The sequence below is a fragment of the Amblyomma americanum genome, chromosome 5 (assembly GCF_052857255.1).
Source record: "Amblyomma americanum isolate KBUSLIRL-KWMA chromosome 5, ASM5285725v1, whole genome shotgun sequence".
Classification (NCBI taxonomy): domain Eukaryota; kingdom Metazoa; phylum Arthropoda; class Arachnida; order Ixodida; family Ixodidae; genus Amblyomma; species Amblyomma americanum.
In genome coordinates this window covers 183,615,463-183,757,567 of record NC_135501.1, presented here as the reverse complement: position 1 = coordinate 183,757,567, position 142,105 = coordinate 183,615,463, and the positions used below count along the sequence as shown (strand labels likewise).

General features: G+C 45.5%; 9 protein-coding genes and 1 non-coding gene across 10 annotated transcripts in view; 6 read left to right on the top strand and 4 right to left on the bottom strand.

The window, feature by feature from the left end:
- LOC144135398 (uncharacterized) overlaps positions 1-3,780 on the top strand; it is a 10,296-nt gene extending 6,516 nt beyond the window's left edge. The window contains exons 4-5 of the mRNA XM_077668063.1: positions 1,955-2,084; positions 3,390-3,780. Coding sequence (XP_077524189.1) covers positions 1,955-2,084; positions 3,390-3,633 — 374 coding nt within the window. The 3' untranslated portion in view covers positions 3,634-3,780. The remainder of the gene's footprint in view (positions 1-1,954; positions 2,085-3,389) is intronic.
- A 19,999-nt stretch (positions 3,781-23,779) lies between these two features.
- Positions 23,780-34,512, top strand: LOC144133142 (uncharacterized). The gene is made up of 5 exons (XM_077666005.1): positions 23,780-23,929; positions 28,209-28,347; positions 31,194-31,339; positions 32,638-32,767; positions 33,783-34,512. The coding sequence occupies exons 1-5, from the start codon at positions 23,896-23,898 to the stop codon at positions 34,021-34,023; spliced, it is 690 nt and encodes a 229-aa protein (XP_077522131.1). The 5' UTR covers positions 23,780-23,895; the 3' UTR covers positions 34,024-34,512.
- An 8,499-nt stretch (positions 34,513-43,011) lies between these two features.
- Positions 43,012-46,990, top strand: LOC144135396 (uncharacterized). The gene is made up of 5 exons (XM_077668061.1): positions 43,012-43,137; positions 43,992-44,130; positions 44,416-44,561; positions 45,253-45,382; positions 46,297-46,990. Exons 1-5 carry the CDS (start codon positions 43,104-43,106, stop codon positions 46,535-46,537), a joined length of 690 nt encoding a protein of 229 aa, XP_077524187.1. The 5' UTR covers positions 43,012-43,103; the 3' UTR covers positions 46,538-46,990.
- Positions 46,991-54,648: 7,658 nt separating this feature from the next.
- LOC144135397 (uncharacterized) lies at positions 54,649-64,212 on the top strand. Its single transcript, XM_077668062.1, has 5 exons — positions 54,649-54,747; positions 60,590-60,728; positions 61,024-61,169; positions 62,419-62,548; positions 63,737-64,212. Exons 1-5 carry the CDS (start codon positions 54,714-54,716, stop codon positions 63,975-63,977), a joined length of 690 nt encoding a protein of 229 aa, XP_077524188.1. The 5' UTR covers positions 54,649-54,713; the 3' UTR covers positions 63,978-64,212.
- A 4,944-nt stretch (positions 64,213-69,156) lies between these two features.
- Positions 69,157-78,872, bottom strand: LOC144133141 (uncharacterized). The gene is made up of 8 exons (XM_077666004.1): positions 78,745-78,872; positions 76,227-76,285; positions 74,626-74,707; positions 73,784-73,812; positions 71,988-72,042; positions 71,411-71,454; positions 69,543-69,636; positions 69,157-69,408 (listed from the first exon to the last, which is right to left on the bottom strand). Exons 1-8 carry the CDS (start codon positions 78,794-78,796, stop codon positions 69,290-69,292), a joined length of 534 nt encoding a protein of 177 aa, XP_077522130.1. The 5' UTR covers positions 78,797-78,872; the 3' UTR covers positions 69,157-69,289.
- Positions 78,873-83,576: 4,704 nt separating this feature from the next.
- Positions 83,577-99,242, bottom strand: LOC144133139 (uncharacterized). Its single transcript, XM_077666002.1, has 8 exons — positions 98,969-99,242; positions 90,932-90,981; positions 90,736-90,817; positions 90,160-90,188; positions 88,386-88,440; positions 85,449-85,492; positions 84,693-84,786; positions 83,577-83,826 (listed from the first exon to the last, which is right to left on the bottom strand). Exons 1-8 carry the CDS (start codon positions 99,006-99,008, stop codon positions 83,687-83,689), a joined length of 534 nt encoding a protein of 177 aa, XP_077522128.1. The 5' UTR covers positions 99,009-99,242; the 3' UTR covers positions 83,577-83,686.
- On the top strand, positions 87,202-87,274 carry TRNAK-CUU (transfer RNA lysine (anticodon CUU)). Its single transcript has one exon. It is a non-coding gene; the product is annotated as a tRNA-Lys (tRNA).
- Positions 99,243-102,254: 3,012 nt separating the features above from the next.
- On the bottom strand, positions 102,255-116,241 carry LOC144133140 (uncharacterized). Its single transcript, XM_077666003.1, has 8 exons — positions 116,165-116,241; positions 113,327-113,373; positions 110,241-110,322; positions 108,636-108,664; positions 106,426-106,480; positions 105,088-105,131; positions 103,634-103,727; positions 102,255-102,513 (listed from the first exon to the last, which is right to left on the bottom strand). The coding sequence occupies exons 1-8, from the start codon at positions 116,208-116,210 to the stop codon at positions 102,392-102,394; spliced, it is 519 nt and encodes a 172-aa protein (XP_077522129.1). The 5' UTR covers positions 116,211-116,241; the 3' UTR covers positions 102,255-102,391.
- A 6,860-nt stretch (positions 116,242-123,101) lies between these two features.
- LOC144134451 (uncharacterized) lies at positions 123,102-124,907 on the top strand. Its single transcript, XM_077667363.1, has one exon. It carries the CDS (start codon positions 123,102-123,104, stop codon positions 124,905-124,907), a length of 1,806 nt encoding a protein of 601 aa, XP_077523489.1.
- A 3,420-nt stretch (positions 124,908-128,327) lies between these two features.
- LOC144134450 (uncharacterized) lies at positions 128,328-139,740 on the bottom strand. The gene is made up of 7 exons (XM_077667362.1): positions 139,601-139,740; positions 136,585-136,619; positions 133,726-133,807; positions 132,821-132,849; positions 130,452-130,506; positions 128,532-128,575; positions 128,328-128,336 (listed from the first exon to the last, which is right to left on the bottom strand). The coding sequence occupies exons 1-7, from the start codon at positions 139,644-139,646 to the stop codon at positions 128,328-128,330; spliced, it is 300 nt and encodes a 99-aa protein (XP_077523488.1). The 5' UTR covers positions 139,647-139,740.
- Between the last annotated feature and the right edge of the window lie 2,365 nt (positions 139,741-142,105).

Here is a 142,105-nt window from a genome sequence, read left to right as displayed (position 1 = left end):
ACAAGGTTAAAAAATACAGTCGCAAAGAAGTTCGAATTCATTAGTCTATCAAGGTTGATGTATATTCCATTACTTCTGTGCCGAATGAGCATTTACATTGGCGGTTCCAGCAAACGGAAGCATTAAAGTTGTGTCTAATGCTCTAGAATTACTTCGTGCTTACATCAGAGAGGGCGGGAACCGAGTAAAAATAGTTAAGTGTAAAGTTTAGTTCAAGACATTGCGATGATTAAGGTTTTTCTTCTCGTTCTGAGGGTAGCTCACGAAGACATTTCACTTGTTTACGCGAGTGTATAGAGCCTAACTAATACTTTCGAGTAATGTGTTGCACGAAGTAAGGAATACTCCTGTTTGTCTTCGATCTCTGCCTACAATTGTGCTCAAGTTTCGTGTCCCTGACAGGTACAAATTTTTTAATAAGCTTGGCTTATGATGCATGACATACGTTGCAAGCACGCAATTGAGCATCGGGAGGGCAGGATATCCGAGTTCAGGAACCAGTGTTTCCAAGAATTGATGCGGTTTCCTCTGCTTATTCAGTGGAGTGATGCTTTTCTCCTTACACCTGTTAAATTTGGTGCTGCAAAGAGTCATCCCCCTTTACCTTACTCTACCGGGGACATCTAAGATATACTAACGCGACAGCATTAAGGGTCCCGTTCAATGGCAACCCCGGCGTCGGTGGCGTTGGCATGTTGAGAAAAGCAGACGGCCCACCCTGCCCACCTGACTGCGAACAAACTGCCCACCGTGATAGATGGCAGTTAAATGAAAGATTGGTCGTGAGAGATTGCTCGGGAAGAGGAACCTGGGTCCGACAAGCTGTATGTGAAGCAGTCACCCTCCCCGACAGGTGGCTGTTTAACCGCTTGAACGCTGCACTACTGCGCAAGGACTCTGGAGCAGTATGATGACTCCTCGCGGCCTGTGGATGCAAAGTTGACAACTACCAGTTCTGCACGCAGGCAGAACCTAGGTGACTAAAAAAAGATCCCTAATTCTATCGCACTATACTCTTAAAGGTATACGCCAAGCGTTATGTGATGATGAAAGAAAGAACAATGTCCGTGTCTGCGATGTTACACGCAAAGAGGACCCCGGGCTGCTGTAAGGGCCCATCGTCGTTATCGCGTCATACCGTTAAGGCAGAGCTCAAGTGTCGCCTTCAAGTTTTTGAAAACTCAATTACGCATTGCTACTTACACAGGCAAAAGGCCATCACAACGAACGTCTAGGTGACACTTGGAGTGAAGCGTTCTGTGTTGACGGTCCCAAAAGGAAGAGAAGCGAGAGGAGGTGTTTATAAGAAGTCTCTGGACATCGCCTTAATGGTGGATTATTAAAGTCCCCAAAATGTACTGCCCAGCGGATAACGTTGCGTACATTTGAGAGCATATTGTATAAATGCAACATTGTATAACTAGCAACCTTCTGCAATATTATGCTGATATTTCTATGCTTTGTTACTTTGTATAAACGCTCTGCTCTATAATTCCGTATGCCCTGAGGGTATTTTAAACAAACAAACAAACAAAAAACAGACAGACACAGACAGACAGCCAAACAAGCAAACAAACAAACAAACAAACAACAAACAAACAGACAGACAGACAGACAAATAAATAAATAAATAAATAAATAAATAAATAAATAAATAAATAAATAAATAAATAAATAAACAAACAAACAAACAAAAAAATGAATAAATAAATAAATAAATAAATAAATAAATAAATAAATGTTGCTTTCACTTTCTCACTGCGAGTTTTTGGAGAGCATAACACCACAGGAAAACTTACTATTGAACAAGATGGATAATGCATGTGAACAGATCAACTTATCAGCGAACATAGCGCGTTCTAATAGGATATGAGGCGTAAAAATGGTGCGAGACCTTTAGTTGCCCTTCTTTTGTCCTGTGCGCAGAAAGTGACGATCAAGTATGTTTTCGCAGACTACATCAAGCACGCGCCGTGTCTGAACAAGGTGGGCTCACAGTTCAACGCGTGCATCAAGGCCACCACGAGCGATCTGGACGTGGCTTCGAGACTGCCGGCCAAGCAGAGGATCGGTGGTGCCTGCTGGTTAGTACACGCTCGAATGTGACATTAATCAGCTCTTGCACTCTCAAATGTCAATGCTGCACTAACCGGAAGAAGAATGAGGTTACAATGCGATTCATCCCTCATTTGTGCTGCTGCTTCCACTTCTGAGTCGACTGAGTGTGAGAATCTGAGCTCCGCAAACAAGCATCATTTGGCCTCGTGGAGCATTAAAACTCTAGATACACTGGTATAAAGCCCGGAACGCGACCCGGAGACGCGTTAGGCTTGATCACCCTCCGTTTTCCGTCTCATACCAAGTGTTGCAGGCAGCCCAATCTTTTTTTGGTGTACTACAGGGCCGGATTCGCACGGGACCAATCACATATGTTGTTCTTCAAGTCATGTCCAACTATCTTGGACAAAAATTTTGAATATTAGAAATCTGTAAGGTACTGTTTTGAAAATATTGAAGGTAATGGTCCATTGTTCCGATGTGTAGCAAAGACATTTCTGTGTAGCAAAAACACTGACAGCAAAAAAAAAAAATGCAAGCCTGCCGACGGCAAATATGCGGATACGTTGATTGTTGTAGCGAAATCTTTCGATATATGAAAAAAATTGGGTGCATAAAACTCTTTCCCGTTCATAAAATGCTTTTGTCCAGAATTTTCCGGTACGGTTTAGCGGGACATCAGTTGTTGCGTACTGTGCACAATTATCAGGAACCACTTACGTTGAATGAAGAACCATGCTAATCGCTCGCAAAAGCTGAATATAAAAAAAAGGTGAAAATGATCGTTCTCTCCACAGACGCGGCTCGCGTTTGATTGTGGCCTGATAGTAGCGCCCGTATCCGGCTTGCTGCGTCGATTGGTTTCAGAAATCGGTACCGTGCGTTAACTCCTATCGGCCGGACGACCTCTCTACATTGCGTCCGTCCGTGACGATGTTATCGTTCATTTATTTCACCCCCTTCCTTCCTTCCTTCCTTCCTTCCTTCCTTCCTTCCTTCCTTCCTTCCTTCCTTCCTTCCTTTCTTTCTTTGTTGCTTCCTTCCTTCCTTCCTTCCTCCCTTCCTTCCTTTCTTCCTTTCTTTCTTTGTTGCTTCCTTCCTTCCTTCCTTTCTTTCTTTGTTGCTCTCTTCCTTCCTTCCTTCCTTCCTTCCTTCCTTCCTTCCTTCCTTTCTTCCTTTCTTTCTTTGTTGCTTCCTTCCTTCCTTCCTTCCTTCCTTCCTTCCTTCCTTCCTTCCTTCCTTCCTTCCTTCCTTCCTTCCTTCCTTCCTTCCTTCCTTCCTTCCTTCCTTCCTTCCTTCCTTCCTTCCTTCTCCTTGCGTTCTGCTCGCAGCCAGTACAGCAAGCTGGAGGTGTGCGTGGCCCAGGCGGTGGAGCCGGCCTGCCCGCCGGAGACGGCCGAGTTTGCGAAGAGCGTGTTGCAGCGTTACGCCGGCGAACTGCTGGGAACAGTGTGCGTGGGCTTCCGGTCAGGGGAGAAGTGCAAAGGCATCGAGTACGACGACAAGCCTGGCGACCCGACGCTGCGCTCTATCATGACGCCGCTCATCAAAGTGGGCTCCGCACTCGGGGGATAGACGTTGAGGACGGAGACCGAAAACGAGTATTGCTTTTCTGTTGTTTTTTCTTGTCACGAACTTTGTTTCAGTCCCACCGGAACATAATAAATGCGCGCACTGGAAGTGCCTTCTTCTGCGGATGGGAGCTATTCTTTTCATATTTTCTCGTCCTTTCCTCCAGAAACACAGTCTCAGTCATGAGATCCAGAGGTACTGTTGTGGCTGGCGGCCTTACTTAGTGATCCATCCTTAAAGGGGCCATGAAGGGGGCTCTAATAAAGTTGCGGCATGCCTGGGATGTTGAAGCACGCCGCTTCACGAATAGTGTCCAGCAAAGATTTTTTAAATGCGCTTTGTAGAAGCTGAGTTATCTGTAGTTAAAATTTGAATTTCAGCGTCTTCGCGCCTTTCCCTCTCCTCTGGTGACATTTTGCGCGCTGGAGGTTAGGCGCTCCTTCGCCGACCCCCCTCTGGGAGCGGAGCTTCCCGACCCGCCGGAGCTAAGCGGCTTATTGGCCGCGGCCACGGTAGCTGCCTGACGTCTGCAAGAATCTAACCAATGGCCACCTCTCACCTTGTCTACGCAGATGCGGGGGACGGAGGAGGGTGCGAGCATGAAAAAGTCGCCGGGAAGGACTCCCCAAATTTGACGCGTGATTGTGGGTCGTCTGCTGCGTGTAGAAGAGTATTATTTGGCTCTGGTTTTTATGGCAACACAGTGCAGTGATTAAGTGAGTTAATGTGCTCTCCTCGGAAGGCGTTTCAGAGTCCCTTTAAGCCACTTGACGCCTTAAAGCTTTGTCAGGGAAGGATGTGAGGAAACATTTCCTCACTTTTGAAGTCTTTGAATGTACAGTGTTTATCAGTAGTAATGAGTGCAGGACGCCACGGAGGCACATTGGTTATATGCTCGGGTGCCGACACGAAAGACGCTGGTTCGATCCCGGCCGCGGCAGTCACATTTCGATGGAGGCGAAATGCTATAGAGGCCTGTGTACTGTGCGTTGTCAGTGTACGTTAAAGAACCCCAGGTGGTGGATATTTCCGGAGCCCTCCACTACAGTGCCCCTCATAGCCTGAGTCGCTTTGAGACGTAAACATCATAAACCAAACCAATAGTAGTGACACGCTAGACGAAGATAGTGTCGGGTTGTTTCTTGTCTACAACTGAAGGCAATCCAACTGTGCAGATACTGAAGGGTACCATTTTCCCCCACTTCACAAAACTTCGAAGCGCCAAGAGTGCCGCATGAGGCCGCAATAGGGCCTCGTGTCAGCTGGCTCTGCATTCTGAATACGCCGGTTACATTTGTCAGTGTAGTGAGATCTTGGCGTTTTAGTTCAGTATTGTACTCAGAATGGCACGCTTGGTATCTTCAGAAACATCCTGTCTTCTTGACGTCACTGTACCTCATTTCTTGAGTAAAGATTTGAAAAAAATACGGCTTATATAGACAACAATATAATAATAATAATAATAATAATAATAATAATAATAATAATAATAATAATAATAATAATAATAATAATAATAATAATAATAATAATTGGTTTTGGGGGGAAAGGAAATGGCGCAGTACCTGTCTCAAATATCGTTGGACACCTGAACCGCTCCGTAAGAGAAGGGATAAAGGAGAGAGTGAAAGAAGAAAGGAAGAAATAGTTGCCGTAGTGGAGGGCTCCGGAATAATTTCGATCACCTGGGGATCCCGACCGTGGCGGCTGCGTTTTTATGGAGGAAAAACGCTAAGGCGCCCGTGTGCTGTGCGATGTCAGTGCACGTTAAAGATCCCCAGGTGGTCGAAATTATTCCGGAGCCCTCCACTACGGCACCTATTCCTTTCTTCTTTCACTCCCTCCTTTATTCCTTCCCTTACGGCGCGGTTCAGGTGTCCAACGATATATGAGACAGATACTGCGCCATTTCCTTTCCCCAAAAAACCAATTAAAAAATTAAAAAAAATCTTTAACGTGCAATGACATCGCACAACATACGGGCGCCTTAGCGTTTTTCCTCCATAAAAACGCAGCCGCCGCGGTCGGGTTCGACGGCTGCGTTTTTATGGAGGAAAAACGCTAAGGCGCCCGTGTGCTGTGCGATATATATAGAAAAATCCAAATTGTGCGCCGCAACATGAAAGCGGCTTGTCGGTTTTTATTCCACTTCAGGTCAGGAACGATAAAGTTAATCCATGAGACTAACTCGCATTCTGGGCTTGGCAAGATCTGTACACCTGAACCAATCATATCGTGGTAATCAGCGACGTAAGTACACCGATGTGTCACATCTTTCGCCCACCACATAAACCCAAGTAAGTTTGGGTAATTGCTTTCAGCCAGCGATATATCTAATATTTCGGTTAGATGAAATAGACATGAGTTGCCCTATTTGCTTGGACGTTTTTAGCTGTCAGCGAGCTTTCTCGCAACGCTATGGAAGAACTTCACTGACTGTTGACTACCGACTGGTTGACTACCGACTGGTGGAAATTTTATTATGAGGCACACTGTTCTATCGATACAGGACGTCAAGGAATATTGGAAATAATGTGGCAGAAGTAACTAGAATGCGGGCGCTGAATGTAATCGCAATCCGTCGTTTTTGCGGGACGCAAGTTAAATGTGTGGTTCGACAAACAAGCAAGTGTAATTTGCTGTTCCAAGCATAAAACCTTACCTCCAGCCCCAGTTTCGCGAGAAATACGACTAAATAAGAACAGTAAGAGGAAACCAGTCCTGCTAGCTTCCTGGAACACAGGATTTGCATGTCTGTGCAGATATCACTCGCACTAAGAGTGCATGGCACTCACCGTTCCTTTGGTGAGCTTGTTAATCAATCCGTTTTCTCGAATAATTTCTCTACTTTCATTGGCGTCTTGTCCCGAGCCACGAGTCACTGAGCAGATGAGGCACTAATACTCCACATACGTTCTTTTTTCCATGACGGAGCCAGCAGTCTCCGAAGAATAAAGTAAAACGGTCATAAGGAGAAAGGATTGGAATAGAAAGCAGGTACAGGAAACGTTCAAGGAGATATACGTTAAGTCGTGGGTTTTGATTATACAGACGCATAATCATTCTCTGCTAACTCACAACTGGGCTTGCCCGTATCTTGTGAAATTCTTTTTTCTGTATGCAGCTGCTGCTAGCAACGGTGGCTGCGATCATATGACGGAATCCCGTCCGGCAGAAAAACATCGCTGACGTTTTAACTTATTTATGAAATCGTGACGTGGGCGCTATCTTCACACTGCTAATGTGAGCGCATCCGAACCTATCCGTACACGTCATCTGAATCCACAGATTAGTGTAAGTGCACCCATAGATGGCAGTGGCCTCCGTTTTATGCTGCATGTCCAAGCATCTCCTATCGCGGAAGTGCTTCGCACCTAAACAGTGACGTGTGGCAAGAACTAACAAACAGCTATCATTACTGGCTCATTTATGCTCCGCGTGCACTCCAAAGGACGCCGAAGAGCTCCACGTGGTCTCTCCAACGCAGATGCTAGGCATAGAGGATTGCTCGGTGATAATAAACGAACCGCTTACGGCATAATGTCGGTGCACAAGGCAAGGGCGCTAGCAGGAAGTGAGGTAATCAGAATGCATCGCCGCTGACATCGGCGGGTCCTTATGGGACAGCAGCGATTTCGTAAGGAATATATTACGCGAACTCGTGTTTCAAGTTTATCTCTGCTCTGCATTTCTGAACCGTATCTTGCAGCATCTTATCAGTGGACGTGGACAGCGAGATCAATAAGAAGAAAGACGCCCCGGTGAGGCCTTGTATAGACGGGGCGAGATACGGGAGCCTACAAGGCGGAAAGTAAAAAGTCAAAATACTTCTTTGCCGCGGCGCCGTGACGATAATACAGTCGCCTCGCCTCCGGAGGTCAGCGGAAGTGGAGAAACGGCGTACCTTAGGTTCAGTAGCAGACGGAGTTTCATGGTTTCGCAAGACAGCACTCGGACTGCCCGCAACGTTTCTTTGGAGGCGTGCACTACTTTGTCCGAGTTTAATAAGGTTAGGATAGGTTAGGTTAGGTTAGGTCATAGTCCAGAATGTAGTTCAATGTAGTCCAAGTCCAAGTAGTTCCAGAATGCGGATTGTGATTCCGCCTTCAGAATACTGTACTTCTCCAAAATTTGCGCGGTGGGGGGAACAAACAGTTGAGCAAGTCGAATACTGTCACGGGAAAGTGATACAGTGAGAGGCATGGTCCAGCGCTAGTTCGTGCATCTCATTGTGTCCTGTCCCTTCCACGCTGTGTCACTTCGTTATATCACGCAAACAAGCCCGAATCGCCACCTTAGCGAACAAAGAAAAATTCAAGATTTCACTCAAAAAGCATTCGACTTTTTTTTTCCATGTAACTGAAGTTCCATTCAGCACTAAGGTATAACAGTGGGTATAACGACACCGATGGACGACATTGGGACTGCTTTAAAACAGCGGGTAATTACGGATTGTAATATTTGTGCAGGTTTCAAGAAATAATTCATAGACCTAATCAGGTAACTCGAAGTTGCTCACACAAGTTGCATGCACAATAAAGTCTCGATCCATTTAGAAATGTATACGCTATTCTCGAAGAATGCATTAGCCTCTACGGAAGTTCCATTAAGAAAAGAGCTTCGGAAAAGTATATGATGTTCATGATGAATAAGGGTCCGCAAAGGTTACGGCGCCTGTCGTGTGGTCTTCTTTCTGTGTCTTCGTAATGTTTGCACCCACTTATTCATCATGTCGTTCATGGGCTTTAGTGCGAGCCCGCCTCACCAACAGATGTCTAAGTTCGCCTGGATAACAGATGAGCCCTCTTGCATTTAGAAATATTTTTTATTCCCGATGGTTGCATTTTCGCGTCTGCGGAAGCTCCGTTACGGTAAGAGCTATGAGAAGGTGCCTGCTGCACAAAGTAATACAGAGGCCCGTGTTTCTCACATGGATAGAGCTGTGGTACAGTGGTACATGTAGTCAAGAGTTTGACGAAACGTCGTCTGGTCAGGTAGAGGCATAATAAAAACATAGGGTCACTGACCAAGTCAAAATTTTTAAAGAAACGTATTTGACGTTTCGGAAGCCCTACGGCTTCCTTGTTCACAATGGGTGAAACCAGGCAAAATCATGCGTTTATATCTTATTCAAAAATGCGTCGTAATGATCTTGCGTAGTCAGCAGGCAGATTTCCTTGCGTCCGATTTAGTGTACCGGGAGTGGTTTGTATCATCAAGGACTCTAGATACAGGCGTCTAGAAGTGATTCGTTCTCTGGCAAGCACACGTGCCCCGTCCCAATTGATGACATGTCCAGTCTCTTGCACGTGTTCGGCCAGAGCGTTAGCAGCACTGCGTCCTTTCGCCACGTCATTTTTGTGCTGCTGGATCCGTCTGCACCAGTTTCCGGATTCCCCGATATAATTCCGGTCGCAATCTTCACACGGAATCTTGTACACGACCCCAGGGTATCTGTCAGGGGGAAGCGGATCTTTCACATTGACGAGCTCGTTTCTAAGCTTGCTTGTTGGAACGTGGGCAACTTGCACGCCGTACTTTCGGAATACCCGACCAAGTGCTTCACTGATATGTGGCATGTAGGGGATGGATGCGCGTTTTGGCTTAGAAGCATTGGCGGCGTCAGAAGGTGGCGGTCGCTTCAGTAGTTTCTTTTTTGTGTTTGCCACAAAACTTCTTGGATAGCCATTTCTCGCCAAATCCCTTTCAACAGTCTTTAGCTCTTCCTTCAGGGACTGCTCGTTCGAGCACGTGTTTATTGCTCTTTCGACTAAAGAGCAGACGACAGAGCGCTTGTGTGCCATCGGGTGGACAGAATAAAAGTCAAGATAACGGCCTGTGTGCGTAGGCTTCCTGTACACGGTGAACTCCAGGCTCGTGGGTTTTCGCGTCACACGGGTGTCCAGAAAAGAGATGCAGCCATTCGCCTCCTCTTCCACAGTGAACTTGATTGAGGCTTCAGTGCGAACCCAGCCCAGAACATGAGATTCAGTGCGAACCCAGCCCACCTATAAAGGTCTGAATTTAGCTGGACGACAGAGGAGCCACCATTCATTTGGAAATGTAGATGTTATTCTAGAAAAATGCAATGGCCTCTAAGGGAGCTTCGTTAAGAGAAGAGCTTCGATACAGTACCAACTGCATCAAGTAATACAGGGGCCAGTGCCCATTATATTAATGGTACTGTCATAGATGGGATTCAGTGGGAGCCCGTCTCACCAATAAAGGTCTGAATTCAGCTGCGTAACAGGGAAGCAACCATGCATTCAAATGCATAGATAATAGTCTCAAATAATGTTTTAGCCTCTTCGGGAACTCCGCTGGATAGTTACAGTGTACCTGCTCACAAAGCAGTGCCCTACTCATGAAAGCAACCAGACATAGCATGTATTAGCCTTAAAGTCTTTTGTGCAGCATCGCATGCCACGAGCGCCGACCATGCGACGATGAAGTTTGGAAGGGCGTACTCTTTACGTACGGGTGCAAATACTGCATCTTTCAGCATCTTCTTATTCTTTGGTGGTCTCACCGGGTGAATAGCCCTGCTGGGCCAGACATAAATGATACATCTTGATCGGCGCCTGAGTGTCGCGCTCTGCATAAAGTGGCGCGTTCTGCATAAAGTGGCGCTGCCCCTATCTCGCAGATAAATGAGTTATGGGTTCGCATCGTAGCTGATCACCGCACCTTGTTTTACTGCTCGATCTTCTCAGGCAAGCAGCTTTCGGGCAACATTCGCTGATACTCAGCGTGAGCCTGTCTGAAGCCTGGTTATAAATGACAAACTTAACTCAGGTTTCTCACGCATATTTTACCAAACTGGATAGAATCATTCGTGTATAGGGCAGTTAAAATACCGAGTAAACGGTGCGAAGAAGAAAGAAAGGGAGATCAAAAGATCGGATAAAGACTTTCAGGCTCAGCAACTGAATAACAGATGACGGGATGCAGGACCATTTGGAAGTATTCTGGGAGCGAAGTTCAACTGGCCCTTGGCACGTGGCATAATCGCGGCGATGGCTATCACTTTCGGCGCCAACCGATCGTCACCAAGACCGTAGGAGCATGCAAAGTGGGTGTCCTTAAGGAGCGAGATGATTTCCCTAAGGCTACGTTACAGAGCCCCACCGTTGCACGCTTGTCGCTGCGTAGCTTGATGTAGTGTTTAACGAATCTTATCAAATCACGTACGGTGTGGCCTCGCAGACAAGGCGAAGTACGTTACGTATTATCCGGAAGTGAAAGTGAAAGCTTAGTTAGGACAGAAAGATCAAACAACCGCCACTAGGAGGTCAGCGGAAACTGCGAAGTGTATTGAGTCTGAGTCGCGCACGATAGTCTGGTTGTGGAGGGCAGTGCATTAATGAAAGCAGGGAAGTATCACAGCGATAGCTTTATATTTGAATTACTTAAGAGAAACAGCGTCAGCACCGAAGTACGACTTGACAAAAGCAGGGAAGCTAATCCATGCTTCACTTGGATTAGCATTCGGCATGACCTGCAGTGTGGCAGTCATGGAAGATGCAGGGAATACTCAAAAGCATAAGCTACTCCTGACTGCAGTAGTTCACGGGCCAATGTAAGTCTTCGAAGTTACCATGGACACTTGTAAATAGATGGAGGCTCTTCACCTATATAGCTGAACCTAGACCTGCATTTGTGAGGTGGGTTCCTACTCAACCTCATGTGCTACATTGCTAACTGTACAAGAGACGCTGGCTCGTGTCACAACGTTCGGCGTCCGAACAAATTCGGGCATGCATCTTTTCGTTGGATAAGTAAAGGTACAAGGCAGGGGTAGTTTGACCATTGCGCAGGCTTTCACCTGTGCGTACACACGTAGGAAAATTAGATGATACGGACATCAAGAGTGGTATGACATACACAGGAATGGTGAACTGCAACCGTACAATGCATTTATTTTAATAAAACCTCCTGCTTTCACTCAGTGAAAAATGAGAATGATGTCCATGCAGGCCGACCGTCCAGTTGGCGTCTGGGCAGCAATGACTTTCTGGGCTTGGGGGAACTTTCTGCAAAGAGGGAAACTTTTACTCTCGATACCCAGTTCGGCGCTCTGTTCATATTTATGCCATTTCTCTTTTAGGACTCTTCTAGGATGGCCTTGTCGGTAGTAATGTTAGTCGGAGTTGATTTTTATACGTCTTTATTTTCTGCATTCAATAGGCCAAATCCTTGCGGCAGAAATAAGGTGCTTCATGGAGGTTGGTGGGGGAAGATGGGGGGGGGGGGGGAGGGGAGGTACGGGTGTTTGCTTCTTCCTCGAGGTGGGGTGGTCCCGAGGTAGCACGAAGCCTACAATTCCACAGACTCAAAAGGTGGGAGTCTGGCTTCGGGGCATCGAATTTGACTGAAAGCTTCGTTGTAGCTTTATGCTTGGCCTCATTGATATCAGCAATGAGTTCGCCTAATCCTGTGGGGACGTTGACATCACCGGCCATTCTATGGAAATCGTCCCATGAGACGTGCTCCTCTATTCGATGGCATTGTCGCCGTTGCAGCGGCTGCCCTCGAGGGGTTCATGACACCGCTAAGGGATAGTGATCACTGCCCATGACATCTTCAGCCCGTGGCTATAGGATCTCCCTGGGATGGGAAACATGTGTCAGGCCTGTAGAAGTGCCATGTTGACCTCTGTGCTGGCCAAAGTGAGTGGGTAGTGTGAGTTCGTTGGCGATGGTCAGTTTGGCTTTGACAATGTGCAGCCATAGGTGTCTTCCCCTAGCATCTGAGCGATGATATCCCCAGCTGGTTTGCGTGGCGTTAGAGTCTCCCCCGGAAGTAACGCGATCATGGGAATACATCCTTGAGGAGCGTTCAAAAAAGATATATCCACTCGATGTGTCGAAGTGCAGAACGATCTAGAATAAACCGAAAAAATCAAGGCTTGTCGATCACCGTCCAAGCTAAGGCGCACTCCCGCTACCTCCTGCTTCTACGTGCCCCACGCGGAAGTATCGAGCTCGGTGTGGGCAGCGCGCGAGAGAACAAGCCCGCATATGCCTAACCACTGGCTACTGGATCCGTAGATCGGGATCCTGGCCCAGGTTGTCTGTGCTCTATGGAAGGGGTTCAGCAAGGTTTGTGCACTACTAGATTGGGCCTATTAGTGCTATAGTCTCCTGAAACAAACAGACAGAAAAACTTTATTTCGCAAGCGAGTTTCAGACCCTGCTGGGTCCCTGGGCCACTGCGCGGTCCCGCACTGAATCTTGTAGGTCATGTCGGGACATGACGTCGGCAGCCCGAGTCACCGCAGCAAGCTGCGATGTCGCGTCTGCAGACGTGAGCAGGACCTCCCAGTCCTCCCAGCTGGAGATGGCGTGCTGTCCCTGCGGGGCAGGGTCAGCAGGGCAGCCGAAAAGGATGTGGGAGAGTGTGGCGTGAGGGTCACCGCATAGGGAGCATGCAGGGGACGTGCCACAATAGTGGGATAACAGCTCAGGGGATGACAGAGAACGGTTCTGTAGGCGTCTGAATAGGATCCGTTGGGAGTGCGTAAGAGAGGGGTGGGGAGGGGGTAAGTCCGATGATCCAAACTGGGTATTTGCGCGAACTCCGCAAAGATGTGCGCCCACTCACTCGAGAATCCTGGATCGAGACTGTCCCGAGCCCGGCAAATCAATCCTCGGGCCGTTTATAGGCAGCCTCGTTTCCAGGGTTTCCAGAGTGAGCCGGAAACCACTGGAGCTCCAGCCTGCGCGGTAAGGTTTGGGTAGGGGTGTTCGACTATCAGGCAGGAGTGTGAACCCTGCCCCTGGCAAAGTTGAACACAGCCGTTTTGGAGTCGCTGAAGAGAGGAAGCGTCGGCATGATGGACAGTCTCCGCTAAAATTCTACTTGTTCGCGACGGATTCTCCGGCAGTTTCATTGCAAGAACCATATAGGAGGGTCCGAAGCAAAAATGACGTTAGATTTCGCGCTAATGCCCGATAATATTAAACTGAAAGGTGCGCGGAAGTGAAGATGATATGTGCTCGATTCCGGACTCTTGATTCGGAGAAACGTGTGGCGTTCCAAAGAGTGGAATCATGCGCTTCATCATCACGGCATTGATCATTTCGATAATATGCTTGAGCTGGTCTTCATCTAAGTGTAGCGTGTGCGAGCGATCTTTCGCAAGATGCGTTTCTGCGCCAGCCATGTTGTGTAGCACAGAGAGTTTCAGCATAAGCCCGAGATAGGCATGCGTGCTTGCTTTGGTGTCGTCGCAGGATGCTAAACATATGTCGTTAGGGATGAAGGAGTGGCATTCCTTAGACTAATGCCCTCAGATCGTGCGGAGCGTTTGTGTGCATCTTGCTGTCTAGTTTTGTGTTCTCTTCCTCATCTCTTCGGTAACGACTGACTTGTATTGGAGGTAAGCCCTCATTAACAAGCTCAATAGACTCCGAGGCTAGCTGCTGTGTTCTCGCAGGGCTCTTGTGCCTAGTCATCGAGAACGTTTGGTTGCCACGTAGCTTGACTTGTTGCGGATGCGGCGGACAATGCCGTTCCGCTGGGTTTTGGTAGACTGTCGCAGAGCAGGGAACTTCGTGTTTGTCACCCGAAATTGCAAAGGTCACCACGAAGCAAGGCGACCTTTGCAATTTCGGCAAAGTGGCTCCGTCGGACAAACCTCGAGGTTTGCCATGTGCGGGGTGACCGCAGAACGAGCATTTCCGTTGGCCGACTAGTGAGCGGGCACGATTTGGTCCTGTGCCCGATTTTGTGACAGGTCTCACAAATGACAGATTTCGGGTGATAAGGTGTTACAAGGAGGAGTATGCTGTAAAGATGAATTTTGCGGGGAAGTCAAGTGCCCTCGAACGTGAAGAGATCTACTCCGTTATGGGGAACCTGCGCTGCCAATGTGGCACTGCAATTGTTCCATTCGGTGACTCAAAACTGCTTTTGTCAGCCGCTTGGGCCGCTGCAAACGCGAGAACACATTCTGCGCGATTAGATACCTGCGTTTGGCTGACAGCATTCATTGCCTAGCTTCTCTCGGCGTAGCCCAGATAGCTGACGCACGGCACGTGCGCCTTCAACAGAGCGCGGAGGCTCACGCCAATAAGCGCCTGAAGGTGGCGCGAAAAAGTACTAAGAGTACTACCCAAAACTGCTTGCTCTTCTCGCTAGGCAATGTGTTATGGCGCTGCAATCGGCACCGCAAACTTAAGCTCAAGTTCCCCATTGTCCATGGGCCTGGTGTTATCTTGCACGAGTAGCACGTGAAGTTGGCGATGAGCTGTTCGGTTGTTAACCCGTTGGCACGATACATGACACCGCGGATCTGGCAGGGGCGATGGGTTTCATAAGCCTGTATAGGTGTCGCCTTCCCAGATATTTAGAGAGACTATAGTCCGGGAAAATGATCCCTGGCATGAGTATGCGACATGGCGACTGCAAACTTATTGCTTCGTTCAGGAGGCCGTAATTGAAAGCCTGAGTGAAAATGAATTTTTTTGAAGCTCATCGGCAATGTCTCCGTGCAGCCAGTGTGCGGGGAGTGTGCCTAGGTTTTCTGGGCGAGGTTAGCTTAATTATCACTGTGTGGTTAGCACGGATTGTATCGGTAGCTGTAGCTTTGTTCTTCCGCCTTACAGGCTGCCAATCATCCTCTCCAGAAGGGTCATTATCAGCAAAGTGATCGATTCTGCCCAATGCGATGACAATGGGCGCCGAGGCAGAGCCCCGCGATCGAAAATGCGCATCCGCGTCATCATCATCATCGTCAGAAGCCTTACTACACCCACTGCAGGGCAAAGACCTCTCCTATGTCTCCCCAATTAACCTTGTCCTTTGCCAGCTGCATCCACCCCTTGCCTGCAAACTTCTTAATCTCATCCGCCCACGTAACCTTTTGCCGCCCCCTGCTACGCTTACTTTCCATTGGAATCCACTCCGTTACCCTTAAGGACCAGCGGTTATCTTGCCTTCGCATTACATGCCCTGCCCAAGCCCATTTATTCCGCGTAGCGAGCATTTATAGCGGTCTGCGAGCGGCGAACTTTTACACCGTGTCGTTGGTTCACAAAGCTGACGTTCTCTCGAGCTATCTGGGAAGTGCCTAACACCATCCTAGGCTGCTTGGCAAATTTATAAAATGGAAAAATCCAAGATCCTACCCGAGAAGCGTTGGTTCCAGGCATGTTTTCCGTGCAAAGAACAGAGAAGGTATTGGAGACGCATATCGCAGCAGCCACTTGCCTGGAATCCTCATCCGTCATGCTTGCGTCGGCGTTAAGCACAGCGATAGATTGCATCGCGTTATCTGCGCCGCTGTGGAGCGACGTTGCCGCGGCGGCTCGCCGATGCTGCCTGGAAGCCATGTCGGCGGATTCGGCCGTAAGCGTACCCGATGTATCGCGATGGTTTCCTGGGATATTCGTCGACAGCGCGAAAGCGTTGAAACCGTTGTCCACATGTGGCGGGGAACATGATGGTGGTGGCCCATGTATTTCTAGGAGCCTAGCCCAAAACGCCCGGCCCAAAAATCTTCGAACAGTCGGAGTGATGCGAACGTGCGTCTGGTCGAGACGGCTGCTTGCAGCGCCCCTTTCGGGAGTTGTTTTTGTTGGTGCAGCGGGGAAGCTGACCCAAGAGGAAGGGTGCAGTTCTGAACAAGGAGGCGTAAGGTGTGAGTTGTTAGGGCTGTTTTCCGAGTAGGTTCTAAACGGTGCGTATAAACGCAGGAATTGATTTATCATGTACAACTTCGCCTCGCCATGTTCGAAAATGTTGGCCGTCCCTCCGTACGTTGATTTACAAGAAGCACGGAGAAACGGTAAACGGAGCCAAGAGGAAAAAAGAAACGCAGGATGGACACAATGTTAATGACGATAAAAAATATAAGCAATCTCTCTTCAAAGGAACTGGGAAGGGCCATTAACGGGAATTTTGATGCGCCCGGAGGGAAGGGATGACGGAGAAAGTTCAAGAAGGAACAGAGGAAAAGGCGGCATTGTGGAGGGCCCTGAATGGACAGGAACGGAAGGATTTAGCCAGACGTTCCTGCAAACCTTTTAATGCCGCATATGTTGTGGTGTAGTCAGGTGCAACTTCGTGGTCTTCAATTAGATGATTATAGCTGGATGGTTCAGCGTTGTGCTTCTTCTACCATGACCCGCTAGGCATTGGTTAGAAAGGAGAACTGCGATAAGTTTTCATGATACGCATATTTATTCTAAATGCAAAAAGAAATTAAAAGTAGTAATCCGCGTATGCCAAACAAAACTTATAAAGGGTGGTTCTGTAGCTTCAATCTAGAAACCAACACATGTCGGAAAGAAGATTCAGGTTAGAAAAAAGAAATCTGCTCGCGTGCGAAAATCAATGTCACCTATCAGTAAAATTTCTTTGGGAATAGTCCTTCTGAGCCCCAGTTCCTCCATTTTTTACCACTCAGAAATTCTTACCTTGCTCACTTATCCGACATTAAAAAGGCTGTTAAGCGATTGTGGCACGGACAGGGCATTGGCGACGTATTAAACGGCCAGTTTTTTGCCGACGCTGTAAATCAGTATGCCTTTATTAGGAACCGCGTGTACTCATAGCACAAAGTCACAGTCGGCGCACACTAAGCTAGTACGGGAGAAGATGAATTAAGTGAGCCAAGGGAATATTTAATCGACCCGCATGCGCAAACAGCAGGCGTGACTCGAAATCCCTTAGGCCACTCATGTGTGAGCCGTTTTACTCACGAGTTTGTACCTTTAAGCGCACGTTCGTTTCTGGCGGTCAGGGATTCCACTGAAAGACGTAAAATAACTGGGACGGCGTCAGCGATGTTACGTAATCGGTTTCATTGCTAATTGCCTGCCAAGAAAGCACTAGATATTAAGGCGATAGCCTTTAATGGCTCACACTCGCGGTGACAGTGCGTCCGTTACATCGCCACCTAGGTCACGTCACCTTGTGATGTCACGTGATCTTAAAGTCGCGTGACCTTAAGATCACCGAAATATCTATAATTTGGGCAAAAATTATAATTGGTTGTTTTTTTTGTGGAAAGGAAATGGCGCAGTATCTGTCTAATATATCGGCGGACACCTGAACCGCGCCGTAAGGGAAGGGATAAAGGAGGGAGTTAAAGAAGAAAGGAAGAAAGAGGTGCCGTAGTGGAGGGCTCCGGAATAATTTCGACCACCTGGGGATATTTAACGTGCGCTGACATCGTACAGCACACGGGCGCCTTAGCGTTTTTCCTCCATAAAAACGCAGCCGCCGCGGTCGGGTTCGAATCCGGGAACTCCGGATCAGCAGTCGAGCGCCCTAACCACTGAGCCACCGCAGCGGGTCTCTTTGTTTTCCTCAAAACCGGTTTTCTACGGGCACGGTTGAGGAAAAAACGTGGATGATGAGGTCACGAAAAAGTTTAGCGCATTCAGGACGCACGACAACGTAGACAAGAAAACACAGGTGCTTTCTCGCGCCTGTCTTGTCTACCTTGTCGTTCGTCCTGAATGCGCTAAACTTTTTCGTGATGCATTACCAACTATAGTTCAGATGTCGATCCTTCTTCAGATGACGTCACATCAGACGAAAGGACGTCGAAGCAGTGTGTTCCGCCTCCAAGCAACAACTGCCGACGCGCTGCGCGTGCGCCGTGTGACGTCACCGCTTCCTCTGCCACGCTCGCGCCAGTTGCTCTTCTCCTCTTTCGTGAGATGAATTCAAGCGCGGCAAATTCAAATCAGTGCAATGAGTCGCAAACGGCTTTCGCCTTCCCGCAGTTAAGAGATATCTAAGGGCCTCCAACGAATTTTTTTTCTTTCTTTCTGTGTACTACACCAAGGAAGAGCTCAGCGCCTCCACTTTCTCGACTGCCTCCCTCAAGGACCATCCAAGGATGGCGCACTCATGTTGTACGCGTCCTTAAGTGGTACCCAAGGTCTGTATATAAGGTCCGCGCGCGCAAAGACGCGTGGCAATGCCATTACGTACGCGATAATCGTCTCCGTGACAGGCGCCCAAGATAAACAATATTATCACCCGACCTTTCTTTTAGACAGCCTGTTATAAGAACAAAAACATACTAGACCTGATGAGTATACAATGTATATAACATCTCTGTCTACCATCGATGGACATAAACACCTGTAGTCTGACGCTTTTCTTGCAGATTGACCATTTCTTGTAGATTGTTTCAGCGAACTCGAAAGCAAGGTGAAAAGACTTCGAGCTTTACATATGTTGCGTAAAATCACCCGAAAAACGTTAATAAACGATTTTGACAGGCTCTTTGACATAAAATGGATGAACATAGGTACAGTACCCAAGAGTACCCGGATCGATGGCTTTGGGGATAACGCGCTCTGGTGGTGAGCACGAATTCGTGGGTTGTGTTCTTAGCGGCAGCGGCCACTTTTATATGGAGGTAGAATGTGAAGAAACTCTTGTGGTGATATTCGGACGGCATTAAAAACTCCAAGGGGGCCAAACTTTTTCCGGCCTCCTTTAACACGGCGTGTAATTCCAGCTTACCTTTCACACATGGCGATTATAAGCAAATTTTGAGCGCAAAACGCGAGTATCCCGGAATACATGGGATATGCCAAGAGTTATGAAGTAATCTCAATTGTCCGGAACGTTCTCTAAGCATAAACAAAACGCATAAAACTTGGCAGAGCGACCCATTTCCGTGTTTCCAGAATTTGAAGGAATTAAGTCACAACGGCTTCGGCTAAGGCATGAGGACCAAAATTTAATAGAAATAAGAAATAATTCGCTTCATTTTAGCCATTTTTGTTTTATTTTTAAATAAGCGAAAACTGTTCTGTTACAATGAAAGCTTTCGCGCTGTTTCTTCAAGATCTAAGTGCTTGTTCTATAAATTTAAGGTTGCTGCTCATTAGAGAAGGTCAAATTGTCGATGTTAGAGTGAATTTAACGAGAATGGGCGCTTTCGGCGTGCAAGAAACGTTACAACGGAGGCTTAAGGATGTGCTTTAGTGACGTAGAGACTGAAAAAAGCGGCGCGTTCCTGGATGCAACATTAAGGCAGGGTATCAAAATGGAAGGCCTTTGGGAAAGCTCGGACTTTTCGTGATCTGAATGAAGCAGGTGCCATTATTAAGGCGCTGTTGCCAACACTATGTACCTTGCGTGATAATTGATGCCTGAGTGGTGGAGAGGAATGTGATGGAGATAAGTAATTGCTATGGCACAGGCTTCTAACAAAAGTGATGTCTTCTGGCAGTACCTTCCTGCTGAAGATCGGAATTAAAGAAATAAGTATTCAAACGAAGAGTCATTGTAAACAGAATGTGGCGACTATGCAAGGAGAATGTCAACGAGTGCTACAGTATACAACAAAATAACCGGGCAGCTTTCTTTTACTTTGTTCTTCTGAACACTGAATGGGTGGTGCTCTAAAACGATGTGTTCGCTGCGTGTGCCTTGACTTATTGGAATGTGCTTCAAGGTTGAAACGGATTTGACTCACATTTTTCTGGGTACCTTCTCCGCCACCCACCTGTTCTGAACACAAAATTTAAGGAAAGAAATATAACAAACTTGTTTTCCAATAGGAGGAGAAGAAGCAAGAAAAAAGAGGAAGAGGAGGAGGAGGAGAAAAAATTATTTAAGGCCAGTTCTGAGATCCAGTGAAAAGGAATGCTTACTCCGCTAAGGCACTTTGTTCATCTGCCGACCACGAGAGAAGCCAAGCACTCCAGGAAGGAGGGGAAGGGTAAGAAAAATAAGGGGAGATAATTGCGGTGTTACAAGAGAACAGAGTTTGTTCTGTATCTACCCTCATCGCCGGACAGTTGGCCCAGTGAGCTCTGTCAAACCATTGCTGATGCGAAGACAACTTTTTTTTCTTCTCAACTGGGGGTCTGCTTTAAAACCAGCGTGAATACGGTAATGTGTGTTCTCTTGCCCTAGAGAACAAGTTCTCAGGCAATGTAGCGATGGCCATGTGGGCCACGTGGCATGATCTTTATTCCATTACATGGGGGCCATGTGGCTAGGCCCGGCTTAAGAAGCAACTACTGTCCAACAAGAATAGCAGCCTCAACGCAATATGTATCGAATCATGCGCTGGTTTGTGGGAGTTAGTAAACCACACCATGAATTTACAAAGCTTCTCTTGAATAACTGCTCAGCCGTGCATCTGACGTCGACAACGCGGAAGTTTATTGACGAAGCGGAGCTCGTCAACCACATGTGTTTATTGGTAATGGTGTGTGAATGATGTGGCAGTGTTATGTGATCTCCCGAAGCGACACACGGGCTATGAGGACATAGTGTGCTGTGGAAAGCTCCGGAATAATTTAAACCACTGGGGTTCTTAAGGGTGCACTGGCACCGTGCAGCATATACACGTGTTTTAAGCGTGAAATTCTTTCCATTCCGATTCTCTCCAACTCAGGTGAACATGTATCCTTACCTGAAGAGAAGCCTGAAGAAAGACATGACGTCGAACTTATCCAAAACATTCCAAACTTTTCAGTTAGAATAGAAAGCAGCAGAAAAAAGTTCAACATGTTAATAGTCCAGAGTGGGATTAGAACCAGCGCAGGCGACAACAGAGCAGCTTCACCTTTTGTTCCTTTCACGCATTGTACTTACTGGGCGTGTTTATGCGAAGAAAGGAGCTACATAACAGATAATTTACACAGGATCCGGCCAGTGGCAGCGCTGCTGTAGTTAGCATAAAACCACTGCTATAAACAATTCACACTACTAAAGGATAAGAAAGGAGAGACAACATGTCAGCAGAGAAAATCATGCCTATGGAAAGTCACTTTTCTCGTAAATGTTCTTAATCTGGACCATCGTTTTACTACCCTTTCTCCTAGGTTGGGGAAACAACAGCTTCAACGTTACGGCCCAATATGCACGTTTTCCACAGTCTTTGCAGTCCAGCCAGAAACATCATGTAATGCGGTTCGTAATCACGTGGAGTCGCCACTGACGCAACTTGTTTAAGCTAGTAGCCTCTCGATCTGCAGTTTGAAAATTGTCTTCCTGATATTTCAGCACTTCGTTCTGCCTTTCAAAATGCCGGTTTCCGGGCGTCGCCATCACCGTACAATTATGCCAGTTCGCTCAAGAGGTAGAAAGTTTCCCTTATGCCGTTAACGCTGGCTTTTTGTATCCGCAAACGAAGGTGCGAAGGTTGCCAAAGTGTCGCTAAAGTCAGCGAAGAGCCGACGAGCGCTATGGCGCGTTAAACAATGAAAGCAGCGAGAGCAGCTGAGCGTCCTCTGCAGCCCGTAAAACATAAGCGGCTGAACGTTGCACATAAAGCACTAAAAGCGTCAAACGTAGGCAAGCGCGCTGTGGCGCTAAGACAAGCGATTCAGTTAGGACTCAGTAGGCTCCCTAAGCCGCGAAAGCGTCTAAGGAGACCACGCACGCTGCATAGCTTCAGAAACAGAAGTGGGTGGAAACGGGGCACGTTCAGCAGCCAGTAAACCTGGTCGATACCCGGAGGCGGCTAAAACCATTCATGAGCCGCCCTAGAATGCACTACACTTTTCCAGCAATGCATTACATGCTTGCTTCTATTGCCGACGACGAGATAGAAAAAAATTCTCTGGCGGTCGCCGCCACCAAAATGCCGCTGCTGAGGACGGGATTCCATGCCACAGCGTTGATCGCGGCAACATAACGCGAAAACCACTAAGCCAGTTTCTTATGAAAAATTATGAGATCACTGCGGCACTCGCATTGGAAGAATGCGTAAGCACTGACGGCTCCTTGCCTCTCTTTGCCCCTCTTTTCCTCTCTTCACTCAACTCGTCGCCTCGCTTTGCTCAATTAGTCGCCTTCGCTCGGTCCACACTTCCGGTTTTTCAAATTTGGCGCCACGCTTTAGCTCCGCCCACTTCCAGTTTTTTTCAAATTCTGCACCAATTTTGTTGACCCGCCGCGGTGGCTCAGTGGTTAGGGTGCTCGACTACTGATCCGGAGTTCCCGCGTTCGAACCCGACCGCGGCGGCTGCGTTTTTATGGAGGAAAAACGCTAAGGCGCCCGTGTGCTGTGCGATTTCAGTGCACGTTAAAGATCCCCAGGTGGTCGAAATTATTCCGGAGCCCTCCACTACGGCACCTCTTCTTCCTTTCTTCTTTCACTCCCTCCTTTATCCCTTCCCTTACGGCGCGGTTCAGGTGTCCAACGATATATGAGACAGAAACTGCGCCATTTCCTTTCCCCAAAAACCAATTATTATTATTATTATTATTATTATTATTATTATTATTATTATTATTATTATTATTATTATTAATATTGCTCCGGGCCCGCCCACTTTATTGGACATTTTTGGTTCTAATTAATTAAATAATTACCCCACATACACTTCATGGCTTCCCCTGCGAGATTTTTTGATGCTCTATCTAATGCAACCATTCTTTTTCTTATAACTCGGTTCGTTCGAACGTTATCGTGACGACAAGCTTGTGATGACACGAAATCGCAAACATAGCCATACAGTCCTATCCTCTCTTCCTGTCCCCTCACCTCTTTCATTTCATTTCTCCATTCTGCCTGCTATCCTTTATTTCCACTGCCCCAGCTCAGGTGCTTCAGTATCGATGGCAGATGCCGGGGCTAGCAAAAATCTTTTCCTTCCTTTTTACTATTATTTTTTAATAAAACCACTACCACCACCACCACCATACAGTCCTTGCGCATTAAAATTCCGTTGCCCACTGCCCTCATCAAAAAGCGATACAGCTGCAAAGCTGCTACTGTTCAATTTGAATAAAAACGAACCGTTTAAAAGCGTTCGGTCCGTGTTTGATCTGTGCTTTCCGCTCGGTAAATCTGTAGGGACCATAACCTAGAGTGCACTTTCACTATCTATTATGTCTGAGGTCGAAACGTAAGTAGCGCTAACGATGGTTACAAAATCGTCTGCCCTCGCGTTCAGCCCACGCTTTCACAGTACGCGTCAGGCCGATTGCAGCACCGAGAAGACCTTGCGCACAGTACGGATACGAGTATATCAAAAGTCTCCGTAAGTGGCGACGCTTTCGGGCAAGGGTGTTTACTGTACGCTAAGGCAGGTTTCGGTGGCAATGGTTTTCACCTTCGGACATCTCACTTCCTCTCTCCAAGTCCTCCTCTGTGTCCTTCCGCTTAGACCGTTCCCTCCTCTGCGGAAACTCTCGTGAGGGTTACCCCTCGCCCTTTGCCCATGCAGGTCTATAAAAAGAACTGGGGCCGATGGGAATCTCGAAACCTTCCAAAGTCTTAACGGGCTTTCACTTCGTATTTGGACCCGAGCGCGGACGCATTCGACAGCCATGTCTAGGAGTGGCTTCTGCCTCGTGCTACTGGGTGCGTATTTTGGGCATTACATTGACAGCTCGGTTGTGGTTAGCTTGCAGGTCGTAGAACTCTTCGGTAGGTGATATGCTCTGCATATGTCATGATCGTGAGGGCGCTGGATTGCAGTGATTGCGTATCCTGAAGGTTTCATTACAAGTACCCAATGCCTTACTAGTCCTCAATAGTGAGGAAAACTCTGACCTTTGAATAGCCACATTATGAGGTCAAATATACGTATTTCATGTGACATGATGTTTCTGCAGCCTCTACACGACTTTTTGCGCGTTACCGTACAACCAAAAACTTACTGCAAAACCTGCTTTTTATTTGAGGACGACGCAGTACTGATGGATTTCAACGTTCGTGATTTTAGAAAAATGAGTATTTTTTAGTCCATTTTAGGGATAAATGCTGTAAGAGTTATCACGAGCAAAACAGAACACAACGGCCGCCGTGTTTTTCGCTAAAGGAAAAGAACAACACGTTGTGTCATGTTTCACAACAAACGAAGAGGGTGTCTTGCAACCGACTACCTTTCTGTCGGCAGCGCGTCCGGATCTCAGGCTGCCAAGCTCTGGTACACGCCCATGAAGTTTTGGTGCACGCATTATATGCAGTCGTTTATTATATCGTGCCTGAGGCTAGAAAAAAAAAGCACATTTAAAAGTACTCTAGAGAAGCACAGCTTCAGTCCGGTCTCCTAAAATCCGGAAAAAGTAAATTGCAGCGGGAGCATATTATGTATGATTCGACGCAGTGAAAAAAAAAAACTTGTTAATATACATTTACATAACTCCTGCGAGCTATCCTTTTATCGTAGCATGGCAAACAACTCGGGCATAAACGTTTGCTTCTGTTTCATCCCGTAGAAGGAGCTACCGCTCCGACGACTCTCGACGTCTGTCTTGCACACGATTCTTGGATAGGAGCATTAGAGCGAAGCACGCGAGCTGTCGCGTGTTTATGCAAAGCCACTTACCTCTATCGAATAGAAGAGAAGTCGACCATTTAATTCAAGACATGCCTGTTAGTGATGCGAAAGAACAGGTTCGACCGTTCCTGGAGAAACTAACCACAAAAAAGTATAAAGAAAGAAAGCAAAGGAATTATGTTCGGTTTTGACGAGATGCTAAACCTGATTACCCCGCTGGCGCATGCTCCTAATCAGATTTCGCTGTCCATATATATACATACAATTAATCTTATTGGAAAGGCGACTGCGTTAAACTTAGCTTTAAGGCCACTATGCTAATATTCTGGGGTAGTCAGGCTGGCGTGCCAGGTCGCGAGCCTAATGCTTTAGTTAAGGTTTCATACAACAGAGTTGTCACGTCCGCCAAGGAGTGTCGTGTCGAAGAGGGTAAGAGTTGGTGCTTCAAGTTAATTTCAAGTCACGTATCCCGGGTCAGTCAACCCATGCTTGAAAGCAAACTTTGAAGACATTCATAATAGCAACGCCGGTCTTTTTCTTCGGCGTGCATCATTCTTTTTAATGATTGTAGTGGCGCAAAGCTCGGGCGTGCTACTATTACAACGTGGTATATAAAAAATAAGAAGGCAATTTCTACGGCCGTCAGTCTGTTAAATGGGTTTATAATTTAGATAAGCTAATGAACAAAGTCGTAACAATTCCACTCAAAGCAGACACCTGAAAAGCGTCGTAGTGGGATGGATGTGTACCTTGCAATGTTTTTGCTGACCTCTTTTTTTGACACAACTTGAAGGTTAGTGTTGACGTGCAACATGAAGAGGCTAACGGCTGTAGCAAAGACTGCGGTAGTAAGCATCATCCCTTGTGAAATGAGTCAGTCACTAAGGCCTGCACTGCGGTCGGATTCATGGGGATGTGCTATCAAAAAGTTAATCTGAACTCAGCGCATGTGGCCTCAACCTCGCGACTCTTTTCTGCTTAAATTTACGGAGTTATCATAAGTATAAATGGGGGTCTGCCAATATGTAATTGAACATATCAAAGGCGTGCTCGGCTTCTCGTGCTAGCACTAGGCTGAACGGAAAACAATCCTCACAGATCAGCAGTACATTGTGACATTGTATCGCATGCCATGTGTATTTTACCGTCCGTTAACTGCACGCTGGTGATTAGGGGCGCCGTAAGGTAAGTCTCCGGATTTATTTCGTCCCCCTAGGGCTCCGTGAAGCAGTTCAGCGAGATGTAGTAACCGACTCGAAGAAGTGCCATTTTGGCTTCCGCTTGAGAAGGGTGCGGGCGGGAAAAACGCTGGATGGAAAGGGGGGGGGGGGGGGGGAGGTCGGTGGGTTCGAGGTAAACAAGCCATGAGGTCAAGAAATGTGCTCCCCCCTTCTAAGCAGGAACAAATGTTTTGTGACCAAGTGAGAAGACAGAGGCCGCTTTATTCTCCACTCCTTTTCACTACCTTCTCGCCCCTTCTGCCACCTTTTTTTTTCCTCCTTCCGAGTCACGCGTGTGCGACCGATGTGCGGGCGCCCGCACAGATTTACACGATTCCGCGCTTGTTTTTCACATCGAAGGGCGCACAAAATGCGGCAAGGCTACGCCATCCAACACGCCTCATTATTCTCACGCAACACGCGCGATGGGTCGGACAGGGTGTCGGGAAGTGCGGGACTCTTATTATGCCGTGGCTCTGTGAAGGAGAGCTGACGTCATGTGTGACTCAACATGACGTGTCGCTGAAAAGGTCCTGCGCCCTCCGTTCTCCATGCTTGTATCTTTTAACCCCCCGCCCCCCTTTCCCCGATGTTTTGTGCTTCTTTTATGAGCGGAAATCCGGCACGTGTCGCTGGCAGAGGACCAGACACACTCTGTGATTCTCTCGGGACTTCGCGAGTAGACAGCTGGTTTCACACTCACCCGCAAGTTCAAAAAGGCCGCAATGTTTACAGGTGTTTTGTGGGTACGTACATAGAGTGACATTCGCACCTGTTAGTGAAACCAGAGACGCACGTTAATTGAGGTTTATTGCAGGGATGCGCATCTATAAGTATAGTTAATCGTTACTCGATGCGGCATGTTGACGTAGCGTGAGCAAGTCACCCGGTGTGTCTGAGCGCCACCATAGGGTGCAATTTAATGTAAGGCGAATCACTTCTGGCACGTGTCGCCAACTGTCACTGTCACCATGTGAGGACAAGGTCAGTATCCTGAAGAACTGGGAGCAGGCTTTGAAAATCACTGAGCAGAATTGAATTTTAAAATGCGCTAAGTTTGACTCATAGATGCTACAGGCCTGCATAATAGGCTGCCGGTGCCATGCAGAAAAAGAAAGGATCACAATTTTATTGCTGTCACATTTTCCAACATTGACGACCTTGTTGTGCGTAGAAGAAAGAGCATCTTCATGCTACGCAACATTAACTTCGCCATTTTAAGTTTTCTTTCGAACATTTTGGGTCTGTGGTGTTATTTTTTCGGCAGGCGTTGCCTCAATGGGAAGTAACTATATCCAACTACTGGCGCAGCGGACAGTCTATTTCTTAGTTCGCCCTACCACTGCATGACAAATGTGAAAACTTTAATGATTTCTTACCCACCGCGAATCGGTGAGGATTAATAAAGCATCAAGAGGGCGGTAAATAAGTCTCCATTCAAGTAGGATAACCCTTAGTAGTAATTAAATAAGGGCAAATAATAATAATTGGTTTTTGGGGAATAGAAATGGCGCAGTATCTGTCTCGCATCTCGGCTGACACCCGAACCGTGCCGTAAGGGAAAGGATAAAGGAAGGTCTGAGAGAAGAAAGGAAGAAAGGGGTGCCTTAGTAAAGGGCTCCGGAATAATTTCGACCACCTGGGGATCTTTAACGTGCACTGACATCGCACAGCACACGGGAGCCTTAGCGTTTTTCCTCCATAAAAGCGCAGCTGCCGCAAATAGGAAGTAGTTTTTTTTATTGTGAGACTTCTTTTTCTCACCGCTTCGCAGCATGTGCTGTTAAAGTGCGAAAGTGACGTTCCGTTTCTCCTCTAAACGATGGTGGAGCCCATGGATTCTACGAGGAGCCCATAAACAGCAACCCATGGGTGTATTTATGGGGCTGCACGGGGAACAACCTAAAGCTGGTCCCCTTTGCAAGACAGCCCATGGGTTGCATTGTTAGTGTGCAAGAAATTTCGCTTCTTTGCATTAATGTACTTAATTCATACAAACAACGTTAGTGCCCAAACTTTAGTAAAAGGCTCGGTTCGTGGCCCGTGGTCTCGTAATTGTCTTTGATGGGGGCTCCCTTGTTCAGCCAAAAAGTGTTGAAGCGTACTGAAGTGTATGCGACTAATTTACCCTCTCTAGGCCTCTTTGGCTGTGCCTGTGGCGCCCCCAAGGCTGACTGCGACCCCAAGAAGCTGGATGCCTGCGCAGCCGACCTTTTCCTGTTCGCCACTTCGGAGAAGATCCCCACCAACCAAGCCGAGCTTGACACATTCTGCGCGTAAGTTTGAAAGCTCTGTTCTCTTCTGTGAACCGTAATATCTGTATAGATAGCTTGCATCTGACACCACGGGCGCTATGACAGTGGACCACGTAAAGTTTCTTCAGTGCCTCTTGGAGAAGGTGACGATAAGCGAATTAGATAAGCTTGTCGATCTTATGTAAGGTCCTGGTCCATCAGCGTGACGGCCGCTATTTCGTTGGTGCAGACCATCTACTATAAAATGACTTATAGGTAAACAGACACTCGTATCTTATACACATAAACTACGCGCACGGATGTATTGAGCTATGCATTTATTTTTTATTGACTGAAGAATTTGCACGGCGTGTGCCTTGACGACCGGAATTCGATACTTTTTTTCAGCACAATCGACAAGACGGCCTCAAGGACATTTATCCTGGCAACGTTTCAACATAGATTCAGTGCAGTTCTGGCACGCATCTATAGCATGAGGAGAACACAAACGACTTTTGCACTAACTTAGCCATGGTAGCGTTTCGGCCTTGACTGAAGAGGACAGCTCGCAAAAGAAGCAAAAGTAGTGCGGAAGTAGCCAGAAAGATATCAAGAAAATAATGCCACCGAAGAAACTCGGTTTGCTGGCCTGTAGCACTGATTTAATCTCTAGCTCGGTCTTTTCTAGTCTTGCCGGAGTGATTACATCACAGCGGCGTGCAATTTCCCTCCGCTCGAGATAACATCGCTTGACGCCGCGGCTTGCCGGTCTTCAAGGGCGATGCTAATCTGTAGCGCGTGAGGTTTTCTTTAATTAGACTCTTGGACTGGGGCAGGCCTAAGCGCATTACAGACAGGCAGGACGCTATACTCGGTAGGTTCATTCGGGTATAATTAGGTTTGTTTGCTAGCTTCGTTAATCAAAACAAAAAGTCCCGACATCCCTTTTCTTCAGTCCTTCCTGGGCACTTTCGCATTTTGGCGTCGCATACCCAATCACCGCTCCAATCAGAGCCCAGCCAATCTACTTAAATGCCTGTACAGTTATTGGCCATTGCTGATATATATAGAGTCGAACCTCGTTTAAAGAAACGATTTGTAACGATATCTTGGATATAATGAAGGAATGATGATTCCCCTTGGAAGGTCGGTCGGCAGGGCTATAGCAAAGCTACTGTTATAAAAAAAGTAATCGCCGGGCCATCAGCTTAATTCTAACGAAGTTAAAACACACACACACACACACACACACACACACACACACACACACACACACACACACACACACACACACACACACACATATATATATATATATATATATATATATATATATATATATATATATATATATATATATATATATATATATATATATATATATATATATATATATATATATATATATATATATATATATATATATGAAGGGAGCCGAGCCGCCGTGGTGGCTGAGTGGTTATGGCGCTCGGCTGCTGGCCCGAAAGACGCGGGTTCGATCCCGGCCGCGGCGGTCGAATTTCGATGGAGGCGAAATTCTAGAGGCCCGTGTGCTGTGCGATGTCAGTGCATGTAAAAGAACCCCAGGTGGTAGAAATTTCCGGAGCCCTTCACTACGGCGTCTCTCATAGCCCGAGTCGCTTTGGGACGTTAAACCCCCAGAAACCATAAACCATATATGGAGGGAGCCAACAGTCACCCCGAAACCAAGGGGCATAGGGGAATGTTAATCTTTTTTATGAGTAGTCCTGATATTATTTTTGATTTTTATATGTGATTTTTATATGCGGACAAACGAGCCCCTCATATATATATATATATATATATATATATATATATATATATATATATATATATATATATATATATATATATATATATATATATATATATATATATATATATATATATCGGATATCGGAAGCATAACATTGCATTATTTTAAGCTTTCTCTCTAGCAGTAGGGGTGTACACCACGGAACATCTTGTGCATTTTTCTGTTCTTTAAGCCTTGGTTCAGGGGCCCTCAGCGTGTTCTTTCTCGCAACGCTTATTGCAGAGATGTAGCCATCACTACCAGGCTACAAGAAATCTTGTTCTTTCATTTCAATAACTGCAACAGCGACTATGAAACAATGCCAGTATTATCAGGAAAAAAGGCAGGCACCATTGCTCCGAGCAGGGATGGAAGCCCGAAATATGTTCGTGGAAGTTGTATTACAGGAAAGAATGGTGGCATAAGCAGCGGTCGCATGTTCAGCTTCGAATGCGAGTGAATTTTACACTTCAGAACAGAGAAGATCCTTTGCACTACTTCTGCCGTGATAAGTCTGGTCACATACGTTGTGCTTCTACTTCCAAATTAACTGAAGCAGGACCGTATGGGTGCCGAGCGTACTCACTGTAAGCTCTATGCGGTCCCTGAGGAACTTTCCACTTAACAGGTGTCTGCACTGGGGACTTTATGATTGCCTTAGCTCTTCTTGTACATCGACTGCACCATGTTAGTATACATTGTCTTGATCTCCGTGTGCTACACTCTATACTCATCTCCTGCCTCAACGCTTAGAAGTAGGCCCCGAAGTTTAATTAATGGCATCTACTTCAGAGCCCTTTTTCATTCCTTTTTTTCCCTCTGTAGACTCGGTTCCAGTTCCTCCTTATACAACTGCTCCTCCTCGTTCTTTAACCTGCAGCATTGTCTCTAACATAGCCCCAGTGTGACTAACTTCGGCTGTTTGGGCTCGGCTCGGATCAGCTCAGCTGGACTGACCGTCCGGCCATATATCCTTCGTGCTACATGCCGTACACGTTTTGGATTTTAGTTCGCGTTCTAGGATAAGTTGTCTCCCCTTCTCACTTGTTATCCCTTTTCTTCCACTGCGCAGCAAGCAGGTGAAGTCCGAGGAGTGCGCCCGTGACTACACAAAGCGTTGCACGGACAGCATCGCCCAGGGCATCGGTAGCATCTTCCTCGACGACATCAAGGCTGAGATCGAGGGACGCTGCGACGAATCTTCTACCTACCACCACGGTGAGTCAGACTGGACAGCGTGTTTCTGTGATGTGGTGGCGACGGAAATGAGAATAGGGACAGAATAGGTGAATTAGGGAACACCAATGAATAAAGGCGGAAGCTTGGAGGAATCGCAGGGGAGTGATGTCTGTACGTGCGCAGTACTGTCACTTGGAGAGTGACTGTGAAATTACTTAAATTGAAGGAGAAATGGTTTTTTGAAAATTTGAGGTTCTTTAAGAAATCGAATCCATGAAGCTTCTAGGTAAAGCATGCCAAGTAGTTTTCTGCTAGCGTTTAAAATAGTGACGTAAGCTCCGATTAAAACTGCAATGATAGTCAGGCTTCTCCTCACTGCATAGGAGAACCTCGTGATGACGTCATTGTTGCCGAAACTTTACACGTCTGCTGCCATCGCCCACGAACGGCCGTGAGTTTTCCAACACCGCCAAGCAGTGCTTCGTGGGCTTCACCGTCGGCGGCATAGGTTTACTTCCTTGAAACAACATTTCCTTATCTGAAAATGTGACGTCATCGTCGCATGTGACGTTATCGTCGCGTCCTCTGCCCGTCGCTGCGCACTGCAGAGAAGCCTGAACGCCGATGTGGCTTTATTCAGTGATTACATCACCATTTCAAATCCTAGCACAAAAATACTTGGGATGCTTTACCTGCAAGTTTCACACATTCCACCCCTTTAAACTCGTAAAATTCTAAAACCTCTTCACCTGACCTTTAATGCATACTGGCAGGCTAGTTGGTTACACATACTTGGAAGCAGCAGTGCACATATGCACATCGACGACAAAAAAATGGATACAAACATGAACGATTTGGTGAAATTGCTTCAAGGTTTAAATCTACGCGCAGTCGGAATCAGTTTTGCTTTATGAGGTGTCACGCATTCTGACTCATGGGCAGTATTTGCACGTGTTTTTGCGTTCAATTACACTCACTCAAACGATGGTCGCAGTGCTAAGTGCTTAGCAAAACCTAAAGGGATAAATTATTCCTTGATGTAATCTAAACTTCAAAGAACAGAGCCGTCAGGTTCTGATTCGAAAACGGGCTACTTCATTCTCCATAGCCAATTCGAATATGTTTTTATGGGATAAGTTAAGTAGCACTCACGTACCAAAACGCTGCTTAGAACTAAGACTACTGCAGAAGACATTCAGGCAGCTATTTCAAAGGTTGGTCTTCCATGGGACGTTCATTTTGGCAGGTTTATGCATTGTTTATCACAAAATTACTAAGCATAACTATTCAGTCAAATGCACCAACTGGTCCCACTGTTGCCTCTCCACTGCCTACAGACTACCTGAAGAACGCGCCGTGTCTGAACAAGGTTGGCGCTTCCTTCCACAAGTGCTTCCGTGGCCTCACCGCTGACCTGGACGTGGCTACTAGACTGCCCAACAAGCAGAGGATCGGCGGAGCTTGCTGGTAGGTGCTGTCGTGGCGCTCACCTTAGCTCGAACCTGAGTTCCCTTTGGTAGTGTGTCTGGGTCTTCTGGATGAGGAAGGACTGAAGCTCTGAAGCTGGGAAAACATAAGCAAGCAGGTTTAATGGCACTATTATGAGAACTTAATTACATACTGAAAATTCTGGAGAGCAAAGGGTCAGGAGATAGGAGTTCATATCCACGAACGACTGGATGAGCCTTTTCGCCAGGGCCCAGAGCATCCTTACTCTCTCGACGTAATCCTTTAATCCCCTCAGTTCCAGCCCATCTCTCAGGCTGTGGCCAATCAAACACAGGACACATCCCTACCACGACGGGAGCCAATCAAAGCAGCACAGCACTGCAGCAGAAAAAACGAAGCATGGTCTTGCACCAGTGTTCTAGGAAGCGAATACGCTCACCGCCTGAGGGCTCCCAGGGATCTATGAAGCTCGGGAATTGCCAGTTTCACACATATATATGGACGTTAACCCATTAACGTTATCGCGTCATGCCTATAAGCTTACGTGTGCCCTCCAATTTTTGTTTGCTGTTGGCTTCTTTTTTTCTTTCATTCCTTATTTCCTTTTCCTCCCCTTCTTTTCATTCTTTCAATAATTCACCATCCTTCTTTTCTTCCTTATTCCTTGCTCTTTCTTCCTTCAATATTTTTCTTCGTTCTTCCAACCTGTCTCTTCCTTACCTTTCATTCTTTCCTTCTTCCATACTTTCTTTCTTCGTTCTTTCTTACCATCTGCTTTTCTTCCTTACCTTACGTTATTCCCTTTTCTACATCCTTCTTTCTCTCTTTCCTTCCATGCTTTCTTTCTTCCTACCTGTCTCTTTTTTCTTCACTCTTTCCTTGAATCTATCTTTCTCGCCTTCCGTTCTTCTTATTCTTTGTGTCTCCATGCCTTCCTTCTTCCTTCCTTTCTTTTCCTACTTCTCTCATTCCTTCTGTCTTCCTTTCCTTTTCCTTCTATCTGTCTTCATTACTTTCTTCTTCCCCCTCACAGCAAGTTCAACGTGTTCGAGGCGTGCGTGAAGAAGGCTATCGAGGGCCAGTGCAGCGCCGAAGTGTACGAGTTCGCCGAGGGTCTGCTGGAGAAGTACGCCGGCGAGCTTCTGGGCACAGTGTGCAGTGCCTACCGCTCCGGTGACAAGTGCAAGAGCCTCCCCTTCGACTCGGCTCCCGGCGACAAGAACATCCGTTCTGTCCTCACGCCCCTCATCAAGGTCTCCGCCGCCCTCGGCTGATGAACAGCGATGGGACACCCTGTACATTTACGCCGTTGTTGCTGTGTGACTGTCAAGTAGGGTGCATGTCGCTTGGAACACGTGGGACCGCTGGAGACAGCGCCACGACAACCAGGGTGACAAGATAACTACGTTCAAATATCTACTATTCGTTGACGTTGTCAGTGTGATCATTTCATTCCTTAAACAACACAGCATTTTCGCTCCAAGTTTGCCATCTTCGTTTAGGTCCCTGTCCGAGGCAACCAACGTTGGTTCAACCGTCATAGCCTAGCTCCACGAATGAAGGTTCTGTGCTCCAGACACTTTGAGTGTCGCCCTGCGCATTCCAAGCGCTTTTGCGCCCACTGTGAGTATGTGTACGTATTGACGCGATGAGTGGCGCGAGGCTGAGACCTCCTGCGGAAGCCACCCGTGTGGAAACACACGGAGACCGCTCTGTGAGCTGTGATCTTTGTACAGAAAATAAAACTTTTACATTGCGTATAATGTTCTGGTATTCATACTGCGGATATTATGTTTACGCATGAGATTCGCTTAGCGCAGACGAGACAAAGGCTTCGAAAACAAACATGCAATCTAGAAAGCCGCAAACAAAATAGCCCAGAAAACACCTTCACGCTCTTCGCTGTGCATTGGTTTGTCTTAAACGACAGTGCGCTATAACTTTCGTTACTTTTACTTTACTTCTACATTTTTTAAGCCAACGTAGCACATGCGTGCTAACATTAGACCGCACCATTGACCTCATCCCGTCCCGTGATGCACTGGGTGTCTATCTGGACGTCAAAAACGATGCTACGTGTTTGAATCATCATCACCATCATCTAAGCTTGACTACGCCCATTGCAGGGCAAAAGCCTCTCCCATGTCTCTCCGATTAACCCTATCTCAACCCTATCCCCGCAAACTTCTTAATCTCATCGGCCCACCTAACTTTCTGCCGCCCCCTGCTACGCTTGTCTTCTCTAACACAGGACACATCCCTACCACGACGGGAGCCAATCAAAGCAGCACAGCACTGCAGCAGAAAAAACGAAGCATGGTCTTGCACCAGTGTTCTAGGAAGCGAATACGCTCACCGCCTGAGGGCTCCCAGGGATCTATGAAGCTCGGGAATTGCCAGTTTCACACATATATATGGACGTTAACCCATTAACGTTATCGCGTCATGCCTCATCCTGTCCCGTGATGCACTGGGTGTCTATCTGGACGTCAAAAACGATGCTACGTGTTTGAATCATCATCACCATCATCTAAGCTTGACTACGCCCATTGCAGGGCAAAAGCCTCTCCCATGTCTCTCCGATTAACCCTATCTCAACCCTATCCCCGCAAACTTCTTAATCTCATCGGCCCACCTAACTTTCTGCCGCCCCCTGCTACGCTTGTCTATCCTAAGGTTATCCTGCCTTAGCATTACGTGCCCTGCCAAAGCCCATTTCTTCCTTTTGATTTCGAGTAGGATGTCATTAACCAGCGTTTGTTCCCTGCGTGCGCAATGCCAGATATGAGGCACATCTTATCCAGCTTATCTGGGTAATCTGGAAATGGCCAGCTCAGCTTTTCGCCGACGCCGTAGCTCATTATCGTTTAATTAGGAGGCCGCATGTACTATTAACACAATATTGCTAGCGCTCTGCTCCAACCTGGGAGGTAAGGAGATGAATTAAATGAGTCAAGGAAATACCTAATCGCCCAACATGCGCCAACAACGGATGTCACTGAAGCAGCCGCGTTATTCGCCTCGGAGGAAATCCCTTAAGGCGTTCACGTGTGAGCTGCTTTATTAATGGGCTCGCTCAAGGATCCCAGCGACAGGCACCAAATGCCTGGGACGGCGGCTGCTATAATGTTACGTGATCGGTTTCATCGCTAATTGCCTGACAAAAAGCACTGGATGCTTTCATTCTCTATGCGTACTACACCACAGGGAGAGCTCAGCGCCTCCTATTTCTCGACTGCAACTCTCAAGGACCATCCAAGAATAAGGAGGGGTGGGTGGGGGGGGGGGGGCATGTAACACGTGTTCTTGAATGGCACCTAAGGCCTGAATACGATTCGTGCGACCACAGACACGTAGCAGAGTAATTGCGTGCGCAATAATCGTCTCTCCGTGACATTACCTCAATGTAAAGAATATCTTCAAAAAATATTTATTCGCTCAGCATGTTGTCATAGTGCAAACATATTCACATAAGCCTGATGATTATGCAATATTTATAATAGACCATCGCTGGACCACACATATAGTCTCAGACATTTAGGTAGACTGATGCCTATATATTTTGTCAATAGACTGAAAATAAGTCAACAAACTAAAACATTTACATTTGAAGTAGACAAATGCTAAAAAAAGATTGAAATAATTCTTCAAGGATAGCTGAAAGACAGACTGTGAGCCAGCTTAGGCACACCCAAAGATTGTCCGCTTCGGTGGCTGGTGTTGGTGTGGAGGGAGGGGGGGTGTAGGCATGGTGCTCTGGTGTTGAGCACGAGTTCGTCGGTTGGCCGCGTTCTTACCAGCAGCGACAACTTTTCCACGCAGGAAACGTGTGAAAAGGCCATTGGACTGAAGTTTGATTCGAATTAGAAACCTCTAGGGAGTCGAAGTTAACCTTTAGTGCTCCACCTTGTACTTAGGGCTTGCCTTTGCACGCAATAAATTATTTTGTTTTGCTAATGCGTTTCTAAACAAATGCACGTGGTATGCTTTTAGACATGTGCAAACTACGTCTGGACAAGAGCGTACACCTAACAGAAAAGAGTAAAAAGGGTGTAAGACTGTCCTCTAGCGCACACCCTTTCATAAAAGGGTGTGCGCTAGAGGACAGTTTACTCCCTTTTTACTCCCATATAGGTGCATTCTTGTTTTGAGTGTAGGAGTGCGTAACTGGAGTACACTGTAACCGGAGGAGGGTTGCCATGGGAATCGGCCGGAGGACGGTTACCTTGGAAGAAGGAGGCGGAGGGTTACCATGGAAGGAGCCGATTGCGGCGAAATGCCACGCGAGCCATCAGAAGAGCGATTACCCCCGCGTCCTTTTTTCCAGGCCCCTGCTCATAATAATGGACGAATTAATAAAAAAAAGTGCCTATTGTACGTGCATTTCATGCGTAAAATACGAGAGTCCCGCAAAAGATGGAATATGTCGAGAGAGATTTATGAAGCAGTGTAAATTGTCGGGCGCGCTTCCTAAGAAAAAATGACAAAGTTTAGCAGCGTGACTATTTTTATTTCGTTTCGACTCGCAAGGAAGCCCTGACTGTTTCTTTTAAGGCACGTAAACAAATACTTAACAGAATGGACGCGGTTCATTTTCGTCAGTCTAATTTTATTTTCGAGGGCGCCAAAAGTGCTTTGCTTCAATGGCAGTTTTGCCCACTGCTTATTCAAGATCTAAGTGTAAAATTGTCGACGCTGGTGTAGACGAAAAGAGAGTAGGCACCTTAGGCATGCAAGGAACGTTGCCACGGATGCTTAAGGATGCGGTGCGGTGATGCAAAAACCAGAAAGAGCGGTACGTTCTTGCATGGAACATCAAGGCATGCAATCAAATAGAAGGCCTTTGGGAAGGTTCGGACTTTTCGTGACTTGAATGATGCAGATGCCGAAATTAAGTGGCGGCATTCAACACTATGCGCCTTGCGTGATAAGTGATGTCTGAGTGGGGGATAGCACGTGGTGGAGCGGAATAAATGCGATTCCGGCATTTGTGCCCAGTACTGACGACTCCTTGCACAGCTTTCCTGCTGAATGTGTCAGTTAAATAAAAAAAGGTTTACAATGAAGTAACCGTCTCAGGAAACCAAAAATGGCGGCTATCAACGCAAAATTTTAATGAATGCTGCGGAGTGCATAAATTTACGGGACAGATTTCTTTAGTTTATTATTCTGAATACGGAAAAGGCATATTAAAAAAATATGTTATCACTACGTGAGCTTGGAGTCGCGGGATTGTTACCTGTAAGGTTAAAACGGATTTGAACACCCATTTATCTTGCACCTTCCCCGCCACACACGTCTTCAGATGTCAAAATTTCTGGAAACAAAGATATAAAATATCATTTTCCAGACACCCGGCTGATTCAATGACAATTTATTTTTATTTTGAAATGCAAATTTATGTTAGCTCGTGTGAATACGATAAAAGCTGTGTTTTTGAATTGTCTGCGGAAGTCGATAAAATGAAACTTGAGTACGTGTGTACGATAAAGGCTGCCTTTTGGATTAATAGGACATGGGTACGCGGTCGCGATTGACAGGAACCTCCTTCTTCTATGAAAGAATCGATAGAATAATTAAAAACAGCCGACATTTAGGAGGTACAAGCCGAAGAATAGGACCGCGAGAGAGAGCAGTTTAACCGTGACACACTGTCATAGCAAACGTCGCCATAAAGCGTGGGCTCATCTTATTACGTAAGTCGGGGCACCGTGCGCAGGTTTTCGAAATCGGAGCCCTTCCATTATATCAGTTGCCAGACTGCCCATATGACCTTTGAACCGAAATGGGACTACATGATTGGTGCAAAACTCGCATGTTAGCTCACTATAGTGCCACTCGTGGCATTCGTATGAAATTATTAGGGCTACTGAAAACCGTCGCCGCGTTATATGCAGAACCTTCTTCCGTTCTTTGCTCTGCGTGTTACTATTAGTAGATTATTGCTTTCCTTGCTGAAGCCTCCATGTATGCTTAGGGCCGTTCGGGACGTCGGTGGGATATTTTGTGCTGAACATATTTCCTCACTTCCGCCCTTAAAAAAACTTATTTAAACATTGACTGTCCATAGACTTCTGTCTATGAAGTCTATAGATTCTCTATAGATGAACCCTAGAGAACAGTTTATAGGCAATACAAATTCTATAGACAGTCTGTAGACAATCTATAGATTTATGCCCATACCCTTTTAGTATAGTTTTTTTGTATGAACAGTCTATAGACTATGAGTAGACAAAAATAAATATGTATAGGAAGGCAATAGAGAGAGAGAGAGAGAGAGTGAACGACAGAAAGGCAGGGAGGTTAACTAGGCAGCGCCCGGTATGCTACCCTACACGTGGGAAGGGGAACGGAGGGAGATATAGAAAGGGGAGGGAACAAAGGGATATGATCACTTTTTCACATGTCCGTTGGCCGTAACTTGCAGGGTACACAGGGCACACACTGATAGTTCACAATCTCGCACTCAGTCCTGAGTCCTTCAAGAACTTAAAGAGTGCCTTCAAAGCTGTCCTCTGCGATGAAGGCTTACTCCAAGGACCCAGAATCTTGGCTTCAGTAAGCGGCCGGGGATCTAAACGGTGGAGTGTTGCAGTCAGGAGTGCACGCTCACGCTGAAACCGAGGGAAGTTATCAAAGAAGGTGTTCTATAGTCTCGTCGCACCCAGAGATCTCCCACGCAGGAGAGTCTATAAAAAGTCTATAGGCTGTCTATAGACCATTTTTATAAGGGCGAGAGCGCTTACGCATTAAAGTGCAGAAACAAAATAAATGTTTCAGGCCTTTTAATTAGGCAGCTGCCGAAATACGTACTGCTGGGGACAGAAGTGTCTAGGACGCGCAAGCGCCCGCAGAAAAATTATCGTTGGCGGCGACGTAGTTCTGCATCGGGGCGGTCTTCTGAGATCGTTCACGGAAATGTGATCCAATCCAAGGCTTGATACATGAAGTCCTGCTCCAGCAGCCCGCAGCAACAAGTTGCTGCTAAGATCGAAAAAGAAATGCAAGTTATCGACGCCCTATTGGCCTTATCAGAGTGTCGGCACAGAGCCAGAAGTGCGCTAGCTTGTCGACTCATTGTATGCGCAGCGTTGAGTTGAGTTGAGGCGTTGAATGCTACAGGCGGGGTTAGCCTTGCTTTATCTGCCGGCAATTGCTCCACCGTAGCGTCCCTTCTATATTAGTAATGTCATAAAAACTCTCGCATCTACACCGCTATGCGCACAGTCTCTTATAATAGCACACATTATCTCTCGCAGTCACCATCTATGCATACAATCAATCCACACAGTCCACTCCAGAAGTCACCATCTATGCACATACTCAGTCACAGTAGAACATAGGCCATTGTAGTGCCACAATCCATACACACATTAACTCACAGTATAACGTAGTCCACTGCGGAAGACACCATCTACGCACACATTCAATCACATTAGGCCATAGTCCGTCCCTGCTGCCACCATTTAGAAACAAGATCCGTGTCCTGCAGAAATGTTAAAAGAAGGCGTGCAGCCTCCCTTCTGCATGCCTGGTTTCCACTCGGGTAGACAATGTCCTGAACTGTACTGTGACGGGTTCCTGTCTTCTTGAAGGAAGCGAACATCACATACCTGTCCGCGTTGTACTCTGGGCAGTACATAATATAATGTTCGATATCCCCACACACACCACATTAAGAACAGAGCGGAGACGATGCTATGCTCGTCTCATGGATCCAGGCAGGAGTGCGAGCAGAGGCCGTGCGAATTCGATGTAGTAGGGTCGCCTAAGATCTTCTCAATCCCTTGGCCACACATGGCTTGTGGGGCGCACTCCACAGGGTACTGAAATGATCGAGCACCGTTTTCCTGTAGATACTTTTTCGATCTTGAGGTACTTTTTTTGATGGAATCCTTGAGAGAGCTTTATGGGCGAGATTGTCTGCCACCTCATTAGCGTTGACTCCTATGTGAGAGGGCACCCATTGGAAATAGAGTAAAGCCTCTGCTGTGCAGATTCTGCACCAAGCGCAGAGAGCTTATAGACAAGACGTCAGTAGGGAATCCGCGCTCTAACCTTTGAAGGGCAGATTTTGAATCAGCTAGGATGACAACAGGTTGAGCCGGACGAGACCCTAACTTCCGTAAAGACGCCTCAATAGCAACACTTTAAGCCGTTGTTGAGGGTACGACCGCAGTAAAGCGTACGGACCACTTACAGTCCAAAGAAGGAATGTAAAAAGCCGCTGCGCTAGCTTGTTTGACCTTGTCCACAGAACCATCCGTGAAAATTTGAAGATGGCGGGCATACTCTGTTTCCAAGTGTTCAAGTACAAGCGGACGCGTTGCTGCCGATGGAGAGCTGCGCTTTTCGCACACATGGGGAATTGTGACCTTACAGTCGAGGGTCAAAAAAGACCACGGGGGTTTCAACTGTTTCCTTTGCCTTCGGACATTAAGGCACGCAGCGTTTCTCACCAAGCCCAATGCAAACTGAGGAAACGCTGAGAACTCCATGGCTCGCGAAATAGGCGCGCCATTCTGGAACAACTGTATGTAGGTGATGCAGCAATGCATATGCACCTATTTGGACTAGTGGCAGCGCGTCCTGGGTGGGCACTTCGATCCCCAATTGTACTTCCGACAGGAGGCCCTGTGTTTGTGTTGCTAGTCAGAGGCAATTTTCTTTAAATACAAGTAGAATATGTAAAAAAAAACATTCTTATCGAACACCGTCTCAAAGCTAGCGATTGTTAAAGCAGCCACTAAATTAAGCTAAACGCGCAAGAATATCAGCAGTTCCCTCCAGTGATCACGACGTCGTAGGGGCACCGTGTTATCGACAGCGCACGTTGGCTTATGACGACGGGGTGGAATGTATATTGACTTCATTTCCCCCGGGCTAAAATGAAACGAAGAAATGAGCACGGCTGGCCACTGCCATAATTCAGTTTGACAGAAAAAGCTGTGCTGTACCATGCTGCCCCAGACATTTTTTGTTGGTCTCTTATTTTCCGAAAGGATAACAACAAGGCGGCCCTGGTTGAAGGTACCATTGTTAAGAGGAAATGCTGAATGAACGGAAGGGTCAACCGATGAGTCAAAGCAAGCGCTCGTCTTTGGAGGTTGGCAAACCAGGGTATTCTTTCGGAACTAACGCCTTAAATGGATGGTTGTATACAGACGTGCAACCAAAGTCAGTATTGAGGATGTCGGTTGAAAAATTTTTACACATTAAGCACGCGTGTTTTTTGCCAGTGGTAAGTCGGGTTTAACGTCCCTAAGATTTACGTGGGCTTTGACGGCGACGAGGACTCAGATGATGATGATGGTGATGCATTTTGATGGCGCAAGGACAGATTTGGCCAGAGAGTGCTATGGCACAAGTCTTTCACTCTATACTCAAGAGGGGGTCGGTGAACAATTTCTCAAGTATTTCACCCAACATAAGCCGAGCACCATGCCAGGGGAAAGCTTGTACCCATTGTATCACCGGTGGGTACCCGCCGGCGCTGGGCATCGAACACCGCACCTCCCACACGCGAGGCGAATGCTCTAACCACTAGGGCACCGCTCAGTTGCACGTGGGCTATGAAAAAAACGCCGTGTAGTTAAAGTCTCCGGACTAGTTTCGAACCATCTGGATTCTTTAAAGTGCACCGACACGGAGCAGCGAGCGGATGTTTTCGCACTTCGCCTCGATCGAAATGCAACCTGCGAAACGGCAAAGCTGCTATGCAACCGAAAAAGCACACGTCCTCATTGATACCTATTCCGGCTCCCTTTTTCCTCGCCGACAAGACGCAGAGATATTCGCACTTAATTCGAATGATTACGTAACCGGTGGAGGCGTTCGGCCGGGTTTTCATTTCTCATTCTTCTTCGGTAAGCATGCAAGGGCAGTAAAGGAACTATTTTCCTGCCCTCCGCGTTTGAATGTGAAAAGTAAGGGCACCTTAAGACGTTTACGAAACATCACTTCACGCGTGCTGCTGATGGTTTCACAACACGCTTGCGGCTGATTGCCGCACCGAGAAGAGCTTCCCCGTAGTACGGATACTTTACACACCAGGGGAGCCAGTAAGTGGTAACGCTTTCGGGCAACGCCATTTATTGGGCCTCTGGGCACGTTTCAGTGGCCGTGACTTTCATCTGCAAATATTTCTCTCACACATCCTCTCTCAAAGTTGTGGTCCTTGGACGTTTCCCTTCTCAACGGAGACTGTCGAACAGAGTAGCCCTCGCCTTTTCTTCTTGGAGGCCTATAAAAAGAACGGCACCCGATGAGAATCTAGAAGCCTGCCACCGCCTTTGTGTGCTTGAAGCTCATTGTTGGACCCGATCGCGGATTTGCCAGTCAAAAAACAGCAGCCATGTCTAGGAGTGGTTTCTGCCTCTTGCTAATTGGTGCGTATTCTGGTTATTTTATTGACAGCCCCTGTGACTGTGCTTGACACCAACTGGTGACTGTGCTTGAAAAAGCCACCTGCCTGGGCAGTGGCGCATCGCTTAACCCCTGCACCACTGCGCCAGGAGCGGTATGAGGACTCCCAGGGATCTATGAATGCGAATGAGAGGCTAGTAACGTGATAAAAACTATGTGACAACCACTGGACCAATCATAGCGCACTGCCAAATTTGAAAATCTGAGGACCGCCAAAAATTTTAGAAGTAGGCATATCTCAAAAAATACATTAAATAAGGTGGATTTGCTACACCACCATGTATGGGCAACTGAACTGGTTCCAACTGGTGTTTTGGCGAGAAATTCGAAATAAGAACATTAGAAACTAATTGCAGACACCGTAGCAGGCAACCTAAATGCTCTCACAGTTCTTTAGTTAAGAATCAGGTTAAGAAGCCTCGTTAAGTTTTTCCACAGCAGGGTTTTCTTTTTCTCACCACTTCGCTGCAGGACAAAAGAACTAGTTCCTTCTTTCTTCTAACGAAGAAGTAGCCCTCAGAATTACAGCACATGGAATGTACAGGAAGTACGTAACTAACAATACACAAGTGTGCTTTGTTGAGATGTTTGAATACCAAAGCATTGGTTATTCCTTTATTAAAGCGGCCCCTTTTCGTATTACGCTTTAATATAACTATTGCAGGAGAGCTATGTCCGCGCCGTGGCGAGGGTAATTTTAGGTAAAGGATTGGTTTACGACCTCTGATCTTCTGACTGCCTTTGATAGGCGTTCCTTTTTCCTGTCAAAAAGTTTTCAAGCACACTCACACGCATGCCGCCAATTTCCCTTCTCTAGGCCTCTTCGGCTGTGCTTGTGCCGCCCCCAACGGTGACTGCGACGCCAAGAAGCTGGATGCCTGCGCCGCCGAACTTTTCGTGTTCGCCACCTCAGAGAAGATCCCCACCACCGCCGCCGAGCTTAAGCCGTTCTGCGCGTAAGTTTGGTGGCTTTCTTCTCTCTTGTGAACCGCAAGCATAGTTTCCATAGTGTTCGTAGGAGAAAACAGGGATAATTTGATTGGATAAGCTTGTAGGCTTTCACCATGGACCTGGCCCTCTACCATGATATCGGTGCAAAACGTCGATTGTTGCATATAACACGTATTGTTAATGGCATGGATGCGACAAACCAGGACCGTTTGAAACGTTTAGCCTTTGCTATTCAACGAATCTAACACTCTCCCTTTTCCCCATCCCTCTTTTTTTTTCTAACTTCGTAGCAAGCAACAGAAATCCTTGGAGTGCAGTCGGGACTATTTGAAGCGTTGCACAGAAAGCGTCGTCCAGGGTATCGGAAGTATCTTCCTCGATGATATCAGTGCCGAGATCGAGGGACGCTGTGACGAGTCTTCCGATTACCACAAGGGTGAGTGACATTGAGGACATGGACGGAATACATGAGCCGGTAAAGCAGCGCCCAATAACAAAGGAAACGTCAAAGAGCAAGGACTTGCGCCAAAATTGAGCGTACATTGCTCACGCATAGTATTGTCACTTAAAGTCAGTGGCTGTGAAATTGCTGAATAGTAGAATTTCAAGAGTGTTCAGATTAAGTGATGTCCTGCAATGTGCCACGTACTTTTAATATTGAGCACGTTTGTACATTAAACACACACTCAATCAAAACGACGGCCTCAACCCCCAGGTACGAGCAGAATTGGAATGTATAAATTTTTTCCTCGCTTTCAACCTCCAATAATTGCGCAGCCAAGCTTAGATTCGAGAGTACGATGAATTCTTCTATGTAGATCATTTGCACTGTTAATTGGTGGTCAAACTTGGGAAGCATGATGCGCCGCTAATGACGGGACGACAGAGATTTCCGGGAATGAGTACTGCAGAGGACAAACAACTAAGCGCCGATTTTCAGAACTGGCATTCCATATGGCACCTACTTAAGTTGGCGCAGTCCTGATCGGAGGACAGCTGAAGGGCACTATGTCGTTCTTGTGCGTTTAGAGGTGCACAAACCAGGCCGATCGTAAACGCCTCGTTGTAAATGATGCAAAGGCGATCGTTAACGCTGTGTGGCACTCTTCCTTGTGTACGGCTCACAGCATACCTGAAGCACTCACCCTGCATGAACAAGGCTGGAGCTTCCATCCACAAGTGCATCCGAAGCGTCGCCGCTGACCTGGACGTTGCTTCCAGGCTGCCAGCCAAGCAGAGGATCGGCGGTGCTTGCTGGTATGTGCATTAATGACGAAAACGAATTGTTCGTGGTTGGCGGAACAGTATGGAAGCCTAAGTGACCTGGTTTAGATCTCAGCAAAGGGAGGAATGGATCTACGCAATTATTTTGATATAATCGTTGCTGAAGCAAAGCAAGAAGTGTTGGCGCTAAACTCTTCTGTGCGAAAATCAGAAACTATAGGTACAGATTCCAGCAGCAAAAGTTTAGACAGGGACAGGGAACTATTTTTATCAGGGGTCTCTTCAGCAGGAGCCGGTAGCGTTACTTCATTTGCCTGGAGTAAACTGTCATTATTCCAGTGTCATTAAATAGTATACCATAGCCTGTATTCCAGCAGTTCAATAAGAAGTATGCGCATGTTTCTTTGTCCCAACACTCACCGCTAACTTAACTTCAGCAGCTGGCCTTTCAGTTCGGGAAACCTTATACGACGCTTGCATAAAGAGACTAGTATAGTATTACAGCACCAGAAACATGGGTCATTTCTCTCGCTTTCTTCATGCCTCTTTTCCTTTCCACCTTTCTCCCTCGTTTCTTTGTATGTTTCCTTCATGGTCTTTTTCCTTTTTTTTACTTCCTCCTTTTTCTTTTTCGTTCTGACTCTTGCTTCCGCCCCTTCTTCCTACATTTTCCCTCTTTCTTTCTTCCTTCCTTTCTTTCCTTGCTTCCTTCTTTCTTTCTCTCTCTTTCTTTCTTCCATTTCTTTCTTTCTTCCCTTCTTTCCTTATTTCCCTTTCGTCCTTTCTTTCCTTCTTTCTCTCTTTCTTCCTTTCCTTATTTCCTTCTTTCTTCCTTCCTTTCCTTATTTCTCTCTTTATTTCTTTCTTTCATTTTCTACTTTCTTTCCTTCTTTTTTCCTTTCCCGTTTCTTCTAACCTTCTTCATTTCTTCCTTTGCTCCTTTGCAGCAAGTACAACGTGCTCGAGTCCTGCGTGCGGAAGGCTATCGAAGGCAAGTGCGACGCCGAAGCGCACAAGTTCGCCGAGGGCCTGCTGGAGAAGTACGCCGGAGAGCTTCTGGGAACAGTGTGCACCGCCTACCGCTCCGGCGACAAGTGCAAGAGCATCCCCTTCGACTCGGCGCCAGGAGACAAGAGCATCCGTTCCGTCCTCACGCCCCTCATCAAAATCGGCTCCGCCCTCGGCTGATGAGCCGCAAGGGACACCCTGTATATATCAACCGCTGTCTATTAGTGAATGCCGAGGAGAAAACGCGTCGGTTAGAGCACGTGAGGTCACTTAAAAGGCGACAGCACAATGACCAGGGTGGCAAGATAACCATGTTCGAACGTCCGGTGACGTTGGCAGTGTGATAACTCATTTCTTCATCCACCCTGAATTTTCGCTCTAAGTGTGCCGTCGCCGTTCAAGTCCCTGTCCGGATCAAGCGACGGGGGTCCAACCATCACAGACTAGTTCCACGTCCTAAAGTTCTTTACCACAGAAAATGCGTGTGTAACCCCACGCGTTCCAAGCTTCGCTTTGCTCATTGTGAGCATTCGTATGGTGTGATGCGTTGATTGCCTCGAGGCTTAGATCTCGGGAAGAAGCCGGCCTTGTAGAAACTAATTGAGTCCACTCTACGAGCTGTGATCCTTGTACAGAAAAATAAAGTTTTGTTTTACGTATCATTGTCTTATGTTCCTATGCTACTGGTAACATGTGCCAATAGATTTACACAACGTAGGAAAGACTAGGACTTAGAGAACAAACAAATAGCCAAACTTACCCCAAACATACGGGCCCAGAAAGGAAGCTTGCTGTCCGCACAATGAAGGAGCGTTGTTGTGCACACTTCTACATATGATCTGGCTCGTATAGGTGTGTAATGGTTAGCTCTACACGATACCTGACTAGAACTTACCTTATGCCTCACTTGCAGATTCGGCCACTGCGTCCGCACACTGCACTTTTGAGTAGGTTAGAGTACTTACAGAAAAAAGTGTCATTGGAATGAATAATAATGGCATTAATTAGACAGAAGCTAGAGGATGACTGCATAAATTATATAACCGCTTCAAACTACACTATTTTTCGCCATCTCGAGGGCAAGAAATTTGGTCTACTAAAAAATGAAAGACTAAGTGTGAAAACCCAGACAAAGAAATCCACGCAAGGTCTTCAAGGTCTAGGTTTATATACTTTTGTGGTAAAGCAGCAAGTGTGGCTAGTTGGGCATGGCTCATGATAATGATGGCTCATGACGCATGTCCGGTGTTTTGCGTGGTTTTCTTTTTCATTCTAGCGCAGTAAAGCTCTCTCCGCTGCTCTGGTGGGCCCCATGACTATATACGGTGCAGCCCCCTCGACTAGTAGAATGTACCTTATCTTTATCTGCGGCTGCCAGAGTACTTGCCATTTGAGAACGTGAAATATGGCATCCTACACTATGCACTTGATTTGCAGGGTACGGTGAAGAACCTTCTTTTTGGGACTTGAAAAGACAACGTATTATGTATTTATAGGCTGTATCAACCTCCGACCTCATGCACAATTCAGCTGCTCCTCAGCCTATACCCTGGAAAGCGTCCAGATAATGGTAAAGCCTGATCTTACAGCGACAGTACCCCGTCATCATCATCATCAGCCTGACTACGCCCACTGCTGGGCAAAGATCTCTACCATGTCTCTTCAATTAATCCTGTCATTTGCTAGCTGCGCCCACAGCATTCCCGCAAGCTTCTTCGTCTCATCCGCTTAACTAGCAAGGCGCTCTGCCATTTTTCATATTCTTAGCGGCAGAGGCAACAAAAAGGTCATGTACTGTACATTAAACTAAGCAATAATAATAATAATTGGTTTTGGGGGGAAAGGAAATGGCGCAGTATCTGTCTCATATATCGTTGGACACCTGAACCGCGCCGTAAGGGAAGGGATAAAGGAGGGAGTGAAAGAAGAAAGGAAGAAGAGGTGCCGTAGTGGAGGGCTCCGGAATAATTTCGACCACCTGGGGATCTTTAACGTGCACTGACATCGCACAGCACGCGGGCGCCTTAGCGTTTTCCTCCATAAAAACGCAGCCGCCGCGGTCGGGTTCGAACCCGGGAACTCCGGATAAGTAGTCGAGCGCCCTAACCACTGAGCCACCGCGGCGGGGTTAAATTAAGCAAGTACTTTGTTTTTTAGTTTTTTTAACTCTCAAATACAGCCTGTCCAACCCTCAGACGCACAAGTGCACACATGAAATGGCTAGTACGTAAAGTAGCGGTTGCCATTAGCAACGCTAATTTACTGCGGACTTCATGTTCTTGTTCTCGTTCATGCAGCAGTATGTGCCCATTGTGGGTGCCATTTCTTCTTTTGTTTGCACTGCAAAGTGAGATTCTCTCACGTCTTCGTTGTATTCGGTGGAGGGCCGTCAGCTATGCGAGAAGCATGCTATGCCAGTGCCCGTTGCCGCCTGTGAATTAGCAACGCACGAATCCTGATGCTGTGCTAAAGGCATTCTAGAATCGACCTTGATCCTCTAACCACCCTCTGCCCAATTTTATTACCTTAGTCCCCTGTCTGTAGCCTACGTTCACAAAACACTTTTCACTGAGGAAAGCTTCTCGGAGGGTGTTCCCAGTCGAGACCGCTGATCACTCACCTTCATCAAATATCACTGCGATAGCTGCACCGCGGCTCTCTCCAGGGTTTGGAGCTTTGAACTCGCAGTGGTTCTTATTGGCGCGGCCAAAAACTGAGTAACGTCACAACTTTCGGGATCACGTGACAAAATATTTTGACCGATGCAAATGCAGCAATGCCGGGACGGCTATGGACACACACACACACACACACACACACACACACACACACACACACACACACACACACACACACACACACACACACACACACACACACACACACACACACACACACACACACACACACACACACACACACACACACACACACACACACACACACACACACACACACACACACACACACAATATATATATATATATATATATATATATATATATATATATATATATATATATACAGCTACGAAAGTCCCGGTCGTCTTGAGGCCTTTCGATCTGTACCCTTTGTTGCCGTGGAATCCTCTGAGCGCTCACCGTCGCCGGTTCGGTTCCTCTGTGGTTTTCTCCTCTAACAGAGAAGAGTTATGAGAACCTGCTGACACAGAGAATCTCAGGAAACGCTCATACCGGCAGCAGTGGGTAATTCATCAATTTTTTGCTGCGATTGCCCGACAGAGGAAATGGCTGGTTAACCCTCTAGGCGCCGCTCGCTATTGCATTCCAGATATTTTATCTTTTTGACTGAAACGTTTGTTCGGGCCTAAAAAGAGCCACTTGGTGAAGTTTGGAACAAAGTGCCACGCTGAGTTCGTACAAAGTGTCACAAAGTGTCACCTGGTAAGCAACTAGATATCAGAGGGATGTGGCCCGATTGGTAAAATAGTCCACTTTCCGTTCTGAACCGGTTTTTCTTGTAACCCGCCGCGGTGGCTCAGTGGTTAGGGCGCTCGGCTACTGATCCGGAGTTCCCGGGTTCGAACCCGACCGCGGCTGCTGCGTTTTTATGGAGGAAAAACGCTAAGGCACCCGTGTGCTGTGCGATGTCAGTGCACGTTAAAGATCCCCAGGTGGTCGAAATTATTCCGGAGCCCTCCACTACGGCACCTCTCTCTTCCTTTCTTCTTTCACTCCCTCCTTTATCCCTTCCCTTACGGCGCGGTTCAGGTGTCCAACGATATATGAGACAGATACTGCGCCATTTCCTTTCCCCAAAAACCAATTATTATTATTATTATTATTGTGACAAGATATCCTCCGCCGCCTTTCATCTCCAGATTAGTGAAACATCGGAGCTAGTCGCAGACTTTGTTCTCCCGATTAAAGCCTTCTTGGCACGCCGCATATTTTGAACATGGGGCCTTAAACACGTGCTCTGTTGACTTAGTTTGAAGGAGGTCTATTGGAACATGGAAACACCGTGATCTGTAAAATGAGCGCTCGATAAAGTCACTGTTACTCTGAAAGTGCCGTATTCAGCGGGCGGCGCGCGGGCAACTTTGAGGTGAGCTGTTGCCAGAAAGGGTTCAGCGCGACGAGTGTGTCGTCTGCCAAGGAAAAAGAACGCCGATACAGTGCGTGGTGTGTTCACCACGCCCGGCTCATTGATCCTTTTCGTACACGATATAACGAATGAATGTACTGTCTAACGAAATTTGCGAGCTCCTTTTCATGAAGGTTGACGAAAGTCTTAAATATCGCACTACAGCAGCATTACTTGCCAAAAAATAAAAGATGCCGCCACCGTTTGGAAGACGTTGAAGTAACGAGCGTTAGTTGTTTGGTTTACTAGAATTGATGTGAATGTGATTAAAGTGAGGTACACCAATGGAAATACGAATTTGACATCTTGGATTTATAACGGACGTCACCAATGAATCACAGATTGGATATATCAGTGACGTCAAAAATCAATGACCAATTCCATATACTAACGACGTCACCAATGAATGAGCAATTGGGCTGCTATATCGATTTACTATGGGAGCCACCATCTTTAATTCCTCGGACTAAGAAAATTTCACGCCGTAGGGAGGCCGTAGCAGACCCCAAGAAATAGAGAAACGTGATGAGTAAGAGCAAACGCTCTTAAAAAGCAGGCTGGTGCTAGGTAAGTTTCGTACCCTTCTTGCCTCGATAAGAGCAACGGAAATGACGTCGTCTCATATGCCGTCTTAACAGGCCAGTAAGTGCGCCTTTACTAAATCTGTTCGACTTAGAAGGGAACGTTGTTCCCTATAGGCTCGCTATTTCCCACCCCCCCTTTCCATCTCTCTGTTGAAAAATAACTGGACTACGCTTCTGCTCACCGCAACATTTTGAGAAGAGGCCACCTGTGGAGCATCATCACTGGAAAACGCAAACAAAAAGTCCCTGTTCTAGCAATAAATTTTTCATTTGCGCATTTGAGCTGAAACCTTATTTTACAAGTACTACTATTGTTTATGACAGTAGTAGACGTAGGAGCAATAGTAGAAGTAACAGCAGCAGCATGTAACAAGAGTAGTAATAATAGCAGCGGGACTAGCAGTGGTGGAAGTAGTAGTAGTTGCAGTTGTAGCGGTAGTCGTAGCCATGGTAGCAGAAGTAGTAACAGTTCGAAGTGGTAGTGATGACAGTAGTAGCAGAATTAGTATTAGTAGCGGTGGCATGTAGATGTTACGAAGAAAGTGTTAAGTGGACGGGCCTCTAGAGTAGCACCAAGTGGGCAACTATCACGCCTCGTGCAGGTCGTAAAGGCAGACGAGATAGAAGTGAAATTAAAGATGAAAAAAAGGATGTGCAGCGCTGCCACTGCGTAAGGAGAAGCGACGCCGGCTTCTCGAAGCCATGTGCCTATGTTTAGAAGCACATACAGTGCAAGGCAAAACGGGTGCATCAAGTTCATCCAGCGGAACTCCAAAAATGGGCCCCGAGCCGACTACTCACTGAGGTTCCTTCTTGTTTTTTCGCCAAAACTACGAAACAATAACGGAGAAGGAAGAATTGAATGAGCAGCTACATTTTCATCTCTCTTTGTCCGCAGATGCCTGTCCGTCCATGCATTTACGCCACGAATAAAGCTCGACAAAATGACTCTCTCCAACTGGGGCCCTATCCGATGCATGCAGAGAAGAGAGTTGAATGATATATAGATGGAAAAAAAAAATAAAAGAATGTCGGCAGAAACCAGATCCGCCGGAACGGTCGCTGCTGTAACAGATGCCCAACATGCCCTTTCCATTTCAACTGTTACGCAGGCCGTAGAAGGTTATGCAAAGGGTAGTTGCTCATGTAATAGTCAACTTAGTCATCAACAGCAGGCACGTCGCTGTTTATTCGCTGCAGTGGCTTCAGTTCTTTCCACTGTGCGACGCAGGGGCACAAAAAAAAGTTTCGCTTCGAACGTGGGAGGGGTGCTGTTGTTGCCGAGTCAGTGCCGGGCTTCTAAGACAGGCTCGAAGTGGCTGTGGCACCAAGAAGTGCCTATTTTAGTTACTGTTGTAACTCAGCGGCTCCTAAAAATAAACTGACCTTCAGTACTACTGCATTTCTTCCCACGGTGGAACATGCAAGCAGTTTTTTTTTGTCGGCAGCGGCAGACAAACTGTTTTCAGGTACTCTTTTTTTGGTGCTGTTGTAGATTGAGCGGGCGCCTGGAGGTAATGGGCACATTACTTTGCATAAAAAAGGGTGTGGCCCGTCGCTGCCCTGAAGCAGTGGTGACCCGATACAAAACAGATAGTAGACATTGGCATCGACGTCCACATCGATATCGACGGGCAGAGGTTGAGAAATACGCCTATTAAAGGTGCACTTAAGCGGAATCTGAACTCGTCTTTTTACCGCGGGAACTCGATCTACTCGTACCGTACATTCTAAAAAACTTCGAATTATTATCCTGTGCAGCCGATTGCCCTAATTAAGTCGGATTAAACGTCCCGGCTCCCGCCTTTTTGTGAACTCAACATGGTAGGTAAAAGTGGTCAACCAACGCGTTAGCCAGTCCCGTGGCAGCTTAGCTTTCGCTTTTATTTTGCTTTTTAGGTTCTTGAGAGTATAAATTAGGCCCACGGAAAAAAAAACACGCGGATTCTTTGATTTACGTATCACTCCGCCGATGGCAGAGCGCCAAGCCGCCACGGGACTGGCTGACGCGTTGGTTGACTCCTCCTACCTACCGCGTTGAGTTAAAAAAAAAAAAAGCGGGATCCGGGTCGTTTAATCCGATATAATTAGGCCAATCGGCCGCACAGGACAATAATTCGAGGTTTCTAAGAATGCCCAGAACGTGTAGATAGAGTTCCCGCGGTAAAAATACGAGTTGAGATTCCTCTTTCGTGCACCTTTAACAATTAAGCCCGAGATACAATTAGTGTAGCAAGGACTTATGCCTTTGAAAACTACTGAATCCACATTGGCCTGCTCATAGAGAAAAGAAAAATATGAGGACAGGCTCAAATGCCTGCTTGAAATCAGTTTGAAGCGGTGGCCAGTTGCTCTTGAGAGTAGCATGCAGAACTCTTAAGAGTGGCCTGGAAAGAATACGTTAGATTGCATTGATGGAATCATGTAAAGACGGTATCACCAGCGTGCGTTCACTAATCGCGACGTTGTGGACTTGGTAATGGCTCCCCCCCCCCCCCCCCTTTCCTAAAATGAAACAGACCTGAACACAACTCTTCACTACCATACCTCATTATGATACTCAATGCAGTGCTGAATCAGGCTGCTCCTCAATTTTGTATTTTATGTTATTTTATTCTCCGACAGGATTACTACAAGGGAGCCAGAAAGGAAGATGTGACTGTTAAAGACAAGAACTGCGGGACGAGAATGGCGGCTTTAACAAAAGATGCGTCAAAACAAGCGATCGCTTTGGAAGTTAACAAATCGCGTTTTTCATTCACAACGGTATTTTCTTAAATGGCTGTCCAGTTGTGCACCTAGCGTGAATGTGTGTCTTGGCAGTGGTATGAGGGGATAATCATTCGGAAGCTACACGCGGGCTGTGATAAGACGCCGTGTAGTTAATGACTCAATGGATTAGTTTCGAACATCCTGGGTTCTTTAAGGTACACTGACACCGCACAGCGTACGAGTGTTTTCGCAGTTCACCTGCATCGAAATGCAATCGCCACGGGTGGAGTACAATCCCACGACCTTGGACATAGCAACTCACCGCCAAAGTTGGTATGCAACCGATCAGGCACTCGTCTTTATTGATTCTTATTACGGTGCGCTTTTCCTCATCTACAAGACTGTGCAATCGTAGCGATATTCGCACTGAATTCGAATGATTAGTAACCGGTTAAAGCATTCTGCCGGGGTTTGTTTTCTGTTCAGTCTTCCGTGAAATTGTAGACTGACTAACCGCCTCCTCCCCTTGTTTTTTTCCTATCGTGCGCGTTTGAATGCTAACCGTAATGACAGCTTACCTAGCTTTCGAAACATTTTGTGAGAAACTAAAGGAAAGACCTTGCGCGTAGTATGGACACGTGTCCACATGCCAGAGGAGCCTGTAAGCGACGGCGCTTTCGGGAAAGGGTGTATACTGAGCGTCTGGGCACGTTTCGGTGGCAATGGCTTTCATCTTCAAACATTTCTCTTTCGCTTACTCTCTCAAGGTTCTCGCTCTTCGGCCTTTCCCTCATCAGCTAGACTCTCGTGCGGAGAAACCCTCGCACTTTGCTCATGGGGGCCTATAAAAAGAGCCGGGGGCGGTGGGAATCTCGAAGCCATCAAAAGCGCTAGTCTGCTTTCACCACATCGTTGGACACGAGCGCGGATTTACCCGTCAAAGAAGCGAAGCCATGTCTCGGAATAGCGTCTGCCTCTTGCTAATTGGTGTGTATTCTGCTTACTTCATTGAGAGCATAGCACGGTTGGATAAAAGCGCTAAAACTGGTCGTTTAAGAAAAAGGTTTGGATACGTAGTAATCATGAGCTCGTCTGAATGTCATTGTCAGCATGCTTTTGAGCTTCCCTATCCTGGACGTCTTTGAGCAAGAGTGAAGGATCTGTGTCTCTTGAGCCCTCCGTCGCGAGGCGAGGAAAATACTCGGCGGAGTTCAGGCGGAGTTCTCCCGATATGCATCCGCTGTCGATGCATACCGTAGGTGCCTGTGTCCCGCATTTTCCGTACAGCCAGTAACTTCTCGCAAGTGCTTGCTTCTGCTGTATAGGAGACGACGAGGCAGTGACGAATTTCAATCTTTCTGCTTTTAGTCTAATTGTCATATAGTTTTCGGGGGTCCGCGTTCAGCACAATTTCTCGAAAAAGTCTCGCAAGCAAAGAAAAGATAATTTGCTACATTTCCCGGTAAAATTAACAAAAACACGCTTTAACAAATTTGAACGAACACATCTTCGACTGAAGTTCGTTTGGTTGGGTTCTTGAGATAGTTGAGAGAAAACAGACTGAGAAAACTGAAAACGGAAACAAATTATAACACAAAAGGCTGAGGGTGTCTTGCGACTACCTTAATGCAACTTTGGTAGAGGTGCACTTAGGGCTTACTATATTCATGAGGAAGTTGTTCGTTATATGTTTCTCGCTATGAAAATTAAGAGAGCATTTTGTTTGAACACTGCATCAGTCAACTCTCGCAAACTACATAAAAAAGTAAGTGGCACAAGGCGCACGCAGCCATGATTCGAGCGAGTGAAACAGCGTATTGATCTTCTTTTCTATCGCTCATTTGTGTGATGCTTGTTTCCTAGAATGGTAAGGAACTCGAGCAAAAAGCGTTTGCAGTGATTTCACTGTGACGCTCTAGCTACAGCTGGGGCGCCCGCCGATGCAGGTGTTTATTTACATGGTTTTTAGATAGGAGTATCAACGCATTCGACATCAGCGGCAATAATTCGTCTACGGGAAGCGACTTCTCGCTCTGTAGCATAAAAGAGAAGTGGAGTTATTCGTTCGAGGTATCCTCGTTTGTGTAGCGACAGCGGAAAAATGCCGCCTTTTTTGAACAAGCTAACCTGAGGCATCCGCTGATTCCTCACAGTGGGCAAAAAAAGCAGTACAAACGGAACGCCGACAACGTAGAAGCGCCCTGACACCTATGCTAACTAACATTCAGAGATCGCAAGGTTGCCTGCATGTTGCGAGCCTGACCCTTTCGTCAATATTTCATCCAGCAGCGGTGGCGCTCGCTTCCGAGTCTCGATTCGAAAAGGATAAAAATCTGTGCCTCCATGTTATTTGCAAGTAAGACACCAAGGGTCAGTCAGCCCATGCTGTAAGGAAACCTTGAAAACGTTGATAACAGTGCCGCTGGTCTGGTTTCTTCGCAGTGCAGTACTTCTTTTATAAGATTGCAGTCGCAGAAAGCTCATGCGCACAGCTTTGCGTACCAGTATTAAGGAATCGTCTTCTACGGTTTTCGGCCTTTCAACGGGATGCAAAATTTAGGTTGGGTAAGGAGGAAACGAGCGGCTGTTCCATTCTGTACAAATAGCTGAACGCGTTGTGAGGGTAGAGGGTAGAGATTGCCTTGCGATGTATTACCTGATCACTTTCTTTGACACACAACCCTACTCTTCACGTTGAGGCAGCTCATTAAGCTGCAGCTGCTGTCGCAATGCTCCGGTAATAACTACCATTCGTTGTAAGACACGCGTTTTTGCAAAGGCATATGTAGTGCGATCATTCCATTAACATACAGCCATTCCATTAACATGGTCACTTGAACACTGCACGAGTGGGCCCCACTGTCGCAACACTTTGCGCTTAAAATTATTCAAGTCACACCTGTATAAAATCTGCTGTGGATTTGTAACTGAACACATGAAAGGCGTGTTGCTCTTTTATAGCATAGTATGGCATGTCTGGTGTGCTGTTATGCTGTGCTATGCTGTTCTACGCCATGTCATGGTATGCACTGCATAGCATAGCACACCGCACCACGCCATGTCATGTCATGTCATGCCATGCCATGCCATGCCATGCTATGCTATGGTGTGCTATCCTATGCTTTGCTATAATAAGGTACGGTATATACGTGTAATATAGTATAGTATGGTATCGTATGTGGGCTGTAACAGTCCAAAGCTGCCTTTAGACGATGACGAACACCGAAGTGGAAGATTCCGAATAAATTTCAACAACTTTGGGCACTGCGAAATAAGGAAAGCCGACTAAGAAGTTTTAAACAGGCTCCATTTTGATTGCCAGCCAAAAGAAAATGGAGGGTTAGAAAAGGAGATACCGGAACACGCGGACACCAGAAAACAACCCTAGGCGTGACGAATTGAGCACCGCCCGAAAAAAAAAAAACGAACGCGCTGTGTGCGACGAATTTAAAAGACGGCAATAATGCGCAGGCTGGTTACAGTCGCTCGGCCCTCTTGTTTCCATTCTTCCACAGTGTTTTTTTTTTTGCTGTCCTACTTCCCTGTTACACGTGTGCGACCGACGAGTCGATGCCCGCGTTGTGTTGCCCAACCACACGCTTGTTTTCTTCTCCCCCTCGAAGGACACGCACGCAGCGGGGATACAGACGTGTTCACTAACGCCTCATTAAGTCCACGCAGCCAACACGGTGTGTGCGGGCTAACGTGTGCGTGCGTGCTGGTGAAAAGATATGGTTTTCAAGGAGGGCACGACTTTTCTTTATGGTCTTCCTCTGCGAAGCGACGTCATGCTGGACTCGTTGTCACGTGTCGTGAAAACTCCTGAGCCATCCCTTTCTTTGTTTGTATCTTGCAACCTCTATCCTTGTTTTTGTGCTTCTTCTATGCGGAAAAATTGTGCACATGTTGCGTGCAGAAGGCCAGATACTCTTTTTTTTATATGGCCGGCGCGGTGGCAGAGTGGTTATGGCGCTCGGCTGCCGGCCCGAAAGACGCGGGTTCGATCCCGGCCGCGGCGGTCGTGTTTCGATGGTGGCGAAGTTCTAGAGACCCGTGTACTGTGCGATGTAAGTGCACGTTAAAGAACCCCAGGTGTCGAAATTTACGGAGCTCTTAACTATGGCGCCTCTCATAGCCTGAGTTGCTTGGGACGTTAAACCCCTATAAGCCATAAGCCTTTTTTTTTGTGATTGGCAAGTAGCCAGCTGGCTTCATAATCTACCAGAAAGATAGGTCGCACATAGCGCTTTGCCGAGTACGTGGACTGACAGTCCACCTGAACCCATTCGTTCAGATCTACTGCTCTGATGTGTGCCAAATGACATTGGTTATTGTTCCACGATTATGTGTTGATGTGCCGAGAGCAGGTAGCTCGGTTTGGCTGAACGCCATTACAGGATGTAGTTTCTTGAAACGCGAAACCGTTTTCTCTGACTTCTGTACAATGTGTTCGCCAAGCGCTCTCGGGTATTATGTACAAGAAACATTTAAATGCGAAAAATTACAATTTTTAGCTTTTAGAAATCTTGAGAAAATGCTAATCAAAACTATGAGCCTCATTGCTCTCAGCCGGAGCGAAAAATTGGTGCAAATACAGTCGAAACTTCTTAAAACGAAACAATTTATATAGAACAGTGTCGAACATCGCTACAACGAAACAGTTCATAACAAAATAATGAATATAACGAAATAATGATGATTCCCCTTTTTGGAGCCCGGTGAACACGGGCTATGACGAAGCTACGGCTGTAACGAAGTAATCACCGGGCGCCTTCAACTTCGTTATAAGAGTTTCAACTGCAGCAGGATAGCTTTATCCTGAATAACGTGATCATAGGTGGTGCACCCTGCGTTATACTTCCTGGACGAAGACGGAGACACACGCTTGCGCTCATTAAGGTCTATCGTACAGGAATGGATGCATTACGGAACGATCCCACTAGCGCTGTGTTCGAAAATGATATTGATGTCGAGGGTTGCTCTGCGCTTTCCAATGAGTCTTGATTAAACTTTACGACGCATGCTTGGGCTCAAATGAGTGAGTCTGGAGTTTCGCTCTGTGGGCGTGGAACTCCAGATAGTATTTTTTTCATTTCATTTTTCTATGTGGATCGATTTCACCAGCCTGGTGCTGTTCGTGCAGTGGGTACCGACTGTAAAAACCAGTGAACAAAACCAAATTTTTTAGCGCGCTGACTGACTCATCTAAATGATATACCTACGTGTAATGGGTTGCTGTTACCACTCAGAAGAAAACTCTTAGGTTATCCTCGGTAGACCGTTTGAATGCGTTTGCATTCTCGGTTCCTTTTGATTCGGTTGTAGCTCCACATTAAGGGTACAACAGAATAGCGTGACTGGGTTAATGTCCATGTATGCGGAATTGATTATTCACTACTTCACGTTCATATAGGTCGCTGGGAATCATCACGCCACCTACAGGGGCAGTGGCGCATCGCTTAACCGCTGTGCTACTGCTCCAGCAGTGATGTGAGGAGTGAGTGATAGAATAAACTTTATTGCCATAGTTCGAATTAGCCACGCATAGTGAGGTGGCGTGGCCCGCAGGTGGTGGCGACTGGCTGGGTCCAAGAAGTGAGAGCCACTTGTCACGATTTGTCTGTGATTGTCAGCAGTCCATGCATCCCTCTTCAGTGGGAGTTGGCAGTTGGGCGTGGGGGGGGGGGGGGGGGGGGAGGGGGGGGGGGGCTCTTTGTGATCTATGAATAAGACTGAGAGGCTCGTGACATCATCAGCAACACGTGACGACCAGTGGACATGGTGCATCGCCAAATTTCAAAATCAAAAGATCCAAAAAATTTTGAAGTTGGCACACCCGTCCAAAATTTCAAGGAACCGTTAAATTCTGAAAGTAGGCCCAGCCCATAAAACAGATTAAGGCCGATTAGTGGGGATTATTAGGTTGATAAAGGTGGAATATTGCGTCGGATAAGATAATCCCCTATGATAATCCAATGAAAGGCAATCAAGCATTATAGAAGGTGCAGGACTCATGCATACCATACAAGGGCAATTCAACCATTTCCAAATAAAGTTTCGGGCGAGAAAATCGCAAGAACAATATACACTATTTATAGACACCATAGCAGGGAACCTAAATTCTCTCGCATTTTTTTCGTTAAGAATGCGGCTGAGAAAGCCTCCAAGTTTTTTTCTTCGCAAGGCTTTCTTTTCCCCACTGCCTCGCTGAGTGCGTTATTTTTGTGGGGAAGAGCTAGTTCCTTCTTTCTTGAAACCAAAAAGTAGCCCTCAGAAATAAGCCTACAGACTGTGTAGGAAACACAAAATGAACAACCAACTCGAGGGGTGCTTTGAGTTGCATGAAGACCAACCCGTAGGTGATTCCATTTAGAAGGCATCCGTCGAGTTTTCTTGGAAATGCGCAAGAAATGTTTTCGTTTTACGATTTAATGTAACTATTGCGGCAAAGTAAGGCGCGCCGTAGCGAAAGCATTTAGGTAATAACAATAATAATTGGCTTTGGGGGAAAGGAAATGGCGCAGTATCTGTCTCATATATCGTTGGAAACCTGAACCGCGCCGTAAGGGAAGGGATAAAGGAGGGAGTGAAAGAAGAAAGGAAGAGAGAGGTGCCGTAGTGGAGGGCTCCGGAATAATTTCGACCACCTGGGGATCTTTAAAGTGCACTGACATCGCACAGCACAAGGGCGCCTTAGCGTTTAGGTAAAATTTTGATTTACGACCTCTAATTTTCCGACTGTTCTTGATAGGCGCTTCCATTTTCTGTAAAAATAAAAAGAATGGTGAAACACCTTCACACGTATGGCGCCAACTTCCTCTCTCTATAGGTCTGTTCAGCTGTACCTGTGCCGCCCCTAAGAATGACTGTGACGTCAAGAAGCTGGATGCCTGTTCCGCCGACCTTTTCGTGTTCGCCACCTCAGCGAAGGTTCCCGCCACCCCTGCCGAGCTTAAGCCGTTCTGCGCGTGAGTTTGGAAGCTTTCTTTCCTTTTGTGAACAGCAAGCTGGCTTCCATAGTGCCCATAAGCAAAGCCAGCTATAAGCCGATTGGATAAGCTTCTAGACTTTCACCAAAGTCCTGGCCCTCCACCGTGATATCGGTGAAAGCCATCGATTGTTGCATGTCAGGCACATAATGTTAATTGTCTGGACGCCACAAACATGACCGTTTGGAACTTTAAGCTTTTGCTATTGAACGAAGTTAAATTTCTTCCCCCCCCCCCCCCCCCCCCCCCCCCCCCCCCCTTTTCAACTTCGTAGCACGCAGCTGAAATCCGTGGAGTGCAGTCGGGACTATTTGAAGCGTTGCACAGAAAGTGTCGTCCAGGGTATCGGAAGTATCTTCCTCGATGATATCAATGCCGAGATCGAGGGACGCTGTGACGAGTCTTCCGATTACCACAAGGGTGAGTGAGACCGAACCGACCGCATCTTGGTGGTGCTTGCGGCGCAATTCAGGACAGGGACAGATTGTGTGTGCCGGTGAACTAGTGCTAAATAATAACGGAAGCATCAGAGTGGAAGCGCATATGTCAAAATTGAGCGTACATTGCCCATGCGCAGTATTGCCACTTGGAGGTAATGGTTGTGAAATTGCTGAACTGTCAAATTTTAAGCGTATTTAGAGTAAGTGATGTCCTACTCGGTGCCACCTACTCTTTGTCCTGCGCTGGTTTTCACATTGAAACACACGCCCTCAAACGACGGTTTCAGCAACCAGGTATGACGCAATATTTGAATATATAAATTTTAGTGCGAAAGCGATACTTTAACGAGGTCAAAGCGGCTTACCGAGTTTGTGCGAAGCTTGACCTTGAGGGTGGCCTTGCTCATGCAGAAATAAAATATATATAAATAAATATTGCTGTGACCGGGTACCGAACCTGAGCCAGCGCGAGCAGACCAGCTTCGCGGTACACTGCAAGAGAGCACTGTGGTATCGCCACAGCCGACCATGCATGCCTCGTGTTGTTGTTGTTGTTGTTGTTGTCGTTGTTGTTGCCTTCGTGACATGGCACATTCCCATGACGGGGAAGTGGTAAACTGCAACACACTCTCGAGCTGTGCATTGCACATCGTCTTCTTCGTCAACTTCTATTTGTGGCACGTACAGATCAGATTAGCTTAGCCTCGACCAGAGCTTAACCTTATGCTCATATCGTCGTCACACGTGCCGACGACTCAGAAAAGCAAAACATTGAGCCAACCAGGCAAAACACATGCCTTCGCACGTCGACTTGGTTTTAACTACGGTAAAACCCTACCACTTTTCTGCCTTGCTTTCAACCTCGATGAACTGAGCAGTCACGTTCGTATTGAAGTGCGCAATGCATTCTTTTCTGGAAACAGTTTGTACAGTTTCTTGGGGTCACACTTGGGAGCACCTAAACACCTCTAAATATAGGACAACGAAGATTAGCGGAAAAGGGAGTGCTTCAGAAGACAAATAAACAGGCGTCGATTTTCTGAAATGTCGTTGCATAGGACGCGTACTTAGACAGGTTCGCGATTTGGTTATAGGACAGCTGAAGAGCACTATTTTTTATTCTGTTTTGAAAGATTCAACAAACGGCCGAGGTAAGCGCCTCGTTTTTAAGTGATGCACAGGCAGTCGTTAACGCGGTGCGGCACTGTTTCTTTGTGTACGGCTCACAGACTACCTGAAGAGCGCCCCCTGTTTGAACAAGGTTGGAGCTTCCATCCACAAGTGCTTCCGAAGCGTCACCGCCGACTTCGACTTGGCTTCCAGGCTGCCAGCCAAGCAGAGGATTGGAGGAGCTTGCTGGTAGGTGCATGAAGGCCGAAAGCGATTTGGCCCTCGGTTACGGATAATTGACGTAGTCCAATTAATATGCTCAGAATCTCAGCTAAGGTGAGGAACAGATATACGTCGGTAATTTTGAAACAATTGAAGCTGGAGCGAGGAAGTAATGGCGTTAGACTCATCTTTGCAAGAATCTGGAACCCTTTTTCCGCGTAGAAACTGCGTAAAGATTCTAGCAACAATAGTTAAGACGGTCTCAGACAATTTTTGTCGCGAGGGGTCTTTTCAGGTGTAGACGCAAATATTTTCACTTTCTGTTTGCCCAGATAGAGTAAGCCAGTATTTCAGTTCGGGTGAAAAGCAGAAAATAGCATGTACTCCTGCAGTTCAGTCGGAAACATGTGCATGGTTTTTTTGTTCGCAACAGTCACCGCTATTTTAGCTTCAGCAGCGGGCCCTGCTGCTCGAAAATTCTTATACGACACTGGTACACAGACGTTAGCACAGTGTTTCCTTTGAAACGCATTTTAGAATTAAATGCTTTGTTTGTGAGCTTTAACGTCCCAAAGTGACTCAGGCTATAAGGGACGCTGTAGTGGAGGGCTCCGAATGATTTTTGCCCCCTGGGGTTCTTCAACGTGCACTGACTTCGCACAGCATACGGGCTTCTATCATTTCGCCTCCATCGAAGTGCGACCGGCACTGGCAGGATCGAACCCGCGTGCTTCGGTCTAGCAGCCGAACGCCATAAGAACGAGTCAGTGCGGCGGCTAGAATTAAGTCTAAGTTTCTGTGGAATCACCTCCAAATAAGGGTTTATTTAACTCTCGTTCATTTTCATTGTTTGTACCTTTCATTTTCATTTCTTCGTCCCTTTCCTTCTTTTTTTTCTTCCTTTCCTTTCGCCTCTCCCTTTTTCTCAGCCTTTGCCTCCTTTCTTTATTCCTTAATTTTCCTGTTGCTTTCATTCTTTTCGCTCCTTCTATCCGCCTTCGTTGCTTTCTTCCTTTTTATGCTTTCTTTCCTGCCATCTTTGTCTTTCCCTTTCACTCTTCCGCTCATTCTACCTTCCTTGCCTTTCTTTCTTTATATTCTTCGTTTCTTCTTGCCTATACCTTCTTTCCTCCTTTCTTTTCCTGTTTTCTCATTCCTTCTGTCTTTCTTTCCCTTTCAATCTATCTGTCATTAATATCTTTGCCCACCTCGCAGCAAGTACAACGATCTCGAGGCCTGCATGCACAAGAGCCTCGATGGCCAGTGCAGCGTTGAGGTGCGACAATTCGCCGAGGGTCTGCTGGAGAAGTACGCCGGCGAGCTTCTGGGCACAGTGTGCAGTGCCTACCGCACCGGCGACAAGTGCAAGGGCATCCCCTTCGACTCGACTCCCGGTGACAAGAACATCCGGGCCGTCCTCACGCCTCTCATCAAGGTCGCCTCAGCCCTCGGCTGATGAACAGCGATGGGACACCCTGTATATATGAATCGTTGTTGATGAGTAAATGCTGAAGAGAAAACGCGTCGGTTAGAGCGCGTGGGACCACTGGAAATACCGCAGCAAGACAACCAGGATGACGACATAACGATGTGAAAACATCTGCTGCACGCTGACGTTGATAGTGTGCCCTGGACCGCCTCGATCCTCGCCCATTAACAGAGCAAAAGATCCTCGGTCCGTGGCCACAGCAGTCGACTGCCCTCAAGGCATACAAGGCACTCTTTGCCTACTTGAGAGCGACTGGATTGAGTGACAAATTGTGACATTGTTGTGCGTGTGTGTTATGCCTTTTTCCCCTTCTCTCTTCCTCCTTTTAGCCCCCCAATCCCTCTTCCCCAGTGCAGGGTAGGCAACCGGAACCCTTTCTGGTTAACATCCCTGTCTTTCCCTCCTCCTCTTTATCTATCTATCTATCTGTGGTCATTGCATTCCTTAAACATCGCTGCATTTTCGCCGACAGTTTTCCCTCGCCGCTTAGGGGCCTGTCCGAACCGGCCAGTGGTTTGAACTCTCATAGTCTAGTTTAGCGTCCTACGGTTCTGCATTCTAGACAATGCGTGTGTCGTCCCACGCGTTTCTAACACCCTTGCACTGTACACCTGTACACTGTGTGCACAGTCGTGAGCAGTATGAAAGGAAGCAACGTTTTTGCACAAAACTGCATATTTTTGCTAATTTCTCCGCTAAATTTGACAATCACTCTTAGACATTAAACGTCAAGAGGGAAGCTTGTTAAAAGCGAGAAAAAATGCGCTGCTTTTGTCACACATAATAACGGAGTAATTAATAAATTAATGCTCTAACTTTGTTTACTTATCGCTCATGACTGCACGTGTAGGTTGTGACGCGTTGATTGCCTTGAGGCTGAGACGTCCCTGTAGAAACACTTTGGGTCCACTCTGTGAGCTGCGATCCTTGTGCAGAAAAATAAAGTGTTATATTTCGTATCATTCTCCTATGTTCGCATGCTGCGGGTAACACGTGCACGTACAAGATTTACACATCGAAGGGAAGACGAGGACTTAAAAAACAAACAAATAGTCCCAAGTGACCCTAAACATACGAGCCCAGCAGGAAATGTTGCTGCCCGTGCAAAGCAGGCGAGACACTGGACCCTGTACTACACACTACCTGGCACGCAGGTTTGCGCTTGCATGCCTTACCTTATGCCTTACCGGACTGTAGACATTGGTCGAACGTGGATTATTTAAGCAGATTAGAGCTGTTACAAAAAAAACAGGTTCCTTGGAGTACATTATAATGACATTAATTAGGAAGGAGCTCGGACTGGCTGCATAAATTATAAACATTTCAAACTACCCGATTTTTCGCCTACCTGTAGGGCAAGAATTGCCTCTGCTAAAACAAGACTAAACGTGCAAACCCTAACTAAACCCAAGCTGGAACTCAGAGAATTAGGTTTAAGGTGGATGGGCCGCATGGCTAGGCAGCGCAGCTTCCTCGACTAACATTAGGTACATCATCCCAAATTTTGAATACTATCAAGTATTGCGTCGTTAAATGCAGCGTGTAAAATGCTTATCTCGACTATGCAGCTTGCTTGTACGTGCAGAAATTCAACACTGGACGTGGCAGTTATTTGTCCCTATTCTCTAACAGCATCTTATGATGGAGGAATTGTTAGATTCAGTCAGAATTAACTAAAAATCTCCATCCTCTACAGCGACAACGAGACTAATCAAGCAGCATATACAACAGCGGTTCTGATCTGTCTCGCTTCCTCTGGAAGTGGCGGTGAACTTCTTTTAGGCTTACTTGAAAAGGGAAAATTTGGCACAAGAATCATTGCTGTGTGTGCTGCTTGGTTGGCTTTTTTTTTCTCAGCAGACGAAGCCGACTTTCATTAATTTCTAACTCAATCTAGCAAATAAAATTCCATTCGAGAAGAGAGACCATTGAATACCACGTGATGCGTTGCATCCAGCGATGCAACACTTGCTTTTATTCACAAATTGGGAGGTTGTACATTAAGTCCTGTGTGTTATGCTCGCATTAACACAGGACGTACTGTCCGCCGCTATGGACGAGGGCGGCACTAGTAAACACTCTAATCATCGTCATTAGGTTGACTACGCCCACTGCAGGGCACTCCAATCAACCCTGTCCTGTACTAGCTGCAGCCACCCTATCCCCGCAAACACCTCCCACCTCCATTTCCGCCACCCGAGAGAAAGAGAGAGACTCTTTAATGAAGAAACAGAATTTAGCCGGCGTTTCAATATCGCTGGCATGCTACTCTGCGTAGGGAGGGGAATTTGGGAGATAAAAGACTGAAGGAGAGCAGCGTGGAAGAGGTGAAAAAAAAAAAACGAAGATAAAATGCAGCCATGAAATGGGTACTAAGGATGCAGTGGCGAGTATTGATGTAACCTATGGAATGATGGAGTGCTTATTATTCTAGTTACTTAGCTCTGGTGATTCGGATCTGCGGTAGCTGCGTACCCTAAGTAGACGCTTCTCCTTACCTCTTCCAGCACCTTGCTACAAACTGCAAACCGCTATTCTCTTCCGAGACTGTTGAACATTACTTAGGCTTTCTGCATATTAATTTTTAGACCCACAGTACTGCTATGCCTAACTCCTTGATCATGTTTTGCAGTTGATCACCTGAGTGACTTTGCAAGGCGATGTCATCGATCGCAGATTATTTAGATATTCTTCTTTAACTCTTATCCCCACTGTTCCCAAATGAGGCCTCGGAATACCTCCTGTAAACAGGCGATGAATAGCATTGGTGAGGTCGCGTCTCCCTGCCTGACACTCTTCGTTATTGAAATTTTATTGCTGATTTTATGAGGGAATTTGTAAGCTGCGCAGCCGCTGTAGATATCCTCCAGTATTTTTACATAAGGCACTTCTACACCGCGATTCTGCAATGCCTGCATGAGTAATGAGGGTTCGACTGAGTAAAATGCTTCGTCGTAAGCTATGAAGGCTGCATATAGGGGTTGGTTATCTTCTGCACATTTCTCCCAAAGTTAGGTTAAACGCTGGTTAAATACCTTCCAAGGTGGAAGATTGGAGAGCCGCCGCCATAGCTCAGCTGATAGAGCCCTGGATGCGTAATTCTGAGGTCGAATTTTTGAAGATACCGTCTGATCGCGTTCCTGGCTCTAATACTTTCCAAACTTTCTCCTGTGACCTACTGCAGCTGGTACTGAATGGCCAGCAAGTTATGAAATGCATGCTAGAAATCCTGACCTTTCTAGGTTGAAACCAATTTTCATATTGAATTCGGCGTACTTTTATCGGTGTTATTCGCTTTAGACGGAAAATTCCACGCCTTAAGTATAACTTATATCGCATGCTGTGCTGGCATCTGTCGCGTGTATGGCGAAGTCTGAACGGTAAGTTTGGCACCGCTCCACAGATGGCGCAGAATGCGTGCAGTTTTCAAGAGCGATCTGTGTGTCCCATAACGTGAAGCTGCAAGACATTTAACCAAGACAGTGACGCATGTGCGGTGCGTGCTAAACCTACACAATCAACAGGGCACATTTTGCTGGAGTGTGGCGGTATTCATACAGATGTCGACGCATGCACAAGCACTATTCCTTGTGGTCGTAGTGTTCAGAGATAGCGAAGGATATGTAAATGCATCGGCGATAGACGTTAGCAAAAAAATGAGTTGGAGGATTGGCGTCTTAAAAGCAGGCCACACAGAAAAAAGATGATAGCGCCTGTGGTTGTATCGTCTTCTTGTCTGGTCAGTGTTGCTACTGCGCTGTAGTTTTAAATAGCGTTAGGGGCTCGTCCCAATACCACAAAGGAGTCAGTACGGGTGCACATAGGCTGGCAGAACAGAGAAAAAAAAATATATGAAGAACGGCTGAGGAAACTGGACAGGCACGGGTTTGCACCAAAAAAAGCTTAAATACTTGTGCAGAAAGAGTGTTGATTCGAAGTGGAGGAAGATAACTAGACAGCAAGTACGCAGGATACCTTAACAAGGAAATGAATAGTGTTAAATGCGAGGTCGAAAAGGCAGAAGGGCAAATTGATGATCTCAGTGACTAAAAGCAGACTCTTGACATGTATAGAAAATGAGAAGCGCAAAACAGGGAGGACAAGCTTCGCCTCAGAACGCGAAGCTGCGCAAAGAAAAAAACCAAGATGACACACATTGATAGATTGTGGAAGTATCCATCCAGATGTTCATGCAGGCATAGTCACTATCCCCGAGGCACTAGCTTGAAAGTAGTAAGGTTGAAATTAGGGTACGCAGCTTCTATTTGATACCCTCATTATGTCACTTTAATCCATAAACTGGCAAAGGTTCAATATAATGCAGTGCGTTGCATTCTTTCTAACAACAATCGCACTGCCAGAACAACTTTAATGAAATCGGGTCTGAAGCTACCTAAGCTGTACCTCTTTTACAAAATTTTTCATTATACTATGCTTGCACAAGAATGTATCTCATCACACACTTCTGTATCGTCTCGCCGCGGTCACCATCACAAAGTAGCTGTTCCGGCATGCTACACTACTTCATTTTCTATGTCGTTTATTCCCAAGACATCACATGACTGGAACAACCTTCCTGCATCGACAGTACGCGTTAGTAACATTAGTAACTTTTGTTCTGTTCTGTTCAACGCAACTCACCTGGCTCGAATTGCATAACCGTTTGATCAACCGTTACCTCGTTATTTGGTCGTACAACCCCCTCCTCTCTATAACACTACGGTCCGTACGGTGTGTCCGAATAAAAAAAAATGTAATGTGATTGCAGAAGGGTTGCAGGATATGGTAGCTCGAACGCATGGCAGTGTCCCGAAATTATTAGTTCAGGATTCAAAAATAATATAGCCTAGATGTAGGTAGGGCTTGCACTAAAAACAAAAGGGAGAATTTGTAGATAACGCTATCGCCAACCATCCGTAGAGGGGAAAATGTCAAGAGATGTTTCTTCAATCACTGAATACGAGAGCGCCTTCCTTTATTTTCCGCCATCACTTTGTTGTCGGGAAATGCACTTGAACTAGCCATAGTTTGTTTTCGTTCTGGCTTCGTCCTTTTGCAGCAAAGAACAATATGCAAGCCGGTCAAAACAAAGACTCAGTAAATAGCCCCAAAAAGACACTACAGAGAGGACCAGTGGCCAGGCTCGCTCATGCAACATCTTTTATTGCAAGTGCATGACAGTAGAAACGCATCGTGAGCACTTCACATTGCGTGTGCCGTGGTTCCTGGTGAATCCTGGCAGTGCTTCACGGTGACGACTGCTTCTTGACGCTCGGGAATCAGTCGTGCGCAACAAGAACAGCGCTTCCGGACCTGCAGCCGTCGCAGGTGTAGTTGCCGGTGAAGATCAGAGCAATGCTGTTGGCTCCGCACGAGGGATACTGCTCGCTCTTAAGGCCTGAAAAATGCAATCGGTAACAATCGAAGTTCACGAGTGGAATACATACCTTTAAGTTAACGATATAAGCAGCTTCACGTTGATGTAAGGAATCGTTTTAGATTGTTTGGAAATACCAGTGAAAGTGCACTCACAGGTAACGTTGAAGGACCCGTAGCAGGGACACTTGTAGCAGAAGATGTTCTGGAAGATGTACGTGCAGGTCTCGTCCTCCGCACACACTGGAGCCTGCGGAAAACGGCACTACTTAAACCAAGAGTTGAAGATTGCAGCCTTGACAAAACTGAACAATGGGCGTTCGGATCAGCTGTTCCACTAAAATCTGTAATCCAGTGCCGTGATGATATACGTTTGCCCCTTTCGAGGCGTAAGTGCGTGCCTGTATACAGAATACTAGAGGCCGGTTCCTAAGCTTTTTTCCCACCGCCCTGCTTTTAACGAGACAGATCGTACACCAACAGTTAACACTCGTTGTACTGACACTTCGTCCTTACCACAGTTTCGAACTGATTACAAGCTGCAATCCTTGGCTCACAATCTGCTATTTTTTCTTAATAAATATAAAGATACTGCTGGATTTAGGCCAAAACAACTGCGAATATACTTTGTGAAAATGTAATCTGTATTTATTCTTATGTCGTATGAGAAAATGTCTGTCATCACTGTACTCTTTTTGCATTCATTCATTACTGACAAACATTCTGTTGTCTTATTTCTGCTGTGTTGCTCTCATGCATACGCTGTATAATTTCTTTTCTATTTATTTATTGATGACCACTAATGTATTGTTCATTAATTGTTATTTCGTTCTGTCTGCTGCTGCCATGTAATGGTTTCCTGGGCCTTCGTAAAGCTGTTCGTACAGCTTTTAGCCCAGGTGACTATCCAGATACTTGCTGGAGAATAAAAATATGATTTGATTTTGATTTTGAGTTAAGGGCCCCGTTAGCGGAAAACCTGGCATGGGCGCTATTGGAGTGTAGAGAAAAGCAGGTTGCCCACCTGCCACCAAGGTCACGCGACCTAGCGACGTCATCACAACTTTCCCATAGTAACAGGTGGCGACGTACCAATCGGATTCCGAGTAATGTTCCCAATATGCAATGTAGCAGGTAAATTAATCATTGATCGAGAGAGGTCACGTGACCTCTCTGGATAACGCAACCTGGCCAGAATGGCTGGTGCCAGCCTGCCCACCGGGCACTCAGATAAATGCAATACGGGACCTAGCTGTCCACCGTGGCGCTGCGTATGAGGCTTACGGGGCTCGAAACAACAACCTTGATCTCCCATGCACCACCAGTAGCTTTGTTTGCAACAGCCACCTCGTCGTTTAACCGCTGCACCATTGCGCCAGTAAGGGAAGGAAGACTCCACATGATATATGAATGTAAAGTAGAGAATGATCAATTCCACATGAGCATGTAGGCAGAACCGAACCAAAAGAGAAGTACTTGCGTGATAGCGAGCGTTAAACCATTATGTGATGGTCAAGAAAGAACTGCGTCCACGTCTGCGAAGTGATACGCAAAGAGGACTCCAGGCAGCTGAAGGGACCCACTAACTCTATCGCGTCACGCCCTCGAGGCAGAGTTGGACCGTCCTCTAAAAGATTTTCTTTGCGGTTGCGGAAAACAACACATGAACAAATAAACATAAAAGTTGCACCCCCTGGAAAAGAAAAATGCGTTCATTGTGGCTACTACACATTGTGCTTTGTGTCGTGTTGTTTCTCCTAACAGAGAATGTTGACTTGGTAGCAGTCACTTATCTTAGAATTCTCAGGCGGAAATTTTTGCATTAGTTTAATTTCACAGTGTATTGGATGCTCGATGCCTTCATGACTACTGTGTTTTCATTGAAGTGACATTTTTGTCCAAGCATGGAGTCGAATTACTCAACAACCTGGCCGGCATCTTGTACTCTATGTACAACTGAGTAACTTTTCAAAAATCCAGCGTTTTCTATAGAAAAAAAAAAGCTGAGATGTTCATATACTTACGTTGACAGCTCCGCACCTGCTTTTAGTGTCTTCAACGAGCAGACCTGTGGCAAACCAAAAATATGCCATTTTAGAATGGTTCAGCAGTCAAAATACTTTTAGTAATGAACATTTCTAATAACCGGAGCAAGAGCAACGTGTTTCGAGCTTTGTTATGACAGCTTTGTTCTGCTCAGTTCAAGAGCAGTTCATAATTCCAGAATATGGTTCTTTGGATAATTCTTGGCCACCGCAGAGTATCTATGTGCTTGTAAGAATTTAACCCTTAAAACGGTGCAAGAAAAGTGCCAGATCAAAGATGAAGGCTTATGAAGTTATTCTCAATATCAGTCTCTCACGGAATTTATAGTTGATCGTCATGCGGCTCAACTTAGGCACCCTCGCTCAGGCAAAGGTAATCTCTTGATCTAAAGCATTTTTGCGCAGTATAACCACTAAAAAAAGGCTATCACGAACTTGCATTAGTGATAAAGTGAGACGATTTAGGAATCAGACAGTTCGGCGGTTTGGAGAAACCGAAAGCGGCAATCGTAGTGCAAAGACAAGATACTGTGCGCATGACGCTCTGTACACTCACATTCATAGGGAGAGCTCGGGCAGTCCTTCAGACGGCAGGTGTAGCCAGGCGAGCACTGCACAAGGTGGGAAACAAAACCACAAAGGGCGCTTGAACAATCGAACTAGCAAAGAACGTTAAGCTTAAGAATAGTGATGAACAAGTTAAAATTATCAGACTGTATTTTGCAACAGCCCTATTTCTGAATCACTTTGTTCTCCGACTGACAATGGTCGCTACCTCCGGTGACGTTAGATTTTTGTGCCCATTGCTGGCTTACATTGAAAACCGAGCTGACAAGCAACAAAGTGGTATGGAAGTAAATGGATTAAAGGATGGTTATACGACATACTGAGTACGCACGGGAAATACATAGGTGCAGGTCTTTCACCAAGCAACCCTGCTTCATACATTGCCTGGACGCAGGGACCGTACCATCGTTCTCTACTGGACTTCATCAAATCAGCTAACCTTTTTACACTCATTTAATCTGTAATACATCACTCATCACACCTTCACTAATTATTGATGGCTTGGGGCAATAAATTTCGCTTAAAAAATACATAGGTGCACCAGAACCTCATGGCTGATAGATTACTGTCTAGTATAATGCATTTTCCTGTCTAGAATACTGTATAGTGTTGAAAATATGGATTTTCCTATTGATACATTAGCTAAGCGGTGTGCGAATGTGAAGGGTGCCCTGTAGCTTTAAAAAAATGTATTTAGCTAGTTGTTTTTAGCTCTCTCCCCTTCAAATATCTCTGACAGACCGGGGGAACGCTTCTACTTTCAAGAGCAGAATGCTGTAAACACCCCAAATGGCCAAGTGTATGCTGTCTCAGTTATTTACTCTATAACCTTTTTGTTAGCTGTGCCATCATCTATTGTATCTGCTAACTCGCTAACAGCTCTTCCCAGCAGCTCGAGTTTGTGCACCTTTGAAGGGGCTATTGAAGAAAAGTGGAGAACATCCTACGATGAATAAGCTCAGACGCTTCACTGTGCTCAGGAAAGTTAATTACTGTGCACGTTATGGTTTCACGCTTATAGGCCACCGACACGCTGAACCGTGTCTAGCAAACAGAGCCAAATTCAGAAGTCAGGTTGTCCTTGGAGATCGATGAGGGAAAACCGAATATGAATCACGCGCGCTCTCTGCTTCTTCCTGCATATGCGCAAGGACGTCCAGACACAGGCGACACACAGGCGCATGCGTGCCTTTATGCATGTCCTGTGGTTACTTCCGTATTCACTCTGTTTTACAAGTCACACTAAATCCTGGCGAACCGACTGCCTGACAAGAACTGTTTGTTCAGCAAACGGATACAGGCTCTTCAACAGCAACGTCCTTGAGTACCAACCTTTTTTTAAAGTAACGTTACAAAGAAGATATGCCTATTTGCAGGCGAACGATCAAAAAGGGAGCGCCATAGGGACAGAACAATGCGACGCAGGCTGGAATTGGCCTATGTGTTCACTCCTGTACAGCGCAGCGGAATTGTTTTGCTATTTTCATTCACTTACAAAATCGCGCGAGAGGGAGATAATAAATACGTGCCGGCTATTTAATATATTGATCATTGATATTGATCATATATTGATCATTCTGGCGGAGATGCACTGCGCCACGGCTTTGGAAGCTGCGCCAGCAGCTATAAAACGAGAAATTCTTATTTAAACGGCATTAGCGCAAGTCAGCACGCGAATATTCAGCCTTAAAGCTCTTTCTGTATCCACTATGTAGTGTGTGCGTACCACAGGGGCGGAACAGAGTGAAAGTAGAACTTTAGTCAGTAAACAAATGGAACACTCACGGAGCAGGAAGTCTCAGAAACATCGATACCTGGAAGAAAAATGAAGCGTGTGCATTAGTTAGGCAGTCGTGCTTTGTGGTGATAACTAAAAAAAAAGGTAAAAGAGTTAGAATATGGACGGAAACCGCAATAACGATTACTCTTGAATGTAGAAAACGGGGATCCCTTCTGATATGCAAGTCATTTTCCAACAACACGCGTATCGCGTGAAAAATTATTCACCACCTGTGTCGTAATTTAATTTGTCAGCAAAGCATGTCCCTTCCTTTTTTTCACGCCTAAGATGCTCAGGCTGAGGTTGGTGAAACAGAGCAACTTTTAAACCCCACAGGCTTACTCAAGTAATCATGGAAATAACTGAATTAAGTAATTTATTTGCCAAGTTTTCCAGCGGCGACAAAGACTAACAGTAAAGAAGCGACATGACGGCACTTCTTCCTGTGCTTGCTATGCTCGTTTCGATTTCGACTGCATGCTCAAAATGCCGGAAAAAAAAAAAAACTTCAGCAGAGTGGCAGAGAAATATTAACTTTTGATTGCGTGCTTTCCTGTATGTGGAGCAGAGTGAAACTTTCCTTAAATGTTTTTTTATTGACTTTTATATCAAACGTCACACTGCGTTATACGGGACTAAAGTCTGACGGATAAGTCTTGATGTTAAGACAAGTAACTTAGGTAAAGCCTTATTATCAAACGTTATCCTTTGAATGCTACCCCGCGGCCACACACCTGCTGCCTCAACCCAACACTGCTACTGGTAATCGGCGTCACCTAAGATTTTACGCAAATGAGAACATTGAATGAAACTTCATCCATTGGGTTATGTAAGTACAAGTGCTTACAGTAGTTGTAGCTCTCGCAGTTGGCAACTACCGAGAAGTTGTAGTGCGTGACACATCTCTGGCCACCGGAACAGTCCGTGTCCTGGGACCGAAATGTCATGCATCAATGTTACGGCACGGGAATTACTTCATGTAAACGCAAGAGTCACTAAGACATTCTCAAATTTATATGTACTGTCGGGAGAAAAAGTTGCGTACCCCTCTCGGCGCAATGCAAAGCGAACGGATGGAAGATAGGAGCATCCCCTTTGAAACGGGGTAGTGACAGTTGCCCGCCATGCTCGCCTTTTTTTTCTTTATTTTTGTTTAACTGTGTTCTAAATTGTTTCTAAAATTCGCCATTCTCTTTAAATACGTTTACCTACATTTCTAACTTTGTCCCCTCGCTGCTTTTGAGCCATCCATCTTCCAATCGCTCTTTGCTAACTTCCAGCGCAGATTTATTTACATGACCATTGTTATCTACAAATCCTAGGTCCTCACTAGGAGTGACTGGGAAAACTGCATCGCAGCGCCATCTATATACAGGGGACGCCTAGGTAGTGACAGCCGATGGGGAACCCTTTCTAATCTGCAGGCATGTCGTTTGAGCCCTCATAAACGCTCTGCAGCTCGCCGAAGTGCCGAGCGCAGTAGCAGCAGCGACCCAGGTGACGTCGTCTCATTTCTGTTGTTTCATTCTGCGTTCGGGATATCATTCGAGCGCCGGCTGGCGCATTCCTTGCGCTCGCACGCAAAACTTGCCGAAAGATCGAAGCAGCTGATATCTTGAAAGGCATTCGTGATAGACCGCCATGACTTGTGTGATTACAATCTGGGCTGAACCTAGAGAGGCCTTAAATCTAAACGGACGTTATACGAATGGTTTTCACGCTGTGTCAGCCACGAGCGCACTATCTTTAGTTTAGAGGCCTGCTGATTTGATTGATTACCCTCTGACCTCTAATAACGAGGCAATAAATTATAAATTGTGACATCACCTCGATATTTAGCTCGACAAGAAGCCGTCTCCCGTTCACTGGAATCATCAACGCCAATTTAATGCAAGTGGGAAAGTGAATACAAAAGACTTCGGTAACGCTTTTAATACATTCGGCCAGGGGACAGATTTTGCGACAGTGATCGTTTACAAGTCAGCGCTGTCCGTCGCGAACGCCGTTCAAGATATCAGTTGCTTCCACGACAGGTTAATCACGCGCAAGTATTTTGACGTGTCATGGTGCGGCGTGGGCCGGCGCTTATCTATCGAAGGCGAAACGAAAACGAGAAGGAAAATCAGCAGAAGATCACTGGATCGCTACTGCATCGGCGATGCTGGGCATTGCGCTGTGCAACCAAACGAGTCAAGCCACATGCTGTATATTAGAAAAGGGTTCCTCATTGTCGGTCTCGGTCTCAGATCTCGCCTGTAGATAGCACTGCGATGTAGCCTTCGGCCGCTCCACCACGCGCCGAGCGGATGATACCACTTAGCTGCCGACAGTACATTACTCAGGCGACGGAGATAGCAGAACAGTTCCACTGCTTCCTTATGTGTGCCTCATGTCCCTTCTCGAGTGGTGAATGTTGAAATGTCTGATCTCGAAAACAACACTACTCACCGACGTGCAATTTTGGAGACCCGGAGTCCCACTGGCGTAGCCGCAAGGTAGCAGGGTCACTGAAAACATCAAGGGTAAGGAGAAAGAGTGGTAAGCATCGGCGTTTAACCATCAAGGTTCAATGTTGCTCCTCAATACCTGTATTCACGAGTAATTTGCAAAATTTTATGAAATAACTGACTGCTAAACTTTTCGTAGCGATTACAAAAGGAAAAGTGAGTTATGTATCAAGGCAGTTCAAGAAAGTGATAGCATTACAAGACTAGAGGAATCCAAGTATTTCCAGTGTTCGCGTGTAATTAGATCTGTAATTATATTTCTTGTGGATGCATTTCTACCTGCAGCCATATTAGAAGCTCTGAAGCTTTGAAAAGGTTGCGGCAGGCTGGCGGCCGCGGTGAAGATAAGAGCCCGCCATTGATAACAAAACGTGAGATCCAAACTTAGCGCTGATAAAAACTATTCACAGTATACCATTACGCGAATCAGGCAGAATGCTTTTATAGCGCAACTGAAATTATTTTCTAGCGAGAAGCGGCACGGGAGTACTTTCTCGTTTCCGCACAAAGGGGTGAGTTGGCATGTATTATCTGAGTAGACGTTGCGGTTGCACGGCAGTAACAAAGTGCACGTGCGGTCAAAAGCGAACAAGCACCGCCGTTCGGGAACTATCATGCACAGATATATCTTCCAATGACATCGTCGCTACAGTAGCTTTATGTTTGAAGAGTGAACAGTTTGGTGCACAATGCACGTTCATCTGACCGGGAAATTGGTGCCACCACTGCGATTGCTTCAGGTGAATATACGTCCTGGCATCTCTGAGTCGATTTACTGTATAGGCTTCCTAAGCGAGTCAGAGTTGTGTCTAGGCCCGCCATAATGGCCTCAAAGGCATCCAAGCTATGAAGAAAAGCCACCACTCTTTCATGCAGGAGGCATGGTTTGTGCAGTGCTTAAAGCTGGTGCAAGCTGGAACTGTTTATTTATGGCTCCGGTCTGGCTTTATTGAAGCCAAAATGCTTTTTCAGCGAACAACACGGCTCGTCAGCAATGCACTGGCTGCACCAAGACTTCATTTAAATAAGTTTCTTGCCATGTGGATGGATAGACATCTGCTGTAAACGTCACAAGTGAAAAGAGCTTTCTTTTTAACAGTTACAGAAAACTTCGCATAAATTATTGCGATTGAGACAAAATCGACTTGTCATTGAACATGTACACTCGAAGGAAATGAAATGTCACAGAGCATGAGTACAGTCAGTTAACAATGAACTTTCAAGAGCAGTCCACTGCTGAAAGATGCGCAGGTGTTGGCTTTTCCGCAGTACATGGATACTGTTTAACCATCTCATCGGATTCGGTCAATAGAGCGGCGAGCGACGCAGAGGCACCCTATACAGTAGTTTATATATATATATATATATATATATATATATATATATATATATATATATATATATATATATATATATATATATATATATATATATATATATATATATATATATATATACACGTGCGCAACGTAAGTTTGATCCGTGACTTTCTGCATACCTAATCACCCTGTGCAGATAAAAAGGATCGGTGTAAATCTGAGCGGAAACCTGAGGCACTGATGCTTGCACTGAACAGTGCGTTTCTGCTGTTTGTGATCCTTTGCTAAGCGCATAGCATTAAACAAAGATGACAGGCAGGCTATCCAATTCGATCCATGATATCGCGTGCGTATACAAAGTCTGGAACGTGTTTACGTTGCTAGCAACGCACTTAGTTTTCCAGTTCCGATAAACGACCTCTTATTCTTACGCAACGGTAGGATGGCCGTAGCCAAATACGTAGCGGACAACTGTAGAGTGCCGCATTTATTCGCAGAACGAAGCATTCCTTTTCCGAAAAAAATCTGCGACAATTTAAAGGGTGCGTTCAATACACGGGGGAAAAAATGTAGAAACAATTTGAACCAATAAAAAGGGGATAAAAGCAGGCCGTTGGAATAAATACTGCATGCGGTACGATTCATCTTCAAAATGAAACAAAACGCAATCAGCATTGTTTCAGCACTAGAGGAGCATAGCCAACAATTTATGTCGTAAACCCGTACGTATAACTTGAAGAGCGGACTATATTGCTGTAAAAAGGAGAGAACAACCCGAATTTACTCCAGTACAATTTCCAATGTTAGGCGGGAAGCCCAACCGCAATGAGTTCCCACAATACTTAATATCGCGCATAGAACACAGAAACTCTCGGCGACCAGTTATGGTTTCCGACGGTTCGGTAGTAGCCTTGGAGTTCGACAGTAAGCGCTTTATATTATTGCCTAGTCTTTTCGGCACTCAAAGAAAGACGGCTGCTAGCATTCATTATCATTTGCACCATAGTTCGCTCCATAATAATGTATTGCGTACGTTGCGCGAGTAACTACGGTATTGTGGCCTGCCGTACGCGTGCATGTCCCTTCAATGTACAAACAGTATCTGTCTCATACAAGCTGAAATACACACAGAGGACGTACCCAAAGCAGCGGCAAAGCAGATCACGGCCAACGCAGCTGCATTCAGAGCCATGGCGTCAAGGAGCAGGACAGGGTCTCTGGAAGCGACAAGCAAGCTAAACCACCACCGTTTCCGGAAGAACAAGTGATGAAAGAAGCAGTACTATCGTGCTTAAATAGGCACCTGCGGGCCTGTATTCGCTCAGAACAGTTGGTTGCTGCACCGCAGGCAATCGCTGCACTACTCACAAAGTAAGCAGAAGAGAAGAAAAAAACACTACACGTGCCAAGTGTGTGCCAATGGCGTTCTTCGAATCGCGCTTTGCTGTCGCGGAAAGATTGCGAACACGTGTATTGTCCGCGCCTATCAGTATGACCTCTTTTAGTTTCTGTTACCATATTTTTTATGTTTCGGTTTTTAATATTTGGAAATTGGGATCACAATTTTTTCTGTGTGCATTCATTCTTTGTGGCTGTTAATATCTGCAGCAGGGAATGCGTCATTTTAGTGAAGGCACTGCTGGCATTCGTACACGTGTGTTCAGTTTGCAAGTGAGTGGACTCTTTATAGCGTATGACCAGAAACCACCGGTTGCTGATTCACTCTGCAATACGAAAGGAAGTCAAAATCTGTGTTCTACCGAGACAGCAGGATACAGGGATGCCGGACGGATGCGGTTTGTGCGATTCACGGAATGCACGCAATTGAATGCGTAGTAAAGATGTCCATAAAATATATGTTACCGGCAGGAAAGCGTCATGAGATTCTGAGCAGGCCAATAAGGACTCCATGTTTGCACAACGAAAACTCCTCGATATTTTTCTTAATTGAAAAAAGTTGTGGCCCTGTTGTCTTAAAACAGCCTAGTAGAGCCTAAGACGCCGCACTAAATGCCAGGGGGGGGTCTTTTAATGAGAAAGGACGCAGGCGTAAATATGCAGCTGCTTTAGTTTGTCCAACGAGGGTGTTTTCGAGGTCCACGACATTCCATGGGAGCGTGCAGCCATAGCATAAAATGTCTGCTATATGTCAGCTTCAATGCCATTTTGCCTATGGTTGTGACCACCATTTGAATTTACGGCATATCACTGAGGCTTAGTACAAAGAACCCTTTTGATTTACCTACAGGATTTCCTCGATACTGTCAACAACGCATTAGCTATGGTCCGCAATGATTGTACGATGCAGTGTGTACTGCATTCATTTACACGCCCTTCAATCAGAAATTGTTCTGATAATTGATTGGAAAGTATCTCATTGAGAATTTCTTCCCGTGTACAGAAATGCCGGTTATTAAAGTCCACTTTGCATATCCCTAATTGTTCACAAATGGAAGTTTTCGGAGGTTTCATGGCACCTAAAATCATCGCTAAGGCGGCTGACGATACTGCTTTCAAATAACTGCTTTAGGTTTGCTTGGCTGGTCCAGAGCACCTGCAGGAAAACAGGTGGTGTTATTCAAGTATTTTAGTTGAATTATGTCGATCACTGAAGACTTTTACTTGAGCAGCAATGTTTCGAATGCAAGCTTTGCAAAGTAGTGACAAAACAAATAGACTAACCATTTAGTCTGGCACGCCAATGAGCGGTGCATTACAGTAATATAGACCAAGTACGTCTACGTATGCGTATTCGGGTCTTGGGGAGCGTTCCTCACCAACCGCTTTTCTTCGCGAGGGACAACGTGCTTGGCTTTCTTAGCCGCTTTTAATGTACGGCGACCAGCGCTCGCCACGCGCCAAACAAGAAGGGACTGTGCCAGAACATGCCACGCAAAAAGCCCAGACTATCGTTCGGCCTGACGCCGCCGCCGCCGCATCAGCTCCGTCGACTACCACATCGAAGAATAGATTAGAGCTAGATACTGACCGTGCTGATAGATGGCGCCATGGTACCTGCGAACTTTTCGCGCCGCACACTGAATACGCCCACCACGGGACTACGAAGATTCTGTTGGTGACGCATGTGGATGGCGCCATGGTACCTGCGAACTTTTCGCGCCGCGCACTGAATATGCCCACCACGGGACTACGAAGACTCTGCTGGTGACGCATGTGGATGGCGCCATGGTATCTGTGAACTTTTCGCGTCGCGCGCCGGATTCACTCTCCACGGGACTATATGTAGACGCTGTTGGTGACGAATGCGCTACTCTGGTGGCCGCGCAGCCAGGTGGAGCACGTAGAAACCAGAAGGTGAAGGAAAGTTTCGCCAATATTCGTTTCGGTTCAGCTCCGTGTTCTCCTTCGTTCTATTATCGTCAAGGTCACCAGCGGCACACCGTCAACGGAAACTATAAGCGGCGTTTCTTGCTTATAACAAAATGAAGTATGGGAAAATTATACAGACGTTACACAGCACACGAGTATAAAATTTGGCTAAAAGGACCACGATAACGTGAGTTATCGTTAATGTTCACTAGTTCTGCTGGAAGGTGGTTCCATTCTCGTGCAATACGCAGTATGAATGACAGCAGAAATTCTAGTAGTCGATGACTCATTGCCTATACCTTGAGATTATGTACGATGTGGTCGTTTACGTAGTGAAGGCAATGAAGGAGATGATGGCACAGTATAGGGTGATAGAAGTTCGTAAATATGGCCTGAAAAATTTTTCTGCGCATTGGTAAGGATGGAATTGGCGAGTCCGGATTTCATATCATTTATGCTAGCTGTTCTGTCATAGTTCGACAGGACAAGAAGAACGGAGTTTTTCTGAATAAGTTCAAGCAAATCAATTAGTATTTCACGACAGAGGTCCCAAACTGGTGTGGTGGTTTCGAATCTGAGCCAAAATTAGTGACTTGTATAGTTGCATTTCCATTGCGAATGGGGCATTGGAAAAGTTACGACTTCAGTAACCTAAAATGAGACTGTCATTGCCTAATATTCTTTGTTTATGTAACCACCTTGTTAGGTTAGCAGTGATAGGCAGTGAGACATTTAAAGGCCCCATTCTCCAGAGAATTCGATGTCGGCGTTGCCGGCATTGCGGCGGCTGTGTTTTTATGGAGGCAGAACGCTAAGGCGCCCATGTGCTGTGCGATGTCAGTGCACGTTAAAGATCCCCAGGTGGTCGAAATTATTCCGGAGCCCTCCACTACGGCACCTCTTTTTCCTTTCTTCTTTCACTCCCTCCTTTATCCCTTCCCTTAGGGCGCGGTTCAGGTGTCCAACGATATATGAGACAGATACTGCGCCATTTCCTTTCCACTAAAAACCAATTATTATTATTATTATTATTATTATTATTATTATTATTGCCGGCATTGGTGCTGTGAGGGTGGGATCACGGGCATGGCTCTGACAGGTGGTCCCATGGGAGGAACATAGGAGGCAGGTGAGCCGCCTAGGTCACGTGACCTTGCAGCGTCCTCAGAACCTGCCACCGGCTAGTTACCAAAATGCCCGCCGTGGCAGGTCGAAGTTAAATTAATTATTGGTCGCTCGGAAAGAGCAACCTGGGTTACAGAGGCCCACCTCTGGGAGCCCCTGCCATTGCAGGGCAGTGGCGCATCGCTTAATCACGGCACCACTGCGCCAGGAGTGGTATGAGGACTCACAGGGATCTGTGAATCTAATGCAGATAATGACCTTCTGCATATATGGTAATTAACCCATTACGCTATCGCATCATAGCCTATAGGTGGATCTTAAGTGTCCTCTTCGATTTTCGTTATGAGTCTACTGATTCCAAGGTGCCGTTAATGAAGCAGTAGGAAGTTGAAATAATATTTACCCTTAACAGCCCTGTAATTTTACGTTTGATAACATTTAGCTTCATTCTCCATGTATTACATCAGGCTGCTCTAATGTTAAGGTCAGATTGCAATTTTGAAGATTCGTTATTTGTGTGGTCACCACAGGGCACATGTAGGGCAGGGAGTGAAGCCCTAGATGAAGCCCTCGGAGTTAAGCCCAGCCCCTTGGATTCTGAGCAAATGCCCACCGTGGCAGGCGGCACTTAAATTAATTATTGGCCTACAGAGGCTGTCCGGGAAGAGCAACCTTGGTCGCACAAGCCCCACAGATGGCAGCACCTGCCGTTTAAGGGCAGTGGCGCATCTTTTAACCGCTGCACCACTGCACCAGTAGAATAAAGAGCACTCCCAGTGAACTAGGAATGTAAAGTAGAAAATGACCGATGTCGCGACGTTAAAAGAAGACGAGAACGAAGACGCCAAGAGTGAAAATTAAAAGAAATTAAACAAAATGATGTGTGGTCAATGAGCTCAGTTTTGAACTGTGACCGCTCACGATTTCCATCGTGTCGCCCAAGCGAGCGCCATTTAGTTTTTATTATTTATTTCGCGAACGACACAGCCGTCTTCGAAAAAGTAATTATAGTTTGTAATACAGAAGAGGTCATTAATGCAATTAATAAACGAGAACGGACTATGGTAGCTACTTTGTGGTGGTGTTGCTGAGCGCACTTCACTAAAAGAAAGGTTATAACCATTAGCGACAACAAATGGGACTTTTTGCTATTGCCGAAGCTTCAGGAACATCTGAAGGGAATGCACTTTGTGTCCGACAGCAAGTTGGCTAATGCAATGCGTGTTTGGTGTTGCTAGCAGCCAGCCCCATTCTTTTCTGACAGCATGCAAACACTATAGGTATCTATGACTCAGATGTTTCTTTACTCGTGAGAATAACATCAGAAATCAACTATTTTTCAGAAAGAAGACATTTCAAGCTATGTTTGGAATGGAACATCTACGAATTCGAAGAATTAATAAGCGCGTTTAAGAATAAGAGACAAAACATTCTGAACAGCCCTCGTATTTTAAAGCAACAACAGCTTCGCCTACACACCTCTAAAGGCACACTGTGAAAACTCTCCATGTCCGTTTGCATTTGGATTTATTTATTTGGTACTGCATGATTGGTGCGTTCAGCCTGTGCCGTTTTCTATTGAGATGGCACATATTGCATAAGCTCGCGCGTTATTAGAAGTGATGCTTCAGGGTCCTGGGCTGATGGTAGGTGGCGTCAGAACAGCGGTGGCTGATTTGCAGCCGTCGCAACTGTACTTCCTATGGCCGCTGATCTCAGCGATGGCTTTGGGGCCGCAGGCTCGGTGCTGTTTGGTGATCTTGACGCCTGCGCAGAATGGAACAGTGGAAAAACGCTAAGGCGCCCGTGTGCTGTGCGATGTCAGTGCACGTTAAAGATCCCCAGGTGGCCGAAATTATTCCGGAGCCCTCCACTACGGCACCTCCTTCTTCCTTTCTTCTTTCACTCCCTCCCTTGTCCCTTCCCTTACGGCGCGGTTCAGGTGTCCAACGATATATGAGACAGGTACTGCGCCATTTCCTTTCCCCCAAAACCAATTATTATTATTATAAGAGGTCGTCAAACAGCTGCTAATTACACTAAGAGCGGCTCAATGAAGCCTGGGGGATGCTTGACAGAGATAGGAAGGACAAACATCTTAAGAGCGCTGGCTAGAATATACCAACATTCGTAATTTAAAAAAATGCTTCCTTTAAAGAGTGCTTCTAGCGTGCAGAAATGAGAAATACTTTCCAGATTGCAACAGAAGCATTTCCTGAAGGACATCAGACATTGAAAACTATACCAGGTTCCTTGTCCTGCCATTACCTGAACGGTCAAGATTTTACTTTTCGGTCTTGAAGATACTCATCTCCCTGAAAAATACTTGACAATTTCGCCTCATCATCTCTAGTTGAATCTTCGGTGCGTGGTTCTCACTTGGCCCTGCTCATGTCGACTTGTCTCCTTGCAGAGCTCCTGTTAAAAACATTTCCACGCTGTTGGGAGATGCCAAAACACCGGCTTGGATGTGGGGTAGATAGAGATCAGTCTATAAAGATTCCAATCTTATTAGATCAGTCATGTGTAGTGGGCAAAAATTAGATTTTTGTTGGGTTTCTTGATCTTTGGAATGATTCATATCTGAACACATGAAAGAAGGATAAAGACAGAGAAAAAAGTTGAAGACCAACATGAGACTTCATGAGTGTAGTAGCACGGGCACTCGTAGCAGTAGATGTTCTGGAAGACATAGGCGCACACCTCGCCTTCCTTGCAGACGGGAGCCTGTGGTAAGAAAACAAACGAAAACTTTACAGGAATGTTTAGCTCTACCCTCAAGCATCTTAGTGGCTGAGCTCAAAATTTGATGCTGAAGACATTACATGTCGGCAAATCCACTAAATGTATAATCTTTAAGACATGAGCTATGTTGTGTATGCGGCCTCCAAGAAAACGTTTTATAGAAATATGGTGCCAACTGAGCCTGTGTTTGTCGTCACGTTTTTTATACACCGTAAGGTTACTGCGAAACGGTTGATATCAAAGGGTGACGCAATCACTCAGTTAGCGGCGTTAGTATTCAACCTGTTCACTGCTCCCCGATGAACCCTCCTCTTGAATCTTCCTATCCACCTCCCGTGTTTACCCCTGCAGTCTCCCAGAAAGAGGAGAGCGCGCCCTGGCGCTCCATGTGAGGGCGGTTCTGTCCTAATCGTTAGCATTTGTAAACCTACCGGACTGCCTAAAATTCCTTTACTTTAGTGTATATCTGAGCGCAGAAGACATCGTGTGGTCCTATCAACAAGCCGGTTCCTTACTTTTCCAATGGTGATACCTGTTCAATGGCGACACCTGTCCGCGCGACATAACATTGTCCTCGTGTGCACGAGGTGCTGTAAGAACGTAATCAACCAACTACATGCCTCGTGCAGACGGCAGATACTCACTCGTTTGCCGCCGCATCTTGTCTCGTGGTTTTCTAGGATAAGGCCTGGGATAAAAAGCAAGTGCCATCATATAAGCTCATCAGAAGAAATAAGACAGAATGCAGGGGGATTAACCAAGGCGGATTTAAAGTGGTGGCGAAGGCTGGGCCGAAAAGTGGTTTAGCGCGACTGCAGCACAACCAGAGGATGGGGGGGGGGGGCAAAACACTCATATAAAGAAATGATAAAGCTACAAAATTGGAATGTAATCTGCCAATAGAAAAGAAAAATATATTAGCACCTTGTTTTATGAAAGAGGTAAGTGATTTTATTAAAACCTGGCAAATTTTGTATTTTTGCAACACTCTTGACCTGCCCCCTATTCATGAGTGTGCGGTGCATTACAGCGCGTCTTTGCAGGCCTTGTTTTGATACCCGGCTAACCCGGCCACGCCAGTGTCTGGAAGTGTTGCTGCCTTTCTATGCTGCCCCTCCTTTACCAGTCACTTTCATTGCGTTCCCAATTGCACATTAACAAGGCCATAACTAGCAGGAACTCGAGCACACAAGGCGAGCACATTTGACTGGCAAAGGTTGGGGCGCGCTGAAAGGCAGCAACCTTCGAGAGGTACGGGCTCGAAAACGCGGATTCTACAGAAAGACCGCTTTATAATTCGCGCCAAAGCATACGTATGCGTGACGTCATTCTACGTCACGTTTGCGTAGTTTGGCCCCCAAAATCCAGGGGGCGCTGGAGTGCCCACGAGCCGCCATTTTTTGGACCAATGGGCGTCTATGGAGCCTTCGCTACCAGTGTACATCTACCTTGGATTAACCACGAGGGTGTGCCGATTGGCTACCCTGCATTAGGTGAAACGAAATAGTTTACGTAAAAGGACAAGAGGTGATGGGTGCATCGTCGATTACTTCCCACATTTGTTATGAAAGCTTAACGCTCAAGGCAGGGTGGCGGAAAATAAAAAGGACAATTAGGAAAAAAAACTTAGAGGGCTTTTTAACCACATTCTAAAAAAAAACGCGATAACAATTAGTCTAACGTTCTATAATCAGGGTCTAATGTTCTTGCGATTTTTCCGTCAAAATTCAGGTTGGAACCGGTTGCATTGCCGTTATACGGTGTGCGTGATTCATCACCTTCTCGAATGCTCAAGTACCTTCCATTTGATTATCATATTGAACTATACTACTCCAACCCACTAATCAACCGTAATCCATTTTCTCGAGTGGGCCTACTTCCGGAATTTTGGGGCTCCTTAGGAATTTCTGTTGGTAGGCCAACTTCCAAATCTTGGGGGTCCTCCCATTTCCAGTTTTGGCGGTGCCCTATGATTGGTCCATTGGTGTTCACGCGGTTCTGAGTACGTCACCACCCTCTCAATCACATTCATAGACCGCGGGGAGTACTCATACCCCTACTGGTATATTGAGTAAGCGATGCGTCATTGCCCGGCAGGCGGCTCTTTTAAGCACAGCCACTTTTAAACACAGTGAGACCCAGAATGTTGTTCCCGAGCTCCTGTCAGTTTAATGCGCAGCGCCACTGCGGGTAGGTGGTAACTGCATTGAATTTGGTAACGGCGAGTAGAAAATGAGCATGTGAATTCGTGACATATCTGAGAAACGGCGTTTCCCACGCGTTCGTAAAGGTCGAAGCATGAAAGTTGAAGAATACCATGCAACGGAATTAACACCGAAAGTCGCGCTTTGGCAGTCGTCGACCATTACTAGCATATACAGAACCAACGGAACCATTGCCCGGCTAGCTCAGTCGGTAGAGCATGAGACTCTTAATCTCAGAGTCGTGGGTTCGAGCCCCACGTTGGGCGCGCTTTTTTTTTAAAGGCCATGTGTTGAGTGTGGTTAGCAGTTTGCTCACAATCCAATTGGCAGGTTGTGATGACGTCACGAAGCCACGTTACCTCTCTCGACCAGTCAGAGAATTTGGTGGGTAACTTCCAATTTCGGGTTGATCTCGTGTGGTCAATTGGGTCACGTGACCCTGATGACGTCTACAGGAAAGTGACCACTCAGGGAATTTCGTTACGGAGAAACAGGAAACTGCATGATGACAGCTTAAATGCTATCGCAATAACTACAAAAGAAAATAAAAACGCTGAACGGAGGAGTGGACGTTTGGTAAATAGAACTTTCTTAGGGCGTCAATTTTGCTTCCAACTAAATATTGCAAAAGCAAAGTGCAAGCCTTTGTTTGCCTAGTGCAAGTACAAATTTTGGCGCCATATAGTGATAGGGGCAATAACATTGTGACCAGTCAGGATACGAACCTATGCGGGAGGGCTATAGTGTGGATCTTCAAGCAGCGCTAGCCCCCGAGACAACCGCGAAAGAGGATGAGTAAGATGTGGTTCCGTTAGAGAATTATTTGTTAGTGCTTTCAACAGCACTGGCGAGCTTTATTTTTTCATCATTCCAGTTCTTAAAGAGAACAGGAATAGTAACACAACGCAAAGCTATAGCTAGCCCTGCAAAATGTTTTTTATTAGCCTTCAGTAATATGCAGCCTCCGCGACTATCGGCGGTGGAAAGCGCCTTTAAGGGTGAAGTTTATGATCCAGGCTTTCACAGGCACTCTTCGAGCGGCTCCTACAAATGGGTTATAGCAAAAGTGGTTAAAAAAGCAGGCTTCTTGCCACTCAGTTTTTGTTTCACTGAAATAAAGAGCTAAGGGCGAGGGTCCTGCATTTCTGATCGCCGACTCCGTACACAGTGCACAACGTACACCAAAAGGTGGAAGTGGAACCGGAACCACACCACTTCAGAGAACGCTAGAGTTACTATGTGGGGAGAATATATAGTTCCTCTAGATACTGCAGATGAATGACGCCATCTTACGTCATCTGAAAAAGCTGAGGTGGTAGCGTACTCCAGTTTCGAAAAAGCGGGCAGAAAATTAACCCCCGAATGGCATTTTCTTACACTCGTAAGGGGATTTCGGGCAGTCTTTCGGGCGACAGGTGTATCCATCTCGGCACTGAAAAAAAAAGTAATGGTAGGCATTTTGCAAGAAGTTAATGAACAAAATATGATGTTGTGACTAAGACAGCGGAAGTCTGTGAATATCGAATACAATGTCACGCAATAATGAGTAACATGAAACTGCAGCAGCACTCAACAAGTTTGTCTGGTACAATCGCTCGATCAGGGAATGTACCCACAGGGGACTGGTATTAAGTATAATCAATTCTTGATCTGCCAAAGCGCATTTGTTCGCCTCTCACTATAACCAAGATGCAAGTGATATATCAGCACATATAAGCGTTTCATGGGCATGTAGGGTAGAACAGAATGCGTGTTATTATACCGGAACGGTACACATGTCTTCGGAAGACACAGTCTGTCTCACAAATAAATGACTTTTGTCAGCGGGTAACGAGACTCAGCTCTGTCTTTCTTTCCGAGCGATCCGCGATAGGCGAGCGTCTTGGCAGTCATACACCGGGCTATCACGATCACCGAAGCGATGGATGCAAACGACACTTCCGAGATTGTGGCAGCCAGCCATGTAGGTACAGTCCTGCAATCGTTTTTTCTAGGGAGATATTGACGTTGGACCAAATTAGACCTTTTCAAAAGGTCTGAAATGAACCGACTTATTAGGTATTAAAAATCCTTCTAGGATACGTCTACTGAAAGAAGTGTCTTTTGCGTGCTTGTTCTGCAACCAAGCTGTAAAATTTTATTTTTCCCCCGGAAAATCACTCCCGCATGTTCTGATTCTATATGCTCATATCGCCCTTGGTATGGTGGGGTGTATGCGTACGAGCCACACGCCACATGTGCGGTCCGCGCAGGCGCATACTCAGCGGGCGGCCAGAGTCAGCTAATCGGCGAAAGCGAATGGCGGAAAGTTTTCTTGTTTGCTGACATGGGTACGGCACGATTTCCTTACCGTATCTAATAAATACCGAATGCACTTTCGCTCTAACTAAGATAATTGTTTCACCGGGCCTGTTGTGTCTCCTCGCCTTCCGAATAGAAGGAGAAGGCAAGCAGGCTTTATTTGCGCGGGACTGGGAATGAATTGACAGCGGAAAAATCCGCAGTGGCTATGTTGACACACCGAGATTTTAGCATTTCATTAAAAACCTCAGGACCTATTTTGAAGCTCAGGTTTAGTTTCAATATTTCTATTTTTTTCAGCGACCTCTAGACGGCTGATTTTTGATTGTCTTCAAACCCCGACATTAGACGAGCTATATGACTTCTGCATTTTTTGGAGGGCCAAAAATGGGATATTTTTTTTGCGTTTGTTAATTCTTTGTTCACACTCTGATATTCGTCTCAGAGAAATGTTCCATATTTTTTTTGCTACTAATTGGCCAATTTCAGTCCTGAGTATACAGAGCTGGATTCAACTCGTTTAAGAGGCGATTCACAAAGCCCTACGGTTCATGCTTAGAAGACACCTTGGTTCCAGCATTGCTGGCCTTCGTAAGTGGTTCTTCATGGAAGCTGCGTAATGGGAAATGTTGAAACGCGCAAGTCGCTTCATGAATTCAGAATTTTATGAGACTCAAGATGTGGCGTTCACAAACGCTGAATGATTTCTGTAGTACTAAGGCTCGGTGAGAAACCCGCGCTGAGTTAAAAGAAAAGTGAGTGCCATCCGCGATCTTTTGAACGTTACAACGCGCCATATGTATCGACCTTTGCAGATGAAAAGGCGATGAAAAGTCAGTTAATGACGTACCGAACAGGTGTCGCCACTAACGTTGATGCCTGCGGATGTGAAAAGAATGGGAGCCTGTTAGAAATTGTATTAAATATACTTCAGCATTACTATGCTGATGAGAAAATAACAGATATTATCAGTTGCTACAGTACTGGTCACAGTGCCATTAACGTTGTCGAGTGCTGGTTAGGGCCGTAAGCTGAGTACTAGAGAGATGCAATTGTTGCATCTTAGGACACAGGTGAGCTTGTATTCATGACCTCAGAGGACCTCCAATATGCACCCCACGCCGCTCTTATTCTCCTGTATATTTCCCTCTCTGGATACGGATCAATGATCACTACTTGTACCAGTTAGATGTATTCTCTTATCGCTTCCAGTATGTCGGCGCCTATCCTAAACAGTTGCTCTTTTCCCAGTGTGTTGAACAATCCTTTAATTTTCCGACATATTTAGTTCAGTTTAGATTTAAGTTTCGAGTTTAAAGTCACCAGGACAGGTGCGATTAAAGAGATCAAGCTTAACCCAAAATCGTTGCCAATGAAATCGACAAACTCAAACAAAAAACGGGGAAGAATGTTGGCCAATACTCACAATAGCTTTGCGTGTTACAGTTGGAGCCTGAAGTGTAATTGTAGTGAGGGACGCACACTTTGCCTCCGGTGCAGTCTTTGTTCTAAATCGAAAAAGATCATTGCAATCAGGCTGACTAGCTACACTGTAAAAGTTCAGTTACTGATATTGCAAATATTCACATTGTAAAAGTTCATTTTATGCTGGTGATACTTACAGTCGTGCAGAGCGCACTGCTGTTTCCAGCGCTTCCAGGCGAAACTAAAGCTGAAAAGGAAAAAAATCGTGAAATGTGGCTTTCAGATTCGCAGTAGAAACTTTAATAAATTTGACTGAATATAGAAATTCAACAAAAACACCAAAGATTACTTCATTTGCAGTCAAGTGCTTCACTGAAAGCGTTTCTTATACATCTTCTGGAGTTAGGACCCATGCATAACTATCAGATAAATCCTGCACCAAGGATGTATGTATCATCAATGATAAGCGGACAGTTAGAGAAGGTACATAGGTAGGAAGATTTTCAATACAAAAGAACCATAATCACTAAGCTGATATCAAAAAAACAAAGAATATGTGCTCGCCGCCAGGTTCCAATTAAAAATTAGAGCCTTCGCAATACAAAAGCATTTTTCGTTAAGCTTCTCAAGTGAGGGAAGAACTTGTATTTTTTGGTAAACTAAAAGAAATACACCATTCAAGCTCTCAGTTAAAGTAGATATTGACAACACGAGTAACATCTACCATCTCTCAATTAATTACGTCCTTATAATATCCCCAAGGTTATTGGGACATATAAATCTCGTGATCAAAAGTTACGTAAAAGCAACAAAATCGTTTCTCTAACTCGTATGTTGCAAACTATAGTAGCATATCATAGCTGCTCACGCTTGCAGTCTCCTTGAATCTAGCAAGTTTTTTTTTCTAACCAACATGAACTTTGAGTTGTTTTTTGTGTGATGCGCAACTGTATGAATTCGCAAAGGACCTGAATGCTAATATCACTTAATCACCTGATTCATTTAATTTTTTAGATTTTTCTAAGGCTTTTTACCCTCTTGCACACTGCCGCTTGAGTAGTAGACTAAACGCCCTGAGTTTTGACTCTGTAACCCTTTCATATAATTAAAATTACCTGGTGCCGACACGGAAGATCAACGGTCGTGGTGCTTTGCTGCTGACACGAAAGACGTGGCTCTTATAAAAATGGTCTGTAGACTTTCTATAGTTTATTTATAGACACGATAGCCATCTTTGAGACTTTTCTATTTGTCTATAGACGGTCTATAAACAATCTACAGAGTAAAGTCTATAACAGCTTTAATTTCCTTCTGTTTATAGACGGTTTATAGACTATCTATAGACTGAAGTCTATAACTGCCTCAATTTTTTTTTATTCTATAGTCTACTGTCTTTAACCGCCTTACTTTTCATTTTCCCTTGACAGTCTGCAGACTATCCATAGCCTAAGTCTATGACAGCTTTAAGTTCCTTTTGTCAACAGACGGTCTATACACTACCTATAGACTAAACTCTACAACAGCTTTAACCTCCTTTTGTCTATAGACAGTCTATAAACTACCCATAGACTAAAGAATATAACAACCCCAATTTATTTTTGTCTGTAGACAATTTATACACTGCCTTTCGACTACATCTATAGAAACTTCAATTTCTTTTTGCACTTAATGCAGAGGGGAACCCTGCCGCGAGTTACCGCAACTATGGCTGAAGATGTTTTGTAACGCTATGGACTAAAGCACGGGACGTTTGTTAAAGTGGCAGGCAAGCGGCGCTGGAGCAATGCTTATAGTGGGATGGTTTAATAAAAGTCGTTGCCGGCGCGGACGGTCAGCATGTTACATACGTACAACACCATAAAGAACCTACGAGCTGCATCCAGTCTCCCCTTACGTTGCCCACGCATGGATTCATCAATCCCTGTTTTCCGAGCCGCTGGCCTGCGGCCACTTCATTTTGAAAGCTGTTTTAAGGTCGCCCCGACAAGAGAATACTTATATTTCGTTCCGAGAGGCTCGTTCATGAACCCCGCTCACGCGTGCACAGATTTTTCTAACAGCATTTGTGCGATAGGCAGAGTATGCGTTTCTGTTCTCAGACTGCTACATTACGAAAACTCAAAGTAACTCGGCCCTTATTTGCGCAAACGAATGCAATTCAGCTGGCGCTGTGTTACGGGTGAGCCTGTGGTTGATGACTTTAATCATTTCATTGAAATAGTTCCTACTTAGAGTGCTTTCGTTGATATTTCTAGCAGCCTTAGGTTAGGTACTTGCTTGCGAGAACCACCACTTTTTTGAGCTGTTCAGGCTGTACTTGAAGGAAAAACTAAGTGAATTTGGGACGGTTTTGACAGTAATGCGCAAGTTGTCTGGAGTCAAAGATCAATTTTCCAAGCATATCAGCCGTTACTAGCCGAGCACCAGGCCAGGGGAAAGCTTGTACCCTTTGTATCACCGGTCGGTACCCGGCGGCACTGGGGATCGAACCCCGCACCTCCTGCATGCACGTTGCAGCCACTATGTGCTGCTCGAGTCTTTCTGGCTAATGTGCTCGGCAAGGAAGCGCTGCAACCCGCTTGTTTCAAAAGCGCGCGCTGATGCGTGAGTATGCTATTCCATATTTGTGCTTCAAGTTGTAGGCACAAAACTGTGGTGAACTGGTTTGCAGTCGGCCTGGTAGGTTTTGCATGGCTCGTGCCCGTCTGAGTATCGGCGTACGTACCAGGCTTCACGCATGGCATTTCGAAGCGATTGTTTATTAGCGAGTATAAGAAAAATGCTACAATATCCTCTTGTTGGGATCCCTGTGTAAGGAGCATTGAATGTGCATTTTATGGGGATGACATTCAGAACAGCTTGTAGTGAGTCATGGCTGGTATGTGCCACAATTCTTCGAAGTCTTCTGTTCCAACGTAACAGGAAGGGCATACAGAGCCTGTATTGACCGCAGGTATTTACTGCAGAAGGAGATTGCTCCAGGGATTATGGGTCTTTGTTTCTGTGTTGTATGAAAACCCTTTAGAATTCGTCATGCGTATTTACTGAAACGATATTGCCGGCGCGATGGTTCAGTGCTTATCGTGATCATCTGATGATCTGAAAGATCCAGGTTCGATACCGGCCTCGGCGGTCGCATTTTGATGGAGGTGAAATGCTAGAGGCTCGTGTACTATGCAATGTCAGCACACGGTAAAGAAACCCATGTGGTCGGAATTATCCGCAGCCTTTCACTACAGCATCGCTCGTAGCCTGAGTCACCTTGGGTCTTTGAACCCATAAAGCCAAACCAAACCGATCAAGATTGCCTTTATATAATGGGATATTCGAGATATGCTTTGCTTTGTAAAACACGTGTGTACAGATGGAGTAGAATTTTTTCGTTTACCCTTATATTATTTTTTCCTTTGCGCTGTACAGGTCAACATGCCTGGATGATTGACTGCGGACAACAGGCCTTAAGAATGCATTTTAGGAAACTAGCCAGACAGTTATTATCAACATTTATTTTTATAAAGTGGTGCATTCTTGTGGCGCATGTATTGCACATTCCCATCCTGGATAGTATATTGATCATCATGTCATTTTTGAAGACACTGTGGTGACCTTTTTCAACAGTTGTAGACTCTGTGTATAGACAGTGGTCTACTGAAGATTTACTGCACCGGGGTATATAGACTGTCTATTGGCAAAGGTCTATAGCACTGCCAGGCCATAAATCTAAGAATATTTATTGAGAGTCTATAGACGTGTGTCTACTGGGCCAGTATACTTTTGTCTATAGACAGATCTACAGCGTGTATGTCAATAAGTCTATAGATCGTCTACAGACTGTCCATAGAACTATGTATATTAGGCTTTCAAGAGACATTTGTCTATAGACTGTTTATAGACAAAAGTCTACTGAAAGTGTATGACCATAAATCTATTAATTGCCTATAGACCAGCTATAGGATTTGTCTATAGACGGTCTAAAAGCTGTCTAAAGAAATTTTCGTAAGGGGGGACCGATCCCGGCCGCGGCGGTCGCATTTCGATGAAGGCGAAATGCTAGACATACCGCAGCGGTGGACTAGTGGCTTGAGCATCCGCCTCGCATGCGGGAGGTGCGGGGTTCGATCCCCAGTGCCGCCGGGTACCAACCGGCGACACAATTGGTACAAGCTTTCCCCTGGCCTGGTGCTCGGCTTATTTAGGGTGAAATTCTTGGGAAATCGGTCATTTACCCCACCTTCAGAAAACGAAAGTACCTTGTTCCATGGAGCTCTTTGGCCACAGATGCCCTTGCGCCATAAAAATCCGTCATCATCGTCAAATGCTAGAAGCCCTTGTGCTATGCGATGGAATTATCCACAGCCCTCCACTACGGCGCCACTTATAGCCTGGGTCGGTTTGGGACGTTGAACTCTATAAAAACGAAATTTTCTTGGCACTCCGCCCATAAACGGTACTTGTAAACAATAAATGAGGAAATCCAACAGCCATTGCAGCCCAGAAAAGCATAGGAGCGAATAGTTATTCCTAAGTTTTATCATGTGTGCCACAAATTACCGTTCTTGAGCCCTGTACTTCTCGTATTTTATATTAATTGCCTGCCTAATAGCATTTCATTGCATGTCAAGCTGTTTGCTGATGGCTGCATTATTCGGCGCACAGCCGGTAATAGCGCTGACCACGTTTCACTTCAAAGTGACTTTATTAAATGGTGCTCTGTATGGTTAATGACCCTCCATTGATCTAAATATAGGTTGATCACGTTCACCTGTAAGCATATCCCATCTACCTTCACCTGCCTAGTAGGCAGCGCAGGGTGAATCGAGTAACACTTGGCAGACCAAAGCTAGAGTATCCACGCATTGTATGGGATCCGTATACCAAGTCAAATATTAATGCCTTGAAAAATACAAAGAAAGGCAGTTAGGTTTATATTTAATAAGTACGGAATACTGGACTTTTCGTCTAAAATTATGAAAGAAAATTTTACACCTACTCTGGAATCACACTTAAAACTGTTGAAGCGTGAATACCTTTTCCGGCTTTTTAACCATAAGCTTGCAATGAACTAGGCGCGTTATATTACGCCAGGAATAACACGGCACACAAGACATGATAATCCCGTTTTACTGACACTCTATTATTCTCGGAAAAATACGTTTAAATTTTTTTCTTTTTCGTTGGACAATATCGGACTGGAACGATAATTAACAGACACCGATTTAGTGTGATTAAGAATTGTGTAAATTGGTACCTGCTTGTTCCTGACTTCTTCATTATTGTTTTTATGCATTCTAGTGCCTCTCTGATTGCACCCAAGGATAGGCAATAAATAAATAAATAAATAAATAAATAATTAAATAAATAAATAAATAAATAAATAAATAAATAAATAAATAAATAAATAAATAAATAAATAAATAAATAAATAAATAAATAGGCGTCCATCACGCACATAACGTCTCATAGTCGAGGCAATTCTCAGCCAGTTTGGGAAACATCAAATACTATATATTTCTAACAGTGCAACATAAATTATACGCCTGATGTCAGCAAACTTGTTTATATAACATTTATATTTCCCCAGTGAACATGCGCTTCGCCTGTATGATCACCATGTAAATTACTTAACTTTCATGTTAGAAGCCATCCAGGATGGGGCCCCCACGCAGTTTTGTCCTCGAATATACAGCAGAAATGACAGCACAAGTAAAAGAAGAAATTGTACTCGCAATGTTGCACACGTGATGCACTGTCGTCATTTTATTTCTGTTTTATAAACACTTCCATTATCTAAGTCCACTGGCCTTGCCACTGAAAACGCATACATTGGCGACAACTTCAAACAAACTCATTCCCATCCCCTCAGTTTGCACACTTGTTCCACCGCACGCATTTCCCTTCATACTGCATCACCTCCGGAGCCCTCGCACAGTCTATCTCTACATCTGGGAATGCCCACATCCCATCTGTGCACTGCCCATTCACAAACCCACGTCAACCACCTGGAGGACCACCATTTTGGCCACACGAGTCGCTTAACATCTCAAGTTGAATGACTGGGTTAGGCTGGAGAGGAAGGCCAGAGGGCTCTTGGACTGAGGAACGCTGCCAGGAAGATTTTTATCTTTGTTATTAAAGTTTATCCTCCTCCTCCTCCTCCCTTGCCACTCGAACGACCTTAGAGTGTGTCCAGATGACTTCATAATACGAGTCATCGTCTCTAATTCATCGGCGCTGCCTCGTGCCAAACATTGGAATGCTCTATCTGAACATTTACCTTCCGCACCTTACCGCCAATCATTTCGCGAGAATGTTGAAACATTTCGGAGGTCACTGAAGTAACTTTTGCCTTGTCCGTGTTTTCTACGTTTTCAAAAATTATAAAGCGCACTTAGGACAACAGACAAGAGAGACCAAACCACACAAGCGCTTACTCGCAACTGCGCGTTTATTCGAGAAACACACAAAAGGAAGAACAATCACAAACAAAACAAAAGCCATCGCGCAGGCGTGACAGGAAAAGTGCTCATACAGGTGAGTCAAGATAACAAAACTCTCTTTCATGCAAAACCACCATAGAGAGTTTTGTTATCTTGACTCACCTGTATGAGCACTTTTCCTGTCACGCCTGCGCGATGGCTTTTGTTTTGTTTGTGATTGTTCTTCCTTTTGTGTGTTTCTCGAATAAACGCGCAGTTGCGAGTAAGCGCTTGTGTGATTTGGTCTCTCTTGTCTGTTGTCCTAAGTGCGCTTTATAATTTTTGAAAATGAAAAACCAACTAGCTCAGATGTCAATTCTGCTTCAGTTCTTTTCTACGTTTGTTTATTTTGCTTGTTGAATTTTCGGATTCTTGATAGTTTGTTTTGGTAGTAATGTATAACGTTATATTTTGCATACAATCTGTAGTTTTGACTTCAACTTGTTAAGGTGATTCTGCAATTTCGTGTTTCTGAACCTGCCACCGCCTTGCTCGGTGGTCTTGCGAATGTGCAAAGTGCGCACATATAAATAAAAACATCAGTGATTTAGTGCACAGGTTAATCTAGAAGGTAATTTGAACTTGAATAAAGTTGTGAATTGGGCGTGTTGGTACATACCTAAAGATGATAGCCGGAGCGCGAAAAGGAGACAACGGACGCAGAGTAGGCAAGAACGAGGGCTTAACTTCCAAGAACTTTTATTGTGAACGATTCACAAATATACACATACTGTCCGAGCCAGGGATTATCGTCTGCGCATGCGCAAGTCTCGGACAGCATGTGTATATTTGTGAATCGTTCACAATAAAAGTTGTTGGAAGTTGAGCACTCGTCCTTGTCTACTCTCCGTCTGTTGTCCCCTTTCGTGCGCGTCTTTCATTGTTTCTAATTTGAGCTCATTGATTATTTTTTATAGTTATCCAACAAGACACGTAGACACGTCATGATAAATTTGTGATGAATAAACAGCGTAATAGGTGTCGTCGAAAACTTGGTGAAATGACACCTTAAAAAGCGATCAAAAGAAAAAAAACATTGGAGATAACACTTAAGCTCCGCCTTAAGGGCATGACGCGATAGCGTAGTGAGTTGGGCTTTGCATTCTGAGCAGTTTGACACGTTTGAACGCATTTTTAATTTTCTTCAATTGTTCAATTAATTAACTGACCAACTAAGCCCGATAAATTTTCTTAATTAGCATCATCTAGCATTGGCTTTTCATTCTGAGCACTTTGACACCTTTGAATCTCAATTTCTCTAGGTTTTTAATTTCCCTTAATTATATCAATTATTTACAATGATTTCATTAACTAATCATTGCCTATCGCACACCACCCAATAATCAATCACACGAACAACAAATTACCATGATACGAATTTTTTTACGCAGCCTCCGATTATTTTCGACACGCGGTGTCGACTATTGCTGCGCCGACGGCTTTTCGACCGAACTAGCAGTGTACGCTATCGCGTGAAAACGGATTGCTCAAGCCATCCATTCCACAGTTGTGCCGAAAACATGGTGTCAAACGTGAGCGGCTTCTAAAGTTTCACCAGTTGCACATTGCAGCAAAGGAAACGAAATAAACCAGCATCGGGAACTTATCAGTATTCTTAACTTGCTCATTCTTTAAGAATTCAGCCATTGCAAAACAAAAAAAGGAAACTAGAAACGGTAAACGCAAATAAAAACGTACTTAAAAGCGAACCACGATAAATTTCGCATACTTTAAATGAAAATGCGCTTCGTCACTCACCCACTAATGTCAGTGCGATAGCAGGAAATATGGCGTCCATGGTGGAAGGTGCAATCAAAGTACACAGATGGGTACGCGTCGAGATGTGCTGACCTGAATTCCGAAGTTTTTGCGAAAAGCTGTCCAGGAGCCCCTCGGTGCAACGCGTGCTTAGCGGCCGCCAATTTCTCGTGAGATGCCACGCGAAGCCGACTCGGAAAACCCTCTCAAAGTCCGTGCGTGTATTTGCGTTAAGCGCATGCAGGTAAAGCCCAGACAGAGAGAAATACGCAATGCGTGGCAGGCGCGGGAGAAAGTAGTCCCTTGCCTCGTGACACTTATCTTGAAAGTAACCCGTGGCTAACTGCGCTGCTAATTCCTGTGTGGCAAGATGGTGCTGATGTTTATCAAGGATCACACATTGCGGAAGGCCAGTGACTAAAGCAAAAAAAAAAAAAACTACGCCCCGCGGCGTGATACAAACTTAGAGATGTCTACTATCTGGCCTGGCTGTCCGAGGCCTGCGCCAACGTCCCGCTTCTATACACTGCAAAGGAGTTGCAAAAAGACAGAGTGCTTAAAATTCTCGCTCGCTGAGCGACGCGCGTTGAATATTTTTAGCGCAAGTGTTTTCCTCCTGATGAAGCAACCGGCTTAATACGTGACAAGCCTGAGACGAGTGTCGTTAACGACTCGTCTCTGCTGCGCACCTTGTTCCTTATTCCATCGTTCAATGTTTCGAAAAGAAGACGACGGGTCACGTCCTAAAAGAATTGCACAAAGGTCCGGTTAGTATCATAGGAGCGGCTTCGCTTTTGACAGAAGAGACAAAAGAGGTATGCGGTCACGCGCTTTCACTTTCTCGAGGCTTATATCCGACATCTTCTTGTTCCGAGGTGCGGCAGTGGCCTTGGTCATTGGAAAGCCGAAGGCGCAGCAATTATTTCGCAAAGGGTTACGCGGCGGGCATCGAACACGCTTTCTGTGCTGCGTTGGTATACGAGAATCGCGTCATTGTTGGTTTCATACAAACACTTTTGACATACTAACCACGAAGCTTTCGCACGGATACGTGCCTGCATTTTTAATTTTCAACAAACAGAGCTATTTTAGCGTTGCAGCATTAGTGGCAGTCGGGGGGACCCGTGTACCGAAATGGCCAGGATGCGCAGAACCCTGGTTATAAATCCTCGTTGTGCGCGGTAAGGTTTGCAGATAGCAGAAGCATTCATCACATAAGCAATTCATTTCGTAACCGAAAAGATATATGCATCTTTAGCCATCATCCACCAACCTGAATGATGATTCAGGATCCGCTGCTTCTTTACCACATCCACAAGTTTCAGACTGCTGGAGGTATTTATCAACTGACGAAGTGTTTGACGTTTTGACAGCGAACAAACGGGTAAACCGGTCAAGAAGCTTCTGTTGTGGTGTGCCGAGAATATTTTACTGAGTCATTTCTGTGGATGGCAGTATCGATGATCCACGCGCTAAATCAAAACCGAGAAGTCTGCAGACTCTAAATAGCCGCGGGACCTGAGCAGTCGAAAACAAAAATACAGTATTGATTACCATTGTGTACAAGCTAATTAATCATACGCTCATATTAATGGCTTTACTGATCAGCTTATAAATACTAATCCTATTAGGTTTCAGCAGCGTAATAATCTTATTTTGCCTAAAGTGACCACTAATTATGAAAAGTTTACTACAATATTTGCCAGCATATCCTGTTGGAATGCTTTACCATGTGAAACTAAAGCGTCGTCTACTGTTCACTCACTTAATCATCGCATTAAATAGTATTTCATTCATTTACTGTGTAGTTCACATGCCTAAACAGTAGTAATTCTTGTTTAACGTTTCATCTTCTTTACATTGTGTTTCAAAGTTGTTACTGCATATACTTTTTGTTCCGTTTTTTACACATAATATTGTTTCCGTCGCTTTTTTGTAGGTTGTATATTTATGCCGACTACTTGATACACTGCCTTCCATTGTTGGCGATTTTACCCCACTTGCTTTGCTCTAGGAGGTCCCCCCGATAGTCCTGTACTTTGGGACCTCATTTTATCCCACTTGCTTTGCTCTAGGAGGTCCCCCCGATAGTCCTGTACTTTGGGACCTCATTTTATCCCACTTGCTTTGCTCTAGGAGGTCCCCCCGATAGTCCTGTACTTTGGGACCTCCTTCTCTACTGAATTTATTGTAATCACTATTACTGTGTGCTTTACTCAATAAACTTGAAACTTGATTCAGGATTCATTGCTACTTTGCCACATCCACAAGTTTTAGACTGTTTGATGTATTTATCAACTTACCATGTCTACGAAGCTTTGACAGTCAGAAAACGAGTAAACCGGTCCAGAGGCTTGTGCTGTGGTGTGCCTAGAATATTGTACTGATTGATTTCTCTGGGTGGCAGTATCGCTGATTTAAGCGCTAAATCAAAAGCGAGAAGCCAACAGACTCTAACGAGCCTCACGGCATGCGCTGTCGAAAAAAAAAATCCAGCTATGATGTGCTGTTTGTTCGTCCCTAGTGGCAGAAATCTGCGCCTAAACGTGAGTATCGGCGCTCGAATTGAATTAAACTGCGGGCTGAAAAAAAGACTCATTTCTAAGACATACAAAGCTTAATATTTTGAGGACTTCACGCAGTCCGTACTTTTTTCATTCGGTGCTGGTGGTAGTATTATTAGTAGCTATTAAGAAAGGCTATAACATGCTCCTATTCTTTGCTTAAATATAAGCGTAAGTTAGTGCGCATTTGAGCTTTTTCTGCGCAGATAGACATGCGCCCCTTCCTCCAAATACATGACGTCACGACAACACTTCTACCTTGAAAGTCGAGTCAATGTCGATTGCAGGCCATGTGCAGTAACGCCCCGCTCTCTGTTGGTTCCGATCATGAGACATGTCCCCGTTCCTCTCGCCCATAACCATCTACACTAGTGTCACAACATTTCTAAACACCTGGATTGATCTTGTCTTCGAAGCTCAACCAATCGTAAATCGACTGGGGTACGTATCGTACAACTTCCCGATTCGCAAGGCTTTGTTTGCTACCATAAACGACCGAACGGGTACTTCCAGTCGCAAGGGCCGAAATAAACTATAACAGATATCTGCAAACTCTCCCTCTCAATTTTTCATCTCAACAACATCGCGAGTTTGAAATCGCGAAACAAAATATATATAAGCTGAAACAATCAGCAGAGTAACCGTCCAATCAGTTTTTTCTCCAGCTGGATGCTTAGCACTGCAAACAGTAAGTGCGTAGTTGTGCTAGGCAGTACAGATGTTTCGGAGAAATTTATTGAAGCAACCCTTTGCCATGGTAGCCATTTTAATCATTTACGTCTGCTCCAAGAAACATTAGCAGTCCTGAATATTAGCTGCGAAGATTCTTGGATGCGTGGTGCTTAGGGAAACCGCTCCTTTAGCCAGTGAGAACAGAGACAGCTGAGGCGCATCCGTCACACGTGTAGGTGCCGTCGTTCTTGTTGACGGTAACTATGCTATTTTCGCAGCAAGGAGTGACGGTTGGTTTTCGGGTCACACCTGTTCAGAGGGAGTTGAGAAAACGAGAAAAGATGGAATCAGAATAACCCTGCTTGGCTGAAAAATGAGATGGCAAAATGTCGCCATGCAGGTACACCATGTAAAATTGTTTTGAGCATCTTGAGAGTTGGGGCTAAATTAATGCTTAATTTCTCTGTAGCTCAACTTTAAATAAGGTCATTGGAACGGCATCGTGTTTGGCTAGGAATGCGGCCGCTGCCGGGTGTGGCCATAGAGCTTGAGATAACCTGTTCGGATTTGATTTGAGGAAACAATTTTTCATTTTTTCTCAATATTATTATGTTGCCGGTCGTAGTCCCGAAATCCTCCCCTTGGATTTGACGAGGCCCAGTCTGCATGTATCGCAATATGTTGTTGTGGCAATAAAGATATCATCATCATCATTATCAACTCAAAGCTTTGAATACAAAAGTGAGGGGTCAGGAAGAACCACCTTCCCACATCACGTGAGGTAAGGCACTCAGTAAGATGACTATGCTTGGCCTCACACATGCTAGGTTGCAGAAAAAAAGTACAGCAGCTGTTTTTTAGTACTTATAGCAAAGGCGATCTGACGCTACGTAAGTGTTGACACCGGGGCATGCTAAGAATCAGTGGTATGCGATGTGGCCTGGTATGAAGACAATCGCATGATCATTTTCTATGAATAAGTATTGGCGCGTGCACATGACACCTCATACTCCTATGCCTATGTATATGGTCGGTCAAAAGTTTCCAGGCCACAGGGTCTGCTTTTGAGCAGTACAGTCGGGCAGCTGCGACACCCTCGAAGCTCAGAATATCTGTAGAGGGTAAAAGAAGTATCATTATAGGCTCGGATAACCTTGATAGCTTTATCGGTATCTTAAGTGGCGGGATATACCGATGAAAAGCAGACCCTGTGGCCCGGGAACTTTTGAACAACCCTGCAGATTCTATGCTTAAATTAACCTCGGATTCTTGAATGAGTTTTCGATAATTAGGCGTATATTCCGTTGATCAATTAGTTTCAGGCTTAAGACTGACAGAAAAAATACCTTTAGCAACGAACTTCGTGCTAGTAACCTTATACATAAGCTCAGTAAGCGCACTTGAGCTTTGTTTTCGTCCTGAAACTTACACACGGCTTTGTGCGTCCCGTAGCAAGGACATTTGACGCAAACCAGGCCGGTTGTTTTGTATCCACAGATTTCCGTGGTGGAGCACGTGGGACCCTGCGTAAAACAGGAAAAAATTGCACAGGTTTGTTCGACTATGTCATCTTGAGATCCCCAGCTGCCGAGTTAACTGCGTGCGAAAACAGAACGCTCCGCCCATTGAATGAAAAAGAAAAAAAAAACACCAGTACGTTCTAAATGTGCGCGTTGATTCACAGTTCACTTCTCGGTCAATATTTTTCTTTCGTTAGTAGATGCCAACTTCATGGCTTCCTTCTACATTCCAGTGCAGCTTGCGAGGACAGCCCCAACTAGCGCCCTCTGTTGAGCGCGAATTGCGAACATCGCACAACAAATGGACATATTTTGTCTTCTAATTGTGAAAAAAGTAAACACTACAGTGAGATGCTGCGCGGGCATGCTCGCATGCTCAGCAGCAAAACCTGGCTTTAAATTGGCTTTTGAGCTCGAGACGACCCGCAACTATTCACAATTCCCGCTCTAATTCTGAGTGCTCGGCGTAGCATGTGGCATCTGGTGTCAGCTACGCATAGAAAAGGCGTTTTTCTCGATTTTCAGTGCTTGAATACTACTTTTGGCTGGGCATACGTAATGCACGAAACAAGACTCCCACCAATCGCCACTCGCAATTTTTGTGAGTGCCATTTTTCTGCTGTTATCAATGAAGAAGGTTGAACCGGCATACATGGACGTTGCCGGTTTACGGGGCAATGAAGAATTCTTGCAGTACCAGAAATTGACGCAACAAATGCTGCGTGAAGAGTGACAGATTTGGACGCGTTTTTCGTGAGTCCATTGCCGCGCACAGCTTGGCAATGTATTTGGAAGCAGAACAGCTCGAGTGGTTTGGCGAAGACTTAAGGGAAGTACGGCACAGGGCACGTAATGACTAGCAGCTGGTGTTCTTTTTTTCACTTTGACGTATTTTTATGCCTACGGTCCACGTGCAGAACAAATAAAGCAGCGGGAAAGTACAAAAAGATATCAGAGAGTTCCGGGTGGTTTCTTTCTGTTAGAATAAAAAATAAAATAAATTGAAATTCTGTTCAGGTACTTTTGACGTCGGCGATACACTACTCCTCATAGAGACGGCACAACAATTCACAAGCTTCTATCGATTTACCGCAATTCAGTTCAGTGTCTCACTCAGCGATTACATTTGCATCTCACTCATGTATTTGCTCCTGCAGTGTAGCATGACGGCATCTGTAAATAAATGGTGATTTTTATGCTGTCGCGAACACCTCAGTTTTGCATCCTAACAAAGCTAGAATGCGTTGTGAACGCAAAAAAATGTGTGACCTGTTCAAAGCATCCTTTGGCAAGTTGACAAAACTAACGCCAAGGGCCGTAGTTTTAGTCAAATGGCTTCGAAGAACAAACCGCAGAGCCGTACCTGGGATCCCCCACATCTGGTGTCCTGGTTTTCGAGAATCAAGCCTGTGAAAAGACCATAAAGCTATTCAGAACATGACATTCAGCACACCATTGAAAACAACACAGTTACGTAGTAACTACTATGTGTTATGCAGCTTTTAATTAAAACATTCCGGCGTTTCTGTATTTGTGTACGCCCCGTTTTCGTGTTTAGAACAAGAGTTATAGAGTGCGTAACAAAATGAAGAGCACAAGAAGAACGCATCACAGAACAAAAGACAAAAATGCGTGCTGCGCAAGTCTTTTACTTCGGTTGCCGTAAAAGGTTGTAAAATTGATTACTGTGATGAATTTTGTCTTGAAATACACCAGATCTGCAGCCACAGATTGATAAACACTGAGTGTAACAGAACGGCCACATTTTCTCCTCCGCCTCGGCTACAAGGCTAGAATAACGTCACTGAAGAATATTTCTACCGCAAGTCACAGTATGCATGAGCGTGACTAAAGAAATCCCCAACAGACGAATTTAAAGCAAGACTCAGGTTTCAGCAAGGCGCCTTTACCAATGGTAAATACGCTTATAAATGCTTGGCTACAACTGTATTTAGATTGTCAGCCAGGCGTCATTACCAATGGTAAATACGCTTATAAATGCTTGGCTACAACTGTATTCAGATTGTCAGCCAGGCGTCTTTACCAACGGTAAATGCGCTTATAAACGCTTGACTACAACTGTATTCAGGTTGTCAGCCAGGCGTCTTTACCAATGGTAAATGCGTTTATAAATGCTTGGCTACAACTGTATTCAGGGTGTCAGCCAGGCGTCTTTACCAATGGTAAATACGCTTATAAATGCTTGGCTACAACTGTATTCAGGTTGTCGGCCAGGCGTCTTTACCAATAATAAATGCGCTTATAACTGCTTGGCTAAAACTGTATTCAGGTTGTCAGCCAGGCGTCTTTACCAATGATAAATGCGTTTATAAAAGCTTGGCTACAACTGTATTCAGATTGTCAGCCAGGCGTCTTTACCAATGGTAAATACGCTTATAAATGCTTCGCTACAACTGTGTTCGGGTTGTCAGTCAGGCGTATTTATCAATGGTAAATACGCTTATAAAAGCTTGGCTACAACAGTATTCAGGTTGTCAGCCAGGCGTCTTTACCAATGGTAAATGCGCTTATAAATTTTGCTTGGCTGCAACTGTATTCAGGTTGTCAGCCAGGTCGCATGTGTGCTTACGAACAATGGTTTTGATTCCTTTAGATATTTCAGAAAAAACATTTCAGCAACAATCCATTCCACAAACGGAAATCGCGTATTTCAATTGTGATACGATACCAGAGTACTTACACTCATACGGCGAGGCCGGGCAGTCTTTCAGTCGACATGTGTAGCCAGCTTTGCACTGTTAGGAATGTGTGTAAAAGAAGAAAAAGGTTCATACAGACTACAGAAGTGCGCACTTTGTAAGTTCGCAACCTAAAGCTCCTGCTTCTTAATTGTAGTTCAGGTTTTTTTTTCTGATATTCGGGACTTAACAGTAATCGAAATTTTGTGCGGATTTTGCCCCTGAAACAACTTATCACCTAGCCTTTTCCTCGCTTCAAGGAAGTGCAATAAATTGAGAAACAGCTCACTTATTTTTCCGCAGTGCTGTCAGTGTGGGCGGAAGAGACAATCATGTCACAGGAAATGTGTGGAAGCAGAAGCTTATGTGGGAGCCGTAGCTTATGTCAGAAAGGCATTAAACGAAACATGCGACAAGGACAGGTCATTGAGCAGGTCAACGACTCCAAAGCATGATGTCAGGGCTGACGGCAATGAAATTTTTTTTCAGACGCTAGAGCATGGGACACGTCGAACGTATGTTTTCAGTGGCAGGCAGTGAAGCGTTTGCGGTTCATATCAAGCTGTCGTCCAAACGAAACCAGCAAAGCCACGGCTGAAAAATACTTGTAGGCATCAAATATAATTCCATGCTTCCTTCAGGAAGGCAGGAAAGTACCACGCCGAACGCGATGACGCTGCAGCATGAAAAAGTCTCGTTGTTCTCATTCTTTTAGCTGCAGCATTCCTTTTAAATTTATTAATACTATTCATTCCTTGCGTTGGTTATATTGTTATTTATATGTCTGTTGGCCTTTTTTAGCTGTTTTCATTTCGCTCTGTAGTCGCTGTTTTCATGTTTTTCGTTTTTATGTTATGGTTTCTGTTCGCTCTCACGCCTTTGTCCGAACCAGATGCCTAATTGATACGCCTTTTTTTCTGTCGCCTTGGCTGCAGCATTACTTCACTTGATTATTATTCTTTGTGGGGAAATTAATGTACATTTTTTTGTGTATGTGTGTTGTCCACCAGTACCAAGACTTTAGGGTTGTTCCTGGGCACCGAAACTAAAGATTGACCAATTGCTTAATATTCATTATTATTATTATTACACGCGTAGAATAAGACAGCGTCCCGTCGTCTTTCTGCAAATCATGCGGAGCGGGCTGAAGCATTGCCTGAATGGACTCGAATACCACGTGATACGCGGAGGCGTGGCAAATTCACATACCATGCCGTATATATTTCTTTATGTGCTGGCCGTGGTAGCTCACTGGCAACTGGTGTTATGCTCATTCTCAACAAGATTTCTCTGATTTAACCGTCGCAGTAGCGCTGGCGTTTTGGGGAAAATAGAAAGCTAAAGTTACCTGTGGATTGAAATATCTCTGCATTTCAAACAGCGCCAGCAGACGCGAATATCCAGTCAGAACCACCCACCGCGTCATGCACCACAAAAAAAGAAAGAAAACTCCGTGTTCTTCAATCTGAACAGCCAACATGGCTTCGCGAATTCTTTGTCTGGAGGTAGCCAAAAGTAACAGAAAATCATCGTGATGCAAAAACATGGCGGTGAATAGTTTGGATAAAGACGCTTATTAATATTAAAGGCACACGACCGTGCTCTGTGGCTGGGATGCGTTTATACTGCACGGTATTGTATCTTTCATGACTTTCTTAACGTCATCTTCCTGAGCTGAAGGATAAAGAAAACCCACGTTCCGTGTACATCCTCGGTAGCATCATGGAGCTCGGGCGTACGCCATAATGCACACAAGTTTTCCCCCGGCACAGTATACATTTTGTCTCGTGTATAGAGAGAGATGCTCCGGCAGTACAGCAAGAGCAGCTTCGATGAGTAAGTCGTCAGCGATCAAGGAAGCAACTTATATAAACCAAACAATGTTTAGTGCGAAATAAACAGCGTCTGAATAACAGCCGCGTGGGCTGTCGTTTCTCTGGCAGTGGTATTTGCCTTCAGTTTCGTGTAATACTACTTCATCTTTTTTGAAGAAAGGAAAGGGGCATCGGGACCGCTTTCACTTAAAAAGTAAACAAAACTCAAACTCAGTAACTAGTGCTATGACGTAGGTGCAACAATAAAAGATTGTGACACTTCGAAGAAAAAGAACAGGCCTGTAGCCGAATTAAATGCTAGACCTAACTAGTTTCGAGGGACACAGCACACATCAAGGTTTAGGTTCGACATGTACAGTCACAGGACGGCAACTTACCGAGCATGACGTATTCGATACATTAATGCCTGAAAGAGTAAAGAAAAGAGAGAAATGCAAGCAAGTGAAAACGAGGAAAAACCTGACTCAGCAACATATCGAACAATTCTGGACCAAAGCGTTTTTCAACGGGAAAGAGTTTATGAAAGCATTTTTTTCCTATACTGTAAACTTTCACTACAACAATCAATATATCCGCAGATCTCCCTTGAGCAGGCTTGCATTTTTTTTATTAACGCGGTTGCTATAACCTAAAACGTTCCTCTTTGGTATTCTATCTCAGCCTTAACCGTTTGATGCGAGTGATGGAAGCACTTTTAAAGAAAGATTTTGCTACGCGGCGGAATAATTAACCATTGCCTTCAATATTTCCATATCAGCAGCTTACAATATTGCAATATTCAAAATATTTTCTAAGAATGCTTTACATAACCACTTACCAATAGCCTTTTCCTAGATCAGGAAACAGCGGCATTATGAAATCTAACTCTAGTGTACACCTTGAAAACTCCCATCTACTTGACGCAGCTACAACTTGTGTACTTTTTTGTCTATGCGCAAAATAAAACAAATTCAGTGGACAATTCCATCTTCAACTGCCCACTTGAAACATATAGGCTTTATAGCACAACGTCGGATTGCGCTAGTGTCCCCTGAAATTTCATCAGTCTCTAATAATCTCACGGAAACGCTATTAAAGAGTATTGGGAAAGGATTTTTGTCGCGTGCTGTGTATATCGTATTGATCTTCAGCCTTCTTATGTATTTTGATTTGATGAGATCACGTTGCCTAATGCAAGGCAATTTACAAGATTGTGATGCCTAAATGTTGAATATTCAAATTCATTTGCTTTCTTAGCATTAAATCTTTCTTTTGCTACCAAACAAAGCAAGAGTGGCAGATCGGGCTAGTTGGTAATTTTCCATAATGCGATACAGCGCGAATAAAGACGGGGACGAAGCGTCACCGTCATTATTCGCGCTGTATCGCATTACCAAACAAAGACCACCAGAGCGATCTAGAGCTAAGCAACCGATTTTAGGACAGAACAAAAATTCCGCGGGATTAGTCCTTAGTGTCTTTTTAATGCCGAATAAAAGTGTCATAGATTGCTAGGACTGCGGTAAAAGCTGGTATTTATTTGGTGAGAGTCCACTTTCCTTGAAACGTTAGCTCTACTGAATTTATCCCTCGACACGTCGTCTTCAAATTTTCTTTTCCACTCATAACGCGCATATCTTTATTCAGAACAGCTTAAAACAAGTCCTTCCCTTCGAAAGCTCCAGGGACCGCCACAGCAAATAGTCTAATTCTGCTAACTTAAAACTCCGCTCCTCTAAAAGCAGCCAGCTGGAGTATTCTCAGAAATTAGTTTTAGAGCGAGTCACTGTGAGGACTCACTTATCCTTGGCCGGAGTAAAGGTTATGAGGCCTCATAACAGGTTATTCATACGTTACTTCGGAAGGATCTGCGGCGGAACTTACATGGAATAGGCAATATAGATTAAACATGCTCGAGTAACCTGAACAGGTTCTCCTCGGGAACGGCTGAAGCGATGAAATCAAACGCGTAAATAAAGATAACAGCGTTATTTCCAACTTACAATACTTGACGTTTTCGCAGTTTGAGTTTGAAGCGTAGTTGAAATGCTCGACGCAGCGTTTCGGGCTAGTGCAGTCGGCATCCTGTAATAATTGAGAGAGATCAAATGTTTGGAGAGGGAATCAACTCGTTAAAAAAATTTAAAAAAATATATATGGCGTTCAACATCAATTTAATTTGGAGTTCAACGCTCCACTAATTACATGGAGTTCAGCATGACCAGATGCACTTGATGGAAACATCATAGAATAATTGTGATGGCTCAAACTGAAAGTAATGAATTGCGTTTTTCCTGCTTTCGTCATGCGATTCCAGGATGAAACGTACTACCGCAAAGGATTTTGAACATCTCATCAATCGGCTCAGTGTTGACAACCTTGCAAGATAAAGTGGTAAATACTGTAGGATGACATTACTCGCCATTCCGCTTCCTCAAATATCGCCCAAAGAGTTCCTGTCGAAATGATGAAGTCTTCTCAACATTGCCGTGTGTGGCACTCAGATTGTGTTTTTCTTTTATCTCGTTCTTTTTAATGTATATTTGCTTGTGCATGCGTGCTTTTTGTTTTACCCGTTGTTCGCCATTTTGGTTTGAACGAAAGTTCTTTTGAAAGTATATTTAGCACAGAGCAGAAAACATAACTGCAGGGAACCGAGAAAAATTGTTTAGGGTCCCAGTTATTGTCAACTAAAACATTCCAGGTAGAAAAAAAACAAAAATAAAATAGCTATTTTACAACGAACATACTAACGCACTAGTAACTGAACACTGGTGAACACATCAAATACTCTTGTTGTTTCTGGACAAAAAGGCAAACCAAAGCATCATAAAATGTAGACTAAGGTTAATTGAGTAGATAAACTTTCATTTGTTTTGAATGGCGTGAAGCGTAGTAGAAACTCGATCGCCATCATCAGGACTCTTCTATAAGACTATTCCTCAAGAGTTAACCAGCTCTTTAGCTGCTTTTTATATTTTTGTTGTCGTGATCGCTCCTTGAACGGTTTTTATTTTACATTTCTGCGTGGACGGTTCGTTGCTTGTACGTACACCTGCCTTGGCTCCCAAAGAACAGCCGTCAGTAGTTGGCGAATAAATTAATTAACGCATTAATTAAGAAATGGAGAACTTGTCTTTCAACCGTAGGTAGAGAGAGCCTGGCCAGAGCAGCTTTTTGTGAAATACGGGGTCCACGGTGTGACAGATAATATTAAGAGACAAAAGTGATGACTTATTTGTTCGAGCATGCGCCAAACATTCCTAGTACCCACTGGTACTAGCCCTGTACTGGTACTGGTAGTGGTACTGGAGCAGCCCTGTGCCCACTGGCACAGTACCCACTGTACCCACTTGTACCCACCGGCACAGTGGGTATAATGGGTGATACAAACGCTACAAGCTTTTCCTGGCTTTGCGCTCGGCTTCACTGGTGGGGAAATGCTTGAAAATTCGTCCTAGACCAACCTTGTGTAAAGAAAATTACCTTGCGCCACGTCTCTCTTTGGCCGTAGCTACCCATAATCCATTAAAATTCATCCTCATTATGAAATGTCAAGGGCGTGCGAGATATATTTGTAGTAGGGTGACGTATACAAGGCCAGCGCTTAACGTACTTCCCGCGAAAGGCATATCACCAAACGTCCAGCTATGTATTCGTAGAATGCGGAAAATACTGGCCTGTCGTCTGATTTGTTTCCTAACGGTAGCGTAAGCTCGTAGGAACCTCAGCATCTTACCTAAAGAGCAACATATCCGAAGGGGAGGTCGTGAATATATTACGTGCTGAAAATTGCGGTGCTAATCCTTCGGTACCGGTGTGGGACGAAGGACAGAGGTTGCGAAGTATACATCAAGAAACATCGTAACCCGAGGAACGCCGCTCCATTCTTCTGATTACAAGAGGCCCTAACAGAGATAGTACATAACTATTAGCTTCGCTTTTAAATCGAAGTGTCGATGTAGGTGTCACTTGCTTATGAACGTAGCTGCTAACGCTCCTGCTTTCGAAACCAGTACGGCAGTTTCCTTTTGTTCCTAATTAGACTCTCATTCTCGTACGCTAATCTCATAATCTCCTTTTACTTATTTCTCCTTCCTCAGGACATGTAGAGCCCTGATTTAATTCTTATCACATACTTTTGAATATAAAATCTTTGTCCTGGTCAAGGATGCCATGGCTGGAAAGCCTTAAACTAAAAAAACATTCTCTATCGTTTCCATTTTCCTGATTCCGTAAGATATAGTGTCTATGCATGCCGCAGGATTATTTCCAGCAGCCTTTGTAGCGCACCACCCAGGCTTAGTCTCGGTATCTGTTCCGTCGTAACGTATGTCTACGCAAACAGTGCCCATTTCAGACTCTCTCACCCTCGTTACAGCAGCGTATAGTTCTGCTCGCAGCACATAAAAACCTGTCTGGCGCGATAAGTAGAATGCGTTAAAGCCTTATAATTCAATGTCTCTAGGTTGCTTCCTGAAGCTGGGGTAGATCTCGACCGACTCTGGCTTTGCTGACGTGGGCAGTTAATTATTGCATCAGATTTAGTATGTGGTACTTCTAAATTAATAAATCAATCGACAACAGGCACAAATCGTCTGTAAGAGGGAGAAAGGCTTGTTCGAAAATAGGGGACGAAAAATGAGCCTTAGCAATGGTAAACGCTTTTACGCGCATGTTCATTACGTTTTCTGAATTAACTGAGCGACCGATTCGTGGACTCATATAGTACCCTCATAATTAGGGCAATTGGGAGTAACCAGGATAAATTGATTCCCGTGGAGTTGTCCAGTTTTAACATAGTATATTTTTTAAATATTTTCTCTAAAAGAAAGTTATTTTTCATCCTTCTCTTAGAAAACATTACTCACTGAAGTGGGAAAACAGGGAGGGGAGGAGGGGGCGTTGAGCTGTGGAAATGGTCGCTTCGCTCATCCCACACCCCCGTTAAAATGCGGCCCTGAACTATTAAACAATAATATTTGTTTTCAAGTTTGCAGCGCCAGTTTCCTCCACACAAGCTCTACACGTTTGCAAAAGATTGAAGCAAGCTGTTCAATAACAGTTGATTTATGTGTTTTATACTCACGGTTTGGCACGTGAGAAGTGCACAGGTCATGCAGGACGGAATCGCCACTGAAAAAATAAACAAGAATTACCAATAAAAAGCACTGCTCATATTGAATCAAATAAGTGTGCAGGAAATTAGTCTACATGAAAGCGAGTCGGTTTAGTGCGAGAGGAACTTGAGTTCAAGCGCAAACGTACCGCAGCTAATCAGCAGCCTGTTGTGAAGCGAACAGGTGCACAACAGTAGGCAGCATAAGCGAATAATTCAAATTCCTGTCGTCGCGTGCGTGGTGATTTAATCGCGTTATTTTTGCAAAGAGCGCTTCCACTTCTATCCGAAACTTGTACACATACACTGAGGATGCTCTAGTAATCAAAGTTTTATACATGTGGTCCGCCTGTTGCCAGAGCATTCATTCGCAAGCAGGGCAATGAATTCTTCAGCAACGTCAACAGACGATAACAAAAACCACACTTCCAAAACGCAGAAGAAAGGATGCACAAAATTAGGAGGACTCTTAGGCTTCGCCTTAAGAGAAGGCGGGATAGCGCCTTCTCCTGCTTTTATTTTTTTATTCCTTTTCCTTCTAATTTTGTTGACATCGAGATCAGTTATAATCACAATTACCGATCACATTACCGATTTCCGATCACCAACCGCAATTACCGATTGCCAATTACCATTGAAAACGCTAAGGCGCCCGTGTGCTGTGCGATGTCAGCGCACGTTAAACATCCCCAGGTGGTCTAAATTATTCCGGAGCCCTCCACTTCGGCACCTCTCTCTTCCTTTCTTCTTTCACTCCCTCCTTTATCCCTTCCCTTACGGCGCGGTTCAGGTGTCCAACGATATATGAGACAGATACTGCGCCATTTCCTTTCCCCCAAAACCAATTATTATTAATTATTATTATCAATTACTATTAACAATTATTTTCTAGGTTACACTCGACATACTACGCCACTGCATACTCACGCATCTCAAACACACGCCACTGGCATACACATCACAACGCGTTCAATAGGTGCCCCTCCAACGCTCTTGAACCAACGACCCCTTTAAGCGTAATCGTAGCGTGCCCGCCTCACACGGCACGCAGAAGGCCTGGGTTCGACACCCAATGCAGGGCAGTTTTTGTTAACGAATTACACCAATATTTAGAACTAGGTTCCTATAGGAACCTCCTCGCCAATTTGAGCTTCATCTGGACCCTCTTTTAATTCGCTATCTTCATTTGAAATTTCTGGGATTTTTTACGACTGATAACGGACGAGCTCAGCAGAACGAGCTCATTACGCTGTGGCGCAAGACACATCACAAAACTACGTGCCTTTAAAAGGTTCACAGATGTGTTCAGCGTATCGCGTCTACCGTGAGCAAAGAGTTGAAAAAATCTGCTAACGCTTGCAAGGGTCAATAAGCAGAAACTATCAAAGCCAGCAGGCTAACTGAGATCAGAGATCCCTATTTAGTCCAGGGCAATAATTACTCTGGAACTTCCTGGTGGTGCGTGTCGAGCTGCTAGCGAAAAGACAAGTGACGAAATTTCTTCACTGACGTTGAATTATTTTCTCGCGATCATAGTGAAGTGCGCAAAACACCAAAAGAAGAACAGCAGCTTCGTAGTCTCAGGCAATGCGTATTCCTGTTCTTCAGCTCTGAATGCGCCAGCAGAGAAGAAAGAGCACCATGTGAAATTTTTCTGTGCTTTTCGAGGATTCTTTGATGGGACCTTTGCTGTAGAGCACAAATTCCTGTAGATGAGGTTCTTCATGTACTATTACAGTGGGCGGATAGACACCTTAGTAACTTTTAAAATTAAATTAAGCTTGAGCTAAGCACAAATACCAGTTCTTCTTTCGTGCGACGAACAACATAAATGCGTCAGTTTAATTTCTCCAAATTCCACACCTGGTTGATTTCAGCGAGCATTATATTTTCATGCTCACAACGGCTATATGATTGAAACCAGACGTCCAAGTATTGGTGTCACAAAAATTAGTGCAACTACATGCCTTCGCCATTATCATCATCGAGGTAAAAAAAATAACAGACACTAACTGAAGGAAGGCCAGAAGAACGAAACACGCGCCACAAAACATTTCTATATGATTATTTATTGCAAACGTACCGAATTTGAAGACTTCATAACTTGGAGAAAAATATACAAGAAAATCACGCCGGTGAGGAACGCTTCGAGTAACGAAGACTCTGCTCTCCTAACTCCTCTAGTTTTCCATTCATAGGTTCCAGATGCTCTTCTGCTGCTGTCTTCTGCCGACTCTCAAAGAATACAGGCTTCAGTGTGATGTAATAAGTAGACAATTAGCGTTTTATTCGCGTTGATTTTAATTCAGCCTAGCCATTTTCAGCAGCCAGTGTTTTTTTCTCTTTTGTCAACAAGGTAGACCCGATTGGTTTACCCGACACCCTAAAAACTCAGCTCATTTTCAACCACAAAATAATCGCGAATGACTTGAAGTAGAGCGCAGCCAATCAGATACAAAGAAGAGACATGCAATTTTCTCCAGTTTCGCCACTTCAGGTGGATTCTGTCATGGTTTCGCAGAATATACACCCGTCGGCCTACCTTCTAAGCTGACTTCGGCGACCCGCAGGTGAATTCGATAGGCCTAAATAGTGAACTAATTAACTAAAGAAATGAAGTTCCGTGTCCCAAGACAAAAGTGAGGGATGCGGAGATCTTTAACGAAGAAGAAACAGCAATTACCTCCTCAATTGAAGTGCATGCTATTCGTAATTACTTACTACTTATGTAAATGAGAAAAATGTGCCCACTTCCAGTGGTTTTCGGCTGCAAATGCAGGACAAATCTACAGTGAAATTCACACTTACCAAAGACGAATGTCAGGAAAGCCAAAGCTGAAACGCAACCGGACATGGCAACCGATCAACTGAGCACGGCGTGTCAGGGGTGTGCGGAAAGTACGCCTTTTCACAGTGGCTTTTATACGGGTTTCAACTCGTACGCAGCATTTCCTAGTGCTTTATGTGCTTGATACCGCAAAAATAAATTGTGCGCAGCAAATTTCACTTTGTGTGCGTGAGTTTTTGTCGCCGTTATTTCTTTTGCTTAAACGTTTCCACGTGCGTGCTTAGCTTCATAGTAGTTCCACCGGAAACAACCCAAATCCGACGCTCGACAGCTACGCAGATCAAAGCTAACTCGGCTGTATTTCTTCCCGAAAAAAGATTTATACAGCTGCCTCACACGTGCCGCCGACTATACCAACTCGTAAAGGATGTTATCGCTGTGAATAAAAGGGGTATACAGTGATATCTATAGCAATGCAGCAGTCCCATGACATGGTCGGAGAGCAGAGTTTCGCTGTAAACAGGCAATGACCCCACTCAAATGGTAGCTTATGTTTCTCAGCGGGCTGAATGCAGGGATATGTCTTCCTTGTGAGAAGCGTACCGGGAAAAGAGATGGTTTGGGGGCTGAGGGTCCCTTGATGAGGAAACTTTGTAAGCTGCCTCGTTTTTGTGTTGGGCCCCAAAGGATAATTCCGGTGGTTCCGTGGAAATATTCGCGGTGATGAGTGCATCATATTAGAACTTGTTTTTCGACATGGGCCAAATTGAGAAACCAGCCGCCACGGTGGCTCGGTGGTTATGGCGCTCGGCTGCTGACCCAAAAGACGAGGGTTCGATCCCGGCCACGCGGTCGAATTTCGATGGAGGCGAAATTCAAGAGGCCCGTGTGCTGCGCGATGTCAGTGGACGTTAAAGAACCCCAGGTGGTCGAAATTTCCGGAGCCCTTCACTACGGCGTCCCTCAGAGCCTGAGTCGCTTTCGGACATTAAATTCCCTAAACCAAACCAAACGAACTTGAGAAACCAAAACTAAGTCAAATTATAATCTAATGGCAACCAAACTCATGCATGCTTTACTAAAAAAACAATCTACGATAACGAAAGGGACCCCGTGACGCCTACGAAACCTGCACGCAAACCTTATTTCGAATTACAAATGAGTCAGACTCACTCATAGAAGCCTTCTGAGTCGGTTTCAGCCTCACAGCTAAAACTGTTTCCAGGGTGGTTTCATTTATTCCTTGTCCAGGGATACTTTGCGAGCGGCTGCATAGTATACTAAGAGATCGACTGAGATCTGGACCCCGAAGACGACGTTAACCAAGGGATCTGTAGCCACGTACTGAGCGCCACTGAGATTGTCCGTAGGCTGTTCCTTTCCCTCTTCCTATCTTCCATATTTTTTCCTCCTCCGGGCTCTCTCTTCATTCTTCTGTGGTTTGCCGTTCCAAGTGTTGTGGTTTTGGCCAGGTTTTGTTTTTTTATTTATTTAAGCGGTAGTTAGGTGTAATGTCCCCTTAGGCTTCAAGCTGTCTCTAGCTTCCCCAGCTGGGGGTCCGGCACCGTGGTTCGCCAATCTGCTGGCCCAAAGTTTGTCCCTGAATTCATTCGGACGGAGTGGCGTCAGTGAGATTCCAGTGGCGCTTGTACTTATTGGAGACGAAGCCCTAAAACTCAAAAACTCTAAAATTATCCAGGAGCAGCTCAAGCTGTTACCAGCCGCCAGTTTGAAATTTATGAAGTGTGTCTTTTGGCACGCGAGGGGCATTCTGTGCCGTTCCTAGGATGTGCAGTGCATGGCAGACTCGCTGAATTGCACATTCTTCGTATCTTTTTCCTGCTAAACCTTTCATACCTTAGCAACTTCCTTGTACCAAAGGCATAATCCACGGCGCGGACCCATCCGAATCCCCTCAGGAAATGCTTGAGGACTTTCAGGACGCCGGTGTTGGCGTGATGTCAATATATCGCTGCACCAGAGATGCTGATGGCTCTCGTGTGCCGACAGAGTCCATGATCGCAATTTTTGCAGGAAGTTTGTGCCCGTCTGAGTTCAATGTTTGGCCCATAGTGTACCGTGTCGACCGGCTGCAATCTCGACCTTTGCAATGCAGAAATTTCTGGTGCTTTGGTCAGAGCAGCAAAGCTTGCAAATAAGCAGCAAAGCTTGCAGCAAAGCTTGCAAATCAGGAACCGTGGGAACAAGGCGGCTCGCATGAATGCTCGAGGTTTCGAAAGCCGAGCAGGTGAGCCGGACGTTCCTGGGAGGTCCACGAGAGTTGGGAAGGTGTCCTTTCACGACATTACTAACCATTACAAACTTGGGGAAATAACTTACCCGCTCCCGTCGAGGAATTGGTGAAGCTTCAGGAATGCGTCTGGCCAAGGTTGCAGACGAGATCTTTCTATAATCCATACGTGCTAAATAAAATCTACCCGGACGTTCAGCCGGAATACAAATGGTGCCAGGAACTGGCAAACTATGACCGCATATTATGTAACGGTAGGATAGCGCCGCTACCGGCGGATATTATGCGCGATCCTTCTCTCAAGCACTGGGAGGCCGTGTTGGCCAGCTCAGAGCCGGTCATCCAGACCATGGCCGTGGAGTGGGCCACCCAGGTCTCCGTCAGCCATGGGTTGATGGCCATCTAGCACGGAATCGTCCTCACATGCGTTCTGACGAAAATAAAGTTTTTCCATCCATCCAACTCTTGCACATATGATGTGCCCAGTTGCAGCCTCTGTCACGACGATCATTCGGCTGATGATGCTGGCTGCCCAAAACGCTCTGATGTTACATAGCAGTGCCTTAAATTAATCCAATATTCAAAATTTATGTCCAAGAATGCTGGGCATGTGTGCGTTACTTTTGCATCGGCCTTTGTATATATAGGTCACCATGTGCAGTTTACATCTGGCTACTCCGGAGGATATGGCTGCTATGCAGTTAACAAGTGTTTACCACCTGCCACGGTAAGCTCGTTGTGATGACGTCACCAGGTCACGGGACCTAGTTGGAAGGTGGACAATCTGCATTTCCGTTTACAGCGCCGCCGCCGCCAACGAGGGGCCGTGACTCATTTGCATGCATAGATAGACTGTAATAAACATTGTATCAGGTATCTATCGCGCTTCTTCTATGCCATGCAAACACACGCAAGACACAGAATACACTTGATGTGCCAGTTTAATCACATAGCAATATTATGAATAACAAAGCATAACCACGACAAAAAATGCAAACTCAAGATAAACAAAGAAAAATAATGCCCACAGGGTGCCAGCGCACGTAATTCGGAAGCCTAACTTGGAAATTGAAGGGTATTTTTTTTTTGCCTTACGCTGATTGTCGATGTCGTGTGTTTCCGTTTCTTTTCTCTACGTCCTGTGTTTGTAGCTCTCTGTTACAAGCAATTATGCAAAACCAACTCGCCCAATATGCCGTTCTTCATATTCTTTATCTTGGCTTCTGCTTAGCTTTGTTTTTGTTGTTGTTGTTGTTGTTGTTGCCTTGGTGACATAATGCACGCTACTTAATTTCATTTTCTTCTCTATTCTCGAGTATGGCCCCTCCAGGCTCTACAGCGCGCCGTTTTCATCATGCAAGTCCAAGAAATTTTCGCTGCTGGCAAATCAGACTTAGAAGCCTCAGCAATTATACGCCTTCGCTTCGTATTCAGCCGTAAGCTTAGCCAAAAATGTGAAACTGGAACTGTTTTTTCGTCGTGCAGAAATTATAGGCCGGACAGCTCCCACCGATGGCTGCAATTGAGAAGGACAAAGCAGTAGTGGGAGCACGAGCCGATTACGTTCACAGAAGAAGAAGAAGCCATGCCGCGGAAGAGCCGAGCGTCGAGGCGGGTTCGCTCGCCCGAGCTTATTTCAGCGGAAGCGTCGGTGAGTGAAGACTTTGGTCTAGCACGTCTGTAGACATCGGCACCAAGTCTGGAGTCGACAACCGCTAACTAGAGCCGATAGCGAAAAGGTGAAGACCCTGCTTTAGTCACTGCCAGTCGGAAGGTGCCTTCGCAAGCAGCGGCTGTGAAATAGCTTTGAGTTTTTTGGCATTCGCCAAATAGGTTTAAACGTCTTTTAATCGGAATTTAGTCTGATCATCTTGTTAGTAGCTCAGTAGCAGGATCAGTGTGGGTTGACTGAGAACATCTTGCCAAGATACACAGCCAACCCTAATAAAAATGGTCTATAGACAGTCTATAGACTTCCTATAGACACTATTGCTTTCCTATAGATATTTCTTTTTGTCTATTCATATTCTATAGAGTGTCTATAGAAAAAGTCTACTAAAAGTGTATGGCCATAAACCTATAGATTGTCTATAGACTGTCTTTAGAATTTGTATTGCATATAGACTATTTTCTCGGATTTTTCTATAGACAGTCTTTAGACTTTATAGGCAGAAGTCGATAGACAGTCTGCAGATTGTGTAAATAAGTTTTTGTGAGGGAAGAAAGCTCAATGCTTCTGCGATGCCCATGCAGGCAGCATTAGTCGACAGCTTTCAGTTTCAAAGCCTGTGGACTCACCCATATTCGCTGTCACTATAGACTTCAGTATGCTGGCACTCCTGAGCTTGAACATTAGGACTGGCCTGAGCGATCCCTAGAGCAAAGTGCGGTCACAGTTTCGTTGTGTATTCAAGCGCGCCTCTATGATCAATGCTTCAAATTCACAGGTGATGGTTTTAACAACGGATTCTTCCCGAATGTTTTCACTTTTGGCTTCCGCCATTGGTTAGTACTACGTGTGACGTCAGGGTTGGTAGAAGGAAGCCTATGTAGGCTGCCTCATCTGCTGCCACAGGCCGCACTGAACATGCAGTCGTGGGCGCGTCATCGCGATGGCCACGTCCCTGCCATCACTGAGCCTCAAATAAGGTCGCTTGAGTCAGGTACAAAGAGTAAAAAAAAGAACGGAACTGAACGGAATTAAGTTAGGGTATATTATAGCGATACTTGTAAGGCTTTTTGTTTTCTTCTGCTTTGGTCTTTTGTCATTGGTCTCGGCTCCTGGTGACGTAGGGCGTTCCGGACGACACCATGCAGTGACAAGGCACACACATATAAATTGATCCGTCACCTCTCGAAATAAAGCACCTATTGTGTTTCGTTGGGTTGGGTGTTGGGTGTTGAGTTTTATGGAACATAGGCAACTTAGGCCATCATGCGCCAAGCTCGTATTGTGTTTCGTATACGTGTTTAGTTTAAGTGCAAAGTGGCAGCAGACACCGTGGGATGCAGTGTGTTCCTGTTTTTGAAGGTCTTCACTGCACTCTTCGCTACTTCATTCTTAATCTTTTTTAAATGCAGCTGTACACCATCTTGCGAGCCATTATGTTCAGAGCTAACGCTTGTAATTTCTTGTTACAGCCGTTTATTAAGCGCTTACGGACAAGTTTGATAACTATCAGCTTTTGTGTCGCCGCACTACTCTTTTAACCATGTTGTGGTTTTAGCCTGGTATTTTTTGTTTCAGCCACTATTTTGCGCTGGGCTGCTTTTTCATTGTGGTGATGTCAGGATTTACTTTGAGCGACCGGCGTGCGACGGCTAAGGGAGAGAGTGTGCGAGCGTCGGTGCCCCCCCTCCCCAAGCAGACAATGGCCGCGCGCAACGTTCGGCCTGGCGCAGTGCAACCCATCTGTGCGGACGTGAAAGATATCGTGTGGGCCGCGACCGGTCGTTCCTCCCCACCAGGCATTTGCAAGCCCCTGCACCGAGTACTACTATCATGCGCGGCGCAGCATCCCACATTAATTTCCATATTCTGTATTTGTACATAGTGTATATTACCCCCTACCCCTATCCTTTCATACTATCGCTCCCCCTTTTCTTTCCCTCTCCCTGTCCTTTCCCTCTCATTTTATTCCTGCTAGTCGCATCTCAGGTGCTTCAGGTTTCGATGGCAGATGCCGCGGCTAGCATCATATTTTCCTTCAATTGATAAATAGCCACTAACTAACCAAGCCAGGATATTCTTTTTATATTATGTTTAGACGCTTTTTTATTGTTGTGTATCATGTTCGGACGGCGAACCCTTTAGTCTTCTCTGAGCACAAACCGTGTGCCACAAACTGAAGAAAGTTATCGCTTCATGGTGGTGAAGTTGGCATCTACGCATATGCCTTACTGTGGTGCAAAACTCCATATGCTAGACGCCCCAAACTATTTTCTGGCGTGTTGACACGAATGTTACTCTAGTGCAAAAGCGCACGTGTGTACCAGTAGCGCTTATCGTTCTTTAAGGATAAAAGGGAGTGTCATGCGCACTTTCGTGCCGTATTGTTACTCCTTCGTACTGATTGCTTTTAAGGGATCTCCCTTGGACAGTATAACTTCCAGGGTAGTTGTACGAAAATGTTCCCTCTTTGATAAGAGTAACGCATATAAATTACCGTCATCATATTATGGCGTCATTGTGAACGCAATGGTAAACCTGACCATGCAGAGCCTGTTTATTATAGACGCCAACTCTTCATCAAATACATTTTCGTTTTTAAAGTCGTTAAACTTCGTTAAACTGACATCACATTCTGATTTGCTTTTTCATTTCTCATGGTCTCAATCCCACCGACAGCGAGGGCTTTGAGCATATAGTGAAAAAGGGAAAACAAAAGGAGAACAAACTCGGAACTGAACTGCTGCATCGGTGCAGTTAGAACTCCAGCCACTTATCATTGCCACCGCAACTCTTCACAGGCCTCTAATTCGTCCGTGTTGTCACTGTTTGACAGCAAACCCTCGCATCAGGAGCAACCGTAATCCGCCCCTCGTGTCCCTGGAACGTGACTTGCGTTCTGTGCTTCCTGATGGCGGCCGCCTCCGGTTCGTGCGCCGCCTTCTACTTCGGCGCCGACGTCTTCAGGTGGCTGCTGCCCAAGCGGGCCTGCCTCACGCCCGGATGCATCAAGCTGGCCGACCACATCGCGGCTTCCATGGACATGGGCACCGACCCCTGCGACGACTTCTACCTTTTCTCTTGCGGCGCTGCCGACCTCACGGTCACTTCTCGGTCATCCCTGGAACCCCGCGAGCGCATCCTCTCCAAGGTCCGTGCTGTGCTGGCCAACTGGGCGCTGGAATACAGGACACCGACGCAGCTTCAGAGCTCTGCCTCCCTTTACCAAGGATGCATCAGCGTCGTCAAGGACCGGATCAAAGGCGTGGAACCACTTGTGCACTTCTTGCGGAAGCAGAAGATGGATATCGCCAAGGACTACGCCTTCGCCGAACCCCTGGGCCTCATCTTGAAGCTAGCCGTTCGCTACAACATCAACACTCTGTTCGAACTGGCGGTCGAAAAGCAACTGCTGGGCGTGCGCCGCAGACTGGCCCTCCACGAATGGAGCTTGAAGCGCCTGGTGCTTATTAGGAACCGGACGTACGACGACTACATGGCGAACACGTTCTCTTTGCTCGGCTTTACACCCGCCGCCAGGATTAAAGTTACGATCAGATCGATCTGGCATACCGAGGACGTGGTGCTCCGACTCTTCTCCAAAATGAAGAAGGATGAAGAGATCTTGGTGTTCTTCAACCTCACCGAACGCGGGATACTCGACCGGCCCGAGTGGAAGGCAAACTTGAAGCGTTTCTGGGACCGGGTCGTTGTCAAGGGCCCATCTGTTGCCGCGTTCGTGAACCGAATCTTTGGAGAAGTAACGCCGATGTCGATCACACAGTATGTTTTCTGGGAGGTAGTCAGGCAGCTCGGCCCTTTCACTGACTTCCGCTTTCGAATGCCAAGCGAGTCTCAAGCGGACACAGAAGAGCGCTGCTTTCGCGCTGTTTACGCAGTCACCGGCCTTGCCCCCCTGGCGGTTGTCATGGCTCAGGACGTCAGCTCCGACAGCGTAACGTCAGCCGCAATGTTCTTGAATAGGCTTTTGGGTAACATGGGTGCCTCCGACGTGACCATACGACTTCTCGACCCGAGACAACTTCTTGAAGATGACTTGACCACCGCCGCACCAACCGCTGATGCCGAAGAAATCCACACCAATGCTTCTTTTCTAACATCGTACCTTAAGGCTCTGATGGCCTCCAAACAGAGGGAGCTGGATTCCCTGGAGTCTCCTCAGCCGGTCCTTACAAAAGAATACGTCCTGTCTACTCGGGCCATAGTCGAAGACCGTCATGTAACTGTACCGACCTCTCTACTCACCAAACCGTGGTTTTCTCCCGAATTTCCGCGAGCTTTCAACTACGCCGGCCTGGGTTTTGCAGTTGTCGAAGAGATGATTCGAGCCGGTATCAGGCTCTATGTTGAGCGCGTGGAGCTCGTGTGGATGCCATGGACTCGACTACCAAAGACACCAGCTCGTTGTAAATACCCTTCCAATTCTTCCTCTAAAGCATTAGAACTTCTGCTACAAGCGCTTAATATGGACGACGACGAAGAACACAATCAGTTTTTGTTACCTGGAACGTTGGAGTCCTTCAGCGAGGAGCAGCTATTTTTTCTCGCCATCTGCTCGAGGGGCTGTGAGCACAATGACACTGCCAGCCGATGCAACAGCGTGCTCCGAAGCATGTGGCACTTCGGCAAGACATTTGAGTGCCTCGAAGGGGAGTACATGAATCCGAGGAATGTGTCCCGTTGCGCGCCGAGGCCACCAGCCGGCTTGAGGTCGCTATTCACAGGAGCACATGTACGAAGCGCAGTTCAAAGCCTGTTAAAAAGGGTTCCTACTAATGGAACCTTGCGCTACTTGAGTTCCCTCTTGAAACAACAGAACTAATCTGCCGACTCTACAGGACTCCAAATTACTGTAGAGCCGATCGTTCTTCTCGTTTTTAGTACACAGATCGCTTATGCTATATATTGTCTGGACTGATATCGTATTCTTTGCACAACAGTTTTCGCAATATTGTGAATCCTGAAGAACTGGACTTTAGCAGTTTTTTAGTTAACGTACCTATGTTCCTGTCCTAAGGCGTAGTTGGTTATTTTTTTAATGCAGATGTGTGAACACTATGTCCACAAATATGGCTGAAGTGGTGGTAGCGTTTGATGTGTCTTGGGCCACACTGATTTGTGTTTCTTTGAACTGTTCCCATTGAAATTGCGCCCAACCCGTGGATACTGGCTGCTTTTTTTACCTTACCCGAGAACTGAAGAACTGCGGTTCGTATTTTAAATGGTTACATTCATTCATTCGATACTGTGATTGATCAACCGCTCACCACGCTTCTGTTATTGTCAAGGCCGAGTATTGAGCGCTCATGCGCACAAATGTATGGAAGAAATATGAGAGGTTTCATTTATGGTCCACCTCTTTGCTCTTGAGTGCGTGGCCACGTGACTTGAAGAAATCTCTTCACGTTCGTTATGTCTTGCTGTGTCGCTATGTTCGCGTTATTGCAGTGTCTGTAGCGTTATTTAAGTGCCCTGAAGGGCCTGTTTACATAGGATTCTTTTTTCAGTAAAATCTCCACTGGTCCGCACTCTCTTTTCTTTTTATACTGACAAAGTGAGCATAAAGACGACTCGCAGTATCCAGTGTGGTGCGGTCCTGAGGGGCTTTGTGGCTAGGCAGTTAATTTGCTGTTTCAGCAGGACAGCAGTAGAAATGCCATTTAAGTTCATTGTGTTCGTCACGGCTCTTTCACGGGCCACGCCTGTGTCAAACGTGTTATGACGAGAATATAGCATTTGTTTAGACTTCTGACCGGTTTAAACTAGTTTTATTCATTCGCACTGTGGGCTGTGTCTGAGGAGCGAGGGAAATTAATTTGTGCATAGCCAACTATGGCCATCCTAATCGAGAACAGGGTTTGATAATAACTACAACCATGCGTTTGGTTGGTGCCTTGCTGCTGACAGAAGAGTCAATGACGACTATCATGTCACATTTTAGGTGGAAGTCGGGTTTAGCCTGGTTTTAAAGCAATTTTTTTCTGGGCGTAGGAATCAGCTGAAAGTGAAACACTAAGAACACAAAAATGACTATAAACACCAAGACATTATGTGCAACACATAAAAAGTGCTTTTAAAGAAATACTGTTTTCGTACGGTGCGTAGCGACGTCCTTCAAACCGGTCGATGTATGAACTACCGGCTTCGAGAAACCCACACCGTGAGTTTCTTTGCACTGTAATAAGAAAACAAGGCAGTGAAAAATAGCGAATATGCACGCAGGGCCTCAACTTATCCGCTTCTGAATAGGTCTCCTACGTCCCCATCACGAGGTTTTTTCTTTTCGCGCACATGTGACTGTTTTTAATACAGCTGGCTCCTCAAAAGCGTAGAAAGCGTAGGACACCGTGGCAGAGTCTTAAGACCTCGCCGCACACGTACAGTGAAGAACCCTTCACTACTGTCGTATCTTCGCAGGTTTATTTTGCCAGAAATCAAGAAAAGCTGTGCAGAATACGTATTCTTCGCAAATGCTCTTGGGTGCCTATTTAGGTAAAGCAGAGGAAAGCGCTTGTTAACCAGTCAAAACGGAAGTGGCTGAGGCACATCCATTGCACGTATAGGTGCCGCCCTTCTTCACAAAGACTATGCTGTTGTCACCGCAAGGGATTTCAGATGTCCGGGTGACACCTGCAATAGAGAACGTGTAAATAAAGAGCCATGTAAACAAAGTTGCCTGCCTTGAATTTATATTATAGTTTTCTAACTATTATCGTTAATTGTGTGTTCACAAAATCAAGGGGTTGGGACGGCCGGTCAACATCAACTTCTAGATGTTATTTTAAAGAAGTCAACTGAGCTTAATGTCCTCCGCGGGCCAAGTGAGGCGGGGACGCTGTAGCTGTCTTTTAATAGTTAGAATAAAAAGATAATGGTGGAAACTTTTATTCCGTTTTGACGTTGATGATCATCAACATCATTTTCAATCTGCACGACTCAGGACTCGTGTATCTCTCCAGCGAACGCTGTCTTGTGGCAGCAGCGGCCGCATTGTTTTTATAAACTTCATAGTCTCATCCTACGAGTTCATTCTTTTGTTCCCTTGCTGCGCTTATTCTACTTTCGAGCTCTCTCCATTACAATAAAGAAACCATCAGCTATCTTCCATTGGCAAACCATGTCCTACCAAACTAACATATTCTGATTGATTTGAACTAGACAATTCTCAACTCGCGTTTTTCCCGGCCCATTTTGCTCTCTTAAAATCTCTCAAGACTACGCCTGTCATTTTAGCATTTTAGTTTCCATAGGTCGCTGCGTTTTCCTCAATTCAAGCTTCTCTTCCCCTTACCCTCCAACAAGTTTCCAGTGCAACATTAACGTTGACATTGATAGAAACTAGTGAACTTTAACGCACGCTAATCTAGTATGACGGGCGCATCCCATTGTTTTCAGTCATGGTTGAAAAAGGAAGTGTTGGCGCCTGGAGAAATAATCGCCTACACTTTATAACTGGGCAGTACGAATGGTGCAAACAGCCTTGTAAAATATACACGAAAACACATTTAAAATAGCGAATCGATTAATCAGTGAGAAAAAGGAAGATTTTACGAAATAATGCTGTACAATAATACGCGTAATTACACTGCGCCCAGCAGAACTATACATGGGTTGATCACAGGACTGCCCGCTTCTTGTCTAAAATAGAAGTTTTTACAAATGTTCGAAACGACAGGCGGTAAAATAATGCACGTATTACAGAACGCCTCCTTTAAGCACACCAATAAAAGAACACCATAGCATATCAGAGAGTTTAGTATAATAGAAACTTATTAGTGTGGAGACGTATTAACATGGAACTGCCACCCTATGGCATGAACGAACCTTTTGCAGCGTGAGGAGTTCTTTTCGAAACAAGATAACAACGTGCGAATTCTGTTGATAAGCGCGGGATGCAATAAATATGTTTAAAGCTTACATTGGGAAGTGTGTTAGACCCAGTGAGGTCTCTTCTTCTAATAATTAGACGTAGTGAAAGTATGTAGTGAAAAGCTTACGAAAAAGTAAAGCCCAGTAACCTTAGGTCAAGGGAAGGAGCGCGCCAAGTTCTCTTCTGATTGCATACTTACACACAGCCTTTTGTGTTCCGTAGCAAGGACACCTGATGCAGTCGAGATTAGTTGACACGTATCCGCATATTTCCGTGGAGGAACACGTGGTAGCCTGCATTAAAATTAGAGTATACAGGAAAACGTTTGCCTGTCCGAAATAGCCATGCTGAGCTCGACGGCTGCCACCTTTATCACTGTCTCTGGGTTTTCAATATAGACATGCATGCTGACTGTAGGGGTTATATCCCATGTAAAAAAACAACTTTTGTGTAGTGCGCTTTGTATTTGTTTCAAAAACCATGAAAGTCTAACTTTGAACACCCTGTATATCTGGTAGTTACTTCTTAATCGCTAACCCGAGGGCAGACTTCTAGTCACATAACAGAGAAACTTACCTCAGATCCCCCGCATCGGGTGTCTTCATTTTCAAGAAATACGCCTGCGAAATTAACGAGAAGAAATCCAGGATCTCAAAGTTAACATACATTTAAGAACAGGAGACTGCTACATGTACAGAATTTGTAAACACTGGCGTTCTATGCCGCAATGAAAGATTGGGCACTCTTTACGTGCTGTGGTTTGGAAGGTTCCTGCATTTTTTCTGGCGTTCTATTCTAGCGTTTTTCTCAGTAATCTTTGGAGTAAATTTGACTGATGAAGGCCAGAGCATAGGAGTTCTGCGTACGACGTGTTGCGCGTGTTTTGGCTTTTTTTTTTTCGTGCTCTAGCAGATATTTTGAAACAGGGTCGACACAAGCGCAAACTTGGTTGGCATCACCAGCTAAGGCATTGATTTGAAAGAAATGGTTTGGAATACAGTTTCAAGCGTTATTCATTAAGATTGCATTTCTGACTGTAAGGGGAAAAAAAGCGCGGAAATCACTTGCTTCAACTTGTATCCCGTACCTTACTTTCAGAATTCAAATTAGTGTCATCTCCCCCCCTCCCCCCCCCCCCCCCCACCCACCGTATTTACTCTCAAATAGACCTTTCCAATAAATGCTCCCTGGGTATCGCCATAGTGATCGCTGGACTACTGTGTCCACCGAAGCTAGATGGAAACGGCAGCGCAACCGGTTTGCAATAGCCCATGGAGGAGGCGATTCGATATCCTCCTCACCTCAAGGAAAGGCTTATATGTGGGTGCCCTAAAGCCTGGAACTGAAAGAGGAGATAAGGCTGAGGTTGGAACGGCACGTAGGTCGTCCAACAAATGCTTAGAGCAATCAACATGGGGTGAAGGGGCCAGGTTCAGTGTATCGCACATAGGTCGTTATTGCAAGGGTGCAGTGAGAAATGTATGATCGGAAACAACGCGGCATTTGTATCCGGTGCAAGACAAGCGAGACTTTATTCACAGGAAAGTGCGAGAAAATGCGCGAGATGCAATAACCGTCTATCTTTATATCATTGTTCACCGAAGAACTAAACATCTACAGCATCAGAGATGTTGTAAAATGAGGGAAATAATTTATCGAGTCAGTACCGAATATACTGAGCCCAAAAAATTCGAGTTGTAAACTGACTTTTTGAATTCTGTGGATACTCGTGAAGGTTTTCTATATGTTCAGTTTTAAACCAAAATGTCTTGAAAAAGTAAAAAAAATCCTTGCTGAAGCGTCACTGTTGGCTACTATTACTATGCCCTTCACTGTAACCATTTGTCTTCTGATTTTTGTGTTGGCCGTGTCCATGAAGTCTGAACACGTGTTGGAGTGAGCCAAAAAAACCCCGCAGATGTCAAGGGTTATCACAAAGTAAGCCTCAATAAAGAAGTTTCGTGCTTTGGTTAACTTCAATACGCGCAAAATGAATGAGCATTAAATAAGACCGCCTTCGGGGACACGGACATTTCCAGTCAGTGTGGCTAACTAAATTCCGCAATTTGATTGCAGAAGTGTAGTACATTCTTTACTTATAGCTTTACTGGATTACAAGGTCTGAAAAATGTTTCGGACAAAAATTTCTAAACTACATCTCATAATGCGGGCGATGACAATTATAAACAAAGTTATACACTATGAAGGAATGTAACGCGAGGCTCTGCCTCTGTGTATGCATATTTAAGAGGCCGAATATGTAGCATATCTTAAATACAATTCTAATAGTTCTATTCGTTTGTCAACAAAACTCCATTATGATTCGTTCAGTGCAGTGCGGGCTATCCGATTCATTAAAGTATTTCTTTTGTAAAATATTCGCTGTAAATTCTTCAGTAAAATTTATTTCACACACAGGAGCTACGCAGGTATGAAGCATATTGTCGCCAATAATCTTCACGCGATAAGCTCCGACTATGGCACTGAAGTACTCACATTCGTACGGTGAGGAAGGGCAGTCTTTCAGTCGACATGTGAGGCCATCTTCACACTGTTTAGAAGGTGAATAAAATAAAGGCAGGGATTTTTTTTTATTCGTAAGAACAGTGCTTCTTCCGCGTTGTGTACTCATTTCCGTCTCACCAACTAGCTCCAACCGCCGCTTTAGCGACGCTGCATTACTTCCCATGTTAAAGCTGCTACTCCTTAAGGGATGTCACAGTTTATTTTCCTAATATTTGCAGCGCCACAATTTCATTCGTTAACCACATCTTGCGTTTCAAAATCTTTCGAGAAACACTATTTAGCCTTCCTCACAAAAAGGCCATTAATCTAGGAAGATAGCCCATTGCTCTAACCAAACTGGGGGTTCGTGAAGGGAAATCTTTGTGAGAGATAAGTCAGCATATTATGAAATGACGAATGCAATAGGACCAGGCGTACAGCAGGTCGATATATCTCAGGCATGACATGACATAACTGCAAAGTTAGAGCGTTAAATACGGAGTGACAGGACGAAGTTTCTTTAAGTTAAGCACTTACTATATGCCTCCGATGATGATTATGTGGATGATCGGGTTTAATTGGTCTTGCCAGGAATCCGAACCAATCCATGTCTTCTATGTGTGAGTGGTAGTGGGTGGGAGGTGAATACAGATCGTAGTGCAACGCCCCACCTTTGCAAATTTCCAAAATAGTGACCGCCTCTCAGTATGAAATTTTTGTAGATGCGGAAGTCTTGTCCCGGTGAAGCGGGTCAATCATTTTCGGCTTTGCTAAAGTTGTCGAGGCGGCACCGATGAGGCCGGTCAAACTCGCACGCGTTGGCTGCTGACATAGATGTGCCCAATACGGTACCGCCTTTTCCGGGAAAGCAAATAAATAAATAAATAAATAAATAAATAAATACCAAGCTTAATTTTTATTATCTTACATTTTAGTTACATGGACAATATGAGGCATTCATCATCGGCATGTGCATGTGGTCTTGATCCCATCGCTGCTTTTCCCAAGACATGAAGTGATCTCAATACAATGTAGGGCACTGAGGGATGGCAATCTGGAATTACGAATGCCTATCGTGCACCCTGCAAAGTAGTCTTCGTTTTGTTGCCAAAATTCTCAGGCTATAATCTAGTCCTAGAAGGCGTCCTTCATAAAACGCAAGTTGAAAATAAAGCGCACAAGACGGAATTTCATAACCCACGTGACTTGAAAACCCGCCCACCAGGTCCATCCGTGGAGCGCGTGCTTCCAGAAAAGTGATATGAAAATCCAGTTGTGTACTGCAATCTAAAGACTAATACGCCTATAGGGGAGTAAAAAGAGAGTAAGTTGTTCTCTAGCGCTAGAGGATCAAAATGGTTTGGAGCTATGCATTGGAATCAGTTCTGTTTGAAAAAAAAAATGATGGAGAGCATTGATTTAGGATGACGAAAAATATGACCGACATAGAGCCACGTCTTTAGGACACATTGGTTTATCTTTGAGAATCGTCGTCTTCGCCTAGCGGAATAAAACTTCAGTTTCTTGACGTCAATTTCCTCAGTTGAAAAAAAATTCCCGCAACAGGTTGGGCAGGGATAGTACCGTGGTTCTGTCTCTCATGGCCTGATGTGCACAAATTTAGCACACGGCAATAATCACTTTGCAGTTATCATGAGAGTCGCACTTGCCTCCATAAAAACTGAGCGGCCGCGGCCGGGTTCGAACCGAACCGCGGCGACTGCGTTTTTATGGAGGCAAAACGCTAAGGCGCGCATGTGCTGTTCGATGGCAGTGCACGTTAAAGATCCCCAGGTGGTCGAAATAATTCCGGAGCCCTCCACTACGGCACCTCTTTCTTCCTTTCTTCTCGCACTCCCTCCCTTATCCCTTCCCTAACGGCGCGGTTCAGGTGTCCAACGATATATGAGACAGATACTGCGTCAGTTCCTTCCGCAAAAACCAATTATTATTATTATTATTATTATTATTATTATTATTATTATTAACACCCCAAATACAGTTTCGAACGATTGTGTGGTGGAGTCCAAGACAACAATTGTCACAGCCCACAGCTCTGCGGATAATCATCAGTGTCGCTCCTGGTTGTGGTGGCACGGGCTACGGTATCTACGTTTTGGGGTAAGAAGATAATGCAATATCTCTAAAACAGAATAGTCGGGTTCTTTTCACTGAAATTATCAGCAGTAGTCGAAATAAGCAGGGTGCCCAACAGCAAGCAGTCCTTCACATAGGGCTGCAAGAAATGTAAGCAAACACGTGCAAATGCTATTCCCGACATGCTTAGTGCACTGCCGTTCATATCAACTAGAATCCTTGCGCAGACTGAACGTTCCAGGCGCTTGTCGACAATGACTTACCGAGCACGACGTCTTCGACACATTAATGCCTGAAATAGAAAGAACGGGCTTGAAATGCCGCCTGAAATCGCGCTGAGTGTCACACTAGGTATTTGGGTCACCAGAAATGTCTCCGGTGTCCCCCTAGACCTAGAGCCTTTAACTGTTACAATGAACCAGAAAATGGGGTCTTATGCTGGAAAGATTTTCCTCCTACCATTTGCTTCCCTTTTGCAATAGGTACGTCCTGTCTTTTAAATTATAGCTGGCGAATGACGCAGGCTTCTAGCCGTAAGCTCTGACGTTGCAGGCAATACCGAACAAAGACAGAGGAGTAAAAAACTGATAGGAAAAGGAAGCTTTCGAATGTATTGCTTCAGGAATTAATTTTTAGTTAGAAAAAATGTTTCACGTGCTAAACTTAATTAGTTCAGAATTGATTGACGTTTGAACATCTTTCACAAAATACTCAGGAGACCTTTGGTTACAACAATTACATTTTTTTAAGATGTAAGAATTTTGACCTACATTTGTTCATCCGGAAATTACTGGGAGGAGATTTTTCTTCGCTGCACAGAAATTAAAAACCCCTAGACGCCGTTTTTTACACTTCGTTTATAGGTTTCTTCTGCTTTCCTAGCTGTGACCTCCCAAACGAACTGTTGGCAATGCTTGTTGGTAAATCTACGGGATGGTGTGAAATTGCTGCATGCGTCTAGTACGTTCGTTTTTTTTTTTTGAACGGGCATGAGGACTTGGGTTTGGTTAAAATAGACATCGACATAATTGTCTCTGCGCATGCGTAGCCTTGCCGGTCTCTAACGGCGAGTTCTATCATCAGCCTAAACCGCACCCGCCGTGCATGACAGCGATAAGAAAAGGCTGTTATATGCGGAAATGAAGGACGGGTGTCTGTTTTTGCTCACAATACTTGGCTGAGTCGCACGATGAACTGGAAGCGAAGTTGAGGTGGTCTACGCAACGCTGCCCATTAGTGCAGTCTGCATCCTGTATTAGGATTGAAAGTTCAAAAGAACCAATGGTTATGCGCGACAGAACAAACAAAAAACTTCCGGGACTATTTGCTGTACGCTGCAAAATACGTGCACAGCAATATCTGGCAGTTCTGATGTCTTTAGAAGTCATGTTGCCCGAAGGAAAAAAAACTCGTTCTACGGCAGCGCCGACGGCAAAAAATTTGTTATGAGGAAAGGAAAGACGCAGAAGATGTTTCAGTTTTCGGTGAACACTTGGCGTGTTGTCAGGGCTGGGATGAAGGCTGGAGTGAAAGAAGAAAGAGAGAAAGATGTTCCGTATTAGAGCGCTCCGGAATAAGTTCGATCACTTGGCGGTATTTCACGCGCACTTACATAGCATTCATCGAAGCACGGCCGCCGCGCCCGGGATTCAGGACACATCGTCAGGCTCAGCAGCCTAGAACCCTACAGGGATAGATCCCTCTCTTACGAAAGCCAGGCACTCTTTAGAACAAGAAAGAGAAATATGAATAAGGCACTCTAGAGGGCGAGGGTACAGGAGGAAAGACAGCGTTCTAAAGTTTGTCATTTGTTTTGCTCGACCGGTATGCGCAGCTCTAGTGAGCGCCCGACCTAACCACTTCAATAAATTAAATTAATCTGTGCAAGCACTGAGCAAAATGGAACACATCTCCAGCCGGCCTAGCCAGCTGCGCAGATTGTTGCAGTACGGAGCGCTCCACGGCAGCGTCTCTTCCTATTTTTCTTTCGTTCTCTGCTCCATCATTTCACCCACGACGAGTTTGAGCCCACTGAGAGTCGGGAACTTATTGCGCCTTTACTAATCTCACAACCAATTATGTAGCATTCGTATGGGGCTGCTTCGCAAACGTGGTAGGCTAGGCCGAGAACACTGAACGCCACCACCCGTTCCGCGTGTTAACGTGAGAGCGTTAAGGGTCCCGTTCTACGGAAACCTTGGCGTCGGCGTATCGAGAAAAGCACACGGCCCACCTGCCACCTACGTCAGCTGACCTTGCGGAGTCATCACAACCTGCCCACTGTGGCAGGTGGCAGTTAAATTAATGATTGGTTGACAGAGTTTGCTCTGGAATAGCTACCTGGATCTCATCAAGTTCATGGTTTATGGTTTATGGGGGTTTAACGTCCCAAAGAGACTCACCTGCGCTATGAGGGACGCCGTAGTGAAAGGCTCCGGAAATTTCGATCACCTGGGATTCTTTAACGTGCGCTGACATCGAAGAGTACACGGGCCTCAAGAATTTCGCCTCCATCGGGATTCGACCGCCGCGGCCAGGATCGAACCTGCGTCTTTCGGGTCAGCAGCCGAGCGCCATAACCACTGAGCCAGCCCCACCGGTGTCCGTGTTTGAACTGACCACTTGTCGGGGCAGTGGCGCATCGCTTAACCGCTGCACCACTGCGCCAGAAGTGCTCAGAAGACTCTCCGCGTTCTATGAATGTGGAGTAGATAATGACCAATTCCTCATTTATGGGTATGCAGGCAGAACTTAGGCAGTAGATATGGAGTACTTGCGTAGGTGGGATCTCTAATACTGTCGCATTGAACTCTTAAAGGCGGGTTAAGTGTTATGTGATGGCATACGTGTCTGCAAAGTGATACCCAAAGAGGACTCCAGGCTGCTAAGGGCACCCATTAACGCTATCGCGTCATATATTTAAGGCGGAGCCTAAGTGTTCCCTCAAGATTTTTGTGTGGCGTGTTCTTTTACGGTTCACCGAGCACGCTGAAGCACCACCGCAGCGTGTGTTATGGGTGTGACCACGGGCCCATCTGTTCCGATGCTCTTGGTCTGCAGGTGACCCTGTGCAATTAAGCGAAGCGCACATAGACGTCCTTTCCGCTAGGCGCGCTGGAAGACTGCGTGTATGACTCGCAGGCATAGTATACAGCAGCTTATCTGCATACATGACAAAATATTTTCTGTCGTTAAATACTGCAATAGGTAATTTCACGGCAGCCAATCAAAAAGGCCACTAGATCAGTGATTGGCCGGCCAGCTGAGTGTCGTCATCTCGTTCAATGCAATAACATTCACTATTCCCAAATCCCTGTTAGCGCATAATCAACTTCGCATAGCGGACTAAGGCTGTGAGCAGCATTCCACCCAACGAGCCCTTTTCTGCACTCTTGATGAAGCACTGTTTGATAAAGAGTGTCTGCGGCATGTTCATGATGAGTTTCCAACAGAAGAAATGATGGCTTCTCCATCTCCTCCACTTTCCCAAAATGAAAATGGGGCTGGTGATACTCAGCTGTCAGAAAAAAAACTTGCAGTGGCGCATTCCACGACTATATAAGAGTTTAAAAAGAGCATCTTCTCGTGCCAATAGAAAAAAAAACTTACACAAAATATTCTAGCTTATGCCATCATTGAACTCGCTGCACACTACGAATGTGGTTGAAGCACTGGGGATGCAGCTTCGAGCCACCACGGTGGGCACACAGCGTTCTCGTCGCGTCTCGCGTAGGAAATAGAAAGTGATCCTGGGGTGTTCCGGCAGCGATAAATTAACATCATAAACAAAAAAAGAAATATGCTTCGCAGCAGTATAGAGAAAAGGTGTGAAGATGTTTTCTTTCGCGATATCTCAAAAGGCGCAGCGCGCCTTTTGTGTCGGTCAGCAACAGTGTTCCTTGGATGTGTGCATTTTCTTCTGCTTTCCTAAGCCTACATAACGCAACACCTGCGAACGACTTCTGAACGCCGCAGCCGGATAAGGGTGGCTGCACAAATAGGACCAAATTACTTGTTGCGTACTCACGGTTTTACACGTACTGCCTGCATGGAATTCCATCGCTGTGGACAAAAATACGCAGCTATTGTAAGTCGCGCACTGCGTTGATGACAACACAACTCGACGTGACTGTGCTTTAAATATAAACAAATTTTTGCCTGGCACCTAGTGCTGCCGGACAAAGAGAAGAAATTTGCAACTGGCTCATCTCTCCATCTTCTTCCAATCGCCTTGGAATCGATGAATGATTAGATTTTTTTGTTTTTTTTTATACACTAGGAAGAGGGTTTTAAGGTGAGATGAGGATGACAGAGTGTGCTGCCTGCTGCTTTGTAATGCAACAAGATTGCCTACCGGAGGATTAATGCGTTCACTGCGTCGTGGGTAACCTGTGGGCCACGTCATTTGTTTATGTTTCTTAGATATCCCTGCTCCTGCTGCAGCGCGCGAGTTCGCTAATGCAGTTGCAATGCTGCTAATACGAACCATTTTTGTCTCCCTTGTATAAGGTACGTGTTGGGTATGCTGTCGCATACTTTTAAATTTGAAATAAATTTATGAGGTCAAACGTACATGCCTCCCAGCTTATAGATGTAGAGGTGTTTCATGAGCATGTGTGTCATTGGCCACCACTTTAGTGGCGCGTGTGTGCCCGATTTGGGAAGTAATGTGGTTAGTGACTTTTTTGTTTCTATTATGGCTTGCTATATGGCATTTTTCATTGTCCGAAGAGATTTGTGCTGTACACTCGGAACAAAACCAGCTGTCCCGACCACTATATGCTCAAAGGGGAGGGCACTGACAGCATTTCCTGCTTCATGGGATACTGAGGGAAGTAATTCTGCGCGTCGGAGGGTCGTCATTTTGGTATTTGTTAATTTTTGTTCTCCGAGTAATGGTGATTTAACTGTTCGTATCTGTATATTTGTCACGTATAAGCAACGTTTTCCTAAATCGTCTTGTCTGAATAAGTTGATATAGCCACAAAATTTCACGTAGGTAGTCAATGATGGCTGCGGTTGATCTAACAATGCCAAGACTCTCGGTTTAATGCACGTCCTTTGAAACAGTATTTTGATCTGATGCTACAATTTCTCTTTTTTTGCCTCCCTTCTGAACAAGCGCTTGATATCTCGGTTTGACACTATTAGTCTGCTAATTTTCTTTAAATTGCTTTGCAGATGAGCAGGTGATTTGGAAACGAAATGTGATCAAGTGCAATTAGACATAGCTTAACGCTATTCCGGTACGCCACAGAAGAGTAATATTTGGTTCGGTCGATTTTCCGACATATTAACAAGCATAGCAAAGCTGCTGATTGGGGAGCGCATTCCAGAGCAAAACAACAAGAAATGAAGAAAAGCAGTCAACAGGATGATGATGATGATGATGATGTTGATGGTATGCGCTGCACTTGTTATGTCAGGTATTTCGTGGAAGCCCGCCGCAAAATTTTACCAACTACTCTTTTGGAGGCAACAGTATGGCCTTTGCGGCGTGGTAGTGCCAGTGTCGGAGGACGGCAGTAAATCAGTGAATCCCTGTAACTAGTGAGCTAATTAACTTAACCCTAATATTGCACTCTTTTTCTATTACAGTTGAGCGCCGGTGTGTAAGTAAAAAATTTGTAGCTGGCTGTTAGTAATCGCTGTATCAATTAGCAATTCGAAAAGGCGACTTCCGACGGTGCTGTGGCTCTATAAACATTGGCCATTTCTTGAACATTTAGAAAATCTCGCGCTCGCGGTGAGCGCACAGCTTCGTCCAAGTGATGTCCAAAAACTGATACGGCTATTACTAATAGCCTGCTATAAATCTATATTTACCACCAGGCGCCCAAATGTACTAGTAAAAAAAACTTGACTATTTGAATTTAGTTCACTAGCTTACTAGTTACAGGGATTCACCGGTTTTCTGGTGTCCGCCAGCACTGTTGTTACTACTCCGCAAAAGTCATGCTGTTCCCTCCAAAGGCCCATTTAAAAACAAAAAGATAGCGTCGGGCTCCCATGAAACACCTGCTATGTCTTATATAATTATAATTGGTTTTGGGGAAAAGGAAATGGCGCAGTATGTCTCATATATCGTTGGACACCTGAACCACGCTGTAAGGGAAGGGATAAAGGAGGAAGTGAAAGAAGAAAGGAAGAAGAGGTGCCGTCGTGGAGGGCTCCGGAATAATTTCGACCATCTGGGGATCTTTAAGGTGCACTAACATCGCACAGCACACGGGTGCCTTAGCGTTTTTCCACCATAGAAACGCAGCCGCCGCGGTCGGGTTCGAGCCCCGGAACTCCGGATCAGTATCCTGCTATGTATTAATTTCAAGTTTTGGGAGACAAGTTAGAATTCACTGCGCTGGAAATTCGCTCCATTATATTTGAGTTCTCTTTTTTTTTCCTGCCCACTTTAACGAATGGCGAGTTTTACAACATTGAACCTCTTTCCTCTAACAATATTGCTTGGGTTTCTTGCAGTCGGGACAACGAGCTATTCTGTAGCGCCGAGAGCGCAATATCCGTGGGGCACCAATTGCACAGAACCAATTCATTGCCGATGGCCAGTGCCTTAGCAACTGTGTGACTAGGGTAAAACTGGTATATTTGAAGGGAGCTACAAATGATGATATATATTATTAAAGTAATCATCGTAATTAACAGGTGGAGTGCCACCCCATGGCTGCAAAGAAAAGTATGGAAGTTTTTTCAAGTTTAATCACTTGAAAAAAAATTCTGATGCCGAAATGGTCGCTACCGCAAGACTGTACGGCAGTCCCTATACAAAACTACGTTACCACGACGGCAGCAGTTCAGTGGATCAACACGAGTTCGCCATACAATTAGAGCGCACACAAGCCTTTCATGTTTTTAGGAAATACCCGAAATTCGGAAGTTTCTTTATATAAATAAGTGCAAATAACATCGAGGCACCAACGACAGAAGGTCCTAGTGTATTTTAAATAAACACGGGGATGAACCTGTCGAACGTTCGGGGTCTTTCGGCTGCGCATCCAGGTTAATGTAGCACTGAAAGTCACACTTACCCACAACGAGCGCTAGGAGGGGAAACGCAAGCACACGACGCGACATGGCGACTGACGACCAGGACACAAACTGCGCCTCAAACACACTTCTGTTTAAAGCATGTCGTTCCGCTGTCGCTTTGCACCCGGGGTTTCATTTCTCAGTCAGGCACCGGTCGTTAGAGCCAAAGCTTTTCTCTATTGTTTTTGCTTTACGGCCAGCTGGAGTAAAAAAAACACGTTACATGGCAGTAGCCTCACCGTGTGACAGCTGTTGCATTCTAGAGCGCTTTTTTTTTTTGCAGCCGCCGCTCCACGTGTTGACTGGTCGGGTACTGCAGCCCGGCAGCGCCGTTCGACCGGAAACTGTACAAGGTCGATGCTCGCAAGCTAGGAAAAAGCAATGCGTAGCAGACTTCGCCTTTGAAAATGAGGTAAACATATGTCCAGGAAGTAACTTAAACATGTCTCCTGGTAGAGGTGAATATTAGTTTGAACTAAAGGGGTGCATTTAAACTCTTAGTGATACATGGCAGGTACTAGTCGTTCACGTGTTAATAGCGCAGTCTGGTGTTGAATCCGGTTGGCGGCTATATGCAACTGCAGGCGTAAGAGCGGAGTTAAGCAGGAGTGAAACCCCGCAGTTTCATTCTTGGTGTCATTTGGTAGCCCAGATCAAAAGTTACTGAAAGTAGCCATGTTTCGATACTGAAAAACCTCAGCTATAAATTATTAACACTCCTCTCCTCCTAGGCCTCTTTCTCTGTATCACTAAGCACCTCATTCTCGTCCGCATTTCCTGCATTAAAAAGTACAGACAAATACGATTGAAAAGTGTGTGGCAGGTATAGTGCATTGATGTATACTCGACAGTCCCTTTCAAGCGCTCAAATCCCCACTGCCACCGCCGCGTTATTGCACAGGTGGATGACTGCAGCATAAAGGTCCATATCCGCAGACATAGTTCTCAAAACCTTCACAAAGTGTTCCATTCGCAAAAAGTTTGACGGATCAGACAGCGCCAAAATCTTCGATCGCGAAGCCTTGAGGAACGACCGTGAAAATATAATCGAATGCGGTTATGAATTCAGCCTAGCAACCAGTATACCTCTCAAATGAACTTGTTCTGACAACCAAGTTACAAAAGTGTATAATCTTATTTCCCACGCATTGATTCCCAGTTAATTAAAGATTTTTAACATGACGGTTCACTTTAAGGAAGCAGGTTATATGCACTTGCTGCTATTAAGTGCGAAAATACGGACGTAGCAACCGCAAACTGTTCCGTCCCAACGTGGCAACATTCTAGCCAGCGGAAAGGCTAAGCCTGGACATTTCGTTCGCGACACCCATCGTCAATGCGGACAATGCAACACGCGAACGGTCTGCGGACGCCACACAAGACAGAAAGCTCGTCAAGCCCCATTTGTTGGAAAATTTCAGTGTTGAAATTGATCGACATAAAATGACAGTCCAACAGCAACAGCTGCACATGCGACGTTCCCCGGAATGGCGGCGCTGCTGTCAGCATCCTAATCAGGAGCAACCGAAAACTCCTGCGTTAACCTTTGGCTCCATGAGATATTCCATGTGGTTCAAGAAGTAGGCGCTCATTAGCTGAGTTCCTTCGCTGCACCCCTAGTGAACTTCCCCGCCGAACTCATTCTGGAGCTAATGAGCGCCTATTAATAGAATAGAATAGAATAGAATAGAATAGAATAGAATAGAACTTTATTTACATCACTATACATGATGTAGGAGGCCTGCAGAAAAAGCTGCCAGTAGCAAGCTTGACAGGGCCGCAGGCCCCCTTGCATTGGCAGTACTCAATGGAGATAAATAGCACCTACGTCATAACAAAAGAAATCGCGGGAACAGTGCATGGGAGAATACGAGTCTATTGCCAGAACGCGTAAAGCACCACAATCAGCCTAGCTAACGTTGACTTTAAGATAAAGGCGTCTCCCAGGTCTCTGCAAATAAGCCTGTCCTGTGCCAGCTGCGACCATGCTATTCCCGCAATATTTCCAATTTCATTCCGCTACCTGACTTCCTACCATCCCCTGCTACGCTGGCCGCCTCTTGAACTACATGCCATTGCGCTAATGGATCGTCGGTTATCTTGTCTTCGCAATACATGCCCATTTCTTCTTGTTGATTTTAAGTAGGTCCTAATTAAATCTCGTTGCTCCTCTTTCCCACTTCGCTCTCTTCTTGCCTTTTTTTTGTTGCACCTATCATGGGCCTCTCCATATCTCGCTGAGCTGTCAGCTTAATTTAAAGCCTTTTCTTTATCTTCCAAGCTTCTGACCCATTTGGGAGTACTGATGGCAAAGATAAAGCTTGTACGCCCTAATCTTGAGTGATACTGGTGAGGTACAATTCATGCCCAGAGTCCCTGTCAAATCTGCTCCACCCAAATCCTATCCTCAGTTATTCTATTCTTGCGGTCCGGGACAAATAATCATTCAAAGAAATGCCACCTAGAAAAATTACTGCTTTGGTCCAAACTGGCAAAAAATAATA

Excerpts from the sequence above, each read along its gene's own strand:
- LOC144133142 (XM_077666005.1), top strand. The coding sequence starts at position 23,896 with ATGTCTAGGAGTGGCTTCTGCCTCGTGCTACTGG. Across the intron at positions 28,348-31,193 it reads GAGCTTGACACATTCTGCGC|CAAGCAGGTGAAGTCCGAGG; the intron begins GTAAGTTTGAAA and ends TCCACTGCGCAG. Across the intron at positions 31,340-32,637 it reads ATCTTCTACCTACCACCACG|ACTACCTGAAGAACGCGCCG; the intron begins GTGAGTCAGACT and ends CACTGCCTACAG.
- LOC144135396 (XM_077668061.1), top strand. The coding sequence starts at position 43,104 with ATGTCTAGGAGTGGTTTCTGCCTCTTGCTAATTG. Across the intron at positions 44,131-44,415 it reads GAGCTTAAGCCGTTCTGCGC|CAAGCAACAGAAATCCTTGG; the intron begins GTAAGTTTGGTG and ends CTAACTTCGTAG. Across the intron at positions 44,562-45,252 it reads GTCTTCCGATTACCACAAGG|CATACCTGAAGCACTCACCC; the intron begins GTGAGTGACATT and ends TACGGCTCACAG.
- LOC144135397 (XM_077668062.1), top strand. The coding sequence starts at position 54,714 with ATGTCTCGGAATAGCGTCTGCCTCTTGCTAATTG. Across the intron at positions 54,748-60,589 it reads CGTCTGCCTCTTGCTAATTG|GTCTGTTCAGCTGTACCTGT; the intron begins GTGTGTATTCTG and ends CTCTCTCTATAG. Across the intron at positions 60,729-61,023 it reads GAGCTTAAGCCGTTCTGCGC|CACGCAGCTGAAATCCGTGG; the intron begins GTGAGTTTGGAA and ends TCAACTTCGTAG.
- LOC144133141 (XM_077666004.1), bottom strand. The coding sequence starts at position 78,796 with ATGGCTCTGAATGCAGCTGCGTTGGCCGTGATCTGCTTTGCCGCTGCT. Across the intron at positions 72,043-73,783 it reads TTTCTGAGACTTCCTGCTCC|TGCTCGCCTGGCTACACCTG; the intron begins GTGAGTGTTCCA and ends CACCTTGTGCAG. Across the intron at positions 71,455-71,987 it reads CCCGAGCTCTCCCTATGAAT|GTCTGCTCGTTGAAGACACT; the intron begins GTGAGTGTACAG and ends GGTTTGCCACAG.
- LOC144133139 (XM_077666002.1), bottom strand. The coding sequence starts at position 99,008 with ATGGACGCCATATTTCCTGCTATCGCACTGACATTAGTGG. Across the intron at positions 85,493-88,385 it reads CCCGAAATCCCCTTACGAGT|GCCTTATCCTAGAAAACCAC; the intron begins GTAAGAAAATGC and ends TTTTTATCCCAG. Across the intron at positions 84,787-85,448 it reads CAAGATGCGGCGGCAAACGA|GCTCCCGTCTGCAAGGAAGG; the intron begins GTGAGTATCTGC and ends TTCTTACCACAG.
- LOC144133140 (XM_077666003.1), bottom strand. The coding sequence starts at position 116,210 with ATGTCCGGTTGCGTTTCAGCTTTGGCTTTCCTGACATTCGTCTTTG. Across the intron at positions 103,728-105,087 it reads CCAGATGTGGGGGATCCCAG|GGTCCCACGTGCTCCACCAC; the intron begins GTACGGCTCTGC and ends TGTTTTACGCAG. Across the intron at positions 102,514-103,633 it reads CGGGACGCACAAAGCCGTGT|GTGTGACCCGAAAACCAACC; the intron begins GTAAGTTTCAGG and ends CCCTCTGAACAG.
- LOC144134451 (XM_077667363.1), top strand. The coding sequence starts at position 123,102 with ATGGACATGGGCACCGACCCCTGCGACGACTTCTACCTTTTCTCTTGC.
- LOC144134450 (XM_077667362.1), bottom strand. The coding sequence starts at position 139,646 with ATGTCGCGTCGTGTGCTTGCGTTTCCCCTCCTAGCGCTCGTTGTGG. Across the intron at positions 132,850-133,725 it reads GTGCGACTCAGCCAAGTATT|GCATTAATGTGTCGAAGACG; the intron begins GTGAGCAAAAAC and ends TTTCTATTTCAG. Across the intron at positions 130,507-132,820 it reads TGTCGAAGACGTCGTGCTCG|TGTGAAGATGGCCTCACATG; the intron begins GTAAGTCATTGT and ends CCTTCTAAACAG.